The sequence below is a fragment of the Cervus canadensis genome, chromosome 21 (assembly GCF_019320065.1).
Source record: "Cervus canadensis isolate Bull #8, Minnesota chromosome 21, ASM1932006v1, whole genome shotgun sequence".
Classification (NCBI taxonomy): domain Eukaryota; kingdom Metazoa; phylum Chordata; class Mammalia; order Artiodactyla; family Cervidae; genus Cervus; species Cervus canadensis.
In genome coordinates, this window is record NC_057406.1 from 31,204,493 (window position 1) to 31,348,671 (window position 144,179).

At 37.7% G+C, this 144,179-nt stretch overlaps 1 protein-coding gene, 1 long non-coding RNA gene and 1 pseudogene across 2 annotated transcripts; 1 reads left to right on the forward strand and 2 right to left on the reverse strand.

Annotated features, from left to right (window-relative positions):
• The first annotated feature begins 18,262 nt into the window (after nt 1–18,262).
• ETNK1 (ethanolamine kinase 1) lies at nt 18,263–71,600 on the forward strand. Its single transcript, XM_043440142.1, has 8 exons — nt 18,263–18,419; nt 30,893–31,152; nt 43,165–43,305; nt 47,948–48,090; nt 56,842–56,925; nt 58,730–58,890; nt 65,459–65,532; nt 65,852–71,600. The coding sequence occupies exons 1-8, from the start codon at nt 18,264–18,266 to the stop codon at nt 65,922–65,924; spliced, it is 1,092 nt and encodes a 363-aa protein (XP_043296077.1). The 5' UTR covers nt 18,263; the 3' UTR covers nt 65,925–71,600.
• A 40,961-nt stretch (nt 71,601–112,561) lies between these two features.
• Nucleotides 112,562–114,034, reverse strand: LOC122423147 (annotated as a pseudogene).
• Nucleotides 114,035–114,556: 522 nt separating this feature from the next.
• LOC122423701 lies at nt 114,557–120,972 on the reverse strand. The gene is made up of 3 exons (XR_006264203.1): nt 120,855–120,972; nt 120,417–120,419; nt 114,557–114,589 (listed from the first exon to the last, which is right to left on the reverse strand). It is a non-coding gene; the product is annotated as an uncharacterized LOC122423701 (long non-coding RNA).
• Nucleotides 120,973–144,179: the final 23,207 nt, after the last annotated feature.

The following is a 144,179-nucleotide window of genomic DNA, read 5'->3' on the forward strand; positions in this document are numbered from 1 at the left end:
ATATCTGTGACTTTTCCAAAATGTGCTAGTTATCCAAAACTTACTTCTGTTTTTCAATACTGAGAAATACATGTGAGTTAATTCAGTAATTACCTCAGTCATTTCTTAAATGCCTACTATTTGAAGCACGATGCTAGGTAGGGAATAAAAAGAAAATAAAATGTAGTTCCTGCATGCTGCAGTCCATGGGGTCACAAGGAGTCAGACACGACTGAGCGACTGAACTGAACTGATCCTTAAGAACAGGCTTAACTGGTAGCTCAGCTGGTAAAGTTTTGCTCGCAATGCAGGAGACCCCTGTTCAGTTCCTGGGTTGGGAAGAACCCCTGGAGAATGAATAAGCTACCCACTTCAGTATTCTTGGGCTTCCCTGGTAGCTCAGATCTATCACCTCATATAGTTACCATTTTTCTTTGTGTGATGTAGGTTTCACGTTCAGCAACTGTATACAAAATAGTGTTCTTCCCTATACTCACCAAGCTGTACATTAGATCCTCAGAATGTATTCATCTTATAATTGGAAGTTTGTACTCTTTGACTGTCTTCACTCATTCCTTTCTCTCATCAATCCCCCATGATCAATCTGCTGTTTCTGTGAGGGTTTTTTTTTAGATTCCACATTTAAGTGAGATTATACAATATGTCTTTGTCTTATTTCACATTTCATAATGTCCTCTAGGTCCAGCTATGTTGTAGCAAATGGCATGATTTGTTTCTTTTTTATGATATAAGAGATATATATATAACAAATTTTTTTATCCATGCATCCTATAGTAAGCAAGGCTACAGTAAACATGAAGTGAAGTGAAGTGAAAGTTGCTCAGTCGTGTCTGACTCTTAGGGACCCATATATAGTCCATGGAATTCTCTGGGCCAGAATACTGGATTGGGTAGCCTTTCTTTTTTTCTTTTTAACTTTTATTTTTTTTATTTTAATTTTTTTCATTTATTTTTATTAGTTGGAGGCTAATTACTTTACAATATTGTAGTGGGTTTTGTCATACATTGACATGAATCAGCCATGGAGTTACATGCATTCCCCACCCCTATCCCCCCTCCCACCTCCCTCTCCACCCGATTCCTCTGGGTCTTCCCAGTGCACCAGGCCTGATTGGGTAGCCTTTCCCTTCTCCAGGGCATCTTCCTAACCCAGGGATCAAAGCCAGGTCTCCCACATTGCAGGCAGATTCTTTATCAGCTGAGCCATAAGGGAAGACCAAGAATACAGGAGTGGGTAGCCTATCCCTTCTCCAGGGGCATCTTCCATACCCAGGAATCGAACCAGAGTCTCCTGCATTGCAGACAGATTCTTTACCAACTGAGCTATCAGGGAAGCCATAATAAACATGGGGATGCATATATCTTTTCAACTTAGTGTTTTCATTTTTTTTTTCAGATAAATATACAGATGTGGCATTACTGGATCATATGGTAGTTTTATTTTTAAACTTTTGAGGACCCTCCATACTGTTTTCCATAGTAGCTGCACCAATTCAAATTTCTGCCACCAATACACAAGTGTTCCCCTTTCTCCACACCTTCACTTGCATTTGTTGTCACTTGTCTTTTTGATAATAGCCATTTTAAGAGGTGTGAGGTGATAGCTCACTGTGGCTTTGATTTGCATTTTTCTGATGATTAATGGTGTTAAGTACCTCTACTTATACCATTGACCATGTGTATGTCTTCTTTGGAAAAATATATATTTATGTCCTTTGCCTGTTTTAAAATCAGATATTTTCTTGTTTTACTTTTGTGTTGTATGAATTCCTTACAGATTTCGGATATTAATCATTTATAAGATAATGGTTTGCAAATATTTTCTCCCATTCTATAAGTTGCCTTTTCATTTTGTTGATCTATACTGGTCTTGAAATATAAGTAGGAGCTTTTTCAGGCACGGACTGGAAGGACATACTTTGGATGTTCTACTATTGCTTTTTCTTCCCCCCAAATGGGCTATTTGTTTGCTCTCAATAAATCTATTGATAATTATTAAGAAATCAATGTGGCCTGAGGTGGGTGAATAGCTCTCAGGGAGGGAAAGCTATACTATTTTTATTGTAAATCGTTAATCACAATTCACAAGTGATATTTCTGGCACAATAAAATTAAGTGAAACAAATAATGTTACAGTTTTGGTATACTACTTATTTGTTACTAATGCTAATATCAGATGATTCATATATATTATCAATTATATCTTAAGTAGCTTATGGTTTCTTAAACTCTAAAGGTTCAAAGTTTTTCAAGGCCCTTTTATCCAAAAAACATGCATAACTGCTTTTCAGCAGTCTCCCTTCAACAAAGCATAAACATAAAACTTAGAGTTTTCTAAATGACTTCAACTCTTCTATCAAATTCTCCTGACTCATCTCTTAAGGACAACCCAGTCAGACCCCAGAGCTTTCCAATCATATTCAGTTATTTAAACCAGCCTTGTTTGATCAATTTCTGCTCACTTAAGTGCCCCTTTTCCCCTACATTGGCTAGTCTGTCACCTGAGGGATTGAAATAGAAAGTAGAGCTCAGTTCTTTTATTCTTTATCAGATATCTTGCCAGACAAGCATGGGAGGATCTTCAGCACAACACTAACGAAATATAGACTGTGGACTTGACTGTTTGTTTACGGGAAGGCAATAAACCCATTAACATTTTTATTATCTACCATCATATAATATACCAACATTTCACAGTCTGAAGCATGTGGTTGCCTCTTTATAGCTTTACAACCCTGTTCTTTCAGGAAATATTTATTGATTACCCCCTTTGGGTCAAATACTGCTCTATAGGTCAGACCATAGCACAGACAGAGGAGTCTGGCAGGCTGCAGTCCATGGGGTCACAAGAGTCAGACATGGTTTAGTGACTAAACCTATAGTTTTTTTACAATGTTGTGCTAGTTTCTACTGTAGGGATATACTATATATTTTTTAAGATGTCTTCTGAGGTAGTCCAAATAGATATTTTCTTTTTTATTGATTCAAATTCGAAGTAGTTTTTAAGTATTTCAAGGTCCCCATCGTGATCGATAGTTCAGGTTGGTTTATGGTAACGATAACCCAATATGCAAAACAGAAAAAGAGTCACAGATGTACAGAACAGACTTTTGGACTCTGTGGGAGAAGGCGAGGGTGGGATGTTCTGAGAGAATAGCATTGAAAAAAGTATACTATCAAGGGTGAAACAGATCACCAGCCCAGGTTGGATGCATGAGACAAGTGCTCAGGGCTGGTGCACTGGGAAGACCCAGAGGGATGGGATGGAGTGGGAGGCGGGAGGCGGGGATTGGGAAGGGGAACACAGGTAAATCCATGGCTGATTCATGTAAATGTGTGGCAAAAACCAGTACAATATTGTAAAGTAATTAGCCTCCAACTAATAAAAATAAATGGGGAAAAAAAAATAAAGTGACCAACACATACTACAATAGCACACATATATTGAGTATATTGAATAGGTATTATGTGCCACTGTCTTAAGTGATTTACATGTTTTATTTAATCTAGGTACTAATCAGGTATGTGGCTAGTCAGTCATATTATTCTCATTCTACAATGAGAAAACTGAGTGTGAGTGGTTATTAAACTAGCCTGGTTTTACTGCTAAGTAAGCCTTCTGCTCTGATTGAAAAACCAGCTGAGCTTGTCCAGCTGTCTGACTGGAGCCATGACATGAATTTAGGCTCCACCCCTTGTAAGGTATTTCACCTTTCTGTCTGTTTTCTCATCTGTAAAATGGAAATAACCACTATATCTTTACCATAAGTTTTGTAAGATAAATTAAGATAAAGCACTTAGTATAATCTGCCACAAAGTGGTGGTGTTTATTGTTTAGTCACTAAGTTGTGTCCGACTCTTTTGCCTGCCAAGCTCGCCTGTCCATGGGATTTCCCAGGCAAGAATACTGGAGTGGATTGCCATTCCCTTCTCCAGGGGACCTTCCCCACCCAGGGATTGAAATTTCCTTTCCTGCATTGGCAGGTGGATTATTTACCACCGAGCCACGAAGCATACAATTAAAAAAAAAAAAATCCTAACTATTACAAGTCTGTAATACTTTACCAGAAATTCATGAGGTTTGATATACTTTATAATTCAGAATCACTCAGATTTTAGAAGTAACTGAGACCCTTTACCAAAATTTGTATAACATTTTAGCAGAGTCTGGATACCTCCCCATAAGCAAAGAAATAAATATATCTGATTTAAATTTATTACTTCACATGGCATGGAACAAATGAGGACTTTAAGTAGTTTGATTTCACTTCAAGTCTGAATTTGTTACCCAGTTAGTTTAGGGCAAATGTAAAAACAATATTTTTTGGTTTTTAGAACCTTTGGGATTTGAGAATTTTGGTAAAGGGCCTCTTATTAACAACTAAGTTATACTGCCTACCCCATAATAATCAGAATCATCTTTACTTCAGGCTCTAGAATTTCAAATGGGATTCAAAGGAATATTTTTCACATTAATCCTCACTACCAGTTACTTGGCAGAATTTAACACTCAGTGATATTGTTTGACATAACCAATTTCATTTCATCTGCTTCACAAAAAGTCTCTTGAGTCTCCATTTCAGAATTCCCAAAAGACGTTTGAAATCTTTATAAAATTTCTGCTAGCTCTCCAACACAAAGCTTCTGGTTCACATTTAGATTTTATCTTATGCCACAAAGTTTCAAAACCATGTAAAAGCTTCCCAAACTTTAGTCATTTTGGTGCTGTAATCAGAAAACTTTGTAAATCATAAGCAATATTTAAGATACCCTGCGTTTTATTGCAGCTAACATACAGTCCAGGTTTCCCTGGTGGCGAAATGGTAAATAATCTGCCTGCCAAAGCAGAAGACACAGGTTCTATCCCTACGTCGGGAAGATCCCCTGGAGTAGGAAATGGCAATGCACTCCAGTATTTCTGTCTGGGAAATCCCATGGATCGAGGAGCCTGGCAGGTTACAGTCCATGGAGTTGCAAAGAACTGGACGTGACCTGGTGACTAAACAACAACATACAGTTCTTCAAATCTCCATGGCTTAAACAATATAGGCAGAGGAGCATGTACTTAACTTATAGAAATGTAGTTTGAAAAAGACTTTTGGGAAAGCAATGTGGCATCATTAATCAAATCTTAAATATAGTTATAGCCTTTGACACAGTCATGTTTATTTTTTTAATCTATCATAAAAAGTAATCAGAAATTAAAGATACATGCAGAAAGATGTTACTCAAAATGTTCATTACAACAAAGCATTTGGAAAAAAAAAACTACTGAAATAGAATGAATCAATAAATTATGATACACTGTTGAAACAAGTTAGACATAAATAAACCTAAATATATTCTGCCTTCATGAATTGGAAGAATGAATAGGGTTAAAATGTCCATACTACCCAAAGCAAGCTACAGATTCAGAGCAGTCCCTATCAGAATGTCAATGGCTATATCAAATCATCATGTTGTACCCTTATAAATGGCTTATAATTTTATTTTTCATTTATATTTCAATAGAAATTAATTAAAAAAATTTTGCTACAGGTTTAGTGGTGTGAGAAAATGACACAAAATAGCATATGCTGTAATCATATTTTGTTTCTGTTATTTAAAGTAAAGTAAAGTAAGTAAAGTCGCTCAGTTGTGCCCGACTCTTTGCAACCCCATGAACTGTAGCTTACTAGGCTCCTTTTTCCACAGGATTTTCCAGGCAAGAGTACTGGAGTGGGTTGCCATTTCCTTCTCTAGGGGATCTTCCTGGCCCAGGGATCAAACCCAGGTCTTCAGAATTGCAGATAGACGCTTTACCGTCTGAGCCACCAGGAAGCCCCTTCAGACTCAACAAATTCAATTTATTTGAAATTTAAAAATTTAAAAAAAATTTTAAATTTAAAAAAAACTTGAAATTCACATGGAACCATAAAGGACTCTAAATTGCCAAAAACAATCTTGATAAAGAAGAACAAAGCTGGAGACCCCACATTTTTTCATTTCAAAACATATTATGAAGCTATTAATATTAATAAAATAATCAAAATAACATGGTATTGGCATAAAGACAGGCATATAGATCAGTTGAATAGAATACAGAACCCAGAAATAAACTCATGTATTTACATTGAAATGAACTCTGACAGAGGTGGCAAGACGTATTGTACCTAGTGGGGAAAAGATAGTCTATTCAAAAAATGATGAGAAAACTGGATATGGACATGCAAAAAATTGAAACTGGACCCTTACCTTACATCCACAAAGATCAATACAAAATGGATTAAAGACTTAAACATAAGACTTGAAACTAAATAAAATTCCTGGAAGAAAACTTAGGGGGGAAACTTTCTAACACTGGTCTAGGCAATGATTTCTTGTATATGTCACTAAAATCACAGAAAACAAAAGCAAAAACAGACAAATGGGAGCACCTCAAAATAGAAAGCTTTTGTGCCACAATCAACAGAGTGAAGAGTAACCTATGGACTGAGAGAAAATATTTGCAAACCACGTATCTGAAAAGGAAATGATATCCAAAATATAAGAAAAACTCCTACATGTCAATAGCAAAACCCCAAATAATCCAACTTAAAAATGGGTTAAGGACTTAATAAATAGATATTTCTCCAGAGAATACATAAAAATGGTCTATGAGTGGATAAAAGTATGTTCAGCATCACTAAACTTCAAGGAAATGCCATCAAAACTACAATGAGATATCACCTTACACTTGTTAGTATGGCCATTATTTAAAAAGTGTTGGTAAAGATATGAGGAAATTGGGATATTTGTATATTATATGTATATATAATATGTATATTTGTATATATATTGTGATACATGTATATTTGTATATACATATTGGGATATGGTGGGAATGTAAAATGGTGGAATCACTATGGAAAATGGCATGGATGTCCCTCAAAAAATTTTAAGTAGAACTACAGTATGATTCAGAAATCTTATCTGGGGATTTATTCAAAAGGATTGAAAACAGGATCTCATAGAGATATTTGTGCCACTATGTTCATTGCAGTATTATTCACAAATAGTGAAGAAATAGAAAACCCAGAAGTCCACAGATGAATGAATGGATAAAGAAAATGATGCATATCCAAACAATGGAATATTATTGTCTCAAAAAGAAGGAAATTCTGGAGACTTCTCTGGTGTTCTGGTGGTTAAGACTTACCTTCCAATGCAGGGGATGTAATTTTAATCCCTGGTCGGGTTGCTAACATACCACATGCCAAAACATGAAAGCAATATTGTAACAAATTTAATAAAGATGTAAAAAAAAAAAAGGAAATTCTGTCATATGCTACAACAGATGAATTTTGAGGACATCATGTTGAGTGAAAGAAGCCAATCACTAAAGGACAAATACTTTGATTCACTTACATAAAGTATCTAAAGCAGTCAGAGTCATAGAAGCAAAAAGTAGGGTGACAGGAGTTGATGAGGGTAAGGGGACAATGAGAGGTTTCTGTTCAACAGAATTCCAGTCATGAAAGATGAAAAAACTCCAGAGCCATGTTGTAGAGCGATGTGCACACAGCTAACAGCACGGCACCATATAGTTAAACATTTATCTGGAGGTTCTGGGTGTGTGCTGTCTCTCAGTCGTGTCAAGACTCTTTGCGACCCCATGGACCATAGCCTGCCAGGCTCCTCTGTCCGTGGAATTCTCCAGGCAAGACTACTGGAGTGGGTTGCCATTTCCTTCTCCAGTGGATCTTCCAGACCCAGGGATCAAACCTGCGCCTCCTGCATTGGCAGGCGGATTCTTGACCACTGTGTCACTTGGGAAGCCTGTTAAGGCAACGGCATCTATCTTCCTAATTCCTTTTCTGCTCCTGCAAAGACATACACACACCCAATCCTTTACCTTGAAAACACATTATATACATTACATTTTGTCTTTCATTTCAAAATGTAAATTAAAAAAATTATTTTAATTAATTAACTTACTTGGCTGTGCTGAGTCTTAGTTGTGGCATGTGGAATCTAGATCCTGACAAGGGATTGACGCTGGGTCTCCTGCATTGGAAGTGTGGAGTCTTAGCCACTGGACCACCAAGGAAGTCCCTCAAAATGTAAAATTTTGAAACTACATTTTAATTTATGATTGCATAAATTTATGCCACACAGGGATATTCAAACCTAGTTTTGAATATTTAGGTTACTTTCAAACTTCACTATTTTAAATAGCTCAGAGCAGTATAAGTAGCTGTAAATACTTAGGAAGTAAAGCGAAAATAATCTGAGAAAATCCTGAAACAGACAAAAATTTAAAAAGATGTATGAAGAAATTGTGAAACAGGGCATCATGCGTGTGAAATTTAAAGTTACTGGAAAAAAAATAATAAAGTTACTGGAAATATGTCTTCACCACTTTGTCATTTTTCTCAGTTGCTGTTTTGTTTTCTTTGGTTTTGTTTTGTGACTTGTGGGATCTTAGTTCCCCAACCAGAGATTGAGCCCGGGTCTTTGGTAGTGAAAGTGTTTAGTCCTAAGTACTGGACCCCTGGAGGATCCCTCAATTGCTGTGTTGATTAAATTACTTTTAACCAAAAATCTGGAGCTATTGTTATTAAGGTTAATGCTATCTGATTATGTCATTGATAATTACTGCAGATGTTTTACTGAGGAAAAAAATACTGGATTTTTCTTTATACATGTTAATACTTTATAGTTTAAAAAAGTGAGCTTGTACTATAGGAAAAGCTTTATTTCTGGGTAATTTATTCTTTTGTCTGATTTGCCAATACAATTTAAACATTTTTTTTCCTCCCAAACTAGTTATTGGATGTACCTAAGGATCCCATTTATATCTGCATATTCTATTACAGCTAAGATAGCCTTGGCTGAGCTGAAAGACAGGTTGATTTTATGGGGTGTGTGCCCACCCCTCCCCTTCCCCTCCTTGGGGTATTTTTTTAAATGAAAACTACAGTGCTTATTTTCTCTTTTTTAATTTTGATGATAAAACACAAAATCATAAATTAACTTACAAGTCTGAGTTCTGATTTAGCGGAAGTCTATCTTGCAACATTGTTTTCATATCAATTATTTCCCATATATTGTTACTGTATTTTTAAGTTCCTTTTTGACTTAGTTTTCATTTGGAAGAATATTCATTTGCCTCTTAATGTTGGGCCCTTCTTTTTACTCTCAGGCTAATAATTTTGATTTTGTATGATTTGGCATGCATCCTGTTTCAATGTTTATTATTTTGTAAACAACTCAAGATATAATTCATATTGAAAAATAATTTGGGACTTTCCTGGTGGTACAGTGGATAGGAATCCGCCTGCCAGTGCTGGGGACTGGGGTTCAATTCCTGGTCCTGGAAGATACACGTGCCTCAGAGCAACTAAGCCTGTGCACTGCAACTTCTGATACCACCCTGCAACAAGAGAAGCCACTACAGCTAGAGTGTGGCCCCCACTCACTGCAAATAGAGAAAGCCTGAACACAACAGTGAGGACCCAGTGCAGCCAAACAATAAATTAATAAATATTTTAAAAAACTTTTTTCATTTTTTTGATTTGTACTTAAATACATATTTCATATTCTCGTTATGTCCAATTAGAACACTTTACATTATTTAGACATTAAAAAAAAATACATTCTGCTCCTCTCTCTTTTCTCCCTAACCCAAATTTTTATTTCTTCCATATGAATGTCTGTATATTAGCCACCTCTAATATATTTGTACCTTATTGTAGTTGTTGTTTCAGTTGCTAACTTGCTACCTCATGGACGGTAGCCCTGCCAGGCTCCTTCGCCCATGGGACTTCTCATGCTGGAGTGGGTTGCCATTTCCTTCTCCAGGTGATCTTCCCGACCCAGGGATCGACCCTGCATCTCCTGCATTGGCAGGCAGATTTTTTACCACTGAGCCACCAGGGAAGCCCCATTTGTACCTTGGTTTGGCTATTATTATCACTGAGTACTAACTCAAGGGTATGGGAGTGGGTAGAAATTCCTACTGGTTTTCTACAATGCTTGTCATATGTAAGTGTATTAAAAAAAAAAAAAAAAAAAACTCTAGAAATGATCCTCAAGTAGCCCACCTGGCACATTTCAGCATCCGTGGTACTTTTAACCACTTGGATAAGATTTTCAGTCAAATTTCTTTCTAATATATAATACTGAATTCTAATTTATAGGATTGGATCTATATAATCCTAACATGTTGATAAGAAGAAAGAACCATATCTTACTGAAGTCCAAATACGTGAACTTCAGTGTTTTCTCATTATGGCCTGACACCATCATGAAAGTTAATTAATTATTACAGTAGGCTATGTTCTCTTTAAGCCATCAGAATTTTGCCTTTCCATATTAAGGCTCTTCCAGATGCCTATTTTTGGATGGCTTAATAATCTGTTATTTAGCAGTTACCCAGGAATCCTGGTTTATCTCACCAGTTTACTATCAATAGGGTGACATTCTCCCCACCTTCCTTAAAAAGGCTCGTATTTCATTTAACTCTTCAGCAGTCTTCAGAATTTTCGTTACCCATCAGTTCAGTTCAGTTCAGTTGCTCAGTCGTGTCCCACTCCCTGTGACCCCATGAACCGCAGCACGCCAGGCCTCCCTGTCCATCACCAACTCCCGGAGTTTACCCAAACTCATGTCCGTTGAGTCGGTGATGCCATCCAACCATCTCATCCTCCGTCATTACCCATCAGTCCTGCAATAAAATGGCCCCATCGCTCCGCTCTGGTCTTAGGAGCGTGGCAGATGTTATCAGTGAGCCGCCAGCTACTGCATCACTCTTCATTCCCTGCTATTGTGCTCCCTTTCTGGGTCCTGTTACTCAGAGCAGCTTTAAAATATACAAAGGGAAGAAAAGGTGAGTAACCTGAGCAGACCTAGTGGATTACAAAGGGTCAGAGAAAGTAGGTCCTTGATACTCTCCTTACCCTTCCCCCAGAATATTCTCCTCTAGCACCTGATACACCTCTCCCAAGGAAAGAAAAGAGATTTCCTTAGTTTAGGCAGACCTCCAAACCATAACTTAATTTCAGATTTTGAAATCCCTTTACTGAACTAAGGTTTAAGCATTGCGACAATGTTCCTGTACTAAGTTAAGAAGGTCGTTTACCTTTTATAGTTAAATAATAATAGCACTATCTCATTTAATAAAAGCTAATTATTATGTTGTTGTTGTATAGTCGCTAAGTTGCGTGTGACTCTTTGCAATCCCATGGACTGCAGCATACCAGGTTTCCCTCTCAGAGTTTGCTCAAACTCAAGTCCATTGAGTCTTCATTTAATCCAGATAAAAAACTTAAATAAGGGCTCAACACATATCTGAGCCCTTATTGGGACCAGGTACTATCCTGAAGATTGGATAATCATCTATTTACATCTTTTCGGCATCTCTGTTATTATCACTGTTTTGCAGATGAGAAAACTGAAGTTAAAGGAGATTAAATACATTGCTCAAATTCTGCAGTAGGATCATCTAGCTGCAAAGTTCATATCCTTTCAACCCCTTTGATATGTCTCCAGTATCTGTATAACATGCTTTAAGAGCTAGAAAGCAAAGTTTCATCCTTTGGAACAAGATAGAGTAGAATCTGAACTTGGAGAGACTAGTTCTTACTTGCTGTATTTTTCAAATGCTGTAGGCCCACAAGTAGTAGACATTAGACCTTTGTAGTTTGTGTGCATACATGATTGCTCTGAAATCCTGATTTCCAACTATTAAAACACAGTTTCAAACACTTCTTATAAGGACTGAATAAGCATGAAAATAGACATATTAAATGTTTAATTTGGGAATTGGTATTTAAACTCTTGGGTGCATTTGGGAGAAAGTTGGAATGGTACTAAAAACAATATAGAGTGATTCAGTGTACCTCAATGGTCTGAAAAAATTGTTTTAAACTATAATGGAGAACATATTTAGCCTGTCGCCCATTTTATTATTCAAGAAATGATTAAGTGATTGTTAAATGACAATCATCAGCAAAGTCCTGGAAAAATGGATTTAAAAAAACACAGGATTTAATTAAGCTAAATACGGTTCTTCTTTTTTTTGGGTCTCATCACATGGCTTGTGGGATCTTATAGTTCCCTGACTGGTCCAACAGCAGTGAAACTCTGGCCACCCAGGGAATTCCCTGCTTCTTCCTTTTTAAAATGACGTTCTTGGCTGTGATGAGAGGGAAGCCTCCTGTGCTGTGGTCCATGGGGTCACAAAGAGTCGTACACTACTTGGTGACTGAACAACAACAACAATGAAAGATGAAATATTGATCAGTACTTATGAACTTTTAATTAATATCACTTAAATAACAATAATAGGGAATTCCCTGGCTGTCCAGTGGTTAGGGCTCCATGCTTTCACTGTCAAGGGCCCAGGTTCAAGGCCTGGTGGGGCAGCTAACATCCTGCAAGCCACACTGCATGGCCAAAAAAAGCCCCAAAAGGAAATAAATAAATAAAAATAACACTGCTAAACCAATTTTAACAAATTCTGTGAAAAATATGATCTCAACATTATTTTTTAATTAATCTGCCTTTTCCCATTGATTTAAACTATTAAAGTTTATTACATCTAAATACCCATTTACACATGGATTTTTGTTTTTGGGATCTGTTTATTTCAGTGCCAGCCTCACAACTTACAGCTTTACAATATGATTCAACATTTGGTAAGGTGCATTCCCTCTCATTACCTATATATCTTTAACAATATTTTCCCCTCTTACATATTCTAGATTCTTATAATTAGGAATCATTTGAAATATTTCTCTGTTCTACTAAATCCACAATTGTAATTTACAGTATGCAAGACACTCTTGACACCATCGAGGCTATTAAGAGGAAAATGATGGAATTCTTGCTACTAAGGAATTAACCTATTATGTGAAATAGTTATAATCTGATTCTAAGAACAGGAAAAAGAAGCAAGCTAGAACAAGCACCAATAGATATGTTTTATAGAGTTAAATATTTATTAGCTCTTAAAACTGAGCACACATGTGATTGTTGCAGTGGTTTTATAGATGGTCAGCTCCCTTAGGCTACCTTAAAGTTGTAAAGTGAAGAACAGGGGCAGCTTAATTTTTACGCAGCATCTGAAAATCTAAACACCTAGAGGGTCTTGTTTTTCTTTCTTTCTTTTTTTTTTTTTTTTAGAGAGGGAGCAGGTGTGTGGAGAATGCACGTCCTTGAACATGAAGGAGGGATCAGAGATGTTTTGGATTTCTGAATTTTCAGTTCAGTCTACGATAGCATTAATGAACCCTGATTCTCTGGTAGGTGTACAAGAGTGATTTCTTCTTAAACACATGTTGAATCTGGTGGAGGATCTAGCTATTAGACATGCCCACATAATCTTGTTTCACAGAAAATTTTCTTCTGGGAATTCTTTGTGTTATTACTCAGGTAACTAAGGTTAACTCCGCTGTAATTAAAATATTTATGACTAGAGCCTCTGGATGTGTATTCAGTGGCCCTTTTATTCCCTCATGCAAAATACTTATTATGTAGCAAGGTATAAATATTTTACTAGTCTTTTATGTGTGGCATAATCTTTATGACTTAAATCTACAATATGGGTGGCACAAGGCAGACTTTTTTAAGTGTTCTAATAGATGTATAAAAGGGATAAAAGTAAAATTAGATTGGGAAAATCTAGCTAAACTCTGTGAAGATGGCTGCTGGAGGTTAAGCTCTGAAGGATGAATCTGATTTCAAGAAGCAGAGATGGAAGACAGATCTTCCCAAGTATTGGAAGGCCATGATGTAATACTAAATACTGGAAGGGGACTAAAGTTTGTTGGAATGTTATATTGCTGTTATACCTTCACTTCTATTTTACAAGCAAGATGCTGAACAATTTTAATGATACCCTGAAGCTAAGGAATTTTTCGAAAGCCAAAGATAATTTATGGGCTGGCTTATGACCTAGGAAGAGGTCAGAGACAGGAAAGTTCAGCGTGATCAGTTCAGTTCAGTTCAGTTGCTCAGTTGTGTCCGACTCTTTGCAACCCCATGGATTGCAGCACACCGGCCTCCCTGTCCATCACCAACTCCTGGAGTTTACGCAAACTCATGTCCACTGAGTCGGTGATGCCATCCAATCATCTCATCCTCTGTCATCCCCTTCTCCTCCTGCCTTCAATCTTTCCCAGCATCAGAGTCTTTTCAAATGAGTCAGCTCTTCACATCAGGTGGCCAAAGTATTGGAGTTTCAGCTTCAGCATCAGTCCTTCCAATGAATATTCAGGACTGATCTTTAGGTTTGACTGGTTGTTTCTCCTTGCAGTCCAAGGGACTCTGAAGAATCTTCTCCGACACCACAGTTCAAAAGCATCAATTCTTCGGCACTCAGCTTTCTTTATAGTCCTACTCTCACATCCATACATGACTACTGGAAAAACCATAGCCTTGATGAGATGGACCTTTGTTGGCAAAGTAATGTCTCTGCTTTTTAATATGTTGTCTAGGTTGGTCATAACTTTCCTTCCAAGGAGTAAGTGTCTTTTAATTTCACGGCTGCAGTCACCATCTGCAGTGATTTTGGAGCCCCAAAAAATAAAGTCTGAGACTGTTCCCATTGTTTCCCCATCTATTTGCCATGAAGTTATGGGACTGGATGCCATCTATTCATCTATTCACCTATTCACTAATATCTTGTTTCCAAGTTTTGGCAATTATGAATAAAAATGCTATAAATGAATAAAAATTCTATAAATATTCATATGCTGGTTTTTTTGTGTGTGTGTGGATGTAAGTTTTCAACTCATTTGGGTAAAGATCAAGGATCATGATTACTGATTTTATGGTAAGACAACGTTTACCTTTGTAAGAACCTCCCAAACTCCCTTCCAAAGTGACTACACCATTATCACTTTGTCAGTAATGAGAGTTCCTGTTTCTCTACATCTTCAACAGCATTTTTTGTATTTTGGATTTCAGCTATTCTAATAAGTGTGTAGTCAAATCGCATTGTTGTACTAAGTTGCAATTTCCTAATGACATGATGTTGAATGTTTTCATATGCTTGTTTGCTGTCTGTGTATGGAATTGGGGTTAGGTCACTGTTCTGATCCTTTGCCCATTTCTAAATTGGATTGTTTGTTTTCCATTAGTAAATTTTAAAATTTATTTGCATAGTTTGGATACATATCTTTTATCAGATATGTGTTGTGCAAATATTTTCTCCCAGTCCATGACTTGGACTTGCATTCTCTTAAATACAGAGATGTTTTTCATAGAGCAGAAATTTTTAATTTTAATTAAGCCTGTAAGCAGATAGTATAGAGGGTCTCCAGAGAAAGAAAACCAAGCATGGCTTTCTTGACATAAGAGAAGCCATTTTTGGCCTAAGCCATTTTGTGATCTGAGCTTGGCTGCAATGCTTGCCCTTGCACAGGTCTCAGTAATTAATGATCTCAAGGGAACAAAGGAGTTTAGAAACAAACAAAAAGCAGTCAAGAAACAACAGTTAAGCTATAAAATATTCCTAGTTCTTTCTCAAAGTATATCTATCTATCTATATAATTTGACACAAATCCTTGAACTGTTCTACAGATGGTAAGGCCCCTCGCCCAGGTGGAAGACCCAGACTGGTCACAACCTAAGGAATGAAGACACTGACCTTTTCTGACCCTCATGACTTCCATCAACTAAAGCCTGGACTCTGTTGACCTTTGCCCCAGTAGTATGCTGAATTATCCTCTGTTCAAGTTCCTTCATAAATATGCATATTCCTCCCAATTGGCTTCATGAATATGCATGCTCCTTTAGCTTAAAACCTCTCCAATTTTGCTGTTCTAGATGTTGCTTAGATGTTCCCTGGTGTTCTCTTCACTTGCTGCAAGTAATAAATATTACCTTGTCCAGATCTTTGCCTTGGTTGTGTCTTTTGGCTCAACATTGGCAAACCTGTTTTGGCTCAAAACTGGCAAACCCAGTTTTCCAGTAACAATGGGATCAAAAAAAAATTTCCCATACAAATAGCAATTACTCCAGTAGTATTTATCCATCCTTTCCTAATTTTTAATGCCACTTTCATCATATTCAAAGATCTCATAAATGTGTAGATCTTTTTCTGGAATCTTTATTTGTTCTACTGGTTGGTTTGCCCACTCCTAAACCATTATATAATAAATCTTGGTAGGATGTGTTCTCCCAACTTATTCTCCAAACTCCCTCTTCCACAAAGCATCATAGCAGCTTTTGTTTGACCTTAAGTTTTGTTGTGAATTTTAATGTCACTTTAACAAGGTTTGTGAAAAACTCAGTTGAGATTTTAATTGTAATTGCAGTATGCTTATTGATTAGTTCAGTGAAAACTGAGATCTTTATAATAAAATGCTTTCTTATTCATGGATGTGGTTCATTTCTCCATTAATATAATTTCACCCATAAAGTAGTACACATATTTTGTTAGTTTTATTCTTAGGCACGTAATAATTTTTTTGGGGGGGGGGTCTAATTATTAATGGATGTTTCTTTAAAATTACAAACTTGTGTAATTCCAGAAATAATTTTTAAAATCATTTCACAATTCAGAACAGTTTCAAAATTCTTAAAATTCCAACTGTTTAATAAAAGTTCAAATTATACAAAAATAAAATAGATTTTACCTGAAATGTGAAATTATATTACTACCACCCAAACTGGAAGAACATGTAATTTAGCATTCCTTGCAATATACGATTTAAAAAAGCCTAAGTTTGGAATATGCTGAATCAACTTTCTTGCTGTCTATAACACTCTCTTTTCCTTGTTTTTAGTTTATGAAGTTTGGCGTGTGTGTGTGTGTACACACACACACACACACACACACACACACACACACACACCCTTATTGACAGTAAGCTACTTTGTGATTTACAAAGGTAAGTAGGTTCTGAACAATCAGAATGTAAACTGATGTGTACACACACACACACACACACACCCTTATTGACAGTAAGCTATTTTGTGATTTACAAAGGTAAGTAGGTTCTGAACAATCAGAATGTAAACTGATGTGTACACACACACACACACACACACACACACACACACACACCCTTATTGACAGTAAGCTATTTTGTGATTTACAAAGGTAAGTAGGTTCTGAACAATCAGAATGTAAACTGATGTTAATCAGATAATTAAACATTTTGACTGTTAAGCTGAGTTGTTAGTGATGTAATTCACCACTAACAATTATATTCACCAAGTGTTGCAGAGAAGACAGATTAAGAGGTCAAATCTAAACCCAATTTCCTCACATTTTAAGAAAAATTAGGAAGTCGCAGTAAATTACTTGTGGATTACCCAGTTTCCAGTATTCCCTTAGCAGTGGTATTGGCTGATATAAGACCACGATATAAGGCCCACCCAGCACCTCTATCGCTGAGCCTCAGAATTACTTCCCTTCCCTTTCATCTTCATCCTACACTATAACCTGTTCCTCCTGACTCTAAATAATTCTCAGGACAGTCAAATAACCGACCTTTAAAAATACATCTTGAAGTGCAGTCTCCGTTTTACCCAATTATCTTAACTGTCCCAGTATACCATGAGCTCAGTATACTGCTGATGGTAATTTAGTCGTCAACCCACCTATGTGGACGTCAGTACACAGCAGCACCGAGATCAAGGCGACCCAGTTAATTCAGCTTGCCCAGACTCAGGCCAAACTCAGAGGCTGACCCTGAGGTTATTTCAGGACGCGTCCCTGGCATTCCAGAAAAAGTCAGCCCTACCTCAAAACCCAGATCCCAAGACCCACCCCTTCCGCCCAAAAGGTGAGCTAAAGCTTCATTGCCTTTCGCTCGGGACTTGGCAGGGCTCAGCCTCATTCCAGAAGGCGAGCCCCGCGTTTATCCGACTAACAGCTCGCCAGGAAGAGTCTGATAAAGGCCGAGATACGGAGCCCCGGGAACCAGGCCCATTGTGCCCCGGAGCTAGACACGCGGCCGTGAGCCTGACGCAGCCGAGGCCCCGCCCCGCGCGTGACGCCAGCGTCAGGCCAGTCCCGGCATGCTCCGCGCCCGCCGGCGGCCGAGTGCAGACGAGAGGAATTTTTTTCCCGTGAGCATTCCCCGCTCAGTTCAGCCGCTGTCCAGACCCGGGTCGGCGAGAGTGCCGCCTCCACCGGTTCTCCTACCGCTAGCCCGTCAGTCTGAACGCCCCCAGCCCTCCCGCGAGGGCGCCCCGGGACGGAAGGATCCAGCAGCCTGTCGGCGCCCGCCGTTCTCGTGGTCGCCGTCGCCGTCGTCGTTGTGGTAGTCTCTGCCGTCGCCTGGGCCATGGCCAATTACATCCACGTCCCGCCCGGCTCCCCGGAGGTCCCTAAGCTGGACGTCACGGTGCAAGATCAGGAGGAGCAGCGCTGCCGGGAGGGGGCCCTGAGCCTCCTGCAACACCTGCGGCCGCACTGGGACCCTCAGGAGGTGACCCTGCAGGTAACGCCCACACCTCAACCCCGGGTCTCTCCCGACCTTGACGCGGCCCAGGGGGGAAGGGAGTGGCGGGTTTTTACCTCACCATCCTTTATAGTCTCCGGGGACCCAGGAGGAGCTCCGGGAACGTCTTCTCGCTCCGTTCTTTGGGAAGTGACCCTATGTTTCCTCCGTCACACCTAGGAAGGTCACTCCCCCTTCTTTCATCATTGCTTACTGAGGTTGTCCTGAGGGCAGATTTCCTCTTTCCCGAAGCGGCAACGTTAGCGACGCACCCCTTCCACCTCAGGAAGGTTCTTGTTGATAGTTGCCCCTCCTCCCCCTCCTCTATCCCTTCTTACTGCGGAATGAACCCTGTTCACTCCCCTTGCAAGGGGTTCCTCGCCCGTCGGCCTAAGTCACTGTCGCCTCTCCTTTCACAAATAATGCAGTAATGAATTTTCTCATCTTTTCCTTTCCCTTCTCAACCCTCCCCCTGTCGGTGTAACCCATTGATGCTCACCCTGCGTTTTATCTTCTCAAATCCTGGGATTGGAGACAGCCCTGTATCCCAAAGTAATGACCATGGTCATCATGCATTATCAGATTGGGTTCTTAGGTAGCCCTGAACACGTTATTTTATTTGTATCAGTATTTCTGTGAAGGTTTTAGTCATGTGAGTGAAACTAACACTATCTGATGGTAGAACGATAGGTGGCTTGTGAATATTTCTTTTTCCGGAGCCACTGTATTCACAGACAGAAATTGGGAGAAAAAGTCTTGGAGAACCTATGCGTTTTTGAATAGCTTATTTTTAATAAGTTATGATGCAGCATACAGGAAATGTATTTTGAGCACTTATTTCTCTTTAACTTTTGGAGTTTTAGGTACTATATATGAAAATGAACCTCCTTTTCCCTTGCAAACACAAAGTAATTTTAAAGGCTGGCATATTTGAGGTTTGTTTCAAATCTGAACAATAATATAAGAGTATTCAGTTGAAGTAGCCAGATCATCTGCCTTATTTTGTTGACTGTTTCAGCAAAGTTAGGTGACTTAACAGTATCTCAGGTGCTTTGCTAAAGTAGTCACCTATACAAAAATGAATAAAACATGAATAGTGCCCTAGGGCCCAGAACAGTTCTTGACACTTCAGTTTCATAAATGTTGGCTTCAGTTCTTACTGTCTGGAAGAGTTTTGAGCAGACTAAAAGGACCCATATGTTTTGGAAAAAAGTTATCAGACAAAAATTTTGAAAATTTAAGGGAGTGTTTGTTAGCTAGATATGTAGGACATAGTGAATCAAAAGTGATTTTCATGTGTAATTAAAAAAAAAGTAGAGTTGGACCATAAAGAAGGATGAGCACCAGAGAATTGATGCTTTTGAATTGTGGTGTTGGAGAAGACTCCTGAGAGTCCCTTGGACTGAAAGGAGATCAAACCAGTCAATCCTGAAGGAAATCAGTCCTGAATATTCATTGGAAGGACTTAAGCTGAAGTTCAATACTTAGGCCACCTGATTTGAAAAACTGACTCATTGGAAAGACCCTGATACTGGGAAAGATTGATGGGAGAAGGAGGGGGTGGGGCGTGGAGGATGAGATGGTTAGATAGCATTACCAACTCAAGGGACATGAATTTTAGCAAACTGGGAGATGGTGAAGAACAGGAAAGCCTGGCGTGCTGCAGTCCATGGGGTTACAGAGTCCGACATGACTTAGTGACTGAACAATAACAACGTATTTTCTTTAAGGAAAATTAGTTTAATTGAAATTTCCAAGTTGAAACTCTACACTTCTTTAGTTTATTATTTATTAGCTTATTCTAGTTTATTATAGAAGTTTCTTACATTTATTAAAATAAGTTATGTTCTGGCCGTCAATTATTAATTAAACATATTAATTAAAGACATTGCCATTTTCTGGTAAACTCTGGTTCTGATAAGCTGTATTACTTTTTAAGCAGAGACTTAAGAGTTTGAAGCTTTGATGACTGGAATTTCAGAGGTACATTAGGTGTTTTTTAAAAATCATTTAATCCCTCAGACAACCATTTTAGATGGGTACTATCATTTTTTTAGGTAGCTCTGTGAAGTAAAGTCAGGATATAGGTTGAAAAAAAGGATAAAATGTGTTAACATTCAGACTGTTTCTGGTTGTTGAAAAGTACTTGATATTGAGTCTTACCTGATATCCATGTATCAACTTTTGACTTTAAGACCTTTGTGCTCATTATCCAAACTTCCAGTGTGCTTATTTGTAAATGAAGGTAAATACTACCATTTGTTTTGCTCTTTTGATGATTGTTATTTAGAAATCTAATCCCTCCATGTGCAAGCAAAGCTTTTGATCCAGAAGCTGGGACAACTGCTAAGCTGAGTTGATGGTTATTCATCTCTCAATTTAGTAGATCTGACTCCCATATTCTAGGTCATTATAAACTCTGCTTTTATGATGCTTCAGGATTTCTTCAGTAAATATGGACAGGAATATTATCTTTTGAGATTTGCTTTTATTTCCTTTGAAGTATAAAGATAAAAGTCATACCTCACATATAGTCAAAAGACTAAAACAAGTATCAGTAATAATAGCACATATTTTTAAAAGATTTTTTCGCAAATTCTTATGTGATATAAAATATTATTTAAACATACCTTAGAAGCTTTCTCTAATAATACTTATTTACCCGGCACTTACTCTTGCCAGCTGAACTTTGAGAGCACATTACAAAATCCAGAAACAAGCAAAAAAACACGTTCGTGCGTTCAAAATGATAGAGGGTCTGGTTTTTGCTCACAAATTATGGACATAGGGGATAATATATCTCATTTTAGATAGAGCTTTAAAAAGTTGAATTATTTTTTCCCTATCTCTGCCAAATTAAAAGAATACAATATAAAAGTAGCTTTGTGGAGTATAGTATGTTAGAATAGGTGGAGTAGATCTAAAACAATATATCAGAGTGTTTTTTATTTAATAATATTTTACTGTTTATAAAGAAAGCACTTTGGCATACATTCCTCCAAACAATCCTGTGAGATAATGTAGACTGTTAATATGTATTTTATAGTTAAATAATACTGAACTTGAAGTTAGTAGTGGCAAATCTGGGATGAGAACTCATAAATTATTGCTCTTTGACTGATAAAAGTTTATGTTTATTCAGTTCAGTTCAGTTGCTCAATCGTGTCCAACTCCTTGTGACCCCACGGACTGCAGTTTGTATATTATGATTAAGACAGGGAAGCCATTTCTCTGCAAAATTAGTAATTTGTAAAAAATTAAATCTTTGGCTCATAGAAAAATTTTGCCTTAAGTTCCTTACAAATAAAAATTCATACTTTTTCCACATGTGGCATTATTTTGGAAAAGGGATTCACTTCTGCTTTCTTTTAAAATCATTACTATCTAATAGGAAAGTATTTGAGTGGGTGATAATACCTAAGAGTATTTTGACTATGACTAAGAGAGATGGGATATTTAATAGGCTCCTGTGAAGGATATGTAATGTTTAATAGGCTCCCATGTGTTTTGATAATGTGTGACCACAAAGTCAGGGGCCTAATGTGCTAGTTCACTTTCAGGTATTAATAGCTATGTGTTTTGGGCTGAGCAACCATTTCACCACTCTTTGAGGCCTCAGCATAGTGTAGTGGAAAGAGGATGGTTTCAAATCCTGATGCCAGCCATTTGTCACCTTTGGCAAGTTTAAAAATCTCTATAAAAAGAAATTACTATCTACCTTGGAGAATAGTTGTGTAGTACAAAACAGTAGAATTTAACTACTATCAGTTCAGTTCAGTCACTCAGTTATGTTGCACCCCATGGACTGAAGCTTGCCAGGCCTCCCTGTCCCTCACCAACTCCCGGAGTTTACTCAAACTTAGGTCTGTTGAGTCGGTGATACCTCCAACCATCTCATCCTCTGTTGTCCGATTCTCCTCCCGCCTTCAATCTTTCCCAGCGTCAGAGTCTTTTCAAATGAATGAGTCAGTTCTTCACATCAGGTGGCCATGTATTGGAGTTTCAGCTTCAGCATCAGTCCTTCCAATGAATATTCAGGACTGGTTTCCTTTAGGATGGAGTTGTTGGATCTCCTTGCAGTCCAAGAGACTCTCAAGAGTATTCTCCAACACCACAGTTCAAAAGCATCAATTTTCGGTGCTCAGCTTTTTTTATAGTCCAACTCTCATCCGTACATGACTACTGGAAAAACCATAGGTTTGACTAGATGGACCTTTGTTGGCAAAGTAATGTCTCTGCTTTTTAATATGCTGTCTAGGTTGGTCATAACTTTTCTTTCAAGGAGCAAGCATCTTTTAATTTCATGGCTGCAGTCACCATCTGCAGTGATTTTTGGAGCCCCCAAAAATAAAGTCAGTCACTGTTTCCATTGTTTCCCCATCTATTTGCCATGAAGTGATGGGACCAGATGCCTTGATCTTAGTTTTCTGAATGTTGAGTTTTAAGCCAACTTTTTCACTCTCCTCTTTCACTTTTAACTACTACACTACTACAAATAGTAATTTTAATACTATTCTTTTACTAATTTTACTACCTTACTAAGAGTAGAGTATCAGGAGAATTAAATGAAATAGGTAAAAATTATGCACAGTATGTTTTATTACTTTACCCCACCCCCCATCCCTGGCTCAGTCCCCAGCCTTTGCAAGTAGAAAGTTGTTCTAAAAGAATTGTAAGCTCCTAAAATTCAGTAATTTTGACATGTATTTTTTTTTGTACTGGCATAATGCTAATTTTCAGCAGCATTTCTTGTAGCAGAAGGTAGGCATGGGAGAATGGAGGAGGAAAGGCTTCACAGAAAGGCTTCAAGGGGTACCTTGAATTCAGCTTGGAAGGAAAGATAGGAGATGGGGAAGTATTTCTGGGCATAGAAAAACCACTTTCGTAAACTATGAGTGTTTCGTAGACTATGAGTGTCTTGGGTAGAATGGTGTATGAAATGATTTCCAAACAAGGGGGAGGTTAGATATGAAGTATTTATGCCTCATTAGGAGGTGGTGTTCTATTATCTAGGATGCAATGGGAAGTTGGTGAATGTTTTTAAGCAGGTATGTTACATATTTTTTAGAGAAGTGGCAGATTACTATTTAGGCAGCATCCATTGAAGATAATGTTTTGAATTGGGAAATGAGTGATCACTTAGAAAGGACATTTTTGAAACTCTTGGTTACTGCTTACTAAGAGGATGCTAAATTAGTATAGTGGATTTAAACCACTACAGTTTAAAAAGATGAGTTAAGATGTGATAGGATAGATCAGAGAGCATTGCAAGTAATACGGCTAAGTATTTCTTAGTTTTCTAAGTATTTCTTGTTTTAGTTTTACATAAAAGTATATATGTGTTGAATTAAACGATAAATACTTTTTTTTCCCCCTGTGTATTGCATTAAAAATTGTTTGTGAAAGACAACTGAGGAGAGACTGTTATGTTAGATAAGCGGTTCTGGGATCCAAAATAGGACAGTGGCCTTGAAGCTGGAAATAAGGGATCGATTTGACATTTCAGAAAATAAATGTGCAGGACTTGTTAATTGCTTGCAGGTCAGGGAGGAAGTGGGAAGCTTAAGGGCTTTGTTTTGTTTTGTGTTTCTTTTTGTGGCTGACAAAGATAGGGCAGTAATGAAAGGCCTTTATTTAAGGAATCAAGTTGTATTTTTCAGGATTCTGTCATTGTTTTTTATCTTTTGGCCTTGCCACGTGACAGGTGGGATCTTAGTTCCCCGGCCAGGGATTGAACCTGAAGCCTCTGCAGTGGAAGCACAGAATCTTACACAGGACCACCAGGGAAGTCCCCAGCATTTTTTCTTAGAAATTATTTTACTCTGATACATCTTATGGGCTATAGATAAATTTTGTCACCCTTTTAAAAATTGTGAGATACAACAAGCCTACAGAAAAAGTGAAACATAAATTGTTGTAGAACAAATACCTTTGTAGCCCTCGCTAAGGGAAAGAGAGAAAATATTAACCAGCAACCCAGAATATCTCTCACTTCCCTTTGTGCTCCTAACTTTTCCCTCCCTCTAGTGGTAATCACAGTAACAGTTAAAAAAAGTTAATAGAACAATACTTTTGAATTGAATTAGTCATTTTTTCTAGTACTCTGAGAAAATATACTCTGTAAATTTTTTAAATAAAGAACTATATGATCATGAAGTAATTTAGTTTTACTGAAAAGATGTAACACAATGTTAAAACTTTGAGTAGGAAAAAACCCCCACTCCCTATTCATATTTAAACCCCCACTCCCTATTCATATTTTATTAAACAATCAACTGTTCTATTTTATTACCATCTACTTCTCCCTTAAATATTTTACAGTTGTTTTATTGAATCTTATGTACACTTTTGTATTCCTGTTCTTCACATCAGTTCAGTTCAGTTGCTCAGTCGTGTCCGACTCTGTGACCCCATGGACTGCAGCACGCCACGCTTCCCCATCACCAGCTCCTGGAGTTTGCTCAAACTCATGTCTGTTGTAAATATTTTCATGTTTTTATGGTATTGACCACAACTTTTGATAGCTAGAAACATAATATTTGATCATGTTAAAGATCACATGACTTAATTACTTTTAAAGTGAAGTTTTAGAAAGAATTCTAAAGAGTATAAAGAGGAAAATTAGAAAGGCTTAGCAGGTAAAGAATCCGCCTGCATTGCAGGAGACGGCTTGATCTCTTGGTTGGGAAGATCCCCTGGAGGAGGAAATGGCAACCCACTACAGTATTCTTGCCTGGAGAATTCCGTGGACAGAGGAGCCTGGCGAACCATAGTCCATAGGGTTGCAAAGAGTTGGACATGACTGAGCGACTATACACGCACATAGGCATTCATCACATTCATAAAAGAATACTATCCAACCCTGTTGATTTTGTTTAATAAATACAAATGATTCATGCTCTTAATAAAATATTTAAAACATAAATAAAGCTATAATATGGAAAGTAAAAAACCTAAATCCCTCAACACCAGGTCCTTCTCCTCAAAGGTAATTTTGTGAACAATTTCTTTTGACTTACAAAAAATTGTCTGATGATTTACCAGCATAAATAATTTATGTATGGATTTACCAGCAAACATCGACCTACATTTATAAATATAGTAAGTATAATTAAATTATCCCATATCATGCTTTTAAAATAATATATCTTCCATATCTCCATGTCAGTGTATGTAATCTGCTCTGTATTTTTTTAATTTTGTTTTTATTTTTTAGATATTGAAATCAGTATTGCAGTGAAGTACTTTTATGCATATATTTTGGGTAACTTCTTTAAGTATATCCATAGAGTAAATTCTTAGTGAAATTCAATTTAAAGAAAAAAAATATACATATACATGTATATATATATATATATGATCTACTTCAAGGAACTGGCTCACACAGTTGAAGAGGTTAGTAAATCTGAAATTTGTAGGGCATTGTCTGGTAAGCTGGAAACTCTTAAGACAGGAATTGATGCTGTAGCCTTAAAGCAGAGTATCTTCAGGAAAACCTAAGTTTTGCTTTAACAGCTTTTCACCTGATCGAATGAGGCTCACTCATGGGGATTAATCTCTTACTTGAAGTTATCTGGTTAATAAGTCTGCAAAATACCTACACAGTAGCATCTAAATGTTTGATTGAATAACTGGGCATTATAGCCAGTCCAAGTTGGCATAAAACTGTCATGCTATTTCTTAGTTTATGTAATTTTTTATTCCTCAAAACAGTATTGTAAAGTATCTTTTTCTCTATACCTTGTCCAATCTCTGATATTAAATTAAAAAAATTTTTGCCAGTTAGATACATGAAAATAGTATTTTGTTTTCTTTTTACATTGCTTTTAATTCTGTCATTTTGGAAGACTGTCGAATCACAATAGTTTCTTCCACAAAACAGTTAACTGACACAAATTAATTCCATCTTTGTAAATTTCTGGTCTTGTCTAGTAGTCATACTCTAAAAGAATAATTGAAACTTGTCTTTCCCATTATCTTGGCCCATGGAAGCTTATTCATTTGAATTCAGTAGTTAATTGGTCATTTTAAACCATAAATAAATATCGAAACTCTGCTTGGTTTCTTAATCATCTTAGGGACTAAAGAAATTTCGTGGTAGCTAAGATAGAGAGTTTAATGCTTTTACCATCTTAGAGTTTGTCATTGCAAGATAGTGTCACGTACTGAAAGGAGGCATTGGATTATGTTTTGGGGGTCTCAAGAAGGTCTTCAGGTTCACTGATAGTCACTTTAACCTCTAAGGTGTCATTAAACTGTAATTTCTTTTTGCCAGCCAGGTTTTCTGTGTTACTTCAAATGGCAACCTGTACAGATTTGGGCAGTACAGCAGCATAGAGTCTAGGGCTAATCTGTAACGTAGATGTTGTCATAATTATTAACTTTTATGATCTCATCATGAATCATTTTGCTGTCTTGTGTTGAAATTTAAATATGTAGTAATCTGCATACCTGATAAGAACTTAGTTTGTGTCAGAAATGTTTTTTGTGCTTTTGTATATGTTAAGTCATTAACTCTCATGAGTGAAAGTCATTCAGTTGTGTCCGACTCTTTGCGACCGCATGGACTATACAGTCCACGGAATTCTCCAGGCTAGAATACTGGAGCGGGTAGCCTTTTCCTTTTCCAGGGGATCTTCCTAACCCAGGGATTGAACCCAGGTTTCCTGTATTGCAGGCGGATTCTTTATCAGCTGAGGTACAAGGGAAGCTATTAATTCTCATAAAAACCTATTAAGTAAAAAAACAAAAACTAAAACTATAAAGTAGATTCTAATTGCTTATATTAAACATGAGATGAATAAAGCACATACAAGTTAAGTGACTTGCCTAAGATTACTCAACTTATAGATGAACACAGCTAGAATTTGCAGTCAGGCAGAGCAGTCTTGCTCTGAGCTCGTTCTCTGAACTAGTACTATCTTAAATACTTGACAAACAGTGTAGGATAAACCCTGTAAAAAGGAGCTCCGTGAGATTCCTGTTGTTTTTGTACCCCCTCCAATGAGGTGGAATTTTATATTTCTAGTATATATCTGATATAGTACTCATACCTAGCATATACCTAGTATATTTTGGTCTGTTTTGGAAAGCTGAAGTACCTTGAATTAATTGTTGATTTATGCATGAGGTAGGAACCATCCAAGAGCAAAAAAGCATTATCCATACATCTTTAAAGTCAGAAATCTCCATCAAGAGGTCATTTGAATAGCTGAACAAATTGGATTTATTACTCCTTCCAGTTGAGGAAGACTTATTCCATGGGTAATGGTGGGGCTCTTGGTATGTGGGTATTAGAAAGGACTTAGTATGAAAATCAGTATAAAAATTTAGGAGAGGGTTCAAGGAGGCTTCCCTGATAGCTCAGTTGGTAAAGAATCCGCCTGCAATGCAGGAGACCCTTGTTTGATTCCTGGGTCAGGAAGATCTCCTGGAGAAGGGATAGGCTACCCACTCCAGTATTCTTGGGCTTTCCTTGTGGCTTAGCTGGTAAAGAATCTACCTGCATTGCAGGAGTCTTGGGTTCAATCCCTGGGTGGGAAGATCCCCTGGAGAAGGGAAAGGCTACCCGTTCCAGCATTCTGGCCTGGAGAATTCCGTGGACTGTGTGGCCCATGGGGTCACAAAGAGGTGGACACGACTGAGCGACTGTCACTTTCAAGGAAGCGAGGCTTTCCTGTGGATTGGGTGCTCTCAGAAAGGAAGTGAGGCAAGTCTGTGGCTGTGGGTAACTTACCTTACCTAGAGGACTGGAGGAATGAAGTGGGGCCAGAGCTGTGAAAAGGAACAGCAGTTCCTCACATTAGCCAGAGTAGGGGGATGCTTGGTCATTTTTGTGGTTTGGAAAAAATTCATAGTTTTGTCTGTGTTCACACATGATTACAGAGTGGCTTTGTTTTTGTCTTGATGCATTATGGTCACAGAGTGGTCTCATCTCATACTGAGGTTCTGTGAAATTACTTATGTTCAACTGAATCTCCAGGCCTTGCCGTGTGTGCTGGGTCTGTTCCTGGCTGTTGGGCTCCTTTTGTCTTTCTCACTAATTTAATTTTTTCACATTTAAACTGGATTGATTGTGGAAGAAAAAAAGAAAACATGCATAAGCCAAAAGAAAAAAAAGTTTAAAACAGGGAAACAGGAGATAGGATTTAAAATACCTAATATTTGTGTTGGATACTTTTGTAGACATTTCTATCCTTATTCATACATAAATATAAATTAAGTGATACTTTACATAAAATACTCTTATGAAGTGAAGTAAAAGTCTCTTAGTCATGTCCGACTCTTTGCGACCCCATGGCCTATACAGTTCATGGACTTCTCAGGGCCAGAATATTGGAGTGGGTAGCTGTACCCTTCTCCAGGGAATCTTCCCAACCCAGGGATTGAATCCAGGTCTCCCGCATTGCAGGTGGATTCTTTACCTGCTGAGCCATCAGGGAAGCAAAATGAAGTAATATTTTTTTGCCCCAGGAATTTATTGTGACTATCATTTTATTGTAAATTTGTAGCTGTTTTGTATAGTAGAGTATATTAGGGTTAGTGTCATTGGAGTTGTGACTCAGTGTCATCCTTATAAATGTGTGTATATTGTTCAGTAATCTTATCCAGTAATGTTATCTGCTTCTATCCCTTTTAAGTGCATGCATCTTAAATGTGTGTTTCTGTGTGTACACATAAATGTACAATATAGCGTGCATAATTAAAGAAACTTATTATAGGCAAGAGTGAAAGAATGAATTTGTTATAAGTTAGATCAAGAAGACAAGCTGGTATTTAAGTCCTTACTAAATATTTGTTGGGAGGATGTAGAAAACATAGATTTTACTCCTGGCTTTTGAGAAGTGTGGAGTGTCATTCATCATAAGCATTTCAGAATGTTAGTTTCTCAGACTTTATTACAATAATTGAAATATTTTATTTCTACATGGCATTTGGAGGAGTTACACAGTAATAAGTGTGAGTTGATATTTTAATAAGAAATAACAAGCTTGCAACATAAGTTTTAAGAAAATAATGATTGGAATTTAGTATAAGGGCATATGCTTCTTGTCATTGTCTCCCTACCTACCAGCTTTTTGAAATCTAGGTGGAAAGCAGAGTTTGTATGTCTCTGCATACCCCCAAAACATAGATATTAGCTCATTAAATTTACGTACATTAGGTGAATAAGGATAAGTAAATACTTCTTTAAAATTTCACCTGAAGATCTAAAGCCTTTTCAGGTATCATTTATCATTACAACAGTCTTATCAAAATAAAAATGATTACCCTTAGGCATTAGTTAAATGTGTATACATTTAAAACTTTTCCTTTGTCCATTATTCTTGTTCTTTCCCAGTTGTCTTAGGAAAAATGTCCTTAACACTTGCTTTCACTTTTATCTCTTTATTCCACCTGAGAGCCTTCAAAAGCTCTGAGTTATAATTGGGTAAATAGAAAGTTTTAGTGTCAATTTTGGGAGAAGGGGATGACAGAGGATGAGATGGTTGGATGGCATCACTGACTCGATGGGCATGAGTTTGAGCAAGCTGCAGGCAGGAGTTGGTGTTGGACAGGGAGGCCTGGCGGGCTATAGTCCATGGGGTTGCAAAGAGTCAGACACGACTGAGCAACTGAACTGAGTGTCAAATTAATGTAGAGGAAGACAAAAGTTGTAGTTTTTGAGTAGACTTAGAGAACTAATATTGCTAATCATGTTTGGTTTTTAATATAATATTATACTCAAATCTAAAAAAGGACTTTTAAGTACTTAAAACTCCTGAGGGGACTTCCTTAGTGGTCTATTGGTTATAAAGACTCTGCCCTTCCACTGCAGGGGGCATGGGTTCAGTCCCTAATTGGGGAACTAAGATCTCTCATGCCTCATGGTGCAGCAAAAAAATAATCTTGAAAAGTCCCCAAACTCCCTTTTAGAAAATATCTGTGGAATCTCTAGTTAATTCTCTGTCTTTGTCTAATTAGGATTGTGCTGCTGCTGCTTATTTAGCTGTAGCATTCAAGTTTAAATTATTATAACCTGAATACTTAGAAGAATTTCTAGTGTATATTATGTTAAGTAATCTTTGAAAATAACATTTAAAATTAAGTTTTTTATAAATTGAAGATTTACCATAATATAAATTATGGTACATTATGTTTGTAAATTTAAACTTGTAAATGTTATCAAAGACTTTTTTATATCATATATTATGCTAGCAAGAAAGTGACTTTCCCTATCTTCAGAGATTTTCCAATCTTTTAGACATAGGAGAGAGAAAGAGTGTGTGTGTTGTACCACACAATATATTAAACAGCAGCATTCCATTTTGTTTACATTTAGAATTAAAGTTATAGACATGTTGGGCAAAATTATATTAAAAAATTAAGTAGATATTTTCTTTCAATTAGTATTTAATGTTTTTCAAGTTATCTCCTAATCCTTCCTTAACAGTGAATACTTGTTTTTCCCTTTTTTTTTTCTTTTGGGGCAGCTTTTCACTGATGGAATCACAAATAAACTTATTGGCTGTTATGTGGGTAACACAATGGAGGATGTCGTCCTGGTGCGAATTTATGGCAATAAGACTGAGCTGTTAGTCGACCGCGATGAGGAAGTGAAGAGTTTCCGAGTGTTGCAGGCTCATGGCTGTGCACCGCAGCTCTACTGCACCTTCAACAATGGACTGTGCTATGAGTTCATACAGGGGGAAGCGCTGGATCCAAAGCATGTATGCAACCCCGCCATTTTCAGGTACATTTCTTTTCCTAAATAATTTATCCTTTTGAAAAGTTAAGTGCACTATGGAAATGTTTTTTGAAACTGCCTTTTCTTTCTTTAAGCAACTATTTGGTTAATTTAGAAACTTTCTCTTGTTCGGGTTTTGTTTTGTTTTTGCTAGAGAAAAAGCATTCCTTTTTATCTGAATTCTCATAGTTAACTCTACAAAAGAAATAACAGTGAGAGGTTTTAGATTAGCTTGCTATAGAAGGTCAAGGTTTCTTGTTAATTTTTTAAAGTAGTGCTTGAATCAAAGCATTACACATTTCTTATTATTGTTTTGTCACTCAGTTGCTCATAGTTTCAGAGTTATTGCTCACTAAGATCCTTTTAATACTGTTAACACTTCTTTGTTACTCTTTAAACTTCTATATTCAGTGTATTGTGTTTTATAAGGAAATGCTGTAAACATTTTCTAAAATTGATAAAATTTTGTTTTCTGCTCTTGAAAACTGTAATAAATGGGCTTGATTTGAAAACTGCAAGTTCATTTATGGTTTAAATCTAAACTTCTCAGTTTGGTCCCAAGACTCTTACAACTTTTAAAGTTTACTGGGGTGGGGGGGATGGGAGGGAGGGAGGTGGGAGGAGGGATCAGGATGGGGAACACATGTAAATCCATGGCTGATTCATGTCAATGTACGGCAAAAACCACTACAGTATTTGAAAGTAATTAGCCTCCAACTAATAAAAACAAATGGGAAAAAAAACAAAACAAAACTCCTGCAGCATTTTTAAGTGGTAAAGAATAATAAGCCAGATGCTGGCTATCATTACACTTTTTCTTTTATCATTTTTCATCTAGCATGTATGAAAGTATCCATGTAACTGATGTTTAAAATCAATATACAAGTGAATTGTGCTTTTTAAGTATCTCTGTAAATAAATACCCCAAAAGGTTAACAATTAAAAAAAAAAAAGTTTACTGAGGACCTAAAGAGCTTTTGTTATTGTGAATTATATTTATCAATATTTACTATGTTAGACAATTCAGGTATGACCTAAATCAAATCCCTTATGACTACACAGTGGAAGTGAGAAATAGATTTAAGGGACTAGATCTGATAGACAGAGTGCCTGATGAAATATGGATGGAGGTTCGTGACATTGTACAGGAGACAGGAATCAAGGCCATCCCCAAGAAAAAGTAATCAAAAAAGCAAAATGGCTGTCTGAGGAGGCCTTACAAATAGCTGTGAAAAGAAGGGAAGCGAAAAGCAAAGGAGAAAAGGGAAAATATACCCATTTGAATGCAGAGTTCCAAAGAATAGCAAGGAGAGATAAGAAAACCTTCTTCAGCGATCACGGCAAAGAAATAGAGGAAAACAATAGAATGGGAAAGACTAGAGATCTCTTCAAGGAAATTAGAGATACCAAGGGAACATTTCATGCAAAGATGGGCTCAATAAAGGACAAAAATGGTATGGACCTAACAGAAGGAGAAAATATGAAGAAGAGATGGCAAGAATACACAGAAGAACGATACAAAAAAGATCTTCATGACCCAGATAATCATTATGGTGTGATCACTGATCTAGAGCCAGACATCCTGGAATGTGAAATCAAGTGGGCCTTAGGAAGTATCACTACGAACAAAGCTAGTGGAGGTGATGGAATACCAGTTGAGCTATTTCAAATCCTGAAAGATGATGCTGTGAAAGTGCTGCACTCAGTATGCCAGCAAATTTGGAAAACTCAGCAGTGGCCACAGAACTGGAAAAGGTCAGTTTTCATTCCATTTCATTCTTCTTAGGAAGAAAGGCAATGCCAAAGAATGCTCAAACTCTGCACAGTTGCACTCATCTCACACGCCAATAAAGTAATGCTGAAAATTCTCCAAGCCAGGCTTCAGCAATACGTGAACTGTGAACTTCCAGATGTTCAAGCTGGTTTTAGAAAAGGCAGAGGAACCAGAGATCAAATTGCTAACATCCGCTGGATCATCGAAAAGGCAAGAGAGTTCCAGAAAAACTTCTATTTCTGCTTTATTGACCATGCCAAAGCCTTTGACTGTGTGGATCACAATAAACTGTGGAAAATTCTGAAAGAGATGGGAATACCAGACCACCTGACCTGCCTCTTGAGGAACCTGTATGCAGGTCAGGAAGCAACAGTTAGACTGGTTCCAAATAGGGAAAGGAGTACGTCAAGGCTGTATATTGTCACCCTGCTTCTTTAACTTATATGTAGAGTACATCATGAGAAACGCTGGGCTGATGAAGCACAAGCTGGAATCACGATTGCTGGGAGAAATATCAATAACCTCAGATATGCAGATGATAACCACCCTTATGGCAGAAAGTGAAGAAGAACTGAAGAGCCTCTTGATGAAGGTGAGAGGAGAGTGAAAAAGTTGGCTTAAAGCTCAACATTGAGAAAACTAAGATCATGGCATCTGGTCCCATCACTTCATGGCAGATAGATGGGGAAACAGTAGAAACAGTGGCTGACTTTATTTTTCTGTGCTCCACAATCACTGCAGACGGTGATTGCAGCCATGAAATTAAAAGATGCTTCCTCCTTGGGAAAGTTATGACCAATCTAGAGAGCATATTAAAAAACAGAGACATTACTTTGCCAACAAAGGTCCAGCTAATCAAGGCTATGGTTTTTCCAGTGGTCATGTATTAATGTGAGAGTTGAACTATAAAGAAAACTGAGTGCCGAAGAATTGATGCTTTTGAGCTGTGGTGTTACAGAAGACTCTTGAGAGTCCCTTGGACTGCAAGGAGATCCAACCAGTCCATCCTAAAGGAGATCAGTCCTGGGTGTTCATTGGAAAGACTGATGCTGAAGCTGAAACTCCAATACTCTGGCCACCTGATGTGAAGAGCTGACTCATTTGAAAAGACCCTGACACTAGGAAAGATTGAGGGCGGGAGGAGAAGGGGATGAGTGAGGATGAGATGGTTGGATGGCATCACAGACTCAGTGGACATGGGTTTGGGTGGACTCCAGGAGTTGGTGATGGAGAGGGAAGGCTCGTGTGCTGCAGTCCATGGAGTCAAAAAGAGTCAGACACGACTGAGCTACTGAACTGAACTGAACTATGTTAGAAATTAAAACAAAGTGTTTAGAATGGAAGATTACCAACGTGCATATTCTTTTAGCTATCAGTCAACATGATGACAACATCACACCATTTCATGTAACTTCTCAAAATTGTACTCTCCACTCATTTAGAAGAGTAAAAAAGCTAAATAACACTTTATGAAAATAGTTTTAATCTCACAAACCTCCTGAAAGGGTCTTGAGCCATAGATCAAAGTCCACAGTATTCTCTTGCTTTGACTTCTTCAGACATAGCTACTCACCTGTATTATGATTATAATAAAGAGAACCTACTTTGGATATACTGGGCATTGGAATATATTTATATTTAATCTAATCTAGGGGAGGAAAAGTAATTCAAACAGTCAGCTGCTGTCCTAGTAATTTACAGTCTGTGATAGACAATAGCCTTGGGGGAAAATAAGCTAAATAGTATACACAGAGGAGTAGAAAAGGTTTTAAAAAAAGTAGAACTAATTTACTGTGGTATGGTTGGGAAATAAGCAGTGTTTAACTAAGATGATATTTGAATTGGACCCTAAAGGTGATGCAGAACATGGAGGAGTCTGAGGGAGATGACAGGTAAAGATGAATTACATCATGCTAATACTTAACTAGTAATTCAGCCTATGCAAGTTTATCATGGCCTTTTTTATTTGAATTTCTCTACAGCAGTCAAGTATTGCAGAAACCTTTATTTACTTATTTATTTTTTAAATTCTAAGGTGTTTAGGAGTTTTCTTACCTGGTATTTCTCTAAAATTTGCCTCTTGCTGGGAATACTGGCTGAAGTGTAATTAAAACCACTCAGCAACAGACATACAGGGAGAAGTGCAGTTTAAAGTGAGTTATTGCACATTTATCAATAAACATAACTAAAAAATACCAACTTCCCAGTGCTGAGCCTATTGTAGTGGGACTGGTAAACTATGGGTTGCAAATAGAATTGGTAATGTTCTCTTTTGGAAATCAGTACGGCGATATATAGTAAGTCATAAAAGAAAGTCATATGACTTGATTGTGTGATAACAAGTCATATTTGAATATAACAAAGGTACATTAGCACAAATAAATGTTATGTTACTGTTGAATGTTGTCTAAAGCATACAAAATGTCTGATGCAGCACTAAGAAAATATCAGCTTACTAGTTGAACTGTGGCTAAAATCAGGCAGCAATTTGTTTATATAAAAAACTGAAAGGAGTTTTTAAGAAATAAATTCTGTTGGGAAGGTAGGATTGGGGATCTTTTTTTTCAATTTCAAAAAATGCCTGTTATTGTTACAGTTTTTTAAAAGCTTCCAAGAAAGGAGCAACTAGTGAGTATTAGTGGGTATTTGAAGAAATTATCTGCAGCCTTGAGATTTTCAAACATTTGGCTTTATTGAGTATGGAATTTAAAGTAGCATTTGCTTTGATGTTAGCGCAGTAAAACCTTATCTTATTGAGACTAGATAGAAGAAGGACCATCTGTGATAGTGAAAGTAAGAAATCTTTATTTTTTATTACCGAGTTGTTTTTCCTGTTGTATATAAAATTTGCTAATAGAAAATAATTGAATTGTTCTAATCAAGTCTTTTTAAGAACTGTATTCTTTTTTATGACCGATTATGTTATTTAACATTTTTATTTTTAATTGCAATAAAACACATGTAACATAATTTGCCATCTTAATTTTTAAGTATGCAGTTGCATAGTGTTAAGTACATTCACATTGTTTTGCAAACAATCTCCACAATTCTTTTCGTCTTACAAAACTAAAATTTTATATACAAAAGCAACAGCTTCCCTTTCTTCCCTACCGCCAGCCTTGGCACCTATACTACTTTTTGTCTGTATGAATTTGACTGCTCTGGATACCTTATATTAGTGTTACTTCTGTCTTTGGCTTATTTCACTTAACGTAATGTCTTCATCCATGTTGTAGCATGTATCAGAGTTTCCTTCCTTTTTTAAGGCTGAATAATGTTCCATTGTATGTGTAGGCTATGTTTTGTTTACTCACTAATTCGTGGATGAACATTTGGGTTATTACTACTTTTTTGCTGTTATGTATAATGTTCTTATGAATGTGGGTGAGCAGATGCTTTTTTAGACCCTGTTTTCAGTTCTTTAGGATATATAATCAGAAGTAGAATTGCTCGATCATACAGTCATTCTACTTTTAATTTTTTTTGAAACTGCTGTACTGTTTTCCATAGCACCTGTACCAATTTACATTCTCACCAGCAGTGCACAGGGGTCCAGTTTTTCCAAGTCCTTGCTGACTCATTAGTAGTATTTTGATAGTAGCCATCCTAATTAAGGAGATGGTATCTCGTTGTGGTTTTGATCTCTTATTTTTCTAATAGTTAGTCACATTTAGCATCTTTTCTTATGCCTGTTGGCCATTTGTGTATCTTCTTGGAGGAAATGTCAATTCAGGTCCTCTTCCAGTTTTCTTTTTTTTTCCTCCAGTTTTCTAATTGGATTATTTTTTGTTGTCAAGATGTAAGAGTACTTATATATTCTGAATATTAACCCCATATCATATATATGACTTACAAGTACTTTATTTTCTATGGGTTGCCTTTTTACTCTGTTGATTTTGCCCTTTGATGCACAGTTTTAAATTTTAATGTACGTGGATTGTTTTGTTGATCACTAACAACCTCTGCAATTGTTGGAAGAGGTCATCAAGAGAATGTGACCACCAGTTGACCCCCTGGGCTGGACTCACACAATAGGAGGTTCCTCAGCCCCTCCCCTGCCCTTGGAATGTGTAGTCTGCTCACCGTTCCCCCAGTGGAAGCTATTTTGGAGGATGGAGCCTTGAGAGAATGGGGTGATGTTGAGACTATCTGGATGGCATATGTTACTGAACCCCATAAGACATATATAAACTTCTAAGATTCTGACAGGCAGGTAGATCTATTTCTCCTGCAGCTACCCAAGACAAACCTTATATGTAAGTTCTCTTGCTTATTTAACCTGCCACCTACCCATGTGGGGGGAGAAAAAATGATGTATGTAGTCCAGTTTGTTTTTACCTTTGTCATCTGTGCTATTGGTGTCATATCCAGGAAATTGTTAGCAAGTCCAGTGTCATGAAGCTTTTCCCTTGTATTTTCTTCTAAAAGTTTTATGGTTTCAGCTCTTACATTTAGATTTTTGATCCACTTCAGGTTAATTTTTATGTATGATTTAAGGAAAGGATTAAGGAATTTCTGTCTTTTACATGTGGATATTCTGTTTTTCTAGCACCAGCTGTTGAGAAGACTCTCCTTTGCCATTGAATAGTCTTAGCATCCTTATTGAAAATTGTTTGCTCATAAACTGGGGGGTTTATTTTTGGGCTCTTTTCCATTAGTCTGTGTGTCTGGTGATATGCTAGTACCACTCTGTTTTGATAACTGTAGCTTTGTAATAAGTTTTGAAATCAGGAAATGTGAGACCTCTAACTTTATTCTTTTTTCTTTAACTTGTTTTTATGTCTGGGATTCCTTAAAATTACATTTGAATTTTGGGTTTTTTTTTTTTTTCTATTTAATGTAAAAATTGCTATTGGGATTTTGATAGGGATAGTATTGAATTTATAGATCACTTTGGGTAGTATTGACATTTTAGCAGTTTAAGTCTTCCAGTCCACAAACAGGGATATCTTTCCATTTAATTCTGTATTTAATTTTTTTCAGCAACATTTTGTATAGAAATTTTTTCACCTTCTTGGATAAATTTATTTCTAAGCATTTTATTCTTTTTGATGCTATTGTAAATGGAGTTGTTTTGCTTAATCTCCTTTTTAAATTGTTCATTGATAATGTATAACTGCAACATATTTTATGTGTTGATTTTGTGTTCTGCAACTGTGTTGAATTCAGTTACAAGTGAAAACCATAAAATTTCCTAACAAAGCCATCCTTCACAAATTGCGTGGATTTTTTTCAAGACCAATTTATCAAAAATTTCAGACGAGTATGGAACTTATAAACATAGGACTTATTTAATTTTTAAAATCTCTTAGCAAAGTCTGGTTTTTAAGTATGTAGTTGCTGTGCTTGCAGTTTAACTATATTTGTTATTTCCACGAGGATATTTGTGTAATAGATTTGCTTCCTTTCCTTGTTAATTTTGCTACAGAGAAGATAGACCAGTAGTTCTAAGACCTGCAGAAATTGGCTTGAATTCTAAATTTTGAGGGAAAAAAAAAGGCTTATTATACAAGTTATGTCTTGTCAAAGAACAGGCAGTGTTTCAAATGGATGGTTTCTTTGTCTTTCTGTAGCTCTGTTAATTTTGGCACAACTGGTATCATATGAGATTTTTAAAAAATCCAGGATAGATTTTAATCCACCTGAGAATAATTCTAATAGTGGTAGAATCCTGTGGTAAGTTTCTAAATGTACCCTGAATCTGTTACCAAGATGATGATTCTTATTCATCTAGTATCTATTAAGTACCTCCTCTTAGTGCTGAATGCTAAGAGAGAAGAATAAGGCATGGTCTTTGCCCCTTGTAGGATAACCTAGTGATAGTATTGATCAGTAGTATTAATAAAGCAATCTCAACTATACTATTATTACTTGCTGCTATTTTTTTAAAATTACATTGGAAAATACTATAAAACATTTAAATAATATTCTGAATATAGTTTTACCTGTTATATAAACATGATGTTATCATTTAATATTAACATTGTCCTTTATATAATCAAATACTATTTTGACAGTGCACCTTTAGAAAGGACAAATACATCTATAATTTACTTTAGAAGATACTAATCATTAGCTTTTAAGTTTTGATATAACTTTGTTTGAAAATACTAATTTTGCTCTTGTATGTTGGTAATTAATAGTTTGTTTTCCATTTGAGTAGATACGTATCTCATTATGCAACAGTATTTTTTAAATTTCATATAAAATAATTTTTATAATTTCATTTGTAATTTCAGAAATTTATTCAAAGGCGAAAATAGTTGCTGATTTTTGATAAAAATCAGTATCATTTGGAAAACTTTGCCTCTTTTAGTCCATAGTTCATGTATATTTAATATTTCTATTATGACTAGTAGGAAATTGGTATGAGATGGGAAGTTAGTGTATAGGAGCCTTGTATATGAATATGAATGTGAAATTCCTGTTGTCATTATTGAACTTAAATCTCTAAACTGAGTAGATATTTATGTAAATTTTTTCTTTTATTCACAGACATCCCTTCTTAGATTTGAAGGAGAGCTTTTAAGATTATATGAGTAATTTGGCTTTCCTTGTAAGAACCCAGAGACTCAGAGAAATGGAGTGATTTGCTAATTCTGTGCAGTGTTAACTGCAGTATACTGTGATGGAAAGACCTTGGCCTTTGCATCACATAATCAGTTCAAATCCTGACCTAGCTCCAGTTAGCTACCTTTTTGCCTCAGAAGTCAAGATTCTCACAATTAGTAGGTGCTTTTTCTCGTAGCAGGTATTCATGTTCAACAGATTCTATTAACATGTAAGAGCCTCTTGGAGTTGTGGCCGTTCTCTTTACCGTATAATTGTCATTTCAGTCACTCGTAGCTGAATAACTTATATTTGGAGAACTTCTGAAACTACATTTTGTGGTTTTCAAATAAGAGTCTCATATAAACTCTCGGGTAAAACAATGAAAAATGACATTATTATTTATTTTTAAAACAGCAAATAAAAATTTGTTGGTATTAAGTTTCTATTCTAATATGTGACCCTTCTCTGGAATCATTGGTTTCATTTGTTGGGTAAACAGTTTTAGGTCATAATGTTCTGTTGATGTAGATTTCTCCTTGAGTTTTGTGTAACATGGATTACCTTTCTTCAGACCTCTTGTCCCAACTCCCCCGCTTAAAGTTTAAAACCAGTTTACATATACATATATGTGTGTGCACATGTATATAAATATATATTTGTGTTTATTTGCTCTTTGTTTTAATTATTACTTGGTTTTTTTAATGAAGTTTCTTAGTGCTTAAAGTGCTATATGTTTATTTATGGCACTTTTATGGGCCTAGCTTTTTAATGCAAATACTGTATGAGAGATTGATAATAAAAATACATTTTTTATTCTGTATTCTTATAGAATATGTTGTCTTAAGGTCATTCAAACAATAATTATTCATAAACAATGATTATTTGGTAATTTGAGAGGTATGAACCAAAACACACATACCTAAAAAGAGCACAGATTTTAATATTTTGGTAATGCATTAGGATTCTTGTTTTTTTTCCATCAAAATACGATTTATTCTTCACATGGTTGCATACTTAGTTTTATTCTCAAATCAGCAAAATTTTCCATTTTAGACAAGGATGCAGCGCCTTAAAGGCAAAAGATATTCTCAGATAAGATACCTTTTGCCTCTCCTTTTAAATAACATCGGCATCCGTAGGTAGAACCGTAACTTAATCATCAAAATAAAGGCCAAAAGCAAATATTACTCAGTTACAGTGAAACCTCATCATACTTATTTTTCAGAATAGAAAACAGTAGAAGGAGAAAAATATTGAATGTGTCAGACATGACACTTGCAGCATCTTTAGGCTGCGGAACTGGCTGGATGTGATCTACATGTAATCTTTAAGCTTCAGAGTAACAATATTAGGAGGTTTCTCTTTAAAAATTTAGGTAGGTTAAAGAACAGCATTACAAATACTTCGTTACTCATTTTTAATTCAATAGTAAAATCCAGTAGTGCTCTGAAGACAAGAGAAACTGACCAATTTCTGTGTCTGAATTCAAGGGAGAATCAATAGGGAAACAGTGAATTCAGTTATAGCATTGTGCATCAAAGACAGGTCTGTGAGGGCTGTGTCCCATAGACCTCATTTTGTTGCTTCAAGTACTGTCAGACCAGTAACAATTTTCTGCTTCCTACAAGCATTGAGCATTACCCCCACTGTGGACTATTGTTCAGATCATCGAACGTCAAAATAGATGTGGTCAGCTGAATTATAATCATCTAAATGGAAAGATGAATATTAGTCTATCTGTTGGTTCTTTAACGCTATATTCTTTCAAACAAAGCATCGAATATTTCTTGTAGTAGAACTGGAACTCATTTGCAGTCACGCCTAAACACTTCTGAGCTGCATCAGGAGTCTTATTGAGAATAATAATTTGGCTCAAAGAAGAAGGAATTTGTTGGTGTCTGTATCTGAGAATACAAGTTCAGGCATGGGTGGATCCAGGGGCTCTAATAGTGTCTGTCATTAGGAGTGTCGCTGTCTGTTTTATTGTATGTTAGCTTTTTTTTTTCTGGCAAACTTTTCTGAAGAGTGACAGTTATAATTACTAGCAGTTGCAGACTTATCTAATCAGTTTGCACAGTGTGCGTGTGTGTGTGGTGGGGGGGTGTGTTCCTCTTTTTCTGATGGCTTCACCCAAAGTCAGTAGCTTCAGTAGAAGTCTTGGGATCAAATCCTTTTAGCCCGGGCTTGAGTAATATGCCCTGAACCAATCACTCTGGCCTGCAGGTTGGAGTGCTCTGGGCAAGTCTGTGTCATCTCTTCACTCCTGAAGTTAGTGGTACAACTGGGATAGGGGGTTAGGATGGAGATCAGCTCTGAAGGAACCACATGAACTAAAAGTGAGAGGGATGGAAGTTTTTCCTAAGGAAAATCAGGAATCTTATTAAAAACTAAGTAGATAAGAATATTCACTGTAGTATGAAAACATAGTAAAACTGTTATTTTATCACAGATTGGTGAACAATAACTACAATACTGGTTTCCCTGTGTGCTTAAAGTGATTTTTGTGTATCCAAGTCATCTGATAAGCTTTTAAAATACCTTGATGCTGCGGCTGCACCCCAAACCATTTAATTTCTGGGGTAATACCCAGGCCTTTCTTTTCTTTTTTTTTTTAAGTTTCCAAAGATCGATTTTAGTACATAGGCCAGCTAATGTTTGTTAACATAAGATATAGAAATTAAGTCATAGAACCTGTTTATCTGCCCACTTACCTTTTTACCTTAGTCTCTTTTGCCCTTTAACCTCAGTGACTTCAAAAGCAGAATTGGAAGTTAAGTCAGTACTTCTCAAATTACACAGTGAATTGGAATCACCTGGAAATCTTGTTTAAAATGCAGAGTGCTAGGGCCTACCCCTAGAGTTTGTGATTCCGTAGATGCAGGGTAGAACTTCAGAAATTCCTTGGTGGTACTGTATGGTAAGTCCTAGGACTTCACTTTGAGGGATGTTACATTAGATTGTAATGTTGAAGATTTGCCAGTTTTAAGTTCTTTTTTTGTAGATTATTGTTAAGTCACTTTTCTACCTACTATTCTATGGACTGGATGTTAATTTAGTTCTTATTTCTAATGTAGTATGCTTATTCCTCCATTAGCATTTGCTGTACTAGGTTAGGTTCTACAGATAAAAAGATAGTGTGGACACAAATACACACAGCTTCAAATTATTTTGTCATTATATCAAGATTGATTGACATCATAAAATCCTAACATTTGTTCAGAGAATTTGTTAACACACTTAAGAAATTAACTCATAGAACCTTTTTATCTGTCCATTTACCTTTTAGTCCTCTTTGCCCTTTAACTTCATTGACTTCAAAGGCTCAAAATTAAAATGACTCAGTGTAGTTTAAATGCATCGGTAATTAATGTCTAATATGTGCCTTGAAATCATTTATAGTTGTGTATTCTTCTGTTGGTTGCAGACATTGTATAATCAAAGTAGGCTGCCAGTCAATCCCTTTTGGACTATAATTGCTGTATTAATTTTAGATATTTCTTCCTACGTATGTTTTAAATGTTTACCCTTTCTAGTGAGAGTTGACTTGCCATACTATTTTGAATCTTATGTAAAGTGAAAAGAAATCATGTTATAAGATAAAGGCACCCTAATTATTTTAGTTTACCTTTGAGTAAATATGAACTGTATGGTGCATAACACTTTCCTTTTTATGCTGTTCTGTTTTTAAACAGGCTAATAGCTCGTCAGCTTGCTAAAATCCATGCTATTCATGCACACAATGGCTGGATTCCCAAATCTAACCTGTGGCTAAAGATGGGAAAATATTTCTCTCTCATTCCCACAGGATTTGCAGATGAAGACATTAATAAAAGGTAGAATTACTTTTTTCATTTGAAATTATGTTTTACATTGTTTTGCTATATATATATAGGGTTTCAAAGATAACTGTAAGGTGTATAAAGTCTGATTTTGTTTATCTCTTTGCACTTAAGTAAAATAAGCATTAATCCATTTGACTCTCAGAAGGCACTACAGAAATCTGCTTGTCTTCCCCAGTTGGCTCAAAAGAAAAATCAGTCCCTATAAAAGTGGGGAAGTGGGGAGCCAAGAAACAAATATAGAACATTTATTTGGCAGTAAACATAATATAAAGGTTACTGTTATTGGGTATATTTTTCATAGTGTGACTTGACCATAGAGACCTTTTTAAAGCAATTCTTTCTGTCCAAAGGAAAGCTGCTTTGAATGGGCCTAGAGATCTACATTGGGGCAGTGTAATCATATTGAAGTGTGAAAAGGTTTGGGTTGTCTTCGTTTATTGTGACTTTTAAAGTCTCATATAATGAGATTGAAAGTTCTTTTACTGGAGTCTCAGATTTTATAGGATTTCAGGTTCAGAGTAACTAAGATATTTCATTTCCTACATAGAAAAATGTGTAAATCAGAATTTAGATTCTAAATTATATAAACAAGTTTTTTTCTTCCAGTTTTATCGAGATATAATTGACACACAGCACTGAATAAGTTTTAAGACATACAGCATAATGATTTGACTTATATATGTTTTGAAATTATTACTGCAGTTAAGTTTAGTGAACATCTGTAATCTCATAATAAACAAAGACATAGAAAAAAACTTTTTTTCCTTGTGATGAGAACTCTCAGGTTTTACTCTCTTTAACAACTTTCGCGTATAACATACAGCAGTGTTAGGGGGCCAGGCTGGCCCTCTGGTGGGCAGAACTGGGTCTGGGGTTGGTGGTTGTGGGGCTACAGATCCTCAGTCTAGTGTGGGCCTGCTGGTGGGCAGGGCCCAGGTCCTGGAGCTTCCTGGGCCTAGAGCTGGTCTGCTGTTTGATGGAGCCAGGGCCCAGGGTCTCTTTCTGCAGGGCCCTGGGGTTCCCCAGAGTGGGTGTCAGACCTCCAGTGGGCAGGGCTGGTTCAAGCATTAAGCTGGCTTTGGGGTCCAAGGTGTCCTGGAAGCTGGTATCAGCTTGCTGGTGGGTGGGCAAGATCCCTGGATGGCTCCCAAGGTGTCCTAAAACTTGATCAGCTAGAGTGGGGCTGCGTCCTGGTGCCAGTGAGCTAGAGGGAGGATTCCACAGCGGTGCTTGCCAGGACCAGTGTCCTGCTGGTAGAATGAGCTCCCAGAATGGCTGCTGCCGGTGCCTGTGAGCCCAGGGGCAGCTTCATTTGCCTCTTGCCTCTCCAGGAGGCTCTTGAGGATCAGCTGATGGGTGTGACCCAGGCTCCTTTCAGATTATGGCTTCTGCTCTGGATCCCAGAGTATGTGGGATATTGTATATGACCTTTAAGAGTGGAGTCTCTGCTTCCCACAGCCCTCTGATTCTCCTGAAAGTGTGCCCTTAAAAAGCCAAATGTTCTAGGAGCCAGCCTTCCCAGTGTAGGATTCCTGGTTTAGGGAGCCAGATATGGGGCTTGTCTTCTTTCCATGTGGAGAACCTCTGCCATTGTAATTATCCTCCCATTTGTGGGTCGCCCACCCAGGGGGTGTGGGTCTTCACTATACTGCATCTCTGCCCCTTCTACTTGTCTTACTGTGGCTTCTCCATTCTACCTTTAAAAAATCTTTTGTGCTAGTCTTCTGGTCTTTCTCATCATTAGTACCTCTGTTGGTAGTTGTAATTTTGATGTGCCCGCTGGAGCAGGTGAGCTCAGTCTTCCTACTTACCATCTTGACTGCTCCTAAAAAAGAGAGGCACAGTCCTGCTGGGACCCTCTGAAATACTCTGTGACACATGCCTCTGAAACTACACCGAGCATGTTTTTACATAGTGTTATTAATACTAGTACAGAAATTGCAAATCTAACTTTGTCTTTATATCTAAAATGTACACGAAGATTTCCACTTTTGTATTCAGGAAGTCTTTAAGAACGACAGAGGTAAGCAGGACCTGTGGATTTTTTTTTTCTTGTTTGGTTTTATTTTTTATAATTCATTAGGAAAAAATAACTATTGTGTTACAGTTGATTATTTTGAAAGATTAGTTTGACTCACTGTGTGTGCTTTGTTTGCACAGTTTGTCAGACTCTGAATGGACAGGGGTATTATACCCTGTAAACTGGGACAGACAGACATCTGAAAGGGTGTCCACGGTGCTGGATATTCAGAAAGTGATCACATGAAAACAAACAAACAAAAAATCCACCTGTGAAATAATGATTTTATTGAAAGATTTCAGGAAAAAAATCACTTTAAGATAATGACGATGGCAGTGGTGCAGTGTTGAGAGGCAGTATGATGTGTGAATTAAGAGTACAGGACTCCGGAGCCAGACTGCGGGGATCAAGTCTCGGTTCTGCTGTGCAACCTTGGACAAATTACCTGTTTCCTTTTCTGTAAAGTGGAAATAACAAGGGTAGGATGTTTACGTTTTAGGGGTTTTGTGAGGATTGAGTCAATATATACACGTATCTTAGAACAGTGTTTGTGCGTGTAAGTGCTAAATAAATGTTAGCTGCTATTTTAAAAATTATTATTCAGAGGTTACTTTAAATTCTTGAGGTTAGTGATAAATCTGGAGATGCCCTATGGTAGATAGCAAAAGATCCTTGCCCCAATAGAAAATACACAACTAAAATATTAAAAATAATTAATATTAAAAATATTTTTCATATTTCCTTTCATTCCTTTTTGTCTGTGCATGATTATGATTATGTTAATAATCCTTTGAGTCCTATTATTTCCATTCAACTCGGTACTTTTAAAATAAATTCTTGAATAATTACACCATTTTAAAAAGCACATATGCGGATCTCTATTGGAAGCTATGTGTAGAAGAGAATGCAGCAGTTGGGAGAACAGTGAATAGGCAGATTCATTAAAGTAAACCCTGATACAGACTGTTTATTGTATTGTAAAATGAAAGGGGTAATCTGAGAGACTGTATAGAGAAAGAGGGAAGAGAACTTGTCTTGAAGTTTCAGGGAAGAAGAGAAGGAGGAGCAGCAATTTTGTAAGCTACTATTTTGCAAAAATAGTAGCAGCACACTATTTTTGTTTCATTGTCTTTTTATTATTACAAATATGGCACAATAAATAGTACAGAAAAGAGTACAGGATAAAGAGCCGTAATCGCCACTCCTTCTTGCCAAGCTAACTCTCACCCCTTCCCAGTCTAACTACTGAGGCAGTTCTCTGCAAAGATGAATATTCTGTGATTTGGTTATCATATGATAGCATCATCATCTTTATCTGAGTGATGATTATCATATAATAATGAATTGATTTGTCAGCAATAGATAATATCTGCATGCGTGCATGCAAAGTTGCTTCAATCGGGTCTGTCTTTGTGACCCTTTAGACTGTAGCCCGCCAGGCTCCTCTGTTCATGGGATTCTCCAGGCAGGAATACTGGAGTGGGCTGCCATTTCTTTCTCCAGGAGATCTTCCCAAGTCTCCTGCAGCTCTTGCACTGCAGGTGGATTCTTTACTGCTGAGCCACCTGGAAGCCCGAATAATATCTGTTGACTTTCAAATGTGACTTTAACTAATTTATACTACATTCACCCTTCCAGGCTTGAGATAGATGTTTTAGTTCTTTAATAGGCTATCTTTGTGACTTTAAATACTTAAACTTCTTTTTATTAAACTGTATGTCTTGGTTTCCCCATCTGTAAAATGGAGATAAATATAAAACATTGAGAATAGTGTTAGTAAATGTTAGCTGTTAGACATGTATATTCTTCCCTCGTCCTGTTTTGTACTGATCCACTTTTTACTTTTATGCCCTGAATTTTAGGTGTCTTGTTCAGTTTCCTTTTATTCATACTAAAGTTATTTATAATGAATTTTCTTTATTCTAATCTTAGAATAATTGGCCTGTTTTAATTCAGAAGTCTGCATTTAAATGGAAGAACTTATTAAAAATAGATTTTTTGGTATGTATCGAAATACCAAATTACTGTTGTCATACACCAGGAAGTAACAGTATTGTAGGTCATTTATATTTCAAAAACAAACTAACTCAGAGAAAAAGAGATCAGATCTGTGGTTACCAAAGGTAGGGTGTGGGGAAGGGGGAATTGGATGAAAGTAGGCAAAAGCTTCAAACTTCCAGATATAAAATAAATAAGCACTAGGGCTGTAATATACAACATGGTAAAGTAACATTGCTATGTTATATATGAAAGTTGTTGTATTGTTATAACAACTTTTGTTATATTGTTACATTGTTAAATATGAAAGTTGTTAAGAACATGAGTTCTCATTACAAGAGAAAAATATTTCTTTTTATTTTGTATCTGTATGAGATGATAGATACTTAACTAACCTTATTGTAGTAATCATTTCATTATGTATGTAAGTCAAATTTTATTTTGTACACCTTGTATAATGCTGTGTGTGTCAATTATATCTTAAAACTGGAAGGAAAAAATTTAAGTTGTATATGACCAAAAAGAAAAAGAAAGGTTTTATTCCTTAGGGAAACTTAAAAAAACCTGTTGTCGTTAATATAAACAAGATGTAACTTTTTTTTTTTAAACTGAAAGGTTCTTAAGTGATATCCCAAGCTCTCAGATTCTTCAGGAAGAAATGACTTGGATGAAGAAGATTCTTTCCAGCCTGGGCTCACCTGTTGTGCTTTGCCATAATGACCTGTTGTGTAAGAATATAATCTACAATGAGAAACAAGGTAGGTATCTGACTTTAGCAGTAAGTAAAGTTTTTTTTCTTTGTGTTTATAACAGTCTTTTGATCTTTGTATCAATCAATAAATTTAATTCAAATGTAAGGGTTAAAAACATGTATGAAGACTGAAGTGTTTTATTTTGGTTACAAACTCATGGTAACTGTGCTATATTAGGAATATATATTTTCTGCATAGTTGTATAAAATATGTTTCTTAGAATTGGTTTATTAGAAATAGTTTTTGGTTTCTGTTAGAGTTTTAAGTGAAAAATGATGACATGACTGTTTATAAATTTAATTGTAAATATTTGGTAATTCATGGTTTGAAAATGCACCTGCTTGTAATGAGGGTTTTTGAAAAACCAACTGACATGGCACTGTTTTATAAATATAGAAATGTTCTGAGTGTTGGGGGCGGGGACAGCAGTATTAAAAACAAATGTGTCCAAGTTTCCTATTACCTGTTTATTTTACTGACTTGTTAGATATTTTGATGCTAAGAAAATAAGCCACAGATGGAGGAAATTTTGTTTGTAGTTGTTGAAATTTTATCTACTGAGGTAATAATCAAGACACTTTAGTAAATTGTCTTAACATTTTTTGAGGAGGACAGTGATACTTTTTGGTGAAATATTTTTGGGGATTGTTTTTATCTTGCTGTATTCAAATTCTCTTATGTTTTCATATTTAAGAAACACATGATTGTATAATATTGGATAAAGTGGTTTGAGGTTTGGTTGCTAAAATGGTAGATGCCCTTCAATATACTACGATGAAATTTAAAAGACACAATTTTGGTAGAAAGATTAGTGTTAATTCAAAAAGTTTGTTTGAAACTTTGAAGCTATTGCATTTTGTAGGAAACCAGTTTTGAAGATAAATATTACAGTTTGAAGATTATTTTGAATTACAAGTGTGCTTTTTGAAGATACTGAAGCCAAAGAATCCTAATTAAGTGGTCATATTATGTCAAATTACTATTTATGACCATTCTTATCAAATTATAAGTTGAGACTGTTCTAATGCAAAAGCTTGTAATATTTATAACTGACTTCAACTTGAAGAAAAACAAAGAACACTGTCAAGGATGGTAGACTGAAGCACATGTTTTCAAAAACATGCTTAAGTCCCTTTTATATTTGATATTTTAATCTGGATTAGAGAGTCTATTTAAAAAAAATTTTGAGCTAACATCTCTATTTTGAATGTCCTGAAGTCTGTGGAATAATTTTTTTAAAAACTTCCAGTGTACCCTAAAACGTTAAGTACTTGACAGTGTCCTTTAATTTATTGTTATCTACTTATTACCTATAATTGTTACAGTATATTTGTACTACATTGTGTAATAGTAACCAAATCTCAATGCCATTTGTGAAACAAGAATATTAGTTATTCATTAAAGCGATGTATTATCTTTTATTTTAAGTTCAGTGCAAGATCTAATAACACATTATATTATATAATGGAATTTCAACTAAGGGCCTTCATCTTACATTTGAAGTGGACACTCAGCTTTATTTTTAACTGCAAGTTAATTAAGAGAATATGTTATTTCCTTTGGAATATAATTTTAACTTTTCACATTTTTATTTTATAAGTTTCTTTTGCATATTCATTTCACCAAACAAACTTAATTTATATCTAAAATAAAAGGGACCAAAAAAATCAGATTACTATGTCTTAGGTATAAAACATGAATTTTTGCTTTTTTATTTAACTCATTGGCTATCTAAACTACTGATTAGTGATATGAAAAGTTCTCCTATTTTCAAATAAAATATGCTTCATCCGGGCTTTAAAAGTTCAAACTTCTTGTCATTTTTTGTTTTACCAGGAGTTACCTAAATCATACTTTTGTGTCTAATTTTTCTTCCCTACATTGGAGAATAAAACTCACAGTTTAACAAGTATATAGTTTTTAGTTTCCCATTCGTCATAGGAGTCTATTACATACCATTTGTTTCTTGTCTTTGTGGTTATGTTTGTGTGTTAGTTATGAAAATATTCTGTTATGTTTTCTTACAATGTTTTTTTTTTCTTCTTATCAATGGTTTTATACTGTTCATTAGGAAGGCTACTTTGGACTTTGCGGCATCCATTAAAAAAATCAATTTCTATGTGATTAGTTGATACATAAGCATTAAGAAAACATGGTTGGAATGTTGTTCAGGTAAAATCTGAAACTCATGGAAATGTGGCAAGAAGCTTGTTTTTATTTTTTATTATCTTATTCTGCTATTATCTTACTTGTTTCGAATTACGAGCTAATGGTTTTGAAGTAATGTGCTTATGACATGTTATCTTTAGTTATAAGGAGAAGTAACTTGCCTCATGCTTTTAAAAAAGGTAAATTATATAAATTTAGTGAATTTAATAAGCAAAGAATATATGTATTTGAGCTATAGCATAGCAGTAGTAGTTTTAATTGTACTGTCAGGAGGCTCACTGAAATTAGAAACATAGACTGCAGAGTTCTTTAACTTATTGCCTTGTAGCATCTGAAATCCCAAGTTTTAAGTCTTTCAGAATTAAAATGGTTTCTACATAGAATAAATGATTAAGCTACATATTATGTTCACAAATGTGTTTGATTTGTTATCACTTAAGTCGTTCATGTGATTTGAGCTCAGGGCTTCACCATTTTGTACCCACCTATTGATACATAATAAAGTAATAAAACATAGTGTATTTCAGGAAACCCTTAATTTCTTGAAAGTACAAATTTTAAACTTCATGAATGTATATTGGATCATCTTGGTCTCTGCATGTACTTTTCAGCTATAATAACTTAGATTTTTATATAGTATAACTAGATTAAAAATCTCTTAAGTAACTCTTATCAGCAGATATATTATTCTTAAAAGAGTAATCAAACTCTTGAGTAACTTGAAAGAGAAGTCAAAAGGAATATAGATTTTGGAACCAAGCACTCTTGTGTGCAGATCCCTGCTCAATCACATATGGAAGTAGGTGGTATTAAGTCATTTTTATGTCTTCATTAAGTGTTTATATTTAATCCTTTACTGTCTGCACCAGAGTCCCCTAGGATACTTGGGGAAAATGTAGGTATCTGGGCTCCATCCAAGACTGTCTGAACAAAAATTTTTATGGATGGGCTTAAGACTTTAGGAAGTGCTGCTTATACTGTTGATAGTCTAGAAATTTTGTTTGCTCTGTTTGAGACTAGAGATAATAGCTACTCCAGATGGTTCCTGACAAGATTTTAGGTGAGGCATATAACATATATTGCACCAGACTAGGTACTTAACAGCTCTCAGTTGCAACTATTATACTGTGATAGAGTTGGCAAACTGTAAGGAGCTTTCTGTAAGGAGCTATGTAGTACATACTTCAGACTTTTCATCCCATATTATAGTCTCTGTTTCTACTATTAAGCTCTGTGTTGTGGCACAAACACAGCCATATATTGTTAGGCACTGGGTTGAATTTGGCTTGAGAACACATTGTTTGCCAACCCCTGTATTATGTTCATAGGAGATGTATTATACAAAGTGTATCTGATTCTGAAAAAGTAAAAATGGTAACTGTAAGCCAGAAGGATTTATGGCTTAGTAGTATGAGATGACAATTCAGGTTGTCTTTAAATGCAATTTGCAGATTTTATCTTAACCAATTCGAGTGATTAATTTAAAGTTAAAAATGTATATATATATATATGTATGTGTGTTGTACTTATTCATACGCACACAAACACAAACAGACTATGAGCACTCTCCAGTTTGTAGGCATTTTCACCTGCGAATGTTACAGGAACTGGTAGGCATCACAGAAGAAATCCTGCTTCTACCTGTTTTCATCATGTCAGTTGACAGGACTCAGGAATATGGGAGAAGAGTAAGCTTCCTTTCTGAAGTTGATGGTAGCTGTCAAGATTTTTGAAATGTTAGTCAGTGCCAGGAATTAGGTGGTTGGTAAGACAGCATCCCATTCCTTGGCTTCAGTGAAATGACATCTTAAAAAGGTAAGAAAAGTATACTTGATGACATGATGATAGAATTTGTTATATAATGATAAAACCAAAAGCAGTGACTCTTGCTCCAGAACTGTATGATAAGACTTATCAGTCTTCTTTTAAATTAATCAGCAATTAAAAAAGAATTTATACTAAGTGGAACAAATTTCAATATTGCTTATTAACTGCTTCAAATCTCGTATTTTAGTTTCAACTAATCCTTTAACTGCTGACAGAAGTAATCACTAAAGCTTTTGAGTTTGTTGTCTCATGTCTTGATCCTCTGTCAGAATGTTTACTGGTGGCTGTTTTGTTTCTTCTTTTTCCCAATTCATAAAGTGGAATTTGCTCAGTCGTGTCTGACTCTTTGTGACCCCATGGACTATAGTGTCCATGGAATTCAGGCAAGAATACTGGAGTGGGTAGCCTTTCCTTTCTCCAGGGGATCTTCCCAACCCAGGGATCAAACCCAGGTCTCCTGCACTGCAGGTGGATTCTTTACCAGCTGAGCCACCAGGGAAGCCCCCCATTCATAAAAACTTCATAAAAAGCTTAAGACCTAATATGTAACTTTAAATGGCTGTCATTGATTATTTTTTTCTGTCAGCAAATGCAGGAAGCTAATGTATAACTGTTTAAGGAAACAAAGCTTTTTTGGGCAATTACAGAGTAAGCTAGGTTTGTTTTCAGAGTTTTAAACAATATAATTAGAAAATGGGTGAGTCACCATTTGTAGTCATTTGATTGACTCTAAAACTTACTTACTTTATTATTATTTCATGAAAAAGCATGGTGGTGGTTATTTTATTGATTTTTAACAAGAGGTTTTTTTTTGTTAGTTTTATTTTTAAATTAAAATTTGTTAGCATATATTTTCCAGGGTAGAATATTATGAAGTATAGCCTTAACCTTGTTTTACCTTGTAGTCTAAATCACTATTTAGCAAAAAATAAAATATCCCTAAATCACATAATAAAAAACTTAAATGGACTGTAAAAACTAGTTACTAGTTTAGAATTTTTTCTTTACTCATACATTCACTTCCACTGTATGTTCAACCATATACTTGAGTAAGAATGTCAGAAATGCCATACTTTGTTCCTTAGTGTTTCATACTTATCTCCCCTGCTCCCATTTAAACGTGTGTTATCACTGTGTCTGAGCATTCTCTGAAAAATCTCCATTTATTAATATTTCACTAGCATTTGACTACTTCCTGTGTGCTAGGGTTTGCTCTGTGGATTGCATGAAGAAAGGTGGAAGGGACCTGCTGCCCCTCCTACTGCCCCTCCAGGAAACGATGGAGGAGTCAGATAAGAAAACGGATGTTTACATTCAGAACGATGAGTGCTGGGGTGAAGGTGTACATGTCCAGGGTAAAGTTACTGGACTCCAGAGAAAGAAATGAAAGGAAACTTTCCCAGAATAGAGTACTTCCTTTTTCTGCCTAAGAGAGAAAACATTTTACCAATTTGAGTATAATCGTGGTTACTCTTTCTCTCTTCTCTTCTTGCCTTACATAACATTGTAGAGCAAGTAGGGTGAATTGGAAACATTTTCAGGTTCTCATATTGATTATTTTGCTTTTAATCCTTTTTTCCTTAACAACAACAAGTAAAGGAGTCCAAATGAATGCATCATGTGAATTATATAGCCTTCGTTAATTAACTTTTTTTGGTTTTAAAGTACTTTAAATATTGTTTAAACTGTACTGAGATTTGAACAATTTATTTAACTCAGAGTGGACTTCAGTTCCTGTGAAGTTAAAGAAACATAGTAATAAAAGAAAAAGTAGCTTTTGAAAAAACAAGATAGTCATGCCATATGAGCTATTAGTTATTAATAGTGATGTGGATGTTTCTCTAAATAATTTATTTTTAGAGAAATTTTAGAATTCAGAAGTTAAATTTGTAGAGGAAAAAAGTTCAGGGTACTTTTTTTTTTTTCTTGTAGGAAAGCATTTTCCAGTAATTTGATTTTTCTGGCACCCAAAATAAGGAAAGCAGGCTTCTTTAATTATACTTTGTTGCAGAAGATTAAATTTAAGGTTGAGTTCCACTTTGTTTGCAGTAGTTTGAAAAGAATAGTTAATGCAGATTAAAAAAAATTTTTTTTTCCTTTTAAGCTTTGTGTCTTGTAAAATGTGAGTTTGCCAAATTTTCTTCATCTGCTACAGATTAGGTATGCCATTGTTGCTGCCATGTGGCGGCGCACCCGTGCTTCTTAAACGCACTGACTGGAGGTTTATCGCATCACTTGTTCACATGCACGGAGCCTGGTAACAGCCTCATCTGTATCTTGTTAGCTTCATTTTCTTATTTTTAAAATTTCATTATTTATAAACTCAACATAGCATTTAAAAATAAAGGCTAGTTTTAATGAATTAATGCTACTACAAAAAGTCATTGCTAAAATTTTCATACTGAAACAGATTTTAACTTTTGTTAAAATGATCTATGCTTTATTTAAATTGTATATACTCTATAAGCAGGCATGTTTTACCTGCTGTTTTATTTATATTTGCCAAATTCTAAATATGATTTTGAAAATTGAAATTGAAGCTTTTGTTTATGTGGCTAAAGTAAGCTTCAGGACTGGGCTGTGTATTTTTATTGGCATGTAACAGTTTGTATGAGCTCTACAAGAATTTGTATTTAAAGAGCTAAAACAATCAACAGCTGTAATTTGAAAAATTGTTTATTAAAATTGTTCGGTTGACTCAGTAAGACAACTTGGTAAATCCTCTGGAATCCTCATATTTTGAAGTCTGGGTGGGTAGATAGGTATTTCCCAAATCATTATGTTTAGTCTCTTTCATCCTAATCTTTTTAAACTATCATTTTTTTTCTCCTTAATGTTTATTGTAAAGAATAAAGGATAAAAGGTCACTTGTCTACCATCTGAAATGAAACCAAAAAAATGTTTTGTTTTGGTTTATTTCCACCATCTTTTTCCCCCTATGTATTATGCTTCTTTTTTTTTTTCCTTCTCTCTTCAGGCATATTTTTAATAATTTGGATCACTGTGTTTACTATTTTGTATCTTTTGTCATATAACATTTGTAATTCTCCTGGCCATTAAATAATTTTTGAAAATGAAATTTTTATCATGGCTGCAAAGTATTTTGTCATAATGGTGGTCTTTACCCTGTCATTCCCAAGGGTACCTAGAAGAAAATTTTTAAATAGATTCTGACTTTCCATTTTGCAACTTATTGGTGAAATGATTTGGTTAAAGCTTGTTCTGTCCTCCCATTCTGGAGGTTAGTGAAGTGATTTGGTTAACTTTAAGACTTTCAGCGGGATAGTTTTTGTTTCTTCAAGAATGTAAATTGGTTGAGTTGCAATGGTTTATGTAGTCACCAGCTCTTAGAAACCTTATTTTGTCAATATGCACGTAGATTTTGGTAACTGGACTTTTATACTTTGATGATCTCACTTATTTTACTCTAGACTTGACTATTATGAAAGTTTTGGATTTTATATTAAATGCAATTATATTAATTTTTTTTTTGCTTTTGTGTCAAATTCTCCACTTGCTATTATACTTTTTTGGTCATATAATACTTTTCTGAGTTGGAATATGATCAATGTACAGTCCAAGATTAAACATATAAATTTGTAGCAACACATGATAGTTAAAAGGCTCTTTCATCTGGGAAAAGCCAGTGTATTTAAACCAGAAGTTTATTACCTCAGCTTGATGTTTTAAAAGATAGTGTAACTAGACACATGCTCTGTATTTTCTCAGTATCAGCAGCTTAGAAACTATTCTTACAGCCGTCTGTGTTCATGTATCCATTTTAACTGTTGAGCCTTTTGAGTTTGTGATCCCCTGGTGTAGACAGTGACCCATTTTGATTTTTTTTTCTTAATGTTTCTCTCTCCCTCCCTCCTTCCTTCCCTCCCTCCCTCCCTCTCTTTTCCTCATCTGTCTTTTAAAAAATAGGACCTATATCTGTGTTGAGCCAAATCTTCTAACTAATACTCAGTATTCAAAGATGAAGTTTCCTAAGCAGGAGTTTGTCCCTTGGGCGAATGGAACAGGATAGTCTGAAGAATTATAATAAAATTTGCATATATATCTATATAAAGCACTAATTTAGTATAGGAATCTTTTTAGTTTATGTAAAAATTTCTCAAGAAGAAAAAACAGCTTACCTTTGTTCCTTTTAAATGATAAAAGTGACCACCTTAATGCTGCTCAAGTAAGCTATTGGAAACCTTAATTATGTAGCGTTTCAAGAATATTTAAGAGTTTGATAGCAACTATCTTAACTTAGGGAGGTTCTGTTAATCAGCAAGTGTTATAGATTAAGTGCAGGACTCACAGAATTCAAACCTTTGAAAGTCTATGTATTTTTTCCATCTGTAAACTCACTGTTGGAATATAAATTTTTTGAGAAAATTGCGTAAATTTTTGTTTTCAAAGGTAGCTTTCATTTCTAACTAAACTTGAATTTTTCAGTAACTGATGCCCCCATGTGGTTAAATACATATTTGCTTTTGTTTGAATGTGGAGAGTGACTGTATTTTTTGACTTTTATTTAGTATAATGGACATTGATGTCCGCAAAGAAGCTGTTGACCTATGTACGTAATTTGAATTTTGTAAAGCTCATTGCCATAAAATTCACAGCCTTACCCTGTATTGTCTCAGAAGTGCATGTAACCAAGCACGTACAATGAGACAAGATATTGGAAGCTATTTAATTATAAATAGCATAGGGATTTTCTTATCCTATATGTGATTTCTTATGTCTTTGTTTTTGTGTCTCACATAGGTGATGTACAGTTCATTGATTATGAATATTCTGGATACAACTACCTGGCATATGATATTGGAAATCATTTCAATGAATTTGCAGGTAAAATCCAGCAGAGAACATGTTCCTCTAGTGGGGTAGCATATATAACTCTGAAAGGATGCTTTTAGAATTTTTTTTTTCTTTACAGAAGATCAACTTTGGGGTAGGAGCAACAATTTTTATTTTCATGACCATTTTGATTTTTCTTTATTATTAGAGGAAAGAGATGATGATGTCTTCCTTAATTTCTTAAGGAAAATAAGAGAAAAATAATGATTGTGGCTTTTGTTAAGAATTGACATAGTTGCTTCATAAATCTCATCTAATTTTTTCTACATACAATCCATGTTCTCAGTTTATAAATGAGTAAAGTAATTCACCAAGGTCACGGTAAAATGCAGAGAAGTAAGATTTGAAACCAACTTTTTTTTTTTTTTATCATTTAAAGGCCTTTGCTGTTTCCATTGTGTGTGAGTGAAAGTCACTCAGTCATGTCCAACTCTTTGCAACTCCGTGGACTATACAGCCCATGGAATTCTCCAGGCCAGAATACTGGAGTGGGTAGCTCTTCCCTTCTCCAGGGGATCTTCCCAACCCAGGGATCAAACCCAGGTCTCCCACATTGCAGGCGGATTCGTTACCAGCTGAACCACCAGGGAAGCCCTAGTGGAGAATTACATGGTCAGAGGAGCCTGGCAGGCTACAGTCCATGGGGTCCTAAACAGTTGGACACAGCTGAGTGACTTTGACTTCCCATTGTATACCTGGGCTTTTCGAATGCCATCTAACTCAAAAGCTCAAGAATTTATTTATTTATCTATAGGAAGGGAGAGTAGTTGTGCATAAAAAGAGTTATCACATGAATATGCTTCACTGGTGAGGATACAAAAGAGGAAGCTTCAGTGATCTTAATATGATTTTGTGTAGAAAAAAGTTGAAAAAGGTAGAATTTGGATATGCAAATAGAAAGGAGGGCACTGCAGGAAGAAGGAAGAAATCTTCAAGGTGAATATACCTATTCCTGTAGGATATAAAAATCCATGAAGGAGAATAGAGTGTCATAAGACCAGAGAAGTAAGTTTGGATCAACTTAGGATCAACTTGAATGCTAGGCAAAATACTAGGAACTCGATTAGTATTTTTCAAACTGCACATCATGAGATCAGATGTGTAGGGGAATTAATTAAAGCAAAGAATGTAAAAGAAATAGAAAATATCACAATTGGAAGGTGTAGTTAGGGTAAATATTGTTTCATGAAATTTAGTATCAGGTGCGTGTGTAAGGCTTCAATATAAAAATGTATTTATAGTTTTCAGTAGTGGTCCAGTAGTTAGGACACTGTGCTTCCAATGTAGGGGGTGCAGGTTCAATGACTGGTTGGGGAACTGAGAGACCACATGCTTCGTGGCCAAAAAACAAAAAATATAAAGGTCTATCCACTTAAAAAGTGTATTTGTTACTTTGGGAGTAATGGTTAAAGAAGCTTCAGAGCCACAGTTCTAGAAAATGCTCTAGATGCTAGTGTGCATAAGAATCAAGAATCTCCTGAGGTGCTGAGGTAAATGATTTGTGACACCTGGTGGTAGGTGGTTCAGGTTTCACATTTTGAGGAAAAATTGAGGCAGTGAAAATTGATTATGGTGATCAACTGTATTGTGTATTAGAATTTAATTAGGAATATGTTATGATTGGTTTCTTATTTTAATAAATGCTATTTACTTAATAATATCTAGTGTTTTAGCAAAAAATGGAGACATTTAATAATTTTTTTCTGAAAAAACAGGTAGATGGTGCGCATTATTAAAGTAGACAGAAGATATGTCATGTGTTTTAAAAAAATCTCTGTGTATTTTTCTATTTTAGGTGTGAGTGATGTAGACTATAGTCTTTATCCAGATAGAGAACTACAGGGCCAGTGGCTGCGTTCTTACCTTGAAGCCTACAAAGAATATAAAGGTTTTGGGACTGAAGTTACTGAAAAGGAAGTAGAAATACTCTTCATTCAAGTCAATCAGTTTGCTTTGGTAAGTTTAAATTTAAGTAATTAATGAAAGGTTCTTGATACAATGTTAATAGCGTAAAAAAAGTTTTCCATCATTTTTTAAGCAGTTCCCATTTTGAGTTTTGTGAACTTGTTAGTTGTTTAATGACAAAACAAGAGTGTTTAAAATTCCCCCACTGTAATGCCTTTGAGGACAAAGATTTTATTTCATTCACTACTGTATCCCCAGCCCCTAGAACAGCAATGCCAAACTACAGGTTAAGTGCTCAATAAAATTATTTGTTCAATAAATGGATTTGAGTTAGAGTTAGGATTAAAGTGTGAAGCACTTTTTAAAAATACCGAATTCTCTTTATTTATGTTATAAAAAAACATAAGGATAGATTTATGAGAAGTGAGGTTATTTCCAGAATACATGTAATCATCGCATGAACTTGTCACGTTAACATGATTAAAAGTAGATTGGAAGAACCAGTAGAACTGTGTTCATAACTGCACAGTATTTTGTCTTCATGACCTTCTTTTGATAAGCAGGTATTTCCCACATCTTTGGTATTTTAATGCTCTGTTATTTTCAAGGCCCACCTCTCTTTACTCTAAATGCATCTACTTTTTCAAAATTTAATTAATTTAAATTATCTTTTGAGAATGACATGATGCCATTAGAGTGAGCTTTCAGCTAAGGTATTGAGACAATTTGAATATTGGGTTGCAGTTCTTTTAGCTACTATGTCTTTTTAGCTTTAATACAGTTCTCTACAATTGACACGGGAATTGCTTGCTATGTAGTCTTTACAGATAGACCCTAGTGCTGGCTCATGGGTGTACTGTTTCCATAGTATTAAAAGCAGCATTTCTCCAGAGCCATTCAGAATATATCTTAAGAGGATGCGCTGAAATGTGGCTTCTTTACCTACCGTTCTGACAACTTTAGGGCATTAATGACATATTCTTCATTTGGTCCTAGGATGCCTGCTGTTTCTATTTATTCTTTTTTAAGCATGATCTTAAAGTAGAGAATATAGGGTTTTCTTAACAATAATGGCATAATTGCTACATCCAGTTAAAACTCTTAAGTCCTTATCTTACTTTATCTGTCCCTAGCATTTGACAGTATATTTTCCCACTGGCCCCAGGTTTTTATTTGTTAGTTTTTGTGGCACCATTTTTCCTTGGTTTTTCTCTTTTGTGCTCTCCTGCTTGTCTGCTTCTCTGGCTGTCCTTTCTTCTTACTCTTCCTCTAATTCTCTTGCCTTCTAAGTGTTTCCTAGTGTTCAGATTTGGGGCTCTGCCCCATTTTCTTTCTTTCTTTTTTTTTTGGCAGTGCCACACAGCTTGTGGGATCTTAGTTCCCTGACCAGGGATTGAACCTGGGCCCTTAGCAGTGAGAGTGCCTAGTCCTAGTCACAGAACTACCAGGGAATTCCCTACTTGACATACTTTTATTGAGTGATCTAGTTCCCTGGCTTTTCCTGCCCTTTCTCTTAATGATTACAAGTTGAGTTTCCTCCCACTATCAAGCTCCAGATCTGGACTGTTATCTCTCCAGGGTCCCATTAGTATTTGACCACAATGTGTCCAAACTTGAATTTTATTTTTGGCATCCTGTCCAGTTTCCCATTATTTATTTTTTACTGTACTGTTTTAACTTAATTAAAATGATGTGCATTCTGTTGCTGTATTCTGAAACCAGGAAAGAAGGAATTATCTTTCAAGTGTTCCTCTTCTCACACTTTTTCTATTTTCAGGTTCTTTTTTTTTTTTTTGTGCCTGAAATTCAGTCAATTCCAACCCTTTTCTCCTTAATTGCATGACCTATGATTAAGGACTTATATCTCTCACCTATGTTAGTCTTTACTTGTCTCTTCACCTTGAGGTTTTTTCTGTCTGTAATTCATACTCTACGTTTTAAAAGTGAACTTTGTAATAACTAGAATCTAATTTATGAATCTGATTGTGTCACTTTTCTACTTTATGTCTCCCCATGACTTACAGAGTGACATACAGATGATGGCATCTACAGATTTTCTTATTTCCCACTGTATCTCTCACATCCCACTTCCTCCTCTGGCAGAGTCATCATGTTTTCTAAACACTCCAAGGTGTTTTAAGCCTGTATGCTTTTGTATAGATTATTTCTTTCTACCTAGGATGCCCTTTTCCCTGTATTTTCTGGCAAGTTCCTCTTATTCCTTATGGATGTGTCTTAAAAACATCTTTCCTCCTCCTCCTTTGATCACTTGTTGTGAAGAAGACAGCACTGACGTACATTATAAGACTGTTTTGATAAGGGAGGAAAAGAGGTTTGAGTAATCAGATCAAGGTGTAGATGTTTTAAATAAATAAATGGTTATGTGAAAGTCACTCAGTCATGTCCGATTCTTTGAACCCCATGGATTATACAGTCCATGGAATTCTCCAGGCCAGAATATTGGAGTGGGCAGCCTTTCCCTTCTCCAGGGGATCTTCCCAACCCAGGGATCAAACCCAAGTCTCCCACAATGCAGGCGGATCCTTTACCAGCTAAGCCACCAGGGAAGCCCCCAAATAAATGGTTGGTCAATGTTTATTCCTCAGGGCATGGTCAGACTTTTAAATATTAAAAGACTTCACTTGTTATTGATTGTTTACTATAATTAATTAATGTTGAAATGATCACAAACAAAAGTAGGTATTTGCACTATAAAACCAAATAGATAATGCGTGGGTTTTTTAAGCTCTGACAAGTTTTTAGACACATTGTTGGCAGACTTCAGATTCTAAGTAAAGTTATATTGTGAATAATTATATATTTATAAACATATAACTGTATTATTTATATATAATATATTAAAGTTATATGAGGTTTTCAGGAAAGAGTTTGAGAATTTAAGTTATTTGTTCACTATATAAAGCTTCTAATATTTCTTGGCAACAGATGTGGGTAGGCTAGGAATATGCCTTTTGATAGACTTACATATCTGTAACTTCCAAATCTGAGAGAAATAGTAAATCATAGAATCACAGATTATTATATTAGTTGTACTTCAGTATTCTCACTTTTCTATTTTTGAGAATGCAAATAATAAATGGACTGTTTCCTCACTTTCCTTTTTATTCATATAGGAGTCTAATATAGATATAATTTTTTCATTTTTCAGCCTATAAAAGGTGTTAACCTACCAAAATAAGTGAGGTTTTATGTATAATGCTTCTCTAGTATAGAATCATTTAGTTATTTTACATTACTGTATGAATAAAAATTGAGAAATACAGTTGATAACAGTGCTTGAAACATTGGGGAGAGCTGTTTTGATGTTATTTTTAGGTGTAGAATTTTCCCTGATTTTAGTTTTCCTACTACAAAACCAGACTATTAGAAAGAGATGATACTATTTGCAGATGATTTTTTATGTTATTAGTGTTCTCAAACTTTTTGGTCTCATTACCCTCTTTTATACTTTAAAAAAATTTTTGAAGACCTCTGTGAGACCTTGTTTATATGGTTTAGTTATCAATATTTACTATCTTGGAAATTAAAACAAATTTAAAATATTTACTAAATATATATATATTTTAAAAGCTCAGATTAACATAAACAGCATTTTAAAAATTAAAAATAACTATTTTCCAAAGCAAAAAATACTTCAGTGAGAAAAATGACATAATTTTATACTTTTGCAAATTTCTCTGATGTCTAACTTGACAAAAGCTAGACTGTCATATTTGCTTCTGCATTTCATCTCATATAATGTGTTGTTTTCTCTGAAGTGTATGAAGATAGTCCTGTTTCACACACATATGTTGTTGGGAAGGAGAAGTATTTTGCCTTTTCAGAGAATTGTGGATATTCTTTTTTTGATGCTTCACCAAAATTCAATAAGTAATAGTTTCTTAAAGGTTAGTAGTAATGTTTAATAGTAGTAGTAATATGTTAATCTGAGCATATCAGTTAACTTTTGTACTCTATTACATTAAACTCCGTTAGTTTATCTTACACTTTGAATGGCTCTTATACCAGTGTGTGATTTTGTAATTTTAATGTCATTCATTAGTTATTTGGAAAATATGGATTTATTAAATTGTATAACCTTCTCAAAGTTGATACATCTCATTATATATTGAAAAATTGCACTTATTTATATCACCACCAATATCAGAAAAATATTAAGCACTTTATTGAGAAGCTGATAATCTCACAGAGTTGAACACAGATTTTCCAGTGTTCTAATTTAGGTTGAATCGTCTTAAGTCTATCATTGGCAACAAATACTGTCAGTTATTTTCATTGAAATGACAAGTTTTCTTTTTTTATATTTGAGAAATGTCTGCCAAATACCCAAGTCTAATAACTAGTTCTTATGTCAGTTGTTCTTTCAAGTAAAAATGATATTCCATTAAAATTGTGCAAGTTTAGGTCACAACTCAATCATATGTGTGTTACCTTGAGACAGTCGTCATACTTCGGGTAGGCGTCAGCCGTGCTTTGTGTGTGCGTCCTGTATCATCTCACAGAATATCATGTGTTCAGGGGTGGAGATGTAATAAGATTAATAGTTTTAATGGCTTCTAAAGTACATTCTTTAGTGAGACTGTATTTATACTGTGAGTGTGTGGTGGTAAAGAATAAGACTATTATACTAGTACGGTTTGGTGTACCCGCTGCCTTGGCTTATGTTAAGGGACCAGGAGCTTCACCCATTATTGCTTTTCCATTACTGCAAATGTAAACAGAGTCATAAAGACAAGTAACATATTAGTATTATTATGAAAATAGTTTTGGGCCTCAGAATCTTCCATGGATTCATGGACCACTTTGAGAACCTCTGACTTAGACTTTCAAAAGAAGGAGGGCATGTCATAATTCACCTTTCAATACCTGACACACATCCTTAGATAGAAAGAAGACCATTTCTTAAAGTCTTCCTCATTTTTGTCGTTCTGGTTTTGTGTAATTATAGTAATTAACATTTTATTGGATGTTTGTTGTATGCCGGGTGTAAATACTATTAGCTGCTCTGATGTGGTTCTCCCCTTCCCCCACCCCCAACACACACACACACACACACACACACACACACGCACTAAGCAGTTCTCAGCAGGCAGTGATGGGGTGTCTTACATATTCTACTCAAGACTGACGTCCACCTGGAGATAGTGTCACATTCTGTAAGTTCAGGGTTCAGTCCCACAAGACTGTGCCCTCACCCCTTTAGATGCTACTTGCAAGTCTAGGGTGTTATTGGTGCTTCTTACCAACTGACTATAAATGGGAGGTTTCCACAATTCCCTCCTTGGGGCCTATTAATTTGCCAGAGTGGCTCATGGACCTTAGAGAAATGTTTGCATATGTACACCAGTTTATCATTAAGGATATTATAAGGATACAGAAGAAAGCTCGATGAAGAAGTATGGTAGAGTGAGGTCTGGAAGTGTCCTGGGTTCAGGAACTTCTGTTCCGTGGAGTTTAGGGTAGAACACAACTCTCCCCTCCACAGCGTGTGCATAGGTTGTGGTTTGTGAAATCTGGAAACTCGCCAGACCCCTTCCTTTTAGGTTTTAATGGATGCTTCATTACAGAGGCAAGATTGATTAAATCATTGGCCATTGATTTATCTCAGTCTTCAAGCTCCTCTTCCTTCCCCAGGGGTGTGGAGGTGATGGGTTGAAAGTTGCAACCATCTAATCTCCTGGTTGGTTCCCCCTAGCAACCAGCCCTCAAGTGTAGCATCTTTCCAAAAGATACCTCAGTAAAAGGCACTTGTTAAGAATAACCAGACATTCTTTTCACTTTTATGGCTCTGGAACTAATTTAGGAACCAATGACAAAAGACCAGATATTATATAAAAAATGCTCCCAGTTGCTTTATGCTTAGGAAAGTCCAAGGAGCCCTGAACCAGAAACAGTGAATGTAGATCAGATGTTTATTTCTTATTATAAATGATCACACCTGCATTTTACTGATGAGGAAACAAAGATGCAGAGAGGTTAATTAAGTTGCTTACAGCCACACACCTAGTAATTTTTTTTCTAGTTATGGTATTTCTGGTTACAATAGAATATTTCTTGGGAAGTGAAGTTTTATCAGAATCTTAAATTACCATGTCTAAATGAAAATAGATTTTAGTAAAGCATAGATACAAAATTATTGTGCAGCTCCTAATTATACCGGAGAAGGCAGTGGCACCCCCACTCCAGTACCCTTGCCTGGAAAATCCCATGGATGGAGGAGCCTGGTAGGCTGGGGTCCATGGGGTCGCTAAGAGTCGGTCATGACTGAGCAACTTGACTTTGACTTTTCACTTTCATGCCTTGGAGAAAGAAATAGCAGCCCACTCCAGTGTTCTTGCCTGGAGAATCCCAGGGACGGGGGACCCTGGTGGGCTTCCGTCTATGGGGTCGCAGAGTCAGACACGACTGAAGTGACTTAGCAGCAGCAGCAGATAATTGTGCACTTCCGTATTACCTGTGTTGTAGATACTTTGTGTTAAAAAGGCATCAAGAAAATATTATGCATGGAGTTGATGAAAGAGGAAAAACTTACAATTTGATATTTATTTTAAAAAGAAATCCATCATCATAATTCTTAATTTTTCTTTCCTTCTTTTAGGCTTCTCATTTCTTTTGGGGATTGTGGGCTTTGATTCAAGCCAAATACTCTACTATTGATTTTGATTTCCTTGGGTAAGTTTAATTTTATTGTATGCATTACATTTGTCTCTACTCTTTTTGGATTCATTTTAGAATCCATAAGGGACATATAGCTATTATTTTTAGTCAGATGTTACAGAGTTGCATGCATTTAATAGTTGGTTTGCAAGGAAATTGGTATAATCTGTTAAATGTTCTCAGTATTAGAAAAGTGTCCAGTAGGTGGTGCAATAAACTAAAAATATGTCCTTTTAAATTTTAAGACTTAAAACAACTTAGAAGGGTGAGTGAAAATAAAGGAAGGATTAAGGTTTTTAGCTCTAATTCTGTTGTTACTCTCCTTTCTCGATAGGTATGCAATTGTTCGTTTTAACCAGTACTTTAAAATGAAGCCTGAGGTTACTGCATTAAAAGTGCCCGAGTAAAGAAGACATTTAATTATTCTTAAGTAGCTGAACAATGCTTGTGGATCTTTAAGAAATTCCAAAAAGTCAATATTTGTTAAAATTCTTTTAATTTGGTTTTCTTGCTTTACAAATTATGCCTTGTAACAACCAATTTATTTTTTAAATAGTCTGAATGATGTCAAGAAATATACCTACTGCTTTCAGTATGTGGTGGGTTAGAAGTTTGTTAAATTGGCAAAAAGATACAAAGATGTCAGTTTAATCCTTTTATAATTTAATCTATGTTATATGTGAATTATTTATTATAAATTTAACATGAATTTTGTGACTGCTTTCATCTGTTTCATCTGTTTGTTGAGTGTAAGCAATGAAAAATTTCCAGAGAAAAAAATTTTTTTTGTTACGTTTTACTTTAATAAGATTAATTTCAGTAAAGATTTTTGGTGTTTGGTGTAACCTTTCTGACGCACTGTAAGTAAACTGAATCATTTACTCTTGAAATGCCAGACGCTGGTTTAGACAACTTAGAATGTTCATAGAAAAACATGTTTAGGAGAGTGAAATGCATTCACTGTCTATGCTCCTAGTCCATCTTTCTGAAGTATTGGAAAGCATTTTGGAGGGGGGATCATCTTAGAATTTAAATTTCCCTCTTCTTACATAGTCTGGCAGAATAAATATTAATATTTACCATATAATCCTGGAATAGATAAATGGTGGTTTTGTTACCAAAATCTACATTAAATAATGTTTTCATGTACTATGTATGGTCATTTAAGGTAAAGTTTGTTTTTAAAGTTTTACTGTATCAATTTGTTTCTAACCAAAAATTTTGTTTCACTTATTGGGATATTCTGTATTTTGTTTGTTATTAAATAGTAGCTAGTACAGCAGTTACTAATTTTTGAAACAAAGGTAGAATGCTTATAATATTTGGTAACAAGAAAATGTCATTTAGATGAATTCTTTTTTACTTCTCCAGATTCATTCCTTACACTGTGGCTTTATGTTTTAGTTTGGCTTCTGTGTCTTTAGAATGATAGTAAATGATTACTTGATAACATGTAGTTTCAGAGAAATAAGTTGAGGTGGTTAAAAGAATTAAATAAGGAACATTTAGAACATCAATCCTCTATACTTAAAATCTGATATAACAGTGTGAATTAAGCAAAAATACTCATGGTAGGAGGGCTTCTGTTTATTTTGATTTCTTTTGATTTTGTTTGTTTTTGTCTGTTTGTGAGAGGATGACAGTTATTATTTGGAAGGAACTTGTGTCTTTGGGATAGATAAGCAAACTTCAAGTTTTGAAGACTGCTGTGTGGAGTTGAGCAGTCATGGTTAACTTTGCTTAGAAAATTAGTCTGAGAAGCTTTGCACACTTTGGTCACATAAGTGCCCATGTACAAGGTTGGCTTAATGGATCTGCATATTCAGAATATGTAACTGCGAATTTATCCTCTGTGAAATCTGGGGAGTCTGATGTATTATTCCAAATGACTTATACTCTCAGATAAGTGCTTTAAAATACTTGGATTAGCTCAAGATGTTTAAAGCTAATAAAGTTAAATAGAAACACAGGCATTTAAAATGGTAAATTCTAGTTACATGAATAGAATCTTAAAATCTGTTTGAATCTATAACAGTGTTAGCCACGATTTGTTTCCTACCTCCCCAATGTTGCAAATGTTCGTTTCTGTTTTTATAAACCCTATTACTGTTGGATCAGTAGAATTTTACCTAATTAACTAAAGGAAAGGAACCAATTAAACAGTTAATAGCTTTTGATAGAATGTTAAGAGTGAACTTGAGAAATTGTTTTTGGTGGAATTTTCATCTTTGGCTGGAACATTTTCTTAGAACATTTTCTTAGAATGAAGAATATGTAGGACTGGAGTTTTTTTGTTTTTTGTTTTTTTTTTGCTTTCTGACTTCTTAAAAGTGCAGCAGTGTATATCTTGGAGAACGGTGGGAGGAGAGGAGATCACTTTTCTGTCTTCCTCCATATTCTTCAGACTGTTTTGAATAGAGATTCACTGAGCCATTGCTGGTAGACTGTGCATAGCTGCTCGCTGTGATACCGTTGTAAGTGGTTCAGAGAGATTCAGGAAGTGAATGTAAAGGGGAATAAAGACTCTCACTTTAGCCCTAGGCAGTGGATCTTGAGAACAAAATAAGATACTTAAGATATTTCTCCCACTCTTTGGGGTATCATGATGTTCTCACTTCCTTTTCAGGTTTTGGGGATCATACTTCAGCCTCAAATAGAGTTCAAAATTGCTTCCGTTTGAATTGATCATTTAAGGGATTCTCAAGGGAAAACATCCCTCTAAAATTTGTCCTGTGGCTTGCTGAGATGTCTTTTGCCTTTTTATGTTAAGGAACTTGAATGCCTTACCTAATAACTGATAGTAAGCTCATTTTGTAAATATGAAAATGGTTGTTAGAGAAGTGGCATTCATGTACACTCATTGTTAGTCAGTAGACCATAGTGGCCTGGATGCTTATAAAACAAGCAGGATTCCACAGTTCTTTTCCCCTTTGTTCCTTACCTACTTGTGTGATCTTACCTGACCAGTAATACTTGACTTTTTTCCCTCCAGACCCCATACTACCACCACTTTCTGGGAATTAAAGAGATGTGGTAGTAAATCATATGTTCACGTGATCATTTGAGATCAATATGAGCACAAAACTCATCAACTAGGTCTGCCTGGAATGTATATAAAACAGTGTAAATAAAAGTTTGTAAATTAGTGTGAATTGTATCTTGCATATGAGATTGTGTATTGTTTTTGCATTCTCTTCCCTTTTGTAGACATTTTTCTGTAAGGGAATGATCCAGCTCTTTGGTTTTAGACTGGAAATAACCAACAGATGGGGCGGTACAGTGGGATAACAAGAGGAACTGGAAATAGGGTTATCCATTTTTGTTAATGTCAGTACTTACTTGTTTAGCCTCTCAGTGCCTAATATGACTTTTTTTTCATTCATTATTTGGCCGTTAGTTTTTGGGAGGTTAGATTCTTGCAAACATTAAATTAATACCCTGTAAGAATTCCATTCTTTGAGTCACGATTCTAAACTAAAGCAAATTAAAAATGCAGTTTTATGATTCCAAACTGAAGTATTACCCTTTTCTATTTTCAAGGCTGTTAACTTTTTTCTACCAAAAAAACACTTTCAATTTTTTATATATCTCAATATGACTCTGAAGTCCCATATGTACAAGGGAGATGATAAATAATAGCTTCTAGTTCAACTTAAGCATATCTCAGTTGGCTTCTCGAAGTATGAAATTGTTCTTTAGGGGATTGTAAAATACAGAAAAAGGTAGAACTGTTCTTTTAATGACTGCTAATTCCATTTTTGTGGAGCTAAGAATATTTAGTTTAACTTCATAAACGTATTATGAAAGCTTCCAGATTTAAAGGAAGAATTCCCCCTAAATGCTCTGAATTAAAAGTTAAAAACCTCCACTTTTAAAGTTATATAAGTATTTCTTTCTTACATTTTGTGTACCATTTTCAAAATCCTTCATAATGTAAATGAGAAAACTACCATTTTGATTTTCTGTTTTACATTGCTTTTAATAAGCATTTTATACTGCATTCCAAAGTGATATAGACAAGCTTTTAATATTAGTCAGTCATTCAATTAATAGAGTTAACAATGCTTTATGCTAGGAGGAAAGTTTTGTTATTGACAGCAACTTGCATCACTCAACACAAAAGGCAAATGCTAGTAAGTATTATCTATCAAGGAAAGTGAATTATAAGGATGTCCAAAAGCAACTTTAATTTTTATTTCAAAATTGATTTGCTCTGAATTTTATAATATAGTTCGTTAGATTTTAGAATGTGTTTGACTGGAAACTTAGTTACATATTAAGGCAATTTGTTTTTGTTTCTTTTTTTTAACAAAAGACATTAGTTATAGGAAACAGCCTTTTTTTTCTGTTACATACCACTTGTGTGATTACAGTGTTTTGTCTTAGGTTTGGTGTCTTCAGAGAGAAAAGTGTAGCGATTATTTTAAATGAATTTTCCCCCATCTTTGAAGTTTAGTGTGTAAATGTATTGCTCTAAAAGAAAATGCTCAAGTTTGCATTACTTGAGTACTTGAAAAACTGAAATTAATAAGTATATTAGATGATGAATTGAATTTTTCTGAACAGGTTTTACACTAAAGTTTTCCTTTCTGGATTATAATTTGAAATGGACAGATTTCAACTATTTGAATAGAAAAAATAATGGTAGTGCTTGTAGAAAAATACCTTTTTGAGTTGGAGGCATTCAGAAGTCAAGCTTTTAGTAGGGTTCTATCCTGAAATCTGCTTTCTCTTCTTTCGTATACTTAATGCACTTACGATGCTACTGATGTTACCAAACAGCCAGTTAAAATCTGTGTTCATTATGCATCCTATGATTTTTCTAGTTATGAAAAAAGTTGCTCTGTAAAATGCTCTTAATCCCTAAATGTAGACATATTTTTGTTTACATCCTGTCCATTAATGGTATTAATACCATTAATCATTTTGACAAAACACAAGGTGTTTATAAAAACTGAAAACATTATGTGTTATATTTGAACTAGTTAGTGAAGAGTAAGAAAAAGCTGGCTGATTTGAATTGTTCCATTAGTTAAATTTCAAAACTCTTAAGGAAGGGACTTTAAGAGAGAGACCATGATCTGATGATATCCATGAATACTAGATCCTATGAACTGGAAAAAGAACACCCCCCAAAAAAAAGCAGTGGTGGAAATAAGAGCACTTGCATGGTTGTGGTGTGCTGCTACCTAATTCATGTGGTGACACACGGACATTTTTATTGTTCAGTAATCTGAGGAAGTTTCCTGTTACTTCCGTGTACTAAAGTAATTGTAAATTGGGGGAATTTGCAAAGAGGAGAGTTTTAAACTCTGTTCTATTTAGGAGCCTTTGTATAGCTGGGTGAAGTTTCCAGGATTTGAACTATTTGAATTTTAAAATATACTATTATTTTAAGAAAGAAGACCTGGCATTATTCTATGTTCTTAAATGATAAAGACCTTATCAGTTTCAGAAGAAAAAAACAAAATTCATACCTGTCATTGCATTAGCTGTATGTTGAATTGGGAAATTGTGGCATAAAGGTTAAATTTGTGTTTATCAAATGTGAAACATAGTAGTATAATGCTGCTCTGTAAATACTGTAAGTGCTACAAATAGTCTCAGCACTGAAAATATATTGATACCTCTCAAATGAATGCAGCGTTTGAGGTAGGTGTATTTGATATGCCTCAGAAAGTATCTGAGTGTCTGAGAACTTGTAATCTGTTTGGTAATGAAGATACTTCCTGTTTTTTGTTGCTTACTTTCATGTTTCAAATTTAATTTTTACATTTTTACTGCTGTTAATTTAAGTAAAATTTGTTCTGTGGTTAAAATGGGGTTGTCAGTGAATAAAATTAAAAACAGCCTCATTCATGTAACTGCTTAAATAAAAATGCATTTTTGCTATATGTTCACAAACTTTTAATGAATCTGTATTTCTGTTTAAATACAAGTGATGTTTAGGCTTTATTTCTGTTTAATAAGGCCTTTTACCATTGATTAAATGAAGGAATGTATCTTTTTGAAGAGATTTATATTCTGTAAATAAAAATTGGTTGTAACAATAAAGTTGAGTTCTAACTGCTTGTATCCATAAATCTTGTGGCTTCAACTTATTTTTGTAGTTTTCCTTTTGTAGAAAAAGCTTTTCAGTGTCCATGTATAACTGTTTGTACATTTGAAGTTGTTCAGTTGCTCAGTTTTGTCTAACTCTTTGTTACCCCATGGACTGCAGCACTCCAGTCCCTGCTGTCCTTCACTGTTTCCTGAAAGAGTTTGCTCAAACTCAGGTCCATTGAGTCAGTGATGCTCTCCAGCCATCTCATCCTCTGTTGCCCCCTTCTGCCCTCAGTCTTCCCCAGCATCAGAGTCTTTTCCAATGAGTCAGCTCTTCACATCAGATGGCCAAAATATTGGAGCTTCAACTTTAGCATCAGTCCTTCCAATGAATATTCAGGGTTAATTTCCTTTAGGATTGAGTCCATACTGATCCCTCCAATATCTGATTCAACTTTCTAGAGTTCTTCCTTGCCTCTCCAAACAAATATTTCATATTTTTTCTTATTTCCTTATTCTGAAAATATAGATAAGTATTTTTGTCAAGAATACCATAGAAATGTATCCTTTTCAGTCTGTCTGATGAGATTGTTGTTGTTTAGTCGCTAAGTCACATCTGACTCTTTTGCCACAGCCTGCCAGGCTCCTCTGTCCATGGGATTTCCCAGGCAAGAATACCGGAGAGGGTTGCCATTTCCTTCTCCAGGGGATCTTCCCAATCCTGGGTTTGAACCCAGGTCTCTTGCTTTGGCAGACGGATTCTTTACCACTGAACCTCTTGGGAAGTTATGCGAGGTATAATATGTATGTTACTAGTGGTTTTAATCTTAGTTACTTGATTAAAATGTCTGCCAGGTTTTTGAAACTGTGCAGGATTTTTTTCTTTTCTTTTTTTTTTTTTTGCTGTTAATTTCAGCATCCATTGTCAGTACTGTGATGTTTGCATGACGTTGCTTTTCTGTTTCCCTCTTTCCTTCTACATTCATAAATGAGGATTTTACTCTTACGGAACAGCTGTACCTTTGTTTATTTACTTTTATTTATCTAAGCAGTAAGGACGTAAGGATGTTCTGTGAGCTGTAATTTTTTTTTCAGTTCTAGTGCTCAGTTAGTTTCAGCTTGGTGATTGAGAGCTCCTTCACATTATATTGGCTGCTGTCTTCTTTCAGCATTGTCCACATCATTTGTAGAGCACTTCCTTTTCTGGCAATGTAAGGTGTTCCAGGCTAGATTTGTACTTTCCCTGCACCAACCCTCAGTTCAAATACTTAAGGAGCCTTAACATTTTTTTAATTTTTTAAATTTTTTAATTTTTAATTTTTTTAATTTTTAGAGAATATTTAGAAATTAAAGCCTTAACCATTTGGGGGCATTACTGCTTCTAAATTCCATCAGTGGACAGAATTAGGAAATACTAGCAAAGTCACAGTGCTTTCCCTGGTGGCTCAGATGGTAAAGAAACTGCCTGCAGTGCAGGAGACCTGGGTTCAATATCTGGGTTGGGAAGATTCCCTGGAAAAGGGAATGGCAACCCACTCCAGTATTCTTCCCTGGAGATTTCCATGGACAGAGGAGCCTGGCAGGCTACAGTCCGTGGCGTCACTCGGACAGGGCTGAGCAACACTTAACTTTCTTCAGAAAAGTCACAAGGATTGTTTGGTGCACTCTCATATATCCTTTCCAGAGTTCCCCTATTAATATTTTACTTCCTTTGCTGTACCTTTTTCTATGGTATTTCTTTTTGTGAATTAGCTGAGCAATTTGCACACATAAATCTTTACGTGTGTGTATATGTGTGTTCAGTTGCTCACTTGTGTCCAACTCTGCGACTGCATGGACTGTAGCCTGCCAGGCTCCATTCTCTATGGGATTCTCCAGGCAAGAATACTGGAGTGAATTGCCTTGCCTTCCTCCAGAGTATCTTCCCAACCCAGGGGTTGAACCCATGTCTCATGTCTCCTTAATTGGCAGGCAGGTTATTTACTACTGGTGCCACCTGAGAAGTCCTTTAAATCTTTACCCCTCAATGTTTCAGTACTTGTATTTCCTGAGAACACCCATTTTACCTCCGATGAGTTAGTGATCATTGAAACGAATGTTCCTCTGTAGTATGTTTCTTTTTTGTTTTTTTGGCTACTTTCAAGACCTCTTTTTAATTGGTTTTCAGCAATTTGGTTGTAATGCATTTTGATGTGATTTCCTTATTTATCATCCTACTTGGGTTTTGACCATTTTGAATCTGTAAATTTTTGTCTTTTACCAAGTTTGGGGAAGTTTCAGCTGTTATTTCTTTGAGTATTTAGTTCAGACCTGTTCTATCTTCTCTTTACGGGTCCCTGATTACACGTGATTAGACTGTTTGAAGTTGTTCAGTAGAATACTGGAGTGGGTTGCCATTCCCTTCTCTAGGGGATCTTCCCGATCCAGGGGTTGAACCCAGGTCTCCTGAATTGCAGGTAGATTCCTTATTGTCTGAGCCACCAGTGGGGGAAACATTCTTGAGGAAGGTATTAATATATTCTCTATTGTCAGAGTGTGGTGTTATATAGAGTTATATATATTTATGTGTATATGTGTGTGTGTGTGTGTATACAATTTATCCTCATTATTCCTGAATTCCATATTGGCAAATTTGCCTACTTGTTAACATTTGTTTATATGCCCAAAGTCAATTCTTGGGCTGCTTTTGTTGTCTTCTGTGGACATGTGCAGAGTAATGAAAAGTTTTTGAGTTTCCCTGACACATAAATTCCCAGCTGAGGTAGGATAAGCTGATATTCTGCCTTTTGTTTCAGCTCTCATACTGTTAATGTTCTTTTTGTCATGTATTTAGTGCCACATTTTTCACATTTTTGTGCATTTCGTTGACAATTTCACTGTTTAAAATGGCTCTCTGAACAGTGCTGGAGACTTCCTTGGTTTGGTCTCAGCTCTTCAGCTTCAGATTCGTCTCACCTCTTGCCTTATGCTTTTAGGGCAGCACCCACCTGCTCATAGTTCTGGGACATATCAGTCTTGTTAAAAACCCCCAGATTTTCCCCCCGTGCTTCTTGTCCACTTACCAGGTTAGTGCTTGGCTTTGTTAAAGCTTTTAAAATCTCTGTGCAGACTACTTTGGAAGTATCGCTTCCAGAAAGCTATCCCCATGCTTGTGCAATCATCCCTTCTAGCTCTTTTGCCCACCTCACTGCAGTGCCCAGGAATACCTCTTATCCGCAAATGTATCCATAATTGTCTGGTTACATGTTTGCCTTCCTGAGTTATTTAATGAGCCTTCACAACATGAGCCTTATTTATCTTTATGGTATAACCTTACATTGTGCTAGGTACTGAATGAGACTTATTCTTGTTGTTCAGTCACTAAGTTGTATCCAACTTGCGACCGCATAGACTGCAGCACACCCAACCTCCCTGTCCTTCACTGTCTCGCAGAATTTGCTCAAACTCATGTCCGTTGAGTCAATGATGCCATCTAACCATTTCATCCTGTCACTCCCCTTTTCTGCCCTCAGTCTTTCCCAGCATCAGAGTCTTTTCAAGTGAGTTGGCTCTTTGTGTCAGGTGGCCAAATTATTGAAGCTTTAGCTACAGCATCAGTCCTTCCAGTGAATATTCAGGGTAGATTTCCTTTAGGATTGACTGGTTTGATCTTGCTGTCCAAGGGACTCCAGGAGTCTTCCACAGCACCACAATTCAAAAGCATCAATTCTTTGGCCCTCAGCCTTTATGGTCTGACTTTCACGTCTGTACATGGCTACTGGAAAAACCATAGCTTTGACTATATGGACCTTTCAATTTATATTTGTTGAATGAATGAATCAAAGTATTGAATAATTAGGAAATATTTCTAAACAAAAAATACTAAGTGAAATAAAAAGGCAGTATTTGATTTTGGAGAGAGGTTAGCCTTGGAAATGGCTCTCCAGAATAGCTTTTCCTCAGTTGATGTGATACTGGAAAAGCAATTTCATTAGGGAAGCTGTGCTTTACTCCTTTGGAAGTTAGAAATCCTTTTTTTTTTTTTTTTTTTAATATATACTTCTGCAGGGCTTGGTTTTAATTTTTTATTTAGTTGAGCCCCAATTTGGAGAAATATTTTGTTAACGATTGTGACTTTCCTACAGATGACCAGAATTCAGTGTTCTTAGAATCTAGCATCCCACCAGCTTTTCAAGCCCCCTCACCCAGTGTGTATTTTTAAAAATGTATGTCCAATAACATTAAAACAAGCAGTGAAAGATTTTTCCCACTCTAAATGAGTTTCAGTCAGAATCTGTATTGTTTTTCTCATAAAATCACACAAGTGTCAGTAAAACATCGACTTACACCAGAACCTTATTTTTTTTTAAGCATCCATCATTCATAATGTGTTATGTGGGGAACCATCTACTTTTTTCTAAAGATTTGGCAGTTGCATTGGATTGTCTCCTCTGCCTTCTTAGCACAACCAGAATATCACAAAAGAGGAATGAACCTAAAACTACACTGATGTATCAGGTACCTTTACTGTATTGCTTTAACACACGATCATGAATCATACATTCTAATTTCTACTACATTTTTTCTCATTGGTCTTTCTCAGCTCTTTATATTGTGAATCTTTATAATAACTGAAAATTACTTAGTCTTTTATATAAACTATATATATTTAGTATCTAGTTAATAAGAATTGCCTTTTTAATCTTCTCACAACATTTCAAAAATCTAACTCAAACTGTTGTCTTCTTCCCTCTTTGTAACACTTTGAAAAGAACTTAAAATTTTATTGTGCTGCTTGCAGTTTTTTTTTCCTCACATAGAAGCAGAAGGCTGTGTAGGTGCCTTGTAAAAGGCTGTCTTGTGACATCCCTAACAACTTAAAGCAATCCTGCTAAAAAAGATTTCTGAGTTCCAGCTTTGAAATAGTCTCAAAAGAAAAAATCAACAAGAAAGAAAACAACCACTTGGCTACATTAGCCAGTGAGTTTCTTTCTTGATTAGAGGAGCTGAGTTTTTTTTTTTTTTCCTTTGTCTTCATGTTACCTGAGATTGTGTTGACCAGCTCATTTATCTTTGCCATTAAAAAACTTAGTGGATGTTGCTTAATGGTTGTTGCTAATAGTGCCAGTCTTTGGATAGGTTGAGTGGAGTTTAGTTATTGTTCTTTTTCCTTGTCAATTCAGAATATCTCTTTTTTTGGAGACAACCAGAAACCAGAGAGCAAGTGTTTCATGGTGGAAAGATCCTGTTCGGGTGGCAGAAATTCCCAGTAATGACTAGGAGTTTTAATGGGCTTAATTTTTTTCATTTTTCTCAGATTAAATAAGATTACCTCTAAAGTCACTTTTAGTTCTAAAATACTAGTATACAATAACCAAAATACTTTTGTAAAGATTTTGTTGTTCAGTTGCTCAGTCATGTCCAAGAATTGAGACTCTCCGGTATTCTTCTGCACTCCGGCACATCCCTGCTCTTCCTGGGCTGTGCTCCCTGCTTGAAAAGCAGCTGGTACAAGGACTCATTCTCCCTGTAGCTTCATCTTAGCTAAACACTGGCTACTGCAAGGAGGAACCTTGTCTTTGGAGGTCTCAGGCTTTGAGTGTCACTTCTTCGAGTCTTTTCTTTCTGAGATATTATATAGGTTCTTGCTAAATAAGCCATTTTTGCCTAGTGTTTGAATGGTTTTACGGACTGAATGCCTTTCCCCAAATTCACATGTTGAAATCCTAACCCCCCTCATGGAAATAGAGCCGCAAAAGAAGTAGTTAAGGTTAAATGAATTCACAGGGCTGGGGCCCCGATCTGAGAGGATTAGCTTCCATATAAGAGACACTAGAGAACTTGCTAACTTTCTTCATGCGTTGAGGAAAAGGTTTGTGAGCACAGAGCATTTACTATCCAGGAAGAGACCTCTTATTAGAAACCTAATCAACTGGCACCTTGATCATGTTCTAGAGTCGTGAGAAAGTAAACATTGTTTAAGCCACTTGAAAATATCCAAGTTCAGTATTTTGTCATGGTAGCCTGAGCTGATTAGTACAGATGGCAGGAATTTAGAATATCTTAAGGCTTTAATGTGGTAAGTAGGTAAGGCAAGTAGGTATTAACTTAATGGGTGTGGGTATCTTGGGGTGGGGTTTGGAAAAATTAATGGTTGTTGCTAATAGTGCCAGTCTTTGGATAGGTTGAGTGGAGTTTAGTTATTGTTCTTTTTCACTGTGGCACAAGGTATCTGAGGATACCAGTTAGAGTCCCCACAGCAAAGATTGCTCATTCTTTCATGAGTCCATGTGGCTAGGGCCCTGAGCCTCCCACTACTGTTTCTTTCCAGCAAACATTTGCCTTATGTGAAGCTGATGAACTATGCCATGCTCACCCTCTCCTTCTTACTGTCATTTTCTATTCTTCTGGCCACACCTGCATGTTCATGAAGGGGCGTCAGGATCGCAGGCACAGTCTTTTCTCTCATCTCCACTCTGTCATCACCAGAGAGCTTAGCTGTACCTGAGAATGTCACCCCAGCAGCCCAGGCTGAAAGTTCTTTACCCTTTTCAAATTTTAACATTTCCATTTCATATCAGCACCCTATCTGGATGGTCATGGGCTGTGCCTAATTTGTCATTTGAAAATGTGCTTTCTTATTTATCTAGCTTTTTTCATTTCCTTTTTTTCCACCTTACTTTTTCTCTTCCTTCATTAAAACCTCCAGAACTTGTACTTCTTCCTTTTGTGTCCAAATGTCCTTCTTCTGGCCTGTTACTGTTATCTAGCTTAGACTCTGGCATGTCACCTCAGGTCTTCCAACCAGCATCCTCACCTACTGGCCACCTCTGTTTTTCTCCCACCATCATCCAGCCAATCCTTAGGCTTCAATATATCCAATCATATGTCTCATCCACTCCTGCCTCTGGGGCTGGCCCTGTTGGGGGATACAATTTTGCTAGTTAATGCTAGTCTCCAATGTAGCTTGGCCTTTAAGAGCAGTTTAACAACTAGCTAACTCACAAGAAAGCCCTGAAGTGTTTGCCGACTCCCATGGTATAAATATGCTCTCCACGATCAATTTTAGGTTACTAACATGATGTCACTAAGTGTAGAGCTGGGAAGAGAGGCTAACAGTTGACTCTCTGGTATCAGTCAGCTGCAGCACACCAATGGATCATTCAAAACCACTGCCTAAATAGATCTGACATTCTGGTTTTGAAATGACTCTTACTTGACTATGACCAGAATGAATTTAGGGTTCTGGGTTACCAGTGGTCTACTGCTGACGCCTGGGATTGAGCATGTGGAATTATGCATTGATTTGCTATATGTTTTGACCATGGTACTGGCTCTGGTCTACAGTTCCTCAGGGCAGTAAGCATGTCTTTAAACACCCTTTACTCTGCATACCCTTCTTCCACTGGTACCCAGAGTGGTTACTCCATTTCTCAGGCTCAAACAGTTCTCCTAGTTCTCCTGACTGCACTGTTCCTCTTTTCTTTGATGGCTTTTAAGACCATTGCTCTGTGATGTAAATAAGTACTTCTAATTGAAGTCCCCTTTTGCCTCTGATTGACATGAATCACATTAAGTCATGTCAGATGGACAGACATCTCTCGTGCAGATAAGAAAAAAAAGGCAATTTTCCTTACTCTACCCATTTTTGTTGTTACTTAGTCGATAAGTCCTGTCTGACTCTTTGTGAGCCCATGGGCTGTAGCCCACCAGGCTCCTCTGTCCATGGGATTTGCCAGGCAAGAATACGGGAGTGAGTTGGCATTTCCTTCTTCACCCATGGGTCTCTCATCTATTCTTCCAGCTGGTGGTAGGGTGTGAAAGGCAGTAGAGTGGTCAACATTAAAAGAAACCATATTCTTGGAATCCAGCCTAAAGAATTCAAGAGGAGACATGGTTGAAGGTATGTTATTTTATATTTTGGCTATAAAACTCCAAATGATAAATTTAACTTTAACAAATGATATTTTCCTGTATACAGTGAGCAAGAGTTGCATTTGTGGTTATCATCAAAAAGCACAGGAGGGACTTCCCTGGTGGTCCAGTGGCTAAGATTCCACACTCCCATTCCAGGGGTCTGGAGTTCAATCCCTGGTTGGGGAACTAGATCACACATGCTGCAACTATGACTTAACATGCCACAGCTAAGACCCAACACAGCCAGATAAATAAATAAATAAATAAATAATTTTTAAAAAAGGCACAGGAACAGCTTTGAGAATGTCACTGGAAGTCACTGTTTATGGAAACTACAGAGAATGATGCAAGATCATCATCAGCATGTACGTACCATAAATAGTATTTAACATAACATCATTAAAAAATGGTCTAAAGGAACTGCAGGCAGGGGCGAGAAGATCTTTTTGCTTCTCAAGCACTCTGAAGAGCTACATTTTTCTTGTCGTGGAAGATATGAAGTAGGCCAGTAGTGATGCATTTGACAATGAAGAACATTAACAGGTGGTTCCTGGACCTAAAGGCAAGGAGGATGTTTATGGACACCACAAGGAATCATTATAGGTGCTGATTGGACAGAAAAATAATATGTAATTACCTCTTCTCCACCCATTATTCTAAATTTTCATTAATATCACTGTACTTCACAAGGACCCATGGATTTTGTAATACCCTCTGAACCAAGCTTCCCCAGTGGCTCAGTGGTAAAGAATCTGCCAGTGCAGGAGACGCAGGAGATGTGGATTTGATCCCTGAGTTGGGAAGGTCCCCTGGAGTAGGAAATGGCAACCCATTCCAGTATTATTGCCTGGGAAATCCCATGGACAGAGAAGCCAGCCGGGCTACTGTCCATGGGGTTGCAAAAGAGTCAGATACGACTTAGTGACTAAACAACAACAACAATTTATATAGATAGGGGTCCTCAAAAGACATTTGCTCAGAGTCCTGAACATATAAGGGATTGGCCCTGGTGGAGATGGTTAATAGAAAACAGCATCCCTCAGGGCAAAAGAGATTAGCAAGCTATTTGTAAAAAAAGCAAAATTGGATGGACAGAAGGGTGATGGCAGTCAGGATAATAAAAGTCCTGCCCAATTTTTAGTCAGCCACTTTTCAAATCTGGATTCTGTAAACAAGAGTTGGTCAAGACCTCTGGGAGAAGGTCACTGCACCACCATAGTAAGTAGATGGTTAATGCCGATGATTCTCCAAACCTTATTCAAAGGGAATGACAGCCCTTGAAACTGTATTCAGGAGGAATAGGAATACCTGAAATGTCTGTTGGACATAGGGTCCACCTTGGCACTGATAGCTGGAGATAAGCATTATTTTGACCCCCCCCCCGATAGAGTGGGACTTTGAGGTTTGGGAGTAAAATCTTGCCCTGTGCAGTAGAGAATGAATTGCCTTTTGATAATAACTGTTAGTGAGCTACTGGTCCTCAGTAGAGATGGAATAGTTGAACATGGGACCCCAAGGAACTATGCCTCTCAAAACAGCCATCATGATCTGGATCCTGTTGGTCATACTAGGTTATAAAGTCAGGTGGACCCAGTGGTACTCCATTGTAGGTTGGAAATAATATGTCTGAACCAAACTTGAGTAGTACCAAAAAGATTTAAACAGAATGAATGAGCTGCTAACCTACCTCCTACATTACCCATCATGTTTGCACCATTGCCCCTCCTCCAGGGCACACGCATGGTCATGTGGGAGGACCTGCAGACCAGCTGGAGGAAAGGGGAAAAGCCTCAGCTTGGTTGATAGACTGGTTGGCTTGGTTTGGAGAGGTGAACTGGATGTGGGCAGCAGCTGAGTTACTGCTCCACTCAAGGTGGCCTTGAAAAACTATGGTGAGGGAAACCCAGTGAGGGGTACATTAGGCTATCCACTTTGTGTGGAAGGAAGTTACACTATCAGGACTAATGGCAGTGACGAGCTGGGCAGAGATGGACAGAAAAAAGGTTGGGATGCTGGTGACAAGATCTAAGAGTCGTATGGATGGATAAATGGGAGTGGACATGACATGTAAAGATCATTCTTACATTAGCCATGCCCCAGATAGAATTCACCATGTGAGAAACACTAACAGCGAAGCAGTCAAAGTGGCTTGGCCATTTAATGTTAGCCATTCTTCATCAGTGGCCTTCTTAAGGGTGGCACAGTTGGCACATAGATGATGTGGCCACATTAGCAGTGATGAAGGCTGTGATCTGTGGGCCTACTAGCATGAATTACTACCTACCAAGTTGCATCTGCTTCCTCTTAATGTGCAACAGTACAGAATACCCTGAGCCACTGGTATGAATCCCTTCCTCTTCAACTGGTGTCTTTCCGATGATCCTTTGTACTCCCAACTCTGTCCCAGTGTCTGCTTTCCAGAGAACACCACCTTTGATGTTATATCTTTTCCTAGAAGACATTATCCAAAAATATACCATGCTTCTAAAACCGCTGTTCCACCTCTGTACACTCCTTTCCCTCTGGCAGTTGATCCTTGCCTCTAATTTTACAGAGTCAAATTAAAAAGTCCCGCCACATTCTACAAAACTACAAATATTACCCATTCTCTGAAGTTACTTTTCTGCAACCTCACAAGTAGACATGCTCTGATGCTCTCTGTCTCATTTGATACCAGTGCCTCCCACTGTGTCCTCTCCCTTGTGTTCAATATTTCCTCTCTAATAGCCTTCCTTATAAGACATGTGAATATGAGTCTCTTTTTGCCTTAAAACAAACAATAACAATGCCTATTCCCCTTTACTTCCATCCTTCTCTTTCGACTTCACAGCCAAAGTTCATTAAAATTAGTGTATTCTTGCATGTTTTAATGATAATTATCCAGTGTTAGCAAGGATTCTAACTTCAGCTAGGAAGTAAAGATTTGTTCAAGTATTATAGAAGCTGTTTAGTGGCTAAGTCATGTCCAACTCTGTGTGACCCCCATGGGCTATAGACCACCAGGCTCCTCTGTCCATGGGATTTCCCAGGCAAGAAAACTGGAGTGGGTTGCCATTTCCTTCTCCAGAGGATCTTCCTGACCCAGGGATTGAACCCATCTCTCTTGAGTTTCCTGTATTGGTAGGTGGATTCTTTACCGCTTTAGCCACCTGGGTAGTTCATTATAGAAGTAAGTACAAAAAACTATGTTTAACATAGACATATCATTAAACCCAGAATTCCACATGTAGGAATGGAAATTGACAATATGCACAAAAATCTCAACAGAAGAATGTTTGTGACAGCAGTATTGATATAGTCTTAAGGTATCTGGGAACCCAAAATGGCCAGAATAGGAAGTTAACAAAGCAAATTTTGGAATAACCATATGATGGAACTCTAGGCAGTCATTAAAAAATATTTAACATGAAATTTAAAATTATTCTCTTGAAAAGCAAAATACTTGTTATAAAATGACTGTGGCTCCAGAGAAACAGAACCAATGGCTGAGAAGTCCTATGGTCTGCTGTCCACAAGCTGGAGACCCAGGAAAGCCGATAGTTCAAAGGTCTGAGAGGGAGAGTCAGTGATGAAGTTTCCATCTAAGGTCTGGAGGTCTGAGAACCAGGACAGCTGACAGCAGAAAGAGATCAGTGCTTTAGCTGAATGGTCAAGCTAAGAACACAACTTCCCTTCCTTTGCCTCCCTCAACAAATCGGGTGGGGCCCATCCACACAGGGAAGGGCCATTTGCTTTACTCAGCCCACCCAGTCAAATGCTAATCTCTTCTGGAAACACTCTCATAGACACACCTGGAAATAATGTTTAACCAGCTATCTGGGAATTCCTTGGCATAATCAGGTTCACACACAGAGTTAACTATCACAAACTTCAACTTCCTGTTTCATCTAGTCTGATTTTAATTTTTTTTTTTTTAAAGAAGCTAAAGAGTTTTCAAAATGAATGTGTGTGCATGCTAACTTGCTTCAGTTGTGTCCAACTCTTTGCAACTCCTTATGGACCATAGCCCACCAGATTCCTCTCTCTGTGGGCATTCTCCAGGTAAGAATCCTGGAGTGGGTTGCCGGGCCTTTCTCCAGGGGGCCTTCCCAAGCCAGGGACAGAACCCAGGTCTCTTTTGTCTTCTCCATTGTCACGTGGGTTCTTTACCACTAGCGCCACCTGGGAAGCCATTCAAAATGAATACTTGGTATCCAGTCTAACAAGGCAGGAGATTTTCTCTATTGGTTTTCTTTGTAAATCAAGCAGTGTGAACTTTATGATGAAACCTAAGTTTAAATAAATTTCCAAGCACTGAACTGTGTCCACTGAGCTCTGGGTTAGGGGTGAGAGGCCCAAGTCTAGTGAAGCAACTCTGGATAGACCGGGCAGGCATATGGCCTAGATATTCTTGGTTCGCTGCTTCCACAGATATCCTGCCTGTTCTCCAGGAGTAAAGGAAGTTTCTAGTATTCTCCAAGTCTCTGTGTTAAGGACAGAGGCGGAGTGGAGAGGTGGGCCAGGACAACCAAGGAAAGAAGGGTTATGTGAATAATCTGACCCAGAATATTGACAGATATCACCTCCTCTTTCCAGTTCCCTCCTCTTCCAATTATTTCCATTCATTGACACTGACCTCAAGTACATATTGATCTAAGTACTTGACACTAAGGCACAAATGACCAAATAGCTTAACCTTCTGTAAAATTCCATAGGTCTATTTGTTATTAAGATTCAGATGCTCTTTTACATTCAGGTCAGCTTCCTCAGTTCTCCTCTTGATGGCCTCAGGGACTCAGTTGCCTTTCCTTTCTTCTTCCTCCTCTCTTAAAAAGAAAACCAACTTTATATTTCCCCCATATTATTATAACAGCAATACCTGTTCAGTGGAGAAAAATCAGAAAGTACAGAGAAGCCAACTACATTATTTATAAACTGATTTTCATTTTGGTTATATATATTTTCCAAACTTTCACTCTGTATGGCTATCTTACGCTTGTGTATAAATGTATGTATGCACAATGTCTATTGCATTAGGTGACTCAGCGGTAAAGAATCTGCCTGCCAATGCAGGAGACAAAGGAGTTGTGGGTTCGATCCCTGGGTTGGGAAGATCCCCTGGAGGAAGGCATGGCAACCCATTCCAGTGTTCTTGCCTGGAGAATCCCATGAAAAGAGACTGGTGGGCTACAGTCCATGGTATTGCAAAGAGTCAGACACGACTGAGCGATGACTGATGATGAATAATGATAGAAACAAACATATGTATACACACACAAATGTACACACACACATACACACATGCATGCACTATAAAATTGACCACAGTTGTCTTATAACCAGTATTTGTTTTTTTTTTGCTTTTCAAGAGTAAATTTCATATTATATAATTTTTAAGCGCTGCCTAGAGTTCCATCATATGGTTATACCACAGTTCGCTCTGTTAAGCTTCTATTTTTGACATTTTGGATTCCCAGATTTTTTTAGACTATATCAATACTGTTGTGACAAACATTCTTGTATGGAGTTTTGTGTGCATATTGTCAATTTCAGTTCCTACATGTGGCATTCTGAGTTTAATGATATTCATATGTTTGATACATTTTGTTGTATTTACTTCTACAAGGCTTGAACAAATTTTTTACTTCCTAGCTGAGCTTTAAGAGAATCTTTACTAACACTGGCTACTTATCATTAAAAAATACCCAATCTGATAAGTCCCCAGTGGTATTTCTTTCCTTCATTAAAGCTCTGGCCACCCACTCTATATTCAGAGATCAGATTCCCACAGAGAGCTGCAGAGAAGGCAGCCAAACTTTATTGCATACCCACGCCTTGCGAGGCACCGTGCCAAGTTCTAGGAAAGCTTATATTAATGCAGCACAGTTCCAGTTACCTTCCACTTGAGTCTAAGGAGACTGGAGGCAGGGCTGTAGAGAGATCAACAAACACAGCCTCATCAGCACACAATGAGTTAAGTATAATAGTGTGAAGATGCTACAGGAGCACTGGGTTGGGAAGTGAGGTCGGCCGCGTTAGGTCTGAGTCTCAGTCCAGTGTCTGTGTGTCTGTGTGCGTGTGTGCGGTCGCATCCGACTCTTTGTGACCCCATGGTTTGCAGCCCACCAGGCTCCTTTATCCATGAGATTCTCCAGGCAAGAATACAGGAGTGGGCTGCCATTTCTTCCTCCAGGGGATCTTCCCGACCCAGGGATCGAACCCACATCTCCTGCACTGGCAGGTGGATTCTTTATCGCTGAGCTGCCTGGGAAGCCCAATTCAGTGTCTTAAGTGAAGACAAATCAAGATTAGGAATTAACCAGGCATTAAAATGGGTTATCAGACAAGGATAACAATCAGTGCCAAGACAGGGAGTGTCACATACACAGTGGCCTTGTTGGGGACAGCCCGCAATCTGGCAGGGATAGGGCAGTGTGTGTACCTTGAGGGCACTGCAGTGGATGAGGTTAGAAAGAATATGGCTGTCTGAGCTTAGGATTCTTTTCTCGTGGACATTAGGAAGTACTGGAAGGTATTAAGCAGAGAGTCCAGGATTAACCTGTATTTTGGAGAAGTCACTGGAGGCAGTGTGGAAGGTCAGGAGGGGCTACTGGAAGTAAGGAGCCTGGCTTGGACGCTAGAGTCCATGCCAGGGAGAGCAGCAGGAGCTCATACAAGAGGAATGTGGATGGAGAGGAGGAAAAAATCTAAAAGATAATACCAGGTGATAGTAATAGCATTGGAGCTATTTGGGTGTTGTGTATGAGATGGACCGTTCTTCCTTGGGTCAAATAGCTGTATAATGGGGCCATTTTAGCTATAGAATCCCTTTGCTTCCACATTTTCCAATCCCTTCCTTTGTCTGTGGGGCTGCTCCCACACAATGACTACATTATGCTGTTCTGTCACGTACTGCCAGAAAACCAACTTCTGTGGAGTTGGAAAAGGGAAGAGAAAGGTGAGTATGATGCTCAAGGAGACGGAGGCATTAGAAAGTATTAAGGGACTTCTCTGGTGGTTCAGTGGTTAAGAATTCGCCTTCCAATGCAACGGACATGGGTTTGATCCCTGGTTGGGGAAATAGGATCACTCACGCTCTGGAGCAACTAACCTATGCTCCACCGTTAAGGAGCCCGTCTCCCTCTGGAGCCCTCAGAGCAGCCAAATAAATAAATACTAAAAAACAAAAACAAAAAGATGGTGTTACTATATATTAAAAAAACAAGTAAGATTAGGCTGGAGTTAGAGTAGCAAATAGATGATGTAATAAACAGAGGTGATGACTATGTTTATCACCTTGATTGTCATGATGGTTTATGCATCTCTCCAAATTCATCAAATGATATATGTTCATTATATCCAATTTTTTGGATATCAATTATAATCTCGATAAAGCTGTTTTTAACAAAAACAAACCATGGAGGGTTTGGATAAGGTGAATAAAGATTTGTTTACAAAGTCCTGAAATACCAAATCAGGAGCTGACCCTGAATAAAAAAAGTGGGAAACTTAGGACAATAAAACGTAACAAATGTGGGAACCTTGTGATAAAAGCCAGGTATGGTCTGAAAATATTAGGTGAGTCAACAAAATTTTGGTCACAAATAAGAAACCTCCAAACCGAAACTTGGGCATGGCTGTGACCTCCGTTACACCTGGTACAAGTGTGGGTGTGACATCCCCACAAATGCCTACCAGTGTGAAAAAACATCATGGCTGGAGTAGTTAGGAGCAATATCCTAAAAGACCACAAGGTGGTAATGTCATTTCACAAGTCTGTCTTTTGCTTGGTTGCTTCTCTTTTTCTGTTTGTATTTATGCCTTCCTGTCTCTGTGTTCCAGTCCTTTTCATCTTTTGGTCTTTTTCTGACTTGTGTATCCTCCCCTTAAAATTGTTTTCTCCCTTTCATGATCTCCCTAATTGATCATCATCAGAAGCAATGCAATTTTTCCATTATTCATTGAATAGAATCTCGTTTTGTCCTTAAACAAATTTGTTATAAAAAGCCTGAAACTCATATGAAAGTGCATATCATAGTATAATGAATCCCTATGTACCTATCATCTAGCTGCAAAGTTATCAGTTCATAGCCAATCTTTCTCTACCCATATCCCCACCCACACTCCCACTTCCCAAGTTACTTTGAAGCAAGCTCTAGTGTCATACCAGATTCTTCCGTAAGTATGTCTGTATCCATCTCTCAAACCTGAGGACTCTTAAACAGAACCACAGCGCCAATACCACTCCCCAAATGTTAGTAATTCCTTAATATTACAAAATCCAGTTAATGCTCAAATTTCCAATGCTCCCATGCCAATTTAAAAATATTATTTTATAATTTGTCTGTTGGAATCAGTATCCAAATAAATCGCCACGTTGTCATGGCTGCTTTTTCTCTTCATACTTTTTCACTGTATAGACTCCTGCTTTCTTTCTCTCTTTCTTTTTCAACTCATGATTTATTTGTTGGGGGGGGAACTAAAGTTATTTTTTCTATACCTTCCTACAGTCTAGACTTTTGTGATCACTTTCAATTTTTGAAATATTTAGTAGAGCATGATGTAATTTTCTACTAAAATTTAAGATGAAGCTAACCACTTGCTTTCTTTGTTCCTGTTACTGAGCATCTGTACACTGTTGGAAAAATTTACACACAAGAATTACAAATGTGTAATTGGTGGAGCTAGTATACAACTTCGGGTGAATTATCAATACAGATCAGATCTTTTTTTTTTTTTTTGCCTCTAACAAGTTTTCTTTGCGTTTTAAGCCTTCACCATCATCCTTAAACTCTAAGGTAGATTCTTTCCATCTTCTGCCTTGTTCTTCACTATTTTTCTGTTATCATAAATTGATTCTCTTGGTCTTTGCGTTCCAATCTCACTATCCTGAAATAGTTTCTTGCCTAATTCCTAGCCAGGACCACCTCATGGTGCTCAGCATGTGTTGTCCTACACAAAGATCCTCCACTCAAGCAGAAAGGTTGTTATGCCTGCCAGTCCATGTGCTCTAGTGCAAGTTTTAAACATTTTTTTGTCTATTTATTTTTGGCTGAGCGGGGTCTTTGTTGCTGGGCTTGTGGTGATCGGGGGCTACTCTTTTCACTGCGGTGGCTTCTCCTGTTGTGGAGCATGGGCTGTAGGAATGTAAGCTTCAGCGGTGGTGGTGCACCTCTTAGTTACTCTGTAGCATATGGAATCTTCCCGGACCAGGGACCTGGACCATGGATATCCTTCATCGTGTTTATGGCTTGAATGCCACTCCTCTTGGGAAGCTTCCTTCAATCTTCTAGCCTAAGTTGGCTCTTCCATTTTCCATGCTGGATCACCAATCTGTTCTTAGCTCTGTAATAGATTTTGACATGTTTTTCTTGGGCTTTAAGTCCCAGGTGGAGTTGGGGCAGAAATACTGTCTTCGGCATCCATGTGACTCATCCATCCAATATGACTCTAGGACCTACTTCAGAGCTCCACTCTGGATGAAAGGGAAGGCAGACAGTAAGTACAGCCCGGGCTCTGGGACTAAGTCTGACTCCTGATCTAACCACTCTCTATTTGAGTGACTTTGGATACATTACAGACACTCCCTGTGCCTCAGTCTCCGACAAAATCATTGTCCAGATTGGTAGAAATAATGCATATAAATTGCTTCACACAGTGCATGATAACCGTACATGCTCAGTACTGCTAGGTATACCATATGTTTGTAAAATGAATGACTTTAGAATAACCTGTATGATCCCCAGTAAAATGATTACAGCGTAAGTTTGTAGCCCCCCAGGGAAAAAGAAAAGATCACTTGCCACTGGTTTAGGGGATTCAAAGGGAACAACTCCATAAAGTGTAATTAAGGGAATCTGGGACTACTTTGATAGGACACATACTGTTTTATACCTCCATCTGGGTCTAACCTGTACCCTTTAGTGGGAAGCGAAGTCTCTGTGGTACTTATTTAGGGTGTTCTCAGACTTGTTATGAACTGAGCCATAGTTTGTTTTGAGGAATAAAGGAGGTAGAGGATCTGAGGGAACCATTAATAAGCCCAGCTGCCATTTCACATGCAAGTAGGAGCAGGTTCACAGCACACGCCTCTCAGGGAGGGGAGGGAAAATGTCACGGATTGTACTGGGAAGGTGTCGGAACATTTTGTGCAAATGTGGATATTTGGATGAAATGCCTTTAAGGCCCCAAGATAGCACCATGGGCTATAAATACACGGGGAAGAAAGAAGATGGAAGTGGAGTGTGCTTCTCCATGGCGAATATACAGGCTGTATGCAACTTGGATGGTCCAGGGGTCAGTGAGATAAAAATGTTAGCTAATGACCTTGAAGACAAACAACAGCATCACAGAGAAGCTATGACTTCTGGAAGCTAATTCACTCTGGATTTGACTTTCATTCTGCTGCTGCTACTGTTGCTTCTGGAATGATTGAACGAGACTGAGTTAATGAATTCTGTTTTACAGCCTTGAGGAGGTCTGATACACTTGTAAAAACCTCTGGTACTAATGCAAAACAGAACTCCTATGGATATTCTAAATATTAATTGGATGTGTTCCATTAGTATGGAGAGTTTCAGGGTGCGTGTTTTCATAGGTTGATTAGGAGATGACTTATGCTGTCATGTGAGGGAAATGGCTGTCAGCATCTCCCCCGGATCTTAGAAACCTCTTATTAATCACTTGCGTTGATGTTACCCACTGGTGTTCAGTCTGGAAGGATCTGCGAAAGGTTAATCTTTTATAGTTTCTTGGGATTTGGAGGGCAGCATTCCGAAAACCTAGTTTTAATTTTGATAAATGAACTTAGCAAGTAATTAATCCCCGAAAAGGACCGAGATTTACAAGTCAGTCAAGAGATGATGCTGGCAATTTATCATACACGTGGGATGCTCCAATCACAAAATAAGCCCTTTGACACATTGACCGAGAAGTGATCGAATGCTACAGATGGAGATAAATTTATGACCAGGATGTGCCCCTTCTCTCTGAAGAGCCATATTCTCTCCTCTCTTCATCAAGAGATATTTTTCGGCAAGCTCACCTGTGCATTGGTCACGCCTCTGTTTTGACCTCTCCCAATGCTTGGTGTATTACTTAGAATAACAAGGGATGGGGGGAGGGGAAGTTTCACTCAATCTTGCCATCTGTCATATTCCTTCTTCTCCTGAACAATTTATCCTGTGAACACAATGACTTTTGTAACTGGCCAAGTTTTCTGCATCCCTTTGACTTCAAGGACGAAGGATGTAAGGATGAAATTTTACCCTTCCTGGAAACAGTAGATGGAGATAGAGTATGGATTGCAGTGTGCTTCCCCCAAAGGTTGTTCTTTTTACATTTTGACTTTCCTGTCTCTCAGCTATTTTATAAAAAAACATATTGTGTATATTTGTGGTAGGTTAGAGGAGGAAGGGCATGTGACTTTTTTTCTAGTTGTAATAAATTTTTTTTTTTCAAATTAAAGCATTTCTGAGAGCATGCATTTCATTTTAGTTCCTAGAGTTATTTTTGTCACAGATTTCCCTTTCATTCCACAAATACTTGCCCAAATGAATTGTTCTCTTTATCATTCTTACTGGGCTTCCCCAGAAGCTCAGCAGGTAAAGAATCCGCCTGCAATGTAGGACACCCCATTTCAATTCCTGGGTCGGAAAGATCCCCTGGAGAAGGGATAGGCCACCCACTCCAGTATTCTTGCATTTCCCTGGTGGCTCAGATGGTAAAGAATCCACCTGCAGTGCGGGAGATCTGGGTTCAATCCCTGGGTTGGAAAGATCCCCTGGAGAAGGGCTTGACAACCCTCTCCAGTATTCTTGCCTGGAGAATCCTCATGGACAAAGGAGTCTGGCGGGCTACAGTCCACGGGGTCACAAAGAGTCGGACACGACAGAACAACTAAGCACATCATTATTACTGCCCCCCGAAAGCCATTCTTCTAAACTGCAGATCTGATCAGTCTAACGTTTTTGCTCCTAAAAACCCTCACTATTTCATGGCTTCTAACTGTTGCTAAGATAAGGACCACATTCCATAACTGGTTTAAAATGTCTTAAGTGATTTAACTTTTTTTCTTTCATTTTATCCCACTCAATGCCACCTGTCATTCTATGTTTCAGACGTCTTAAACAACTTGCGGTTTCCAGCTGTAACTGACGTCCCCAGTCAGTTGAATTTGTATTAAACAAAAGAGAGATTATCCCAGGAGGGCCTGGCTCAATCAGGTGTGCCCTTAAAAGAAGTTAGATTTGAAGCTTGAGAGAGATATCTCCTGCTGACTTTGAAAAGTAAGCTGCAAGTTGTAGGAATGCCATGTAGTTAGGACCAGAGGGCAGCCTCTAGAAGCTGAGAATGACTGCGAGCCAGCACTTAGCAAGAATACTGAGACCTCAGTGCTAAAACCACAGGAACTGAATTCTGCCAACAGTCTGAATGTGCATGGAGGAGGACTCAGTCACAGATGAAAACACAGCTCTTGTCACACTTCACGTTTTGACCTGGCAAGACTCTGAGCAGAGGACCCCGTTGGCCTGTGACCAAGTTCTTGACCTGAAATTGTGAAATAATAAACTTGTTTTAAGCTTCTGTGGGGTTTTTCTTTTTCTTTTTGTAATTTATTATATAGTATTAGGAAACCAAAACTAATACAGAAGTAGAGAGAAAGGATGGAAGGAAGGAGGGAGGGATGGATCATAATTTCCACTCCCTTGCTCTTCTAAGGCAGGAAAGACATACTTAGCTACAATTCGTAAACTTTGAGAAGGCTAATAAAAAAGAACTTCATGAAGTCATGTGTGGTTTTTAAACCTCTATATTATATTTCATGGATGCTTTACCAAATTTACTAAAGTATAAGCCAGCGTCACCTTTATTTTGGCTTATTTCCTTTAAAGTTGAGAGACATGAAAATCTCAGGATTTTAAGAGTTTACTGACCTCTTTCTATTTTGATAAGCTTTTTTAGATTTTTACTTTCCTATTAGGCCTTTTGGGCTTTCCTGGTAGCTCAGATGGTAAAAGAATCCACCTGCAATGCGGGAGACCTGGGTTCAATCCCTGGGTTGGGAAGATCCCCTGGAGGAGGGAGGGCATGGCCACCCACTCCAATATTCTTGCCTGGAGAATCCCCATGGACACTGGAGCCTGGCGGGCTGCAGTCCATAGGGTTGCAAAGAGTCGGACAGGACTGAGCGACTAAGCACACATTAGGCTTTTTAGCATTCTGCATTTGACCTAAAATCTTTAATTTGCATATTGTATCATATATAAAACAGTATGTGTCCAGTTTTATAAATATAAAGAAATATTCATATATCAGTTCAGTTGCTCAGTCGTGTCCGACTCTTTATGACCCCATGAACTGCAGCATGCCAGGCTTCCCTGTCCATCACCAACTCCCGGAGCCTGCTCAAACTCATGTCCACTGAGTTGGTGATGCCATCCAACCATCTCATCCTCTGTCGTCCCTTTCTCCTCCTGCCTTCAAGCTTTCCCAGCATCAGGGTCTTTTCCAATGAGTCAGTTCTTTGCATCAGGAGGGCAAAGTATTGGAATACATATATTCATATATATCACCCAATTAAAAAAAATAGATCATTACCATGACAACTGTGGCTCTTGATATGCTCATTCCAAATTTCATCTTCATCTCTCCACTCCATATACTTTTTTAAAGCATAAATTTCCCCACAAGGAGAACTTTGTTAATGACACTATTTTCCTCCCCAAAGATCAAAGCCATCAAATGAAGTGAACATAACCTCAAAAGTTTTTGTCTCTATAATAAAACAAAAGATAGAGCTTAGATCTGGATCACTTGGGCCATTCCTCTTATCTCCACTTCAAAAATCTTGCATCTGTGAATACCCAGCATTCTTTTATTTTTTTTAAGATTTTTTTTTTGATGTGGACCATTTTTAAAGTCTTTATTGAATTTGTTACAATATTGTTTATGTTTTGGTTTTTTGGCTCTGAGGCATGTGGGATCTTAGCTCCCAGATCAGGGATGGACTCTGTCGCCCCTGTATTGGAAGGTGAAGTCTTAACCACTGCACAGTCGGAGAAGTCCCCTAGCATTCTTTTAGATCTGCATTGGGTTCAACAGATTTAAGCCTTAGTACAATCTTCTTTGTAGTTTTAGCCTATTTCCAGAAAAACAGCTTAGTTTGCTTACCATACCCACTCTGATTCCTGTTACAAGGCTGCTTTCCCCAGGCATACAGAGGATCTTTGTCCTTCTTGTACTGTGTCATCTTGTGAGGTTGGTGTTGCCACACTTCTTACAGAAAGTCCAGTGGATTTCAGAAATGTTCACCATGTTCACAAGAGAGCTATTGGCAAAGAAAGAAAACATTTCGTAAATTTTATACATTTAATATTGGAAGGACTGAAGCTGAAGCTGAAACTCCAATACTCTGGCCACCTGATGTAAAGAGCTGACTCATTGGAAAAGATCTTGATCCTGGGAAAGATTGAAGGCAGGAGGAGAAAGGAGCAATGGAAGATGAGATGGCTGGATGGCATCACCAACTCAATGGACATGAGTTTGAGCAAACTCCAGGAGATGGTGAAGGACAGGGAAGCCTGGTGTGCTGCAGTCCATGGGGTTGCAAAGAGTCTTACATGACTTGGCAACTGAACAATAACAGTAATGTTTTGCTTATCCTTTTAGTATCCTTTATATATATAATAGATATATAATATATATTAATATATTATATAATTACAATTATTAATATATAATAATTATTATAACACATTAATTATTATTATAAATATAATATAAATATTATATTAAATAATATATTAATTAATCATATATATTATATATATAGACCATATATATACACATATATACAGACCAAAATTAAATATATTAATTAATTAATATAATATATAATATAATAATATAATAATATTATATAATAGATATTAACCTTGTCTGTTTTAAATCTTTTGTTTAAATATTAAATATAATAATATATATATATTTTAACCTTGTCTGTTTTAAATCTTTTCTGCAAATGATTTTATTATATATCTTTTTTGCCTTTACTAATTTAAAGATATTTAAAGATATTCTCTTTATTTTTTTCCTAAAAGTTTTAAAGTTTTGTGGTTAACATTTAAATTATTTTCTATATGCTTACCAATTTTCCTTGTACCATTTAATGAATGACCCACCCTTTCCCCAGTGATCTATAAGGTCAGATCTGAAATAAATTAGGTTTTCATAAATGCCTGATTTCTATTCTATTCTATTGACTTCTTTTTCTATTTCCACACCAATGCCATACTCTGTTAATTATTATAATTTCTATTCAAACTTTTCCTATGTGTTAAAGCACCTGGCTCTTCCTTTTCAGGGCTATTCTTAGCTGTAGACATTTACATATGATTCTCTTGCCTGGAAAATTCCATGGACTGAGAAGCCTGGTAGGCTACAGTCCATGGGGTCGCAAAGAGTCGGACACGACTGAGTGACTTCACTTCACTTCCCCCCAACATTTTGTTATGAAAAGTTCCAAAAATGAAAAGAAGTTGAAAGAGCTTTATAGCAAGCAAACACCCACAAACACACTGCTTCAGTTCAGTTCAGTTCAATCACTCAGTCGTGTCCAGTGCTTTGCGACCACAGGGACTACAGCACGCCAGGCTTCCCTTTCTGTCACCAACTCCCGGAGCCTACTCAAACTCATGTCCATTGAGTTGGTGATGCCATCCAACCATCTCATCCTCTGTCATCCCCTTCTCCTCCCACCTTCAATCTTTCCCAGAATCAATGTCTTTTCCAATGAGTCAGTTCTTCGCATCAGGTGGCCAAAGTATTGGAGTTTCAGCTTCAGCATCAGTCCTTCCAGTGAATATTCAGGGCTGATTTCCTTTAGGATGGACTGGTTGGATCTCCTTGCAGTTCAAGGGACTGTATACTGCTTACATTCTATAATAACCTTTTGCTAGATTGCTTTGTTAAATAACTGTTCATCTCTTTATCTACCCATCAATCTACATATGATTAAAAATTAGCTTTTAATGTTCCATAAAATCTATTGAACTATGATTAGAATGAAATTGAATATACAGAATAAGTTAAGGATAACTGATATGGTTACAGTACATTTATGTTCATGTATGCCATGAATATGGTATAGCTCTTATTTATTTAAGTCATCTTTCATGTAAAGTATTATATTTTTCTTCTTGGAGATTGTGCAAAGATTTTGTTAAATTTATGCATACAACTTTTTTTAACTGTTGATTTTTAAGTGATATCTTTTAAAGTTATATATTGTAAATGTCTATTCCTGGTGTGTAAAAGTACAATTGACTTTTTAATATGGATTTAAAAACTAATAATCCTATATCCAGCTACCTTGTTAAAATCTCTTAAGAGTTTTAGCAGTTTAGCTGTATAATTTTTTTGAGTTTTCTACATATACAAGTTGGGCTTCCCAAGTGGCTCAGGGTAAAAGATCTCCTGACTGCACCTGGGTTCAGAAGATCCCCTGGAGAAGGAAATGGCAACCCACTCAGTATACTTGCCTGGAGAAGTCCATGGACAGAGGAGCCTGGCAGGTTATAGTCCATGGGGTTGCAGAAGAGTCAGACGGCTTAACAACAAAAGAACAACAGCAACAACAAATGTATATAAGCAAATACTGGCTGTTGATTTTCCCTGCTCAGTTTTCATGTTTTTTACATCTTTTCTCTTTATTCTTTTACGGGTTCAGATATCCTGTGTAATGTGAATAGAAATGGTGATATAAGGAATCTTGTCGTTTGTCTAATTTTAAAGTTGATGCTTTACAATTTTCATCATTGTGTTGATGTTTGCTGTGGGTTTTATTTGGGGGTGGGATAACTGCTTTTGTTTGTTAGCAAATTTGAAATTTATTTATTCAAAAAAACTTTATGGAGGATGTGAATCTTTAATTAATTTATTTTTGCATGTTCTGGGTCTTTGTTGTTGCACGTGAGCTTTGCTCTAGTTGGGCGAGCAAGGGCTACTTTTTGCTGTGGTGTGAGAGTTTCTTGTGGTGGCTTCTCTTTTGTTGTGGAGCAGTTGGAACACACGGGCTCAGTAGTTGTGGCACATGGCCTTAGTTGCCCCGTGGCATGAGGCATTTTCCCACATCAGGAATTGAACCCATGTCCCTTGCATTGTCAGGCAGGTTCTTAACCACTAGACCATGAGGGAAGTCTTGAAATTTATTTTTGAAGCAAATTTTGGCTTTACCTGCAGTTTGGAATGTTTTGGGATTTGAAGCAATGATTTGAACCTGTTAGAATTACTTTTTAATGAGGATAAAATTTCTCAAGGGAAACTCTCGCTCATACTTTTATTTTTAACCACTCCATAAGCACCCACTCCCCACTGCCATCTTTGCCCTAAGCTTGATATTGCATAAACTGTCAATAAACGCCCATTGAATGATGCCAAGGGTTTATATGCTTCTAGTCCTGGGATTTGATGGTTCATTTTGCATGAAAAACTTTTGCCAATTTGCGTTATCTTTGTTCATTTTAAACCAATGTGCTTGTTGCTTGAGTCAAAACTGTAGTTGTCCTTTTGTTTGTCTTTATCTCACACAGACCAAAAATAAAAACAAAAAATGGAGGCGGAAAATTTTTAGTTCCCTTAGTAATTCAGAATTGCTGTTTCTTTTTTTAAAATAATTTTTTATGTTTAATATTTATTTTTATTTATTTATTTTGGCTGTGCCAAGTCTTAGTTGCAGCACATGGGATCTAGCTCCCCAATTCAGGATCAAACCCGGGCCCCCTGCATTGGAAGGCGAAGTCTTAACCAGGGAAGTCCCTATTGTTATTATTTATGTAAAATAAGGCAATCAAACTGTCGATCTTCAGAATAGTTGACACATCTAAATTTTTGCTTTCCATTTACCACTTACGTTTCCTTCTTTCCCCCTCACTTTGTCCCTCTGTTCTTTTCCTATTATAATAGAAATAATCAATTTATATTTTTAGATTTTGTCTTTAGTCAATAAATCGCTGGTATTCTTAGGATGACAGTCTTGTATTGTTTAATGCTCTCAGAATCTCTATGTGCTATGAAGTTCAGTTATGTGTCCGGTTGAGGAAACACTGGCTGTTTGTTTACTTTTCTGTGTCTGCACTGGTTGAATGTTGTCTTGCACAGATAACTGCTTTTGATTCAAAGAGGCAACATGATTTCAGACCTAATTACTACAGAAGTAATTGCTCCTTGGCAAAGGGGACCTGCCAGTCTGCCCAGACTTCAAATGTCTAAGAGCCAACTGAATGCAGGGCATGTTCAGATCCGCTAATGGAAATCCATTGCCCTTCTCAGTATTGCAGTCTAAAAGAGTAAGATTCAGGCTGCCCAAATGTAAAAGGGGACTCTGTAAATGCCCGTTTCATCTGAGGACTCAAGACAATAGAAGTACTGCATGCCAAGGAGGGGGTGCAGGGTCACTTAAACACACTTTGGACTGTTGAGAGTCCCTTGGACAGCAAGGAGATCAAACCAGTCAATCCTAAGGGAAATCAACCCTGAATATTCATTGGAAGGACTGATGCTGAAGCTGAAGCTTCAATATTTTAGCTGCCTGAGGTGAAGGGCTGAGTCATTGGCAAAGCCCCTGATGCTGAGAAAGATTGCTGGCAGGAGGGGAAGGGGGCAACACAGGATGGGATTGTTGGATGGCATCATTGACTCAATAGACATGAGTTTGAGCAAACTCTGGGACATGTTGAAGAACAGGGAAGCCTGGGTTCTGCAATCCACAGGGTCGCAAATAGTCAGACATGACTTAGCAACCAAATAACAACAACAGGCTGATTTTGTAGATCATCTGCCTTGGCTTATGGAAGAAGCTGGAGAGACTGAGAGGAGTTGGTTAGAGAGATAAGAGGATTTTTAGAGGGGGTTTTTAGTATGCTGCCCATCCTCTTTCCTCATGCAGATGAAGTGGAGGGAAGGCGTCTTTGCTTTATGTCAAGCAAAATGCACTTCAAAGGAATACATTGGTTTCCTGTTGCTGGAGGAACATGGTTGACTGAAGTCTGACATGTGCTTGAAGCACCTAAAAGCAAGATTCTTTCGTTCGATATTCCTGCTTTGATGGTGGGAGAGCGAACGATACAGGGGTCTTTTCAGTGGATCAGATGTGGGCCACGTGTGAGAAAGCAAGCTGGCCTTGAACTTCTTTGAATCCTGCCCGAGCTCTGAGGGGCAGGGAGAGCAAGAGAGCTCATCAAGAAAGGCTGCAATCATTTACAGTATCCAAGGCATGGAAAAACTTAAGTGTCCATTGGTGGATGCATGGATGAAGAAGCTGTGGCTTAAATAAACAATGGGATATTATTCAGTCATGGAAAGGAGGCAAATCTGCATTTGTGACAGTTTGGATGGACCTTGAGGGTATTATGCTAAGGGACATAAGCCAGACAGGAAAAACAAATATTGTATGATCTGGCTTGTATGGGGAATCTAAACAAACAAACAAGGAAAAAAAAAAAAAAACTTAGAAAAAGAGAACAGGTTTGCAGTTAGCAGAGGCAGGCTGGGTAAAGGAATTGGATGAAGGTCAAAAGACACAAACTTCCAGTTGCAAGGTAAAGCAGTTCTGGGCTATAATGTATTGTACAACACGACAGCTATAGTTAACACTGCTTTATGAATGTGTTAGTCGCTCAGTCGTGTCCGACTCTTTGCGACCCCATGGACTGGAACCCACCAGGCTCCTCTGTCCATGGGATTCTCCAGGCAAGAATACTGAAGTGAGTCGCCATTTCCTTCTCCAGGGGATCTTCCCGACCCAGGGATTGAACCCAGGTCTCACACACTGCAGGCAGATTCTTTACCATCTGAGCCACCAGGCAAGCCCCAACCCTGCTTATGGTATATTTGAAAGTTGTTAAGAGAATAGATCCTAAGACTTCTCATCACGAGGAAAAAACATATTCATTATTTGGCATATATATGAGATGATAAATTTTAAATCAACTTATTATGGTAATCGATCAAAAAAACAAAAACAAAAACAAGATCGTCAGCTAAAAAAAAAGAAAGGCTGTAATTGTGTAGAGGAAGTCAGGAACTGATGGAGGACCTGTGAGCCATGAGCCAGAACGAATCTGTTCTAGTTCTGCAGGTGCGAGTTCTCAGCGATGGCAGGAGGTCCGCAAAGACCCTTCACGCCTTCCACAGCAGCCCGCAGAGGGAGCCAGTGGCAGGTCATATGGTTTTAGTCAGGCAAGACTTTCTAGTCTGTCTTCTCCCTTCTCTTTTCTGACCCCAGCTCCACCTGTAGTCTTGCCTGGGGGAGACGAAGCTGACTGAATGAGGTGGAGGAAGGGGAGAAACAAGGGAGGATATTGAGAAAAGTTTGAATGTGCAGACCTCATTTGGGAGTACCAGTCCAAGTTGGGGGAGGAGTAACATTCTAGCTTTGAATTATGCACTTTTGACTTAACGTTTTTATTTTTTGATATGGGCATCTTTAAAGTCTTTATTGAACTTGTTACAATATTGCTTCTGTTTTCTATTTTGGTTTTTTGGCCCCGGGGCATGTGGAGTCTCAGCTTCCCAACCAGGAATCAAACCGGAAGACTAAGTCTTAACCACTGTGCCACCTAGGAAGTCCCCTTGACTTAACTTATAATTACAAGATGAGACTCTTTCAGGAAAAATGGCTTTCTTATCTGAGGATGCCTGGAAAAATGAATTTCATCTTCGCAGAATTTCCTTCAGGAGCAGATGAAGCATTAACCCCATGGAATGAACCAAACTTGAAAGTGGTGGTGAAGAAAACAGTGGTTTTACTAATTGAGTCCTACTAGTTTTACATGTTCACATTTTAAGAGAGGAAGCTTTTAAAATTTTTGCTCCAGGCAGTTCCATGACTCTTTATTCTAAAAATCATTGGTCCTCAGCTCAGGGAACACACTTACCATGGGTACTTTGCCTTTCATCCACTAGGAGGCTCCAAGAGATCTGGAGGTAGGAGCAGAGAATATCTTAACTGAAAATCCACCCAACTGATTACTTCCCTGGCCAGCAGCCTGAGTTAAAGATTTCTCCCACAGGTAGACCTCAGGCTTCTCAAAATGGTTCCCTATCATCTGGAAAGATTTTTTGAAATTACAGATTCTTATGTTCCATCATAGACCCAACGACTCAGAATCTCTGGGGGCATTTTGGAGAGTGTTACAAATCTTTTAGGTGACTGTGGTCCGTTGGGTTATAAGGTTTGGCATTTGGGAGGATGGGTGAGATGCTGGAATCTGCAATGAATTTATTGCTCTAAAAAAAAACAATGCACAAGTATTCTGGTGAAAGGAGTGAAGCTTCAAGGGTTTCTGTTATGTATTCTTTTAAAAAAACTCTATCTTTAAACATGAAGATTGCTAATTGCAACTAGATAAATGCCAGGGTGTTTATTGGGTTGGTCTTTTCCCACTATATTGGAACATTACTTCTATTATAGTGGCTTCTTAGCCATCTGGTAATCCTGTTGATGGGAGCAAAAATGGAAAACAGAGGGCACCATTAGCCCACAACTGCAAAACATAACAGTTGTCTGATTTTCCACCCATCTTGCCAGAACTAGGCCAATGACAATATTGTTTCTAACCCACATGTCTCCCTCAGGCCAATTTGGAAATGCATCTCTTGTGGCAGAACAAGTCTGTCACTGATGGAAAAGAATCAGTAGGTTAAAAAATAAAGATCAGGTCCAGGAGTTTTGCCAGCATCAAGAATGTGCTTCATCAGTAGGACAGAGTACGGGATAATGATCATTCTAATTTTCTTTGTCTTTTGCTTTGGAACTCTTTGCCATTGTTGAATAAAGACCAAATGCAATGCAATGCCCTGTTTTATTAGTGTTCTCTTAGCCAGGGTATTAATTATTTTTCCTGACAAATGTCTGAGAGGAGGGGTGTTGTAGCCTGATTTATGGCTACTTCGCTTTGCAAGTCATATGTTCAGGATAGCACAAATAGAAGAATGTTTTAAGTGCCAAAAATATGAAATGTTAAACTTTATTTCTGAGGGATTTTATTTTTGTTCTTGATTTAGAAGCATTAGTATATTTTCTTGACAACTGAACAGCAAGGGAGATGTTTTGGCTGGTGTAAATACCTATAGGCTGAAGAAGAATGCATTAATTTGTTCACTGAGTTTTGAGCACATTGTTGAGAAATTTTAGAGAAGGCACCTTCTTTATCTAATCAAGCATTGGAGGATGGTAAGACTGGGGAATGGCATTTTATTGTTCTTGGGTCAAAGAGAAGGAGCACTTTGTCTGAGAGATGAGGGAAAGAATGTGATAATTATTCTCAAATGGATGCAGAGTTATCATAGGGAAGAATTCTGTGACGCTCCAGGGGGCAGAATTAGAGCCCACTCCTTCAATCCTCATATCGGGTTGGTTGAAAAGTACTGACGATGATTTTATTTTATCTCTGAATTCTGTTGGTTCATGTCTCTCCTCACATGTAGCACCATGGTTTAGACATATTTACTATTTCAGGAGAAAGGAACAGAGAGAGGGTAGGAGAGAGAAAGAGAAGGAAACAAATCATTTACAGGTCTCCTCTTTACTTACGTTTCCTCCTTTCTCAGATGGCTCCCCTGCCCACAGAATTCTCCAGGCAAGAATACTGGAGTGGGTAGCTATTCCCTTCTCCAGGGGTTTTTCCTGGACCCAGGGATCGAACCCGGGTCTCCTGCATTGCAAGCAGATTCTTTACCATTTGAATCACCAAGGAAGCCCAATACTTTTTCTTTCTTATGTTTTCTCCTTTCTCAGATTCATCCTGTACTTCAGAGTAATTGTTCAAATCAGAAAACAAACATGGATATCAAAGGGAAAATGTATGGGAGAGGGATAAATTAGGAGTTTGGGATCAACATATACACCCTACTATATTTAAAAAAAGATAACCACAAAGGAACCTATGGTATAGGACAGGGAACTCTGCTTAATGTTCTGTGATAACCTAAATGGGAGAAGAATTTGAATGAGAAGAGATATATGTATAACTGAATCACTTTGCTGTACACCTAAAAACTAACACAACATTGTAAATCAACTAGACTCCAATATAAAGTAAAAACGAAAAAAAAAAATTCTAGGATATTATATACCATATCTGCTTAAAATAAAGCTTATTAATAAAACTTCAAAAAGATAAATGAAAGCCAATCATGTTACTTCCTTATTTAACATTCTTTTTTATTATTCAATTTATTTATTTTAATTGAAGGATAATTACTTTACAATATTGTGATGGTTTTTGCCATACATCATCATGAACTGGCCATAGGTATACATGTGTCCCCTCCCTCCTGAATGCCCCTCCCACCTCCCTCCCCACCTCACCTCCAGGTTGCCACAGACCTCATTTAACATTCTTTACTGATTCCCCCAAAGCCTGGAATTCAAACTTCTTATCATGAAGAACAAGTGTTTTCCTGACTTGCGTCTTACCATCTTTTGTCAGTCCTATTTTCTGCTCCACAAACTTTTATTCTGGACTTACTGAGCCACTTTAAGTTTCTCAAATAGTCATGCTTTTTTAGCTTCCGTGATTGTATTCATATTCTTCCTCGAACCTAGAATGTTTTTTCTCTTTTGAGTCCTGTTCACCCTTTTCTAATACCATGCTTTCCCTGGAGTCTTCTGACCACTCTCTTAGCAGAAGTAGTGGCTTCGGCATCTGGTTTCTCAGAGCACTTTGTACATCTGTGTTCTTGTTTAGTTGCTCAGTCATGTCTGACTCTTTGGCGACTCCATGGACTGAAGCCCACCAGGCTCCTTTGTCCATGGGATGTCCCAGGCAAGAATACTGGACTGGATTGCCATTTCCTTCTCCAGGGGATCTTCTTGACCCAGGGATCGAACCCAGATCTCCTGCAGTGGCAGGCAGATTCTTTACAGCTGAGACACCTGGGAAACCCCCCTCCCCCCATACATCTGTGTTTATTATTCAATTGTCAGACCCCCAACCCCTGCCTGCATGACATTTTGAGCTCCCTGGAGGCAGCTGTGTGTCTCTCCAACCTCCAGCAGAGTGTGTTTCTTCTCTGGAGCTATGTTGAAGCTCTTTACAGGAGGATTTCATCTCAGTATGAGTTAGAACTTTAAAACAATTAGAACAGTTCAAAAATTGAAGAGGCTGCATGGTACAGAGTAGGTGCTTCACAAATAAGTGGAATATTGAATGAGCTGTGAGCACTTGAATCTCCTGTCACCAGGAAGTGTTCAAGTTGTTTGACAGGCTCTTTCAAGCATCATAAGAAGTGCTTCATGATGAATCACTGAAAAATTTCCATCAAGTTATTGACTGTATTTCACTATATTTTGGAAAGTTATCTATCTATCTGCCTATCTTTCTATCTATCTTCCTATCACCTACCTACCTAAATGAATAAAATAATACTAAATTTTTTCCACATCATAATTCTTTTTTTCCTGCTTGAAGATTTGATTAACAGTCAAGTGTGAATATTATTTAAAGAGTTTTTCTTTTACTTTTAGCGACTAGGGCTATTCATACCTTCTCAATCCTTTCCAACAAGTCTTCAGGATAATTCTTGCTGTTACTGATGGCTAAAGTACCTACATGATAGAAATGGATTGAAAAAAAGTTAATACTTTGAAGGGAGAGGAAAAACCTTGTAGTTCCTCATCAAATTTAGAGAAAAAGAGAAGAAATTATGCAAAACGGGAAATGCATGTTTCATATTTAAATTTTCAAGACTGACTTGCATATGATAATTTATATCTTTGAATATAACATTATGTAGCTTTATTATTTATCCAACTTTTCCAAGTGTCAAGATGTATACAGGAAAGGTACTGCCTGTTATTATGATGTACTCTTTGGTGTATAATCCTTGCAAATACAATCCTTGACATGAAGTGATGCTCTTGATAGCTCTTGATAGATAAACAGTGTATCCTAAAAGAGAATCTTCCCAGACACAGGGACAGGACAATATCACAGGGAGGCAAGAAGAGGCCTTACTTAGGGATGGGTTAAATTGATATAACAAAGAGACAAAAATTACAAATGCCTATATCAGTGAGACTCCAATAAAGAAGTATTTCAGAAACACAAAAAGCAAACAAAAAATTACAGATGTCTCAAGTAAAAGAAGTTTATTTTTCCATCACATAAGAGGATGGAGGTAGGCTGGTGGTCCAGGGAGAGTGGGCAAGTCTGCTCCGTGAAGATATCAGCCAGTCAGGCCCTACTTGATGCTTTGCTTTCCTAGGGGGCAGTAGCTGTCAAATGTTAGCCTGCATCAGACCCACCTGGGTTTTTTGTTTTTAAACACGGAGTGCTGAACCCTAACACCAGGGTTTCTGATTCAGGTGTCTGGGGTGAGGACAGAGAACCTGCATTTCTAAAAAGCTCCCGAGCGATGCTGATGCTGCTGGTCAGGAGACTAGATTTGAAGAGACACTGCCCTCAAACGCTATCCCCAGTCTCACTGGAATGAAATGGAAATCGAAAAAGATATGATTCAGAAGTTGCACATATTTTTTTCTGTTCAGATTCTTTTAGGCAGAACACAGTCAAAGAGAAGCAAAAATACAATTGTTTCCATTATTAAAGGGAAGAAGAAATCATTCCAATGTTGAGCCTTCTGACTTAGGAACAAGGTACATTGTTCTGGTTATTCAGGTCTGTGAGTCTCTTAGCAATGTCTTGTGTTTTTCAGTGAACTGGTCTTTCACATCTTTTATCATATTTAAAGTGTTTAATATTTTGATGCTATTATGATATTAATTTTCATTTTAAAATTTTGAATGTTTGTTGCAAGTATATAGAAATATAGTTGTCAGTTCTTTCCAAACTGATCCATAGAGTCAATGCAAACCCAATCAAACACTCACAGGCTCTGTGTGAGTGTGTGTGTGTGTGTGTGTGTGTGTGTGTGTGTGTGATACTGACAAGATAACTCCAAACTCTGCAAACTGATAACTCCAAACAAGAACCTAGAATAACGAAAATGACTTTGAAGAAGAAGAACAAAATCAGAAGGCTAGTATCACCTAATTTCAAGACTTATAAAGTTACATTAATCAATAAACTATGGTAATAGCATAAGGATAGGAAAAAAAGGTCAATGAAACAAAAGGGACTAGAAATAGACCCACACACATATGGACAATTGATTTTTGAAAAAGATGCAGAGATAATTCAATGGATAAGGATAGTCTTTTCAACAATGATGCTAGAATAACTGGAAATATATATGCAAAATAATAATAATAATAATAATTGGATATCTATATGCAAAAAAACCCAAAACAAACTTCAGTCCTAACCTTATGGTGTATATGTAAGTTAACTCAAAATCTCAAAATGGATTATAGACTTAAATGTAAATCCTAAAACTATAAAACATCCAGAAGAAAACATAAGTAGAAACCTTTGTGACACTATGTTAGATGAAGATTTCTTAGATATGATGTAAAAAATATGATTTATAAAGTAAAATATTAATAAATTCAACCTCATCAAAATTAAAAACTTCTTCTCTCTGAAGGATACTGTTAAAAGACTGAAAAGACATGCCACAGACTGGAAGAAAATATTTGCAAAGCATATAGCTGCTAAAGCACTGTACCCACAATACATAAAAAACTCTCAGAACTCAATAATATGAAAATAACCCGATTAGAAATGGGCAACAGATTTAAACAGATTTCACCAAAAAGCTACAGGCATGGCAAATAGACACATGGACAGATCCTTAATATCACTGTGTATCTGCAAAATGCAAATTAAAACCACAATGAGATACCACCACCTACTTTTACCATGGCTAAAATGAAAAAGTTAGACATATAAGTATTGGCCAGGATGTGGAGGAGCTGAAACTTCTAAACTATGCTGTTGGGAATATGAAATTGTAAAGCCCCTTCGGAAAGGTTGGGCAATTAACTTTCTTAAAAAAGTTCAACATACACTTATATACAATCCAGCCATTCTACTCTGAGCTGAGAGAGCTACTCTCTACCTAAGAGAAAAGAAACCATATGTCCATACAAAGACTTTTACATGTTTGTTCACAGTAGCTTTTTTGTAAAAACCCCAAACTGGGAAAAGAGCTAAATGTCCTTCAATAGGTGAACGGATAAACAAATTGTGACATATTCATACAAAGAAATGCTACTTAATAATAAAATGGAAAGAACTGATAATCTATACAACAACATGAATTTTTCTCAGAATTGCTATGCTGAGGGAAAGGGGCCAGATATTGTGTACATATAATATGAATCAAGTTGATAAAACTTTGAGCATAAAAAATTATCTATATTGACAGAGCAGATCAGATCTTGCCTGCAGGGGTAGGTGGGATGGGAAAGGGAGAGGAATTACAAAAGGCATGAGGATATTTGGGGGGTAATAGAAAACTCATCATCTTGAATGTAAAAATGGTTTTAGTGGGTTTATATATACATAAAACTTACCATGTTGTATACTTACTGTGTTTATTGCATGTTTTTATATCCCAATAAATTTGCTTTAAAAAAAGAAAAAGAGAAAAAAGATACAATGATCAAATATTAACAACATGAATTATTGTAGCTTATATTGATTTTTAAAAAATGTCCTAGAATTCAGTTGAACTAAATGGATGTTTGACTCTTCAACTATTTTAAAAGAAGTTCATTTACATAAAAGCCTAAGCATGGGTGAGGTTCAAGGGCAACCTACCTTGAATCTACCTTAGTTACACTACCTTCATGTTACCAAATGGGGAACACGTACTGAGTCAGAGTGATTGAGAGGAAGATCTTAGAAGACCAGGATTTTAGCTCTGATTTCTCCAAATGTCCCGGAACTAGCTTATTTATCTGACCAATCTAATTTTAAGTCTTAAGTGTTAGTCACTCAGTCATGTCTGACTCTTTGTGACCCCATGGACTGTAGCCCTCCAGGCTTCTCTGTTCATGTGATTCTTCAGGCAAGAATACTGGAGTGGGTTGCCATTTCCATCTCCAGGGGTTCTTCCCAACCCAGGGACTGAACTTGTTGGCAGGCAGGTTCTTTACCACTGAGCCACCTGGGAAGTCCAATTTAATTTTGCCACCTGTAAAACAGCCAAAATAATAGCTAGTTCAGAAGATATGGTGCAGAAAGGAGACAGAATAACTAGTAAAAATGCTGTCAGAGTGTTTGAAGTAGGAATAATAATAATACATATTCCTTTTCCTACCTTCCCTTTAGTTTTACCACTCTCTGGAAATCTCTTTTGTCATTCAACTTCAGTTGGCATCTTTCCTAAACATTTAAAGCAAAATGTGTTGAGTCAGCAGATTTGATGGACTTCTGAAGCCTCTAGTGACTTGAGGCTGACAAAACTCTTTATTCTTTTTGACCCAGAAACTGAAGCTCAGGGATTTGTAAGTTTCAAGTCACTTCAGAGGCGACTGTGGCTTTTCCCCAAGCTTGGTCTTGCAGGGACAGATGATAGAGTGAAGAAGGAATGAATCTACTTTTATACTCATGCTGAAACTTTGAGTAAAACTGATGTGCTGTTAAGAGGGTTATGGGAAGCCTGGAATGCACTCCTTGCTGGATAGCAGTGCTAGGATTTCCCCAAAGCGTCTACTTGGGGTGAGTCATTTTAGCCCAGGATAGAGGCAGCTTGTCCATGATACCCTTGCATGGATGCTTCAGAGAAACAGCATTCAGGTGTCCACAAGTAACATGTAAGTGCATTCACACATAAGCATGATCACCAAGCACTGAAGTTATAATGAGCAGCCTGTGGCCATGATGGGATGTAGAGGATGATGGACTTTTGTAAAATGCCTCCTCAGGGGCAATTTCCCTGTCTTGCAGGATGAAGAACTTCAACCAATGGAGTACCAGTAAATGCTTAACCATGGGCTCTGGGCAGTGAGGAGAGGCCTGATTCACAGTGTCTTCCAGTTTCCATCATTTGAATACTAGTTAAGTGCTCAGTCGTGCCTGACTCTTGTGACCCCATGGGCTGTAGCTCACCAGGCTCCTCTGTTTATGGGATTTCCCAGGCAAGAATACTAGAGTGGGTAGCCATTCCCTTCTCCCAGGGATCTTCCCAACCCAGAGATTGAACTGATGTCTCTTGTGTCTCCTGAATTGCAGGCAGATTCTTTACCACTGAGCCATCAGGGAAGCCCTGAATACTGTCGCCATGGCTAATTTTGAGTTTCTAATATATTATTAACCAGCTCACAAATTCAGCAAAATTTAGGTTGGCTTTCAAAAGCCAGCCTGAACTATATCCAGCATGCCACTAGATTCAACAACCCAGTGGACCAGGGCAGCCATAAAGAAAAGCTAGGCTTATTCTCCATATCTTGCCCTGAACTCTACTGCTAGACTGACAGGTCCCGTTATAGTTCATGAAGTGCCTAAGGCCCCACCAACACTCAGAGACAGAGATGAGACTTCTTCTAAAAACTAAAGAATAACCTATAGATACTGATTTTTTTTCTGCTCATGCTTTCTGATTAACCATTAGTGCATCTTGTGCAGTTTGATTCAAACCTAAGAAGATGTCTCAATTAACAAGATGATTAGTTCCCTTTAAGTAAAGTGTGTGTTAGTCACTCAGTCGTGTCCGACTCTTTGTGATCCCATGGACTATAGCCCGCCAGGCTCCTGTGTCCCTGGGATACTCCAGGCAATAATACCCAACTGGATAGACATTCCCTTCTCCAGGGGATCTTCAAGACCCAGGGGTTGAACTTGGGTCTCCCACATTGCAGACAGATTCTTTACCGTCTGAGTCACTAGGGAAGGTCCCCTTTAAAGAAGTAGATTTTTAATTACTGGACTGAAATTGTACCCACAGATGCTGCGAAAGAGGATGCTGTGGTGTTTCCTCTGGAACATTCACCAAACACACCAGTCTTAAATGGGGTCAGAGAGAGAGATTTCCTGGGGAGTGTTTAGGAAGTGTCTTGGGAGTGTTTTTAATTGTCTCAATGATTTGGTTGCTACAATCACTTTAGTGTCACCACAGTATATGAGGAGGCAGAGACGCTCAAGATTTTGTAACACCCAGGACAGTTTCACACAGATAATGGTCTTGTATTCTGTACAACTTCAGATGTTCTCAACAGGCATCCATGTAAGTGAAAACACTGTTTACAATTTTCTAAGCCTGGAGTGTAATACCATTTTACCTATGAACATACAGTAAACTTGTACCATGTAAAGATACACAGAATTTTGGGGCTTCCCTGGTGGCTCAGATGGTAAAGAATCTGCCTGCAATGTGGGAGACCCAGGGTCAATCCCTGGGTTGGGAAGATCCCCTGGAGAAAGGAATGCAACCCACTTCAGTATTCTTGCCTGGAGAATTCCATGGACAGAGGAGCCTGGTGGGCAATAGTCCATGGGGTCGGAAAGAGTCAGGCACGCTGAACTAACACACACAGTACAGTAAATTTGTACAGTGTAAAGATATACAGAATTTTCTAAGACTGCAACTACCACGTAAATGGAAGGGAAATTGTGTCATGTTTTGTTGAGAACATTATCAAGCATGACACAATTCTACTGAATTATGTCCCAATTTGGGAAAGCATATCATTGCCCAGAAGATGGCCTAGTGTTTGGAGCTACTGCACATTCAAAGTGATTTAAGTATATAGGAATAGAATTGTTTAGCCTTTATTTCCAAATGTCAAATATAAACAAAAGTGTCTCAGAAATCTAAACATTTGTTGTAAATAAGTGCAAACATAGGACTGCTTCATTATGTCTTCTGGTGTATTCGTGTTTGAGCATTTTCACATGGAAAAACATTTCATTATGTTTAATCTGCCCACTATCCACTCAGGCACCCTAGTCAGGAAACTAGAAAACCTAGCTCCTCTCTCCTTCCCACTTCTTACACTCAGTCCCTATGTTCTGCTGATTCCATCTCCTACTTGTCCCCTTCTCGAACGTACACCCATGCTGCCTTAGTCCAGGGGCACACAATTTCTTGTCTAGACTCTTCTGAAGTCTACTACTTAATTTCTTAGAATAATTTTTAGAAAAGAATATTTTAAAAATTTTATTTATTTTTGGCTGCACTGGGTCTTCGTTGCCGTGCAAGCCTTTCTCTAGTTGCTGCGAACAAGGGTTACTGTCTAGTGAGGTGCATGGGCTTATTGCAGTGGCTTCTCTTGTTGCAGAGCATGGGCTCTGGGTTATGCAGGCTTCAGTAGTTGTGGCACATGGGCCCTAGGGCAAAATCTTAGTAGTTGTGGCACACAGGCTTAGTTGCATGTGGAATCTTCCCAGGTCAAGGATCAGACCTGCGTCTCCTGCATTGGCAGGCGGATTCTTTACCACTGAGCCACCAGGGAAGCCCCCTAATTAATTTCTTATTGTGCAATCTTACCTGCCCACTCCCCCCCCCCACCTTGCAACCCATTCTATATACAAATGTTTAATGATCTTTCCAAAACACAGAATCTGGAAGTTTCTTTCCCACTGAACACTTCATTGAGTCCTAGCAGAAGAGAGGCTAAAACCCTGACTTCTCAATATGGTGCCGTGAGACAGTCACTGTTGATCCCCATCCGATCTCAACTTTCAAATCAGGCCACACAGTGAACCATCCATGTCCTTTCATTTCTCTGAGATTTGGACACAAGTTGTCTTTGTTAAGGAATATTCCTCCCCAATCTTGCCAGCTAGTAAATTTTATTCATTCTTTAAGACCCAGCCCAGGACCCTGTTCAGAACCTCCCTGACACGACGGCTTCAAGTGATCCTAGCACTCTCCTTTCTTTTTGTTCAGTGTCCTCTATCAGAACAGTCCAGTTGCCACCAGGCATGACAGTAGCCCATCACCCCACTTCCTGTTCATATGAGAGGATGGTGGGGAAGGGACAAAGATGTCACGAGTGTTTTTGTTCGTTTGACTCTACCACGAGGCATGCGGAATCTGAGTTCCCCCACCAGGGAGTCCAACCCATGCCCTCTGCAATGAAAGCATGAAGTCTCAACCACTGAATTGCCAGGGAAGTCCCAGGACATCCCAGGATGACTGTTGACCTGCCACTTGGATGCAGGCAATCAGAGGCTCCACACCCTCTCTCCTGTCTTTGGAATACACAGTTCACCCACCATTCGCACACTAGGAGCTATTTCAAAGACAGTGCCTTGAGGGGATGAGATGTTGTTGAGACCATCTGGATGATATATACATGACTAAACATAGTTATGGCATCTATATACATTTTAAAAATTCTGACCAGCAGGGCAGAGACCTAACCATCTTGTGGTGCCGTGACAAGCCTCTTAAATAAGTTTCCTTGCTGATTACACCTGCCACCTACCAATACGGAAGGTCTGCCTCTTTCTTTGGTCTCTCTTTGTCCTCTGTGTAGGGGAGGGGCGACTCTGAATTTCACCCAGGTAACAAACCAAACTCCCGAGGTTGCAAACTAATAGTGATCTTTAGCCTTGAGGGGGAGAGCTGTCCTTTCCAGACTGTTTCATTAGGATGCCAAAACCAAATGAAGATGGCTCCAAGAGGACCACTTGAAGGATGGGGAGAACTTCATCTTGATTCCTGGCTGGAATCTTTTTTTTTTTTAGTATTTTTATTACTTTTTTTTTTTGCTTCACTGAATCTTTATTGAGGTGCTTGGGTTTTCTCTAGTGTGGCACGTAGGCTGAGCAGTTGTGGCATGTGGGCAGAGTGGTTGTGGGGCACGGGTTGAGTTGTCCCAAGGCATGTGAGATCTTAGGTCCCTGACCAGGGATTGAATCCACGTCCCCTGATTGGAAGCAGATTCTTAACCACTGGACCACAGGGAAGCCCCTACTACTATTTTTTAAAGCACAAATGCCCATACAACTTCGGCCTATAAGAGTTCTATATAGAATATATTAAGATACTAGTGACCTTGATATAAACTATGTGTACACACAGTCGCTCAGTTATGTCCAGCTCTTTGCAGACCAGTGGACTCTAGCCTGTTAGGCACCTTTGTTCATGGGATTTCCCAGGCAAGAATACCAGAATGGGTTGCCAGTTTCCTCCTCCAGGGGATCTTCCCCACCCAGGGATCAAACCCAAGTTTCTTGCATCTCCCGCACTGGCAGGCAATTCTTTGCCACTAGTGCCACTTGAGAAGCCCTGGGTCCCATACAGGCAAATTAAGATTGTTTTCTTCAGGCTGTTTCAATAGGACTGGATTTGGTCATTTCCATTTGGAAAATACTCCCCCCCCAAAAAAAATTATGTATAAGAGTTGATGCTACTGCATTTGGATAAAACTGGCAAGTTCTTCCTACTATCATAGCCCAGGAAGTAGCACCAAGGAAACCTAATATATTGGAATAGATGTTGCAGCATTTGGCCCACAGTTTGATATCTCTTAGGGTTAACCTTAAGTAGTCAAGGTTTAGTGTGTGCACACTCAGTTGTGTCCGACTCTTTTTGACCCCATGGACTGAAGCTGCCAGGTTCCTCTGTCCATGGGATTCTCCCGGCAAGAATACTAGAGTGGGTTGCCATTTTCTAATCCAGGGGGTCTTCCTGACCCAGGGATCAAACCCAAGTCTCCCATATAGCAGGCAGATTCTTTACCACTGCACTGCCTCTGAGGCAATGCTTAGTACTAGTTGTAAAATTTCATCAGTTATGCTGCAACCAATAAGACTTCTTATGCATCTTTTATCTAAAATTTTAAGCAGACTGTCATCTTTTAAATCCAAGTCTTCTGGAATACTTTGCTGTGTTCACCTTGCAAACAAAAGATCAATCTCTATTCCACGAAAGTGCAACTCGATAACCAACGCCTCTTCAACAGCTCTTATATCTTCTAGGTGCGTTCTAAGTCGCTTCAGTCATGCCTGACTCTTCGCGACCCCATGGACTGCAGCCCACTAGGCTCCTCTGTCCATGGGATCCTCCAGGCAAAGATACTGAAGCGGGTTGCCATTTCCTCTTGCAGGCGATCTTCCCCCACCCAGGGATCGAACCTGCATCTCTTATGTCTCCTGCATTGGTAGGCGGGTTCTTTATCACTAGGGTCACCTAGGAAGCCCCTTACATCATTTATTTCTTCCTGTAATTTCAATTTATCATAGAACGAGGTGAAGAACACACTTGCATTAACATGTCTTGGGGCAACACACAACACAACAATTATTATTAGCACCTTCCGTAGGTACTCTTCATCTATGAGATACAAAAGTAAAAACTTTTACCGGGTAAGTTAATTTTCCCAAAATGAAATTCTTGCACTGTAATTCCTCTTCCCAAACCCCAGAGGGCTTTAGAGTCTCAACTAGTTTCTCTATAAGTAGGCACTCAGTTTCCTCGGGGTCTGCTGAACTGACGGGAGAGGTGATGCCACAGTGTTTTTGGAGGTGGCCGCGTCTGTCTGGATCCCAGAGCAGTAAGGGCTGAGCCGCTGCTCTGGGCGTGGCCACTGAGAGGAAACAGGAAGGGGCGAGTCTCAGCCCCGGGGCCATGCCCCCCCCCCCCCCCCCCCCCCCCCCCCCCCGCCCCGCCCCGCCCCGTTCCCCCACCGCTTCCACTCTGGTCGCTTTCAGCGCAGTTCTGCTTTCTTCTTTGTCCTCATGTGGTGCCCAAACACCGGCACAGCAACTTTCTAGAACTCTGCTTGGACTCTTGTTGAACTCCAGAATCAGTTAGTCTTCCACCTTACTATTAGAGCAAAGTGTGGTAAGAGAGTTCTTGCCAAAACAACAGTGATAAATACCGTTTCTCCCGAGCTTGTTACATACCAGACCCTTAATATATATACACTGTGCTGCACCCAATATGCCAGCAAATTTGGAAAACTCAGCAGTGGCCACAGGACTGGAAAAGGTCAGTTTTCATTCCAATCCCAAAGAAGGGCAATGCCAAAGAATGTTCAAACTACCACACAATTGCATTCATCTCACATGCTAGCAAAGTAAAACTCAAAATTCTCCAAACTAGGCTTCAACAGTACATGAACTGTGAAATTCCAGATGTTCAAACTGGATTTAGAAAAGGCAGAGGAACCAGAGATCAAATTGGCAACATCCATTGGATCATAGAAAAAGCAAGAGAATTACAGAATAACATCTACTTCTGCTTTATTTATTAGTCAAAAGCCAAAGCCTTTGACTGTGTAGATCACAACAAACTATGGAAAATTCTTCAAGAGAATTTTGAGAAATCTGCATGCAGGTTGAGAAACAACAGTTAGAACCACACATGGAACAACAGACTGGTTCCAAATCGAGAAAGGAGTACGTCAAGGTACTGTCACCCTGCTTATTTAACTTGTATGCAGAGCACATCATGCAAAATGCTGGGCTGGATGGAGCACAAGCTGGAATCAAGATTGCCAGGAGAAATATTGATAACCTCAGATACCACCCTTATGGCAGAAACTGAAGAGGAACTGAAGAGCCTCTTGATGAAAGTGGAAGAAGAGAGGGAAAAAGCTTGCTTAAAACTCAATATTAAAAAAACGAAGATCATGGCATCTGGTCCCGTCACTTCATGGCAAATAGATGGGGAAACAATGGAAACAGTGACAGACTTTATTTTCCTGGGCTCCAAAATCACTGCAGATGGTGACTGCAGCCATGAAATTAAAAGATGCTTGCTCCTTGGAAGAAAAGCTATGACCAACCTAAGAGCATATTAAAAAGCAGAGACATTACTTTGCCAACAAAGGTCCATCTAGTCATAGCTATGGTTTTTCCAGTAGTGATGTATGGATGTGAGAGTTGGACTATAAAGAAAGCTGAGTACTGAAGAATTGATGCTTTTGAACTGTGGTGTTGGAGAAGACTCGTGAGAGTTCCTTGGACTGCAAGGAGATCAAACCAGTCAACCCTAAAGGAAATCAGTCCTGAATATTCACTGGAAGGACTGATGCTGAAGCTGAAACTCCAATACTTTGGCCACCTGATACGAAGAACTGACTCATTGGAAAAGACCGTGATGCTGGGAAGGATTGAAGACAGGAAGAGAAGGGGATGACAGAGGATGAGATAGTTGGATGGCATCACTGACTCGATGGACATGAGTTTGAGCAAGCTCCGGGAGTTGATGATGGACAGGGAAGCATGGTGTGCTGCAGTCCATGGGGTTGCAAAGAGCTGGACACGACTGAGTGAATGAACTGACTGACTAAGATACACTATTTATGACCCTCCTAAGAACTTTCTGTGTTCAGTATTATGTTCTCAGTTGCAGAGACCAGGGAACTGATGGTTTGAGAAGCTAAGTTTCTCTTGGTGGCTAACTCATAAGTTGTGGAATAAGAGATTCTGACCTAGGGTGTGCAGCCCATTCACTCCCCCTCCCCCCTTTTAAAAAAAACTTTTCTAGTATGAAAGTCACTGGCTTCCCAGGTGGCTCTGTGGTAAAGAATCCACACCCAGTGTAGGAGATGGAATAGAGGCAGGCTCAATCCCTGACTTGGGAAGTTCCCCTGGACCCACTTCAGTGGGTCCACTGAAATGGTGACCCACTTCAGTATTCTTGCCTGTAAAATTCCATGAATGGAGGAGCCTGGTGGGCTGCAGTCCATGGGGTCACAAACAGTCTGACTTAACTGAAGTGACTTAGAAGGCACACACATAGTTGATTTACAGTGTCTGTTAGTTTCAGATGTACACTAAAGTGATTCAGTTATATATGTAAATATATGTTTATGTATTTTTTCAGGTTCTTTTATGGATTATTACAGAGTATTGAGTATAGTTCCTTGTGCTATACAGTAGGTCCTTGTTATCTATTTTATATATAGTAGTTTATGGTAGTTTTATATATATATAGTATTTTATGTATAGTGTATGCTAATCCCAAATTCCTAACTTATCTCTCCTTCTTTCCCCTTTGGTAACCATGCATTTGTTTTCTATGTCTGTGAGACTTATTTGCATCTAAAGGTATGACAGTCATAGTGTAAATGATAAGAATAAAAATGAAACTAAATGGGCACTCCAGAATTACTACTGTTTGCAATCTGTAATACCATTCTATAGCAGGGACAGCAGTATTTCTGTTTCTGTTTTTAGAAAGGACCCTGATTTTAAATAATGTACTGCTAATGTTGATATTTTAGCTTGTTTTAAACCTTTGATTTCTTTCTGGTGAGTTACAAGAATGTTAAATTTCTCCACATCTAGAAAACAGAGAGTATTTGTTTTTGAACTGAAAGTCATGTTCCTTTTCATTTTTAAAGTAGATTTCAGGGCATATTCACAGGTATTTACTAATTCGATCCCCACGATGATACTGTGATGAAAAGAAGTGGCCATCAGTATTTTATTTTGCAAACAGTGACATAATGGTGCAATCAAAGATACACAGTGACTCCCTCAAGGTCACACAGCTGATCCAAAACAGGGTTGAGATTGAGTTTTTCTTTTTAATATTTACTTATGTATTTGCTTATTTTTGGCTGAGTCAGGTCTCAGTTGTGGTACTCGGGATCTTACGTTGTGCCTCCTGGGCTTAGTTGCCCTGCGGCTTGTGGGATCTGAGTTACCTGACCAGGGATCAAACCCATGACCCCAGCATTGGAATTCTTAACCACTGGACCACCAGGGAAGCCCAGAGATCCAATCATAATATTTTCCTAGAAACGTTCCCTGTAACGTCTTACCATCCACATATCTTTTTCCTTAAATTTCTTAAGTTTTCTTAAATTTAATAGAAAGCAATATGGACACATGAAGACTGTTTTTCTTCACTGCATTTAAATTTAAATTCTTAAATTTCTTAAATACTGAAAGAAAGCGCTTTATGTAGCTATTTATCAGGACTTAAAGATTGGAAGCCGAGGGTATGTACAAGTTATTTCTGAAACTCTCCTTGTAAAAAATGATTCTTAATATAGATAATAGTTGCATCACATGGTTGCCGTAGCTAAAAGTTATGAGGTTTTCTTATGTTTAAATGTTTGAATAATTAAATGAACAGCAGTGTGTACGATGTAAATTTCTTAAATTTAATTAAAGGATACCCCTATAGAAAGCACTATTGTGAAATGTACATGGAGTGATTAAAGCGTTTAGTACATATAATTTTCCCTAGTGTTTAAAAGGTCACTAGAAAGAAAAAAGTGACAAATATGCTGTTTTAAGCTTTTTTTTTTTGCCACTTTAAAAATGTCACAGTGAGTGAAAGGAAAAAGCTGCCCGATAGCAGATGAATGGGTATTGACAGCTGCACCAGTGTTAAATGCTGCATGGCAGAAAAATCTAGGGAAGAAAAACAAACTGTAGTCACGTTTCCATATTGCTTTTTATTAAATTTCAGTAAAGGGACTTTAACTTTGATTGATATCTGAATTTGATAATGAAAGCAATTTGTGAGACAAATCCATGCACATGCAGAAAAGATAGGTGTATAATATAAGACATTTTAATCATGCACTAAATGTAAAATTATCCTGACAACACATGTGATATTTTATGGTGTCCATATGGTATTGCATATGCAGCTTATAATATACAACTGGTATCTGGATAACATATGATATAGATGTAAAGCACACCCTACAAGCTTAGAATTCTGTGGTTACACACACACACACACACACACACACACACGCACACACACAGACACAATATTCATGCTTTTCTGTGCTGAATATACATTATACATTTAACCCCTGTGCCTGTGTATTCATATTGTGAAGGGCTCAGGTTACTTTCTGGGGGCGTGTTAGATTTCTTTTGGCTTGAACAACCCTTTTCCCCAGAAGCCTGGAAAATTCATCATGTTGGATAGCCAGGTGTTCTCCATTTGCAAATATTATTACCATGTAGGATTAGAAGAAGGTTTAATTATGAGAGAAGATAAATAAACAGTGCTGCAGGCAGAAAGGCCCACTAGGCCCTTTTGTTGGGGGGTGTCCTCTAGGACAGCAGTCCCCAACCTTTTGGCACCAGGGACTGTTTTCATGGAAGACAGTTTTTCCATGGACGGCTGGTGGGGGGCGGGGGATTGGTTTAGGGATGATTCAAGAGCATTACATTTATTGTGTACTTTATTTCTATTGTTATTACATCAGTTCCACCTGAGATCACTGGGCATTAGATCCTGGAGGTTGGGGGTACCTGCTGTAGGACTCAAGGTCTGTGAACAGTGTTGATGCAACGGGGGAGGGATTTCTAAGCTGGAGACGGCAGGGTCTCTGCCAGCAGACTCTGATGCCCAGTTGGAGGAGGACCCCCAGAGCCAGTGTCTTTCGATCTTGATTGGTCTTTACCATGGATCTTCCTTCAGAGCAGACTTGACTGATGTTTACCCGAACGACCATCATTTCCAGGAGAAGCTTGTTGCCACATTCAATCTTAACCACTACAGGCAAATCCCTTGTGCACTTGTCTTCCCCCTTCCCTCCGCAGACTGGAGCAGAGACCCATCCTTGAATCCCTGCTCCCTGGTACCTTAGTAGGCATAGGTGCATCAGTGATCAGTCGTGTCCAGCTCTTTGTAACCCCATGGACTATAGCCTGCCAGGCTTCTCTGTCCATGAGATTTTCCAGGCAAGAATACTGGAACAGGTGGCCATTTCCTTCTTCATGGATCTTCCCGACCCGGGGATCACACCCATGTCTCTTGTGTCTCTTGCACTGGCTGGTGAGTTTTTTACTAGCTGAGCCACCAGGGAAGGTCCACCTGGTGCCAGGCATCTAATAGGCTCTCAGTAAATGTTGAATGAATGAATGACTGCACCTATATCTTATTGCAAAGTGGAAGGCCTTCCTGGAGTTCTTTAGTACTGGGGTCATTTGTTGTACTTCTGCTGTCTGCATTCACAAATAGATCAAGGCTGTCTGAAATTTCCCTGAATTTTCTCACTTTCAGGACCTTCCTTCTGAAGTAATCCTTTCAGACTCTACTGTCAGAGTTTGCTGTGAGCCCACAATTATATCAAAGATGCCCTTTCTGTCTATCCTTGGGGCTTCTTATTATGTAGATTAGGAAAAGGAACTTGAGAAAGAATTAGCAGACATCACCTTGGGTTATATAGTTACAATCCACAAAGAAATTGTGAATAGTATTAATGAAAAAATACATGGACTTTGGAGTTTAATTTTTTTTAACTTTATGAACATCTTTAGGGAGTATAACTGAGTACCAAAAAAATTACATTAACTAAATTACTTTGTTGTATAATTAGAGTATTCTACCAGCATACATAAATTTTAGAAGTGAATGCTGTCAGTTTTCATTTTTAAAAATATATCATGTGACGGATGAATAATAATCACACCTGGAAACAGTTTTATAAATAAGAAAATTGAGTTGCGTGAAATTATATTCAAAGGTGGTAATGAGTGTCAGTATTGCTCAAAAAGAGAAAAGATGATTTTTTAGACCCTCAAAATGTGCTTATGTGTTAACTAGATGTATTTGTGTTGCACAGCCAACTATGCTGTAGTTTATATTCCTAGAAATGGCATTAGTGCTTTCTGAACTATGGTCATTTATATTATTTTCCACAATAACAATGCCTCTAATCCTTATTACCAAGGAAATTCTGCTCTAGTGTTTATAGGTAACTTGAGCTATATAAACATACAAAACAAGCATATGAAAACTAGAACTCTGTTCACTTGTTAATGAGTTCGAGATTAAAACATGAGTGATATCAAACCCTGGTAGTTCATTTTTTTCTCATTGAATCAACTGAGTTTTCAAATAAAGTCAAGCAAATAAATACCATATTATTTAGTTTCCTTTTTCTTTTTTTTCTTTTTCAACCATATCTTTTTTTTTCCATTTATTTTTATTAGTTGGAGGCTAATTATTTTACAATATTGTAGTGGTTTTTCCATACATTGACATGAATCAGCCATGGATTTACATGTGTTCCCCATAAGACTGACAATTAAAAATCCACTAGTCTGTGGATTCTCATCCTAAGTTATCCTGCAGACTGGTGGGACACTACAGTTGCCTCATCTTCTGGACCACTTTATTCCATGTTAGTTTACCTGCTTTAGAGATGATCTTCCCTAGGTGTTCTCAGTTAAAAAGTACTGATCAGATTTCTCATTTTGCTAAAGTAATGTCATTGCTTGCTGTTTTCTGACCTCCGTTTCTGTACCAGTATAGCTAATGTTGATCTCCAAGGGGAGTAGACAGTGAGGCTGATGATTTTCTCTTTTTCCATCAGGAGTTAAAGCTCATGGCTTTGCTCTTCACATTTCATCTTCTCTCTCTTTTGTTGAGAAGGTATGTAGAGAAGTCGGTGGTTGTAAATAAATGTCTGTCCATGCCACATTCAATTGATCCTGCCAATGGAATGATCAAAAACACACTAAAGAAGAATTACGATAGGTTCGTTTTTTGTTGTTGAGTGTGTGGTGGGAGAAGAGGTTTCTGTGGGCTCATCAAGGCTTCTGTGTTATTGAGTTGGGCAAGGCAGAAACTGGAGAATTCTCAAAGAAATAGGACTATCAGACCACCTGACCTGCCTCCTGAGAAATCTGTATGTAGGTCAAGAAGCTACAGTTAGAACCAGATACGGAACAATAGACTGGTTCCAAATTGGGAAAGGAGTATGTCAAGGCTGTATATTGTCACCTTGCTTATTTAACTTATAGGCAGAGTTCATCATGAGAAATGCTGGACTGGATGAAGCACAAGTTGGAATCAAGATTGCCAGGAGAAATATCAATAACCTCAGATATGCAGATGACACCACCCTTTTGGCAGAAAGTGAAGAAGAACTAAAGAGTCTCTTGATGAAAGTGAAAAGAAGAGTGAAAAAGTTGGCTTAAAACTCAACATTCAGAAAACAAAGATCATGGCATCTAGTCCCATCACTTCATGGCAAATAGACGGGGAAACATTGGAAACAGTGACAGACTTTACTTTTGGGGGGCTCCAAAATCACTGCAGATGGTGACTGTAGCCATGAAATTAAAAGACACTTGTTCCTTGGAAGAAAAGCTCTGACAAACCTAAAGGCATATTAAAAAGCAGAGACATTACTTTGCCAACAAAGGTCCGTCTAGTCAAAGCTATGACTTTTCCAGTAGTGATGTATGGATGTGAGAGTTGGACTATATTAAAAAAGCTCAGCCATTAAAAAGAATTCATTTGAATCAGTCCTAATGAGATGGATGAAACTGGAGCCCCTTATACAGAGTGAAGTAAGCCAGAAAGATAAAGAACATTACAGCATACTAACACATATATATGGAATTTAGAAAGATGGTAACGATAACCCTATATGCAAAACAGAAAAAGAGACACAGAAATACAGAACAGACTTTTGAACTCTGTGGGAGAAGGTGAGGGTGGGATATTTCAAAAGAACAGCATGTATACTATCTATGGTGAAACAGATCACCAGCCCAGGTGGGATGCATGAGACAAGTGCTCGGGCCTGGTGCACTGGGAAGACCCAGAGGAATCGGGTGGAGAGGGAGGTGGGAGGGGGGATCGGGATGGGGAATACGTGTAAATCTATGGCTGATTCATATCAATGTATGACAAAAATAAATAAATAAAAAATAAAAAAGCTTAGTGCTGAAAAATTGATGCTTTTGAATGTGGTGGTGGAGAAGACTCTTGAGAGTCCCTTGGACAGCAAGGAGATCCAATCAGTCCATCCTAGAGGAAATCAGTCCTGAATATTCATTGGAAGGACGGATGCTGAAGCTGAAACTCCAATACTTTGGCCACCTGATGCGAAGAACTGACTCATTTGAAAAGACCCTGATGCTGGGAAAGATTGAAGGCGGGAGGAGAAGGGGATGACAGAGGATGAGATAGTTGGATGGCGTCACTGATTCAATGGATATGAGTTTGAGCAAGCTCCAGGAGTCAGTGATGGACAGGGAAGCCTGGTGTGCTGTGGTTCATGGGGTCGCAAAGAATTGGACATGACTGAGTGACTGAACTGAACTGAAACATCCGTGGGTTGGGTGAAGCACAGTAGAAGTCAGGGGTGTTTATTCTCACAGAATGTATCACTTAATCTGAGGGAATTTGGGAAGGGTCAGCTGTAATTCTGTAAGTTAAAATTTGGCTGGGATACTGGGATCGATACCTCTCTCTTTGATAAAATTACCAAGGGACTGTTAATGATCCCAGGAAGTCTTACCATGAGCCAGACTTATAGAGCATTTATAACTTACTGAAGTTCTGATTGCATAAAAGCCATAAGTGAACCATTCCTTATTTAATTGGCTTTGCTTGCCAATCATAATGGCCATTTGGATTGGCAGTACAGTGAGTAGATTCTCTCTTTAATAGGCTTGAATATATCAGATTGACCTTTTTCATACTGTTGTTTTTAAGCATATGGACACAGTAGCATCAGAGTGAATTTCACTTGTTTAGGTGGATTTTCTAGGTGGTCTAAATTACTTCTGTGAATAAGTTGAGCACATTTGAAAGTCACAGGAACACTTAAGTAATCAGAAAACTCTATGGTTTATGGAGACCATAACTTAATCTCAGGGAAGAGCTGCTGTTGTGAGAATAATTTAGGTGCTAAGAAAAATCAGTACATCAGATAATAAATTACTAAGGAGTACCCTAGAGGTTTGAAGAGTTAATGTTGTTTCCAAAGCTGTGTAAATTATTCCCAGAGAGTAGCTTAGCATGCCTGGAAGAGAGTTCAGTGAGCCACCATAATCTCTTATAGTACCTGTATTCACCTTTGAAATCTATTTTGGACTCGTTTCATTTCTGATTTCAAATTTATAAAACATGAGCTTCTTGGTAGAATTTTGAAATCCCTTTTCATTCTCTGTATATTCTCAGAATTTATAAAATAGCTTTCAGAATTCACTATAACAAAGTCCTTGCTCTAAATTTTATTTCTATTCTTATTATTTTCCAAGAATGGCCACTAGATTTTAGCCATGTCAACTAACTCTGAAATTTATGCTCTGAAATGTCTCAGTTTAAAAGCAGTTTTATGAATATATTTGAAAGTACACAAGATATATGATTTATATGTATACCTACATGATATACAAGTTTGGTGTTTTTCCAATTTGTATTTTTTTTTTTTTTTGCCAAACTGTGTGACATGTAGGATCTTAGTCCTCTGCATTGTCAGAGCTCGGAGTCTTAACCAGTGGACCACAAGGGAAGTCCCTCCAATCTGTATTTTAATACTACACTTACTTCGTATATATACTTGTATATACGGTACTGTTTTATACTGCATACGTATATAGTAGATGTAGTACACGTCAAAACTCATAGTAATGAGTTTTTGGGAGAAAGGGAGGAGAACTGAACTGGGAAGAGGAATAGAGAGAACATAAACTGTATTTATAAGGATCTGCTTCTCTCAAAAGTGACTTGAAGCAAGTAGACAAAATATGAGTATTTGTTTAAACTATGTATTAGATACACAAGTGTTTATTATATTATTGTTTGCAGTGCCCTATATTTTAAAGACATTTTTAATAGAAGAAAAACCCTCTGAAGCCATTTTCCTTGATGTTGCATTCACGCCAAACTCCTTCTCATCAATTGCTCTTTACTTAGCTTCTTAAATTCTTGTCCTTTTTTCTTCTTCAAAACCAAAAAATTACTTTGGCATTGTTTAAAGAATGATGAAAATCTCATTTAGATCTGGATTGCAAAATCCTTGCTAATTCACGAAAGCATTTATTTTTTTAAACATTAGTTTAAGTCTGTTCCTCAGACTGTCACATCTTTCTTCAGGGGTTTCTCATAGTCTTTAGACGACTCCATCTGCTCTTCTAAAAGGAGAACATCAAACCAGTTTGTTAGATGTGACACAATTAGATCTCAGATGCTCAGTTGCCTGACCATTTGTAAACGCATTTTCTGGAAATTAGGAACAGACCAAAGAACTCTGACTTTCTCTAAGGCTTTTATTTAGCCTTCATTTTGTGTGATTTTGGTTTATATTTCTATTCAACTTCTTCTACTGGGAACATGAATAATTCTGGTTCAAAGTCATTCTCCCCAAATAGTACTACCACTGGCTATTAATCAATGTTTATTTCTCCTCCTCTTCTACTTTTTTTTCACCTTTTTTGCTATTGTATGGTTAACAGATATTTGGTCCATGCTAAAAATTTTTTTTGTTATTTTGTTCTGTCTAAAACCATTTGTCATGGACCAAGTGTGGTCATGGACATTTTGCATAGGACCAAATTTCAAGGAGCTTTAGGTGTGGACCATATGTCTTTAAAATTTTTTAATTTTATTTTGTATTTATTTTAGGCTGTGCTGGGTCTTCGTTGCTGTGCGTGGGCTTTCTCTAGTTGTCACGAGTATGGGCTACTCTGGTTGTGGGGCACAGGCTTCTCAATTGCAGTGGCTTCTCTTGTTTTGGAGCCTGGGCTTAAGGGTGTGAGGGCTTCATTAGTTGCGGAGCATGGGCTTAGCTGTTCTGTGGCACGTGGAATCTTCCCGGACTAGGAATGGGACCTGTGTTCCCTGAATTTGCAGGTAGATTCTTAACTACTGGACCACCAGGGAAGTCCTTGGACCATATGTTTTATGGACCAGGTGTCTTATTGATTATTGGACAGGGCCAAAGGGAATCTTGCAAGGGAATTGTATACCTTAGAAATCATGTCAACTAATCCATAGTCAAAGAGATATGTTTCCCCTAATTTTAAAAATTGTGTGTGATTGAAGAAACAACTCATGAAAAACAGAACAAAACAAAAACAAATGAGTGCACATTTATTTAGCTCAGCACAAAATAAGTATTAATACATCCTCTTGAAAGGCCAGGAGGTCAACTGCTTTACCAACAGGTTCTCAAAATAGCAGAATTTTGGTGTGGTCTTTGATGTAAAAGATCAAAGAATTCAGTTTTGATAATTTAGTCAAGCAGGCAGACTTGATGTGTCGCAACTCACAAACACTGATGTATAAATCAGAATGCCAGTTTATTGATTTATTCTGAGAAAGCTGTGATGTGATACCAGTGGTTCTCCCATTCTCTTTTTGTAGGGGGAAAAAGAAATCCAGGAGATAAATGTATAACTTTAAGGTTTGGTAATTATAGTATCAGAGCAAGAGGGATTTTTGGATGACCTTGATCTGAAATAAAAGTGAAAGTTGCTCAGTCATGTCTGACTCTGTGAGCCCAGAAACTATACAGTCCATGGAATTCTCCAGACCAGAATACTGGAGTGGGTAGCCTTTCCCTTCTCCAGGGGATCTTCCCAACCCAGGAATTGAACCCAGGTCTCCTGCATTGCAGGTGGATTCTTTACCAGCTGAGCCACAGGGAAGCCCATGAATACTGTAGTGGATAGCCTATCCCTTCTCCAGGAGATCTCCCTGACCCAGGAATTGAACCAGGGTCTCCTGCATTGCAGGCATATTCTTTACCAACTGAGCTATCAGGGAAGCCAAGCTAAGACCAACCTAGACAGTATATTAAAAAGCACAGACATTACTTTGCCAACAAAGGTCCGTCTAGTCAAAGCTATGGGTTTTTCCAGTAGTCATGTATGGATGTGAGAGTTGGACTATAAAGAAAGCTGAGCACAGAAGAGTTGATGCTTTTGAACTGTGTTGTTGGAGAAGACTCATGAGAGTTCCTTGGACTGCAAGGAGATCCAACCAGTCCATCCTAAAGGAAATCAGTCCTGAATATTCATTGGAAGGACTGATGCTGAAGCTGAAACTCCAATATTTTTGGCCTCCTGATGCGAAGAACTCTCACTGGAAAAGACCTGATGCTGGGAAAGATTGAAAGCAGGAGGAGAAGTGGACGACAGAGGAGGAGATGGTTGGATGGCATCACCAACTGGATGGACATGAGTTTGAGTAAGCTCCGGGTGTTGGTGATGGACAGAAAAACCTAACGTGCTGCAGTCCATGGAGTTGCAAGGAGTCGGACATGACTGAGCCACTGAACTGAACTGAACTGATCTGAAATATCCCTCCTATGGCTAAGTTATTTGAACTGCTCACACAGTTTGGCCAGAGTGCTGCTTCTCCTGAACTATCCTGGATAAACTTTAAGAAATTCTTCCACTTTTGGACTCACTTGAAGCTTCTTGATGTTCTTTTTTTTTTCAGACTAGCTGAAGTAGAACTGAATATGCCATGGATTTATGTTAATACTTTAGAAAATAGTAAAACACTCAGCCCAATGTCAGGTACAGAGGAACAAATGTGGGTTGCTGGTTCTTGGGATCATGTATATCTTAGTGGCAAAATCATGGCACTTCACTCAGCCTGGACTTGAATTCCAGTCCTGCTCCATACTGATTATATGGCCTTTGATGTGTTACTGATCCCCTTTGTGCTTTAATTTGCTTAGGGGTAAAATGGAGACAATAATTGTACCAATTTTATAGGATTGTTGCTAAGATTAAATGGGATTAGACACACTGGCTTCTAACATTGTGCTTAAAATTGCAAGCCTTCAACACTGCTTATTTTTTGTTAAGATGACATGTGTCAGTTATGATTGGTCTTTCATTTCTCTCAGAGCATAACTACTCATTTAGTTTCTCTCTTTGGGTAGATTATGTTATTGGTGGCCCATTTATCTTGTCACACATTTCTTGTTAATAATTTTATTAATACTAATTTTTCCCTTTTTACATGTTGAATTTAGGATTGGAAACTTACCAACTATAATAAAATCTGTTGTTCAGTCACAATCAGATGTAGATGCACATTGTTGTTGTTGTTGTTCAATGGCTAATTCATGTCTGACTCTTTGCAACCCCATGGACTGCAACGTCAGGCTTCCCTGTCCTTCACTGTCTTCCAGAGTTTGAAATTCATGCCCACTGAGTCAGTGATGCTATCTAACCATCTCTTCTTCTGTTGCCCTCTTATTCTTTTGCCTTTAATCTTTCCCAGCATCCAAGTCTTTTCCAATGAGTCAGCTCTCTGCACTAGGTGGCCAAAATATTGGAGCTTCAGCCTCAGTCCTTCCAATGAATATTTAGAGTTGATTTCCTTTAGGATTGACTGGTTTGAGCCCCTTGGTCCAAATGAATCTAAAGAGTCTTCTACAGCACCACAGTTTGTCTCTCAGGCTTCTATATGATCCAACTCTCACATCTGTACATGACTACTGGAAAAACCACAGCTTTGACTATATGGACCTTTGTTGGCAAAGTTATGTTATTGTTGAAATAAAATAAGACTCCCAATAATATACACTGACACATTTAGTATTATGCATAATTCTTATTGTAAAGCATGAGCATTAGAAAGAAATGCTCAGTAGTTTACACATGAGACAGTAATTTGTGTTGCTAAGCTGCGAGATGTTGTGTTACAGAGCGAGGGAGATGACCTGGTAGTTAACGAATGGCACGGATACTTTCCTGAGGCCATATATACATTTTAATCCTCGTTGTTGTACATATACCCATATAGAGTTAAAGAGAAATGTTCTGGAGAAAACTTCCTTAGAGCTGAAATTCACCTCTCTTCCTTCACCCTCATGTGTTCCCCTTCTCCGATCTCCTTCTTCAGGTCATTTTCTCTTAAGAGTCCCTTCCAGGACTGCAGAATCACACAGCTCCAGGGGGTGCCTTTCACATGGTATCTAAGTTAATTATGGCCTCAAAGCTGTGTCACATGGTTACTCTGAGAGCGGCCGCCCAGCAGCATCCAGCTTCCTGCCTTCGTTGTTCTTCTGTGTCTTAACTGACACTGTGCGGCACCAGCCCAGGACCACCACTGTCATAAGAGGGCAGGCAGGGAACCATTGCATGTTGCATCTCGGCTGAAGAGTGAGCACTGGAAAATAACCATGTTTTTTTCTCCATACCTTGAGTTCTGTTCTTGTTGTTTGTGTTTGTACAAAGCTAGAGGTCAAAGATAATGTCAGAGGGCTAAAGGTTCATGTAACCTGTGGGCCAGGAATGTAGGTGAGTAGATTCAGTCACTTTGACCCTTAACTAAAATTTTCAGGAAAGGTGCATTGTTGAATGCATCATGACCTCCATGAATAAGATGGCCGTGATGGAGGCTGATGGCTGACTAGGTGTAGGGGGGTGGGCAGGCTCAGTGTGATTCATCTTGGTATTTTTGAGTCTTGGAGCAGAGAGGGAAGACTTAGAGCCATGAACAGGGTAGAAAAAGAGAGGGAAAGAGGCAGTTAATTGGTGAAAACTGCTTGAGAGGCCAGGGATGCCAGAATATTCTCTTCCAAGCTTCAAAGATCTTGGGGAATAGGTATCCTGCAGTTGTAACCAAGGTCTCTCCTCTAGGAAATGAGGACTTGAGAAGGTGCCATAAGGGGCGGAGACTGGTCTTTCACAACCTCTCTCACCTGGCCTCATAAAGCCTCATGGATGGTCTGAATATGATTTCGAGCATAAGGAGACAGTCTCTGTTCCCTTCTCCCACTTGCTTGCTGATTCTTGAAACTTTGTTTTTCAAGCAGGAAGTAAAACCTTTCATTTCATAGAGCCAGAAAAGAAGGGGCCATGTGCATACTCCTCAGATGGTCATTCCCCACCTCCCGCTATGGCCATGCCTGCTTAGCCCCTGCCTTCCTTTTTCCTTGCTGGCCATGTGCCCAACACTTCTCTATGATGCCCGACTCTGTAGCCTCCTTATTGACACAGACCGTCAGCTTGTCCAGGATCTTGGTTCTCAAAATGTGGCCCGTGTCAAGTGGACACAGTGGGGGAAGGGCGGGACTAATTGAGAGAGAAGCATGTAAATATATACATTACCATATGTAAAATAGATAGCCAGTGGGCATTTGCTGTAGGACAGAAGGAAGTCAAACCCGGTGCTCTGTGACAACCTAGAGGTGTGGAATGGAGCGGGAGGTGGGAGGGAAGTTCAAGAGGGAGGGGACATATATGGACTTATGGCTGATTCATGTTGGTGTATGGCAGAAACTAATACAATATTGTAAAGCAATTATCCTCCAATTAAAAGTAAATTAAAAAAATGTAGCCCATGAACACACAGCATTAGCGTCACCGAAGAACTTGTTAGAAATGCAGACTCTTCAGCCCCACCGGAAACTACTGAGTCAGAATCTGCCATTTTACAAGAATATCCAGGTGATTTGTATGAACATTAAAGTCTGAGAAGCACTGGCCGGAAACACTTCTTTATACCTACCCTTAACTGAAATCTTTTTTTACAAATAAAGGTTATCATTGTAGCAGTTTTTAATAGCTCACTAATTATTTGGTTTTATCATGTCCTTAGCAAATGTTTATGGAATGCCTATCAAATTCTCGGTGCTACCTATGCTAAGAGTTGGGGATCCCAGAATAGAATCTAGCACAGAGCTCAGAGCATAGCTCACATACAGAAACAAAACACAATACTCAAACAAAAATCTGTAATTTTGTCCCTAAGTTTGTTCAAAGATACGCCCTCTAATTAATGCTTTATTTTTCTCCTCATGTCTTTTACTTTTCTCCCACAATCCATGGACTTTGTGAGAAAAAAAACACAAACTTGAAATGTTACCCTCTTTCCATTTCTTTTCCACTTCATAACTGTCATCGCGTTGCCAGTATAAGCTTCTTGAAGTAGTAATCTCAAGCCCAAATAGAAAAAAAAGCAAACACATAAAAATGTTCAAAAATGTCAGGATTTAAGGGTATTTGCTGTTCCATTCTCTCAGATTATTTTTTAGGTCTGCATCTCATCTTCAATTAGCAGTCTTCCCTTATTATTACACAGTGTGTTCTGGAAATTTACTTGTTTCAGATTTTTTTTTTTTGGAGAGACGAGTGGGGAAAGAAATGATTATACTTATTTACTGAGCCCAACTAAAACTGTTTAATTTTTGGAGATAGCAGAAAATACTTTTAAAAAGTATCGTCTAACAGCACAAGTGAGGGGCCCAAAGATATCATTACAGCAAGAACAGAGTGTGTTTACGTGAACTTAGAAGAACTGATTCTGGTGACTTTAAGAAAATATTTAGGAGCATCGTGTATAGGAGCCTCATCTTTTGTGGAAAACAGCTGCTGGTCTGTTTCCAGGGATGCTGCAGTCCTTTGAAGTCAGAACATCTGATTCACTTGAATTTAGGTCTCTTGATCAAAAATATCAGATGACACAAAAAGCCTGATTATCTTATCTTACGGGAATTTAAGGCTTTTCTCTTATTTTTGAGATGGTTTTCCAGAGCAAATTTCAAAGAAGATTTTGGATATGTTCTTACGTCACACTCTGCCATTATGCTCTTCCTAGAAACTTAAACTAATATAGTTACTAACAGCAGAGTAAATGAAATGTCCATCTTTTTGGCTTCTGTTCAGCAGGTCTTGCTGTCTTTGACTTCACTGTACTCCTAGCTGTCACCGTGCTGATCCAGCAGGTTACTTCAGTTTGGGGAGGGGTGAGGAGCATTTGCATTGCTTACTCAGCATGTTATTTCTCTTTGGAGCAAATTGCAGTGGCTTCTGTTCAATTTTTGAATTGATTTTAGGATGGCTTTTAATGATTCGTAAAGCAGCATTTAATCTTACACACTTGGTTTTGCCTCGTGAAATCACATGCAAGTGTCTAAGGCTGTGTCGGTTGTCTCCTAAAAAACACACACACAAAACAACTTTTTGGAGAAGATTCTGTGTCCATCTCTGCTCACAACCAAAGTTTCACATGCCATCACTTGACTCTTCCAAAACTGAATTTCAGTGATTTCATCCTGTCAAAGTAAATGTTTCAAAAAAGTAGAATGATTACTTGTACAAATAGAAAGTGAACACATGTCAGAGAAATCATTTATATCTATGCTGGGTGAAAGTCTATAAATTAGCTTGTGACTTTCGAGTCTGGGTTATAATCAATGGTAAATAGTTGCTGTTTATGCTAAGTTGTGTCTGACTCTTTGTGACCACATGGACTGTAGCCTGCCAGGCTCCTCTGTTCATGGGATTCTCCAGGCAAGCGTGCTGGAATGGCTTGCCATTTCCTTCTCCAAGGGAGTTTCCTGGGTCCCTTGGATTGAACCCGTGTCTCCGGGTCTGTTGCACTGACAGGCGGATTCTTTACCACTTAGCCACCAGGGAAGCCCCAAATAGTAAGTCAAGCAAAAGGACATTCTTGTAGAAAATTAAATAAATTTCGGGCAGACCTATTAGAGAATGCCATAGCATAACACTGGAAGGATAAACTGTCATCTTTTTGCTTTGTTTTCAAGTTTTGGATATTTTTTCTTAACAAATTACAACCCCCTCCCCAAGATAAGAATTAACTCCAAAGATTATTTTAATCACAAAGAAGTCTTGTTACACTGTGCTTAGTTCTGTTCATTTACATTGATGCAGCCAGGAATATGCACATATGAACCTCTCAGGAGTATGGTTGACAAATCTAGAGCCCTGCAGTTGTGAACAGCTATTGTTCCAGAGAATCAACCTCTATAGATCACCTTCTGCATCTCCAATTACACATATATTAGACTTTTCAATAGTGTTCCCCAAGTTCTTTATGCTCTGTTCACTTTTGTTTTTCACTCTTTTATTCTCTATCTTCTTCAGATTTTATAACTTCCATTGTGTGTCTTAAGTTTCCTGATTCTGTTGTTTGCTTTAGAAAATAATAAAGGGCATAAAAATGCAGCACAAAATGCAGAACGTTATTCTGCTGAGATATAGAATTTCTGTTACAACCAAAATTCTGTTGTTACAACCAAAATTCAGAATTTCTGGGCTGGTAACAGAATATGAGGACTCTCTTTTTACTACCTCTTGTTAAGAGCAGACTAATTACTCTGAGAACAGTTTTTCATTTCATTTTAAGAGAGAAAACCTAATTCTAGTCTTTCATGAAAGCCTTCTATTTTGAAATTAATGCATCAAACTAAGCATACTCTGCTGATTTTCCTTTTACATATTTCATTTCTTCTTTTCTGACTCATTGTTTGCACATATTTTAAACCAAAGCAAATGGGGTTTATGCTCTAATTTTCTATGACTTTCTAAATTCATTTAAGTTTCCTTTCATAATTCCTTTTCATGTTCTGAAACAAGACACTTTAAGACAAAGCCACTCTGTTTCTTTGGTGGGGGTGGGGGACTCACACATACTGCATTTTCTTACCTTCACATTTGTACCTAAATGTTCTAGTACACCTTCAGCAATACAGTGTTTAACCTAAGTAACTCACTTCTATTAATCAGAAAAACTTTGGAGGTAGTTCATTGTGAACTGTTTGTGATATACAACCTTTTAGCAGACCACAAAACTTATGAGCACACAAATGTTTTACAACTATACACATCTTTTCATACCTTCTTAAAGTAGGAAAAATGTATATGTTACCAGCTCAGAAGTATAGCTGTTTACAATGTGCAATAAAAAGAAACGAAAACACATATATTAAAACTATGTTTACTTAGATATTATGTCAGGTATCCAAGAGCATTCCAATTATTAACTCAATTTAATATTAGTTTTCTGTCTTAAAAGTAAAAAAAAAAAAAGACCTTGGAAAACAAGTTTCAGCTGACACAGTACAGGACATAATTACTGTTGATGTAAAATATTCATCAGAATTATAATTATTTAGTTGAAGTGTGTATTCGTGTGTACTAAGACGCTTCAGTTGTGTCTGACTCTTTGTGACCCTATGGACTGTAACCTGCCAGGCTTCTCTGTCCATGGGATTCTCTAGGCAAGAATACTGGAGTGGGTTGCCATACCATCCTCCAGGGGATTTTCCTGACCCGGGGATTGAAACCACATCTCCTGCATTGACAGGCAGGTTCTTTACCACTAGCACCACCTGGGAAGCCCAGTTGAAGTGTAATCTTCCTCAAGTAAAAATTACATAATAGCAATATTATCTGAACTTATAAAAAATAAAAGATCTAAGAACCTCAGATTCCTAGTTCCTCTGTGATAAGTAAATACAAATCTTTAAAAAGGTATGCTTTCACTATCCTTCACTTTGATAAAACTAGGGAAAAAACAAACAGCTCTTTAAAAATTTTTTTTATTTAGTAATATTGACTTTTGGCTGTGTTGGGTCTTTGTTGCTGCCCGGGCTTTTCCCTAGTTGTGGGGAGTAGGGACCACTCTTGAGTTGCGATGTGCAGGCTTCTCAATCCAGGGGCTTCTCTTGTTGCAGAGCACAGGATAGAGGACACTCGTGCTTCAGTAGTTGCAGCCGGAGGGCGCAGAAGTTGTGGTTCCCGGGGTCTAGAGCACAGGCTCAATAGTTGTGGCCCACAGGCTTAGTTGTTCCACAGCATGTGGGATTTTCCTGAATCAGGGATTGAACCCCTGTCTCCTGCAGTGGCAGGCAGATTCTTTACCACCGAACCACCAGCGAAGCCCCACAAGAAGCTCTTTTTAAGAAAATTAGAAAATTCATTGTGATTTGTGCAAAATTCACTTTCATTGTGTGAACTTGGATTATTATATAAAAATGCTTCTGAGCTAGCAGTTTCTGTGAAAGCTTCTATTTTTTGCTTTTTTAAAGGCTAGCACATTCAGAGCATTATCAAAATTCTGGAAATTCTAAAATTGTGTAATCCCTTGTAGTTCTCTATAGCCAAATAAAACAGAACTTCTTTAATTTGAGGTTTTAAAATTTAATGTATTATTACCCTCCAGAGGCAGGAAAATATTTCACAGTAATGCAGTGAAAGGAATTCTTTTCTCATTTATCAACACAGAGACACACAGAAGGGTTGTAGCTTCAATTCCATAACTACAGACACAGGTCTAAAGTAAACAAAAATGAAAAACTCACCTGTCTAGATCTCAGAGAGATTCTTTTCAATAAGCATAAAGCTTTTTCCTAATTGGATTAGGTTCACACATAGACAAAGCAACAAACCAAAAAATCAAACAGACTGTAGATTATCTGTCATCTCTCATCTGACCAAGACTGGATCCCCATTATATTGACAGAGCCATACTATAAAATCTGATTTCCAATCAGTCTTTGTACCATTGGTGAATAATGCTCAGCAGGTAAAGAACCTGCCTGCAATACAGGAGACACTGGAGATGTGGATTTGATATCAGGTTTAGGAAGATCCCCTGGAGGAGGAAATGGCAACCCACTCCAGTATCCTTGCCTGGAGAATCCCATGGACAGAGGAGCCTGGCAGGCTACAGTCCATGGGGTCACAGAGTCAGACATGACTGAGCAACTAAGCATATATGCAGAGCAGACTCATGTATATACAAGGTAATCTCTAGACTGAGATTGGCCTAATGGTCCACTATTTAAAAATCTATGGCTGGATGATGGGAGAAGACACGGCCCCAACTTCAAATTGGACAGAATACAGACTAGCAACCAAAAGTGAAAATAAAAACACAAAATCAGAAGGATAAGAAACAGACAGTCCATGACAGAAAAGTTATTTTGCTCTTGGGATTTTCTCCAGGACTCGAGAGAAATGTCTGAACGAGGAAAGAACTCATAAGTTGTACTTCTTGGACAACACAGTGAAATAGACTCGGCTCATAGGTGATTATATTTTTCAGAAAGCTAAAATCATGACTCTGTACAAGAATAAAGTAAGAATGTCTCAACGTTTATTTAACTCATTAACGAGGGGTCCAGCCGGAAGGTAAAACTGGTTTAAAGAAGAACTGAAGGAACAAAGATTTATATAGTCAGTCATGAAAGGAATGATACAACAAGCTGGCTAAATAAGAGACTAAATGCATCATATCTCACAGAGCAATAAAATCATAAACATTAGGGTTATTTTTCTAATGGAGAGAAATCATCACTTATCAGACTAAAGTTCACAAAGTAATACATATCTTTGTAGAGTCTGGGCTTGAATGAACAGTAAGTAAGGAGTCAAACAAAGATATGTTCCCCTTGAAAAGTAAATAAACCTTGGACAGATCTGTTAGTGCTCCAGTATGACAATGAAAAGTGATTTTGGCATCTTTGGATTTATTTTGAAGTTTTAGATACTTTTTCTGATCGACTCTAACATCTTAGAGTTCTTATAATAGCATTTTTCAGTATTATAAAGGTTTAGAGAAATGAATAATATCTATTTGCCACATCATGACAAAAGGCTTATTGCTTTTACGTCCTTGAAATTCTTTGTTAACTTGATTGACAAAGCTCTAAAATTTGATGTGGCACTTGATTTGTTAAACCCTGTGTTGGTCAAGGGAGACCTATCATTTATTTGTACTATTCTAAGTTTCAGTGGTGATTTTAAAAAAAAAGGTCCACAAATTCTTTAATATTCCTTCCTTCACCTTAGGAAGAGGAAGTTAATTCCTTTTATTTTGGGGTAGACTTGGTGACTTGCTTATAACAAATGGAGTATGTTGGAAATATGAGACTAGGTGTCAGAAGGCATTTGGTTCCGTCCTTACTCTTTATCACGTTACTTGTTATGTGGGAAGCCAGCAGGCAAATTGTGAGGACACTCAAACAGCCGAAGTTCTGAGGAACTGAATGAAGCCTTTTGCCAACAGCCAGCACAGGGCTGAGGCTTCTGGTCGATAACCATGTAAGTGAAGCTGACCCTCCAGTTCTAGTCAAGCATTCAGATGACTGCAGCTTTTCCTACCATCTGTCCTGGAACTTCATAAGCTGTACCTATCAACTAAGCTGCTATTGAATTCATGACCCACTGAAATTAAGAAATAACATTAATAGATGTTTGTTGTTTCAAGCTGTTTGTTTGATAGATGTTTGTTGTTTCAAGTTTTGAAGTAATTTGTTACACAGCAATTGATAATTGATTCTGTCTTTAAAGTCTGCCTGCAGTTGCAGGAGACCTGGATTTGATCCCTGGGTGGGAAAGATCCCCTGGAGAAAGGAATGGCTACCCACTCCAGTATTTTTCCCTGGGGAATTCCATGGACAGAGGAGCCTGGTAGGCTACAATCCATGGAGTGGCAAAGAGTTGGCACAACTGAGTGACTAACACTTTCACTTTTTTCACTATCTCAAACAACAACAAAAAATTCCCTGTCCTTTGAAAGTTGGTAAAGTAGAATTTGTTGTCCCAGTTATCAAGTAAACCAATTTCCTCATGCTCTACAGATAAGGAGCTTATAATGTCTTCTGTAACTTACCCTCTAATTGGTTTTCAAGTGACCTTGAGTATGGCAGCCTCCTGGTGTAACTTGCTCTGGGGATGTGACTCAAGGCTTGTTTAGGATAGACTTCTGAGCCTGCATCTAGAGCAGATAGGCTGAAAACTATGTTCTTCCAGAGAAAATCCCTTGGAATTGCTACTCTTATGTCATGGAACGTATCCTGGAGTCTAAAGCTCATTTTGAGTCTCTTGTCTGAAAACTGAGCCCTGTATTCTTTTGGACAGCTTCTCTACCCCACCCTTCATTGCTAGTAGATTGAAACATGTCCATTTACACTTGTAGAAACATACTTTGAGGAAAATTATGAAAATAGATTCAGCTTTCTCATTTATTTATTAGACTGGGAAAATTCTTCTATTTAATGCAGTAGAAAAATAAAGACAGGTTCTAACAACATGATGAACAACTGTTGACTGCTACTCCCTCCACAAGCTAACCCTGTGGAGAAAAAAAACCAGCGTGAATAACTAAATTAACGATTCTGAGATACACTTAAGAAGGTAGTTGTGACGGTGTGTGTGTGTGTGTGTGTGTGTATTGGTAATGAGTTGGGAGGGAGCTTTTGGGTTGTGAATATTTCTCTCTGCATACATATCTCTGGGTAGATTATTGTTTGCTCCCATATAACTATAGAACAGAAAATATGGTAGTGTCAGTCTGATAACTCAAAAGTTTGTGGGGCAACATTATGGCAGTGCCAGAAACTGGCTTGAGTGAGGAGCAGATAACAAAAGAATGACTTGCTGTCCCTAAACATTTCTTCCTCTTTATTTCCCCATCCCTCCATACTCAACTTAGATCAATATATCAAAGGAAGAAAACCCTCAGAAGAGAGCAGTTTTAATATGAGAGGAAGCATTCCTTAACAGTTGGGGTCACAAAGGACTTGCCTGATGGCTCAGATAGTAAGGGGCTTCCCTGATAGCTCAGTTGGTAAAGAATCTGCCTGCAATGCAGGAAGCCCTGGTTCGATTCCTGGGTTGGGAAGATCCACTGGAGAAGGGATAGGCTACCCACTCCAGTATTCTTGAGCTTCCCTTGTGACTCAGCTGGTAAAGAATCCGCCTGCAGTGTGGGAGACCTGTGTTCGATTCCCGGGTTGGGAAGATCCCCTGGAGAAGGGCAAGACTACCCACTTCAGTATTCTGGCCTGGAGAATTCCATGGACTGTATAGTCCATGGGGTCGCAAAGATGACTGAGCGACTTTCACTTACAGATAGTAAAGAGCTATGGTCACAGGTAAGAGGGCAATAAATAGAAAGTCAATACATGGAGCTCCGTGACTTGGAGTGTGGTCACCCGTTCTTCATAAACTTATGAAGAGAACAAACAGAAGCCTAAACTTTGCCCTTCTCATGCTTTGGCTAATACAGGTAATTCTTCTAGGGTAAAATAATCATCATTTTGCCAAAAGCTGAGAAGCACCCTATGCCTAAAGAGAGAAAACATTGAGATTATCTATCATAAACCAATCAGAATGAATGAAACAGATGGATAAAGAATTTAAAATAAATATAATAAATGTCATTAAAGAGATGAAAGCATTTTGGTTACATAAAGCATGAAGGAGCAGTTATAATAAAGAGCGAAGTAGAAACACTGGCTATAAAAATTATAACAGCTGAAATAAAGAATTTCAATGAAGGATAAATAGCATGAAGGGTAGAGGCAAAGAAAAAATTAGTTAACTGGAAAGTTAATGTAAGAGTATCTCCCACAAGACACATGAAAGAATTAATAAAAAAGAAAAATAGAAAATAAAAAGTTATGATAAGGAGGATAAATGAGAATATACCTCTGGTGGAGTCTCAGGAAGACTGGCTGCTGCTGCCGCTAAGTCTCTTCAGTCGTGTCCGACTCTGTGCGACCCCATAGACGGCAGCCCACCAGGCTCCCCTGTCCCTGGCAAGAACACTGGAGTGGGTTGCCATTTCCTTCTCCAATGCAAGAAAGTGAAAAGTGAAAGGGAAGTCGTTCAGTCGCATCCGACTCTCAGCGAGCCCATGGACTGCAGCCCACCAGGCTCCTCCGTCCATGGGCTTTTCCAGGCAAGAGTACTGGAGTGGGTTGCCATTGCCTTCTCCCAGGAAGACTGGAGAGGTGGGAAATTTAATAGGGTGAGGAAACAATTGAGAAATAGTGACAACACATTTTCCACAATTAACAAAAAATGAACATTAGTTATACAAAAGAGCTTATGGAGTACAAGATAGGATAAATAAGGAAAACCTTACCTGGAGGTGTGAAATTTAAAAACATCAAATTCAAAGAGAAAATTTTAAAATTCTGAAAGTTTTTAGATCCACAAAATTCAAAGTATCAGATTGAAATTAGACTTTTCAATAGTGATACTTGAGGCAAGAATATAATGCAGTAATTGTGTCAACATGTTAAAGAAAAATAGCCTTAAACTATTAAAAAGAATAATAATAACCTCAAACTATTTAAAAGAGGAGTCTGGTAGGTTCCTCTGTCCATGGAATTCTCTAGGCAAGAATACTGGAGTGAGCTGTCATTCACTTCTCCAGGGGATCTTCCTGACCCAGGGATCAAACCGGGGTCTGCCACATTGCGGGCAGATTCTTTACTGCCTGAGCCCCCAGGGAAGCCATTAAAAAAAGCAATTAGCATTTATAAACACCTTGTAATACAATATTTTAGTTATGTTGCATGTATCACCAGCTCTGGTGACAGTGTTGTATATTAGACATTAACACTCTTTCATTACAAATGAGGGAAGAGAGCTCACAGATGTAAAACAATTTGTTCAAGGTAGCACAGGCAGTGGTGGAATGGGGATTTCAGCCCAGCTCTAATTCTAAAGTCTATTCAAACTATAATTTTATAGCATCACCTACTCAATGGACATGACTTTGAGCAAACTCTGGGAGATAGTGAAGGATAGGGAAGCCTAGCATGCTGCAGTCCATGGGATCTCAAAGAACTGGCCACGACTTAGGGACTAAACAACAACAGCAAACTATCCTTTAAATGCAAGATCATGATAAAGTTTCAGACATGACACAGCCTTAGACGTGATGATGCACAAAGACCATATTTTAAAACTCTTTTGGAAGAAATATTCCAGGAAGGAGAGAAGTAAATCCAGGAGAATGAGTTGAGTGATATGTGAAGTATGGGTTATAAATAATTTAGAAAATTTATTATGATCCAAACAAGAAAAGTCTCTTCATAAAGAAACAAAAGCATATCATTTTAATTCAGAACTAAATTCTAAGATATATCCACATGTCCATGGGTAGAAGGTGTGATATATCAACCAGAGGAAAGGTATGATAAAATACTTTTTAATTTTGTGGGAAAATATCCCCCTAGCTTTATTGAGATATAAGTAACGTATAGCATTGTTTGAATTTATGACATATGGAGTATACATTGCAAAATTGTTACCACAGTAAGTTAACACATCCAGTACTTCACTTAGTTACCATTATTATTATTACTTTTTTTTTTTTGGAGTGGTGAGAACTTTTAAGATTTATTCTCTTAGCAACTTTCAAGTATACAACGCAGTACAGTGAACCATGTTGGACATTTAGTTCAGCTCAATCGCTCAGACGTGTCTGACTCTTTGTGACCCCGTGAACAACAGCATGCCAGGCCTCCCTGTCCTTCACCAACTCCTAGAGACCACCCAAACCCATGTCCATTGAGTTGGTGATGCCATCCAACCATCTCCTCCTCTGTCGTCCCCTTCTCCTCCTGCCCTCAGTCTTTCCCAGCATCAGGGCCTTTTCCAATAAGTCAGCTCTTTGCATCAGGTGGCCAAAGTACTGGAGTTTCAGCTTCAACATCATTCCTTCCAATGAACACCCAGGACTGAGATCCCCAGAATTTATAATTTATAATTATGTTTGTATACTCTTCCACCATCTTCATCAATTTCCCCCGCTCCCTGCTTCTCATAATCGTCATTCTACTCTGTTTCAATGAGTTTAATTCTTTTTTTTAAGCTGGACACCGAAGAAATGATGCTTTTGAACTGTGGTGTTGGAGAAGACTCTTGAGAGTCCCTTGAACTGCGAGGAGATCCAACCAGTCCATCCTAAAGGAGATCAGTCCTGAATATTCACTGGAAGGACTGATGCTGAAACTGAAACTCCAATACTTTGGTCACCTGATGTGAAGAACTGACTCATTGGAAAAGACCCTGATGCTGGGAAAGATTGAAGGCAGGAGGAGAAGGGGATGATAGAGGATGAGATGGCTAGATGGCATCACTGACTCAAGGGACATGAGTTTGAGCAAGCTCTGGTAGTTGGTGATGGACAAGGAAGCTTGGGGCGCTGCAGTCCATGGGGTCGCAAAGAGTCGGACATGACTGAGCCACTGAACTGAACTGAACAGAACAGTATCTTTCTCTGTCTTACTAACTTCATGTAGCATAATGCTTTAAGATCCATCCATGTTATCAAAAATGGCAGCATGGCCCTGTTCTTATGGCTGAATGGTATTCTATTGTATATATAAGTGTGAGTTACAGTAGCTCAGTCGTGTCCAACTCTTTGTGACACTATGGACTGTACCCCATCAGGCTCCTCTGTCCATAGAATTCTCCAGGCAAGACTACTGGAGTGTGTTGCCATTTCCTTCTCCAATTGTGTATATACATATATATATATGTATACACCACAACTTCTTTATTCATTAATACATCAATGGACAACTATGTTGCCATGTCTTGGCTATTTAAATAATGCTGCAGTGAGCTTGAGGGTGCAGGTATGTCTTTGATATAGTAATTTCATTACCTTTGAATATATAGCCAGAGGTGGGATTGCTGGATTATAAGGTAATTCTGTTTTTAACTTTTTGAGGAAACTCCAGACTGTTTTCCATAGTGGCTACACGAATTTACATTCTCACCAGTAGTATAGAAGGGTTCCCTTTACTCTACACCTTTGCCAGCATTTTTTATCTCTTGACTTTTTGATAATAGACATCTTAACAGATAAGAAGTGACATCTCATGATTTTGATTTGCATTTCCCTGATGAATAGTGATTTTGAACATTTTATGCCTGTACCTAAGGCATGAGGTTTTTTTTTTGAAAAATGTTTATTAAGGTCATTTGCCCATCTTTTAATTAGATAATTTGTATTTTTGCTATTGAGTTGTATTATTTGCTTATTTATTTTGAATATTAGCCCCTTATCAGATATATGATTTGTCTATATTTCCCCCCATTCCACAGGTTGCCTTTTGTTTTGCTGTTTCTTTTGCTGTGCAAAGTTTTTTAGTTTGATGTAGTCCCACCAATTTATTCTTGCTTTTGTTGCTTGTGCTTTAGTGTTATATCCAGAAAATCATTGCCAAGACTAGTGTCAAGGAGCTTTTTCTATAGGAAGATATTCCTAAGTACTGAAAGTTTAGACTATTGCTGTGAATAAAAGTACAAGAATATGGGTCTTACTCAGGTAAGGATATCCACCAGAAAATGGAAGTAACATGCGTAAAATCATTTTTTAGCAGAAGAAATTTTACTTACTGACCAGAAGAAAGTAAAGTAGGGAGAAAGTATAAAAATGGAGTGAACAGAAAATATAAGATGGTGAGAAATACCTAATTTTATTAAAAGTATAGCAGTATATTGTCTATAAGACACAGAAGTTTTTAAAAAGTGAAAATATTTGCTAGGTAAAAAATATTTGCTAGATAAAAAATATTCGCTAGATAAATATGAACTAAAGTGACTTGCCTGGTGGTCCAGTAGTTAAGAATCTGCTTTGCAATGCAGGGGATGCAGGTTCCATCCCTGGTTGGGGAACTGAGATCCCACACGCCTCGGAGCAACTGAGCCCGAGAGGGAGTCTGTGTTCTGCAGTGAAGATCTTGCATACTGCAACTAAGACCCGATGCAGCCAAATAAGTAAGTAAATAGACAAATATTTTAAAAATTGAGCTAAAATAAATACTTTCAGGAAACAGCTTTAATATCAGAGAAATAGAATTCAAGACTAAGGTCATAAAGCATTAAGGGTGATGTTATAAATGGCAAAAGGAAAAACAAATAAATAAGATATTATGTTCATACATACACACATATATCTAAAAGTATAGATTTAAAATATACAAAGCAATAAATGATAGATTTATAAGATGAGACAGAAGGTTAAGTAATCATAGCTGGAGATTTTAATTTCCTTCTTCTCAGAAGCTAAGTCAAAGAGACAAAGTTAAATGTTGAGGATTAGAATAGGAGAATTAATTTGCTTAAATTCATGTATAAAATGTATTATTGGATATAAAGTTTTATAGATGCCACATATATTATTTATATATTGTAAACACACATATATACATAGATTTATTCATTAAGTAGGAAGTATATATTCTTGTAAAAAATCCAAGGAATGTACACCAAACTGTGACTGATAAAATTCTAATAATTTCCAAAGAACAAGATCATACTGACTATATCAGTCCCCTAACAATAATAAATGAATACTTTTAAATGTCCATATAGCTGGAAGTCAATATTTCTGTAAAACCCTTATAGAAAATACAAAATATTAAGAAAATGGAGAGAGAATTAGAATTGATGACTGATGAGAATTTACATGGTGAAGTATGCATAATACAGTTGAAACAGTCCTTTAAGCGAAGTTTCATTTTAAAAAAGTAAGCCAAACTCTCAACTCAAGAAGTTTGAAAAATACTAACAGAGAAGACCTTTTTGAGAAGGAATAAAATTAAAAACATAAAGACAGAAATCAATGAAATAGATGACAAAAACCAGAGATGAACAAAACTCAAAGCTATTCTGAGAAGATTAATAAGGTAAAAAAGAGGTGCAAATAAAGTAAAAAATAAAAATAAAGACATGAATATCCAGTACTCTTGCCTGGAAAGTCCCATGGATGGAGGGCCTGGTAGGCTGCAGTCCATGGGGTCATTAAGAATCAGACACGACTGAGCAACTTCTCTTTCACTTTTCACTTTAATGCATTGGAGAAGGAAATGGCAACCCACTCCAGTATTCTTGCCTGGAGAATCCCAGGGATGGGGGAGCCTGGTGGGCTGCCGTCTCTGGGGTCGCACAGAGTCAGACACGACTGAAGCGACTTAGCAGCAGCAGCAGCAGCATAGATATGAGATTAAAAATATGAGCAACTATATGCTAATAAATTTGATAACTTAGGATAAAAACATGACAGCAATGAGCAAGAAGAAAGAAAAATTAAATAACAGTTGTAGAAAATGGAAATAGAAATCATGTATCTTTGCTCTCCAAATGCTCTGGCCCAGACAGTTTTGCAGATAAGTTTATTAAAGTTTTAAGGATTTGTTGATTCCTAGCTTATTGTTCACTAATAGGAAACAATTTAGAGCTGCTGACAGTATTTTACACAACTTCTTAATTTCAAAATTGCATATTGTAGTAATGTATATCTATATCTACTATACAGACACACAAGTACCCATAAAAATCCTAAATAACATATTAGCTAACTGAATCCAGCAGTGTGTTAAAACTATATTGCTATTATTTTATCCCCACATGTATAAAACAAAGAAAACAATTCTTTTTATTATCTCAATAGATGCAGAAAAAGCATTTAACTAAATTCAGTATTGATTTATAATTTTAAAAAACCTTATCAAATCAGGAAGGGAAGGGATTTCTCTATTTTGGTAAATAAAATATTCTGAAAACTTTTAGAAAAATTTTTACACCCTGGGGAAAATTCAGCTACGTGTTCATTAAAGTTAAGAATAA

Bases quoted from the DNA above. Each gene is read 5' to 3' on its own strand.
- ETNK1 (XM_043440142.1), top strand. From the start codon at position 18,264: ATGGCCAATTACATCCACGTCCCGCCCGGCTCCCCGGAGGTCCCTAAG. The intron at 31,153-43,164 runs GTACATTTCTTT...GTTTTTAAACAG, and splicing joins TGCAACCCCGCCATTTTCAG to GCTAATAGCTCGTCAGCTTG. The intron at 48,091-56,841 runs GTAGGTATCTGA...TGTCTCACATAG, and splicing joins AATCTACAATGAGAAACAAG to GTGATGTACAGTTCATTGAT.